This window comes from Melozone crissalis, unplaced genomic scaffold, assembly GCF_028551555.1.
Source record: "Melozone crissalis strain CALT ecotype California unplaced genomic scaffold, PUWL_Pcris_2 ptg000114l_1, whole genome shotgun sequence".
In the NCBI taxonomy this organism is placed as follows: Eukaryota; Metazoa; Chordata; class Aves; order Passeriformes; family Passerellidae; genus Melozone; species Melozone crissalis.
In genome coordinates, this window is record NW_026535891.1 from 3,311,193 (window position 1) to 3,453,142 (window position 141,950).

The 141,950-nt window shown below is 56.6% G+C and overlaps 1 protein-coding gene and 1 pseudogene across 1 annotated transcript; one reads left to right on the plus strand and one right to left on the minus strand.

Annotated features, from left to right (window-relative positions):
- Positions 1–57,586: 57,586 nt before the first annotated feature.
- Positions 57,587–105,111, minus strand: LOC128948117 (Fc receptor-like protein 2). The gene is made up of 12 exons (XM_054292704.1): positions 105,081–105,111; positions 104,460–104,480; positions 104,141–104,371; positions 103,705–103,910; positions 103,190–103,200; positions 97,919–97,934; positions 97,434–97,467; positions 58,904–59,173; positions 58,541–58,815; positions 58,342–58,376; positions 57,782–57,861; positions 57,587–57,696 (listed from the first exon to the last, which is right to left on the minus strand). Exons 1-12 carry the CDS (start codon positions 105,109–105,111, stop codon positions 57,587–57,589), a joined length of 1,320 nt encoding a protein of 439 aa, XP_054148679.1.
- A 3,109-nt stretch (positions 105,112–108,220) lies between these two features.
- Positions 108,221–112,007, plus strand: LOC128948118 (Fc receptor-like protein 2; annotated as a pseudogene).
- Positions 112,008–141,950: the final 29,943 nt, after the last annotated feature.

The window sequence follows — 141,950 nt, forward strand, 5'->3', positions numbered from 1 at the left end:
GAAATCCTTTCTTTCAGATTTCTGCATTTTCTGGGAGGCCAGAGGCCCCAGAAGATGAATGTAAACAATTGTTATCAGCTGCTGTGGAATGTAACAGGGACACCTTGATTGGCTCATGTTTGTATGTTTATAATTGAGGGCCAATCACAAGAGCAAGCCAGGGGACCGAGTCCCTGGGCACAACTTTGTTTTAGATTCTTTCTTTTCTATTCTTAGCTTAGCAGCATCTGCAAACTTCTCTCTTTATTCTATTTAGTATAGTCATAATGTATTTTATATCATATATCAATAAATCCAGCCTTCTGATCAAGAAACAAGATTCATCGTCTCTCTCACCAGCAGCGACCCACTCAGGCGCTGTAACATCTGGTGACCCCTCGCGTCAGAGCAAAAATTAATTTGATAAGACCAGAGGAGCAAAATTGCTGCACTGGGTAAAAATCCTGTATGTGTAGCATTTGATGGTTGCTTTGAAGCGACCACAGAAGTGGATTCAAGCCAGGAGCTGAAGAACTGAAGATCCTGATTTGGACAGAGTTCACAGCCAAGGCTAACCACAACAGAACCTTCTTCTGGAAAACCGTCAGGAAAGATGATGGAAAAGAGCAGCAGACCTGTGGAGCTGGCCAGAGCAAGCTGGACTCTTTCAAAAGGTACTGTGGGCTTTTCTATCCCTGATGAACCAGCCCTTCGTAGCTTGTGGCTGTTTGTATGGCAGACACATGCCTTGCCAGAAGAGATTCAATTCTCCCCTTCAGAGGAGAAACTTATAGCCCTCTGGAACCATTGGTCTAGAGAAGATGGTTGCTTTTTGTCAGAAACAGATCTCTATAAATTCTTTAGATGGGCAAAGCTTTTTGGGTTCTTTACTGATGTCCTGTACGCTTTAGATGCTTTTGTCTGGGAGTGCATGGACTCCATTTTCCAGTTCGTCTGGAGCCAGGGACGTGTCCTGCCTTCTATCTACCCAGCATTTATACAGCTTTTCCCACTTCTGAAACGCAGAGCAGCTTGTTTTCAATGGATTTCTAACTGTTATGGCCAGGCACCGTTTCCCCCCCCCTTGGCAGAAGACCCGGTGGGTGATGACTTTGGGCTTTTCCCTCCGCCCTGCTTCGCGGCGGGGGGGGCTGAAACTTCGCTGGGCGAAGAAGTTTTTTTTACTCTTGCTCCGGAGCATGCTCAGATGGAGTTTTCTCCTTCCCCCCCTTCTCTCTCTCCGGGGGGATGGGAGTGGCCGCTCAAGCCAGCGCCGGCCTCTCAGACTCCGCCTTCAGACATGGGGGCGGCACCGGTCTCTGAGGTTTCTCCGGTCCTGCCAGAGCCGTCACTCCAGGAGATCCCGTCTCCGCCTCTCCAGGCTGTCCCGCCCGCGGTTTCACCGGCCTCCCCGCCCCCTGAGCTGTTGCTAGGCAACGACGAGGATGCGTCTCCAGCTTCCGGCTCAGCGTCGGAGAAGGCAGAAGAGACAGCACTTCCTGTGATTGAGCTGTTGCTAAGCAACAGCGATGCTCCGCCGCTTCTCCCGGCTCCGCTGCTGCCTGTGCCGTGCCTGCCGCCGCTTTCAGAGCCAAGGGACGCAGCAACAGCGTGTTCCCGCGCATCCCCGCCGCCTCAAGGCGAGACAGTTCCTGTTCAGGATGGGGCTGAAAACGGCGCTGAACCTGCGGGACCCTCCGAGCAGCCCGCGGCTGATCCCACTCTCAGCGCGGTTCCCTCCCCAGTTCCGGCCCCCCCCTCGCCGCTCGGACTGGCCGCTCCAGCGGCTCTGGCGTTGTCGGAGGCTCTGTCCTCCGTGTCGGCGTCAGAGACTGCCATGGCACCGGCGGCTGGTTCGAGCCCGGACCGTCCCGGACCGGCTGCCCCAGCAGCTGCCCCGGCCGGGGGTCTCTCCTTCGGTGGAGCGGGGGCTGCCCGCCAGCTGACTCTTGCGGCAGCCCGGCTGCCGGCTTTCAAGCTCGGTGGTTTGGGGGGTGGTGTTTCGGTTGCTGTCCCATGGAGGCTGCCGCCTCTCCTGCGTCCTAGTGGCATGGGGGGGCAGGTGCATCCCGAGAGCCCTGCCTCTGATCCCCAGCCCGAAGGGGATGGGGATGGTGATGCCACGGGGCGGATGAGAGACAAACCCGATGCAGTGCAGGGGAAGATGGCACAGCTGGAGGAGACCATAGCTGGTTTGCTGTGGGAAACAAACATCTCCAGACCCCAGATGGGATTGCTGGGGAATTTCCTCACTGCTGGCATGCCTCAGTGGTTTTGGGGAAAGGAAGCATCTCACTACCCGTGCTGCCCTTGTACTGGCAGCGGGGTTCAGGCCTGCAGGAATGCAGAGCCTGCCTTATGGGTTTGGCCTGGGTCCTTGGGCTCAGGAGGTTGCTGGGCCAGGGCCATCACTTGGCCTCCTGATGTTTCTGGGGGTTGTGGTCTGTCCTACAGGCCCTGGTCCCCCTTTGTGGGCCAGTTTTGGGGTTCCTGGTCCATCATGGGCCAGGGCCCCCAGGACCTTTCCTTCTCTGGCACTGCTCTGCTCGGCTGCTGCTCTTTTGCTTCTCGATCAAAAAAAAAAAAAAAAAAAAAAAAAAATTTAAAATTAAATTAAAAAGATTGAAAATAGCGGGCAGCAGCTCTGAAGCACTGAAGCATTGAAGGGCCAGAAAAGGACATTCCAAAGTTGTTCAAATTGTTTGAAATTGTTTGAAATTGTTGTAAGACTGTCAGTGGGTTTTTGATAACTATTGATGGGATTCTTTTTGCAGCAAGTTTGTTTTCAGGACCAAAAAGGACTCTCAGATGTCCAAAAGAAACAACTTCAGCTGATGGACTGTTCCTGAAACTCAGCTGCATGGACTTGAATTCTCTTTGCATTGTTTTTTGCATTTTCTTAGATTGTAGGATTGTTTTTAGTGATTTGTTAGTATTGTATATTTTACAGGTGAAGAAATTTCCTGTTCATTCCACATCAGCATTTTTCTTTTATTTTATACAATTTAGAAAGGTGAGATGTCGCAGACATTTTTTCACAGAAATCCTTTCTTTCAGATTTCTGCATTTTCTGGGAGGCCAGAGGCCCCAGAAGATGAATGTAAACAATTGTTATCAACTGCTTTGTTTTAGATCCTTTCTTTTCTATTCTTAGCTTAGCAGCATCTGCAAACTTCTCTCTTTATTCTATTTAGGATAGTCATAATGTATTTTATATCATATATCAATAAATCCAGCCTTCTGATCAAGAAACAAGATTCATCGTCTCTCTCACCAGCAGCGACCCCACACAGGGTGCTGTAACACCCACCAGACACTGATTTCTACTGGACTGCTAGGCCCCTGCACCCCAAAGCACCCCTGAGGAGCCCCAGAACACCTGAGGCACCCAGGTACTCCAACCCCCTCCCCAGGAACCCTGAACCCTTGAGCACCCCTCAAGCCTCAAGGAACCCCAAGAATGGAATGCAGGGAAGACCCCAAACTGCTTCAGGATCCCTGAAGGGCTCTCAACATCCCTGCACAACTTTCCAACACCTCCCTAAAACCCCCAGGAGATCCTAGTGACACCCCAGTATTCCTCAAGGCCCTTCCTGGGACAGCCCAGGACCCTCCAAAAGGCCCCCAAAGCTGTGAGCACCCTAAGCAAAGGTCACTGGGGGCTCAGCTTCCTCCAGCTCAGGGGCTTTGGGTGATGCCCCAACTGCCCCTACAGTGTGTGGGGCTTCCCCCCAGTTCCTGTAGGACCTCGTCTTACTCCATTGTCACCCACCCTGGTGGTACCACCAGTGACAGCCCCCGATGACAGCCAGGAGGAGGAGCAGGAACAGGAGGGTCCTGCCAACATTCACAGCCACTGCTGGGGACAGAGGGGACACATTGGGGTCACCCTGAACTACAGGGGTCCAGAACCCCCCAGCAACCCTGTGACCCAGGGCCAGCTCAGGGCTGAGTGTCTGGAACACGTGGTGCCCGTCCTGTCCAAGCTGGTTGGTGGCCACGCACTGGTAGGTGCCTGAATGTCCCACATCAATGTCCCTGAGCTCCAGGAGGGGACCCCGGGCCACCTCCTGCCCCTTGTGCAGCCCGGTTAAGGTGACAGGGGCTGAGCCCACCTGCACTGAGCAGCACAGGGTCACGTTGTCACCTGAACACACCTGGTGTAACAGGGGACCAGTGGTGATGGTGGCATTGGCCATGGGCAATGTGGGGACACAGATTGGGCGTTGGCACCTGGCGAAGTGGAATAGGGGTGCCGTGAGTAGGGTCACCCCCAGCCCGAGGGTCCCGCTCACCCAGGATGGTGACATTCAGGGGGTCACTCTTGACCACGCTGTCCCCGTCACTGACCCGGCACCAGTACTGGCCGCTGTCATTGTCCCCAACATGTCCCAGCTCCAGGTGGGAGCCAGTGCCCAGTAGTGCCCCTGAGCCCTCCCGGTGCCAGGAGAAGGACACAGGACCTGTGCTCACGGCCACCTCACAGCTCAGCAGCAGGCTGTCCCCGAGTGCCACCTGTCCCCCAGGGGGCTGCACAGACAGGGACACCCCTGAGAGTGGGACCCCTGTGGATGGACCCAGAAGGGATTGGGGACCCGGGAAGGGTGAGAGACAAAGGAGGGAAAGGAAGGGATTGGAGGGGCACAGACAGGATCCCAGTGAGCAGAAGGGGACCCTGGGAGGCATGTTGGGACCTAGGGACAATGTTGAGACCCCATGGAAAGGTGCAGAGACCCAGGCAGGGATGGGGAACCACAAGAGAGACTGAGGAGACTCAGGGAATGATTTGGGGTTGGAGGACCCATGGAAAGAAGGGAGACCAGAGGGTGGAGCAGGGACCTTGGAAAGGGTGGGGAATCCAGGGAGGGATGGGGAGGACAAAGAGAGGGATGAGGGATCAGGAGGGGGAACTGGGCAGTCATGGGGAAACCAAGAGGGACTTGGGAAATTTTGTATGTCCCAGGTAGGAGTAAAGAGAGGGATAAAGGATTCAGGCAGTGATAGGAAATCCTTGGAGGATGTTGGGCTTCCCTGTCCCCATCGTTGCACTCACTGTGTACTGTCACTGTAACCCTCTTCGACACCCTCCAATTTGACACCCCTTTGCTCACCCGACCCAGCAAATGTGGTAGTTGCCGCTATGGTGCTGCTGCAGAGGGGACAGGGACAGCTCAGTGCCATAGCGGAGCCCCTCCAGTTTCTTCCCCTCATGGTAAAATGACACCGAGGTTACCGTGTTGTTCTGTCAGCTCCGGCAGCGCAGTGTCTCCGTGTCCCCCTCCAGCAGCGTCTGTGCTGGCACCTGCAGCACCAGCCCGTCTAGGGGACAGAGGGGTCCTGTCGTACCTGATGGCACTGATACCCCCCCAGTTGGGTGCACCAGGAGTCCCCAATTCCAACAAAGGGTTCCCCCACACTGGGATGCTCTGGGATGTCCCCAGAGCAGGGGACAGGCTCTGGCCACACAGGAGGTGACCCATAGAGCGGAACCAACCCAGAGCCCTCGGGGTCCCTGCAGGTGCCAGCCTGGGGACACCTGAATCCCCCTCACCATCTAAGACTCTCACAGCAGGGCTACACCCGGTGCCGGGTCTGTCACAGGTGTAGGTGCCACTCTCGGTGACAGTGAGGCAGTCAGGTCCTTCCTGCCCCCAGCGCCATCCGTCCTTGTACCAGATGGTGGCACTGGCGGTCCAAAAGCCCTGGCAGGTGAGTGTCACCTGGTCCCATCACACTGCCGGCCTCCAGGGGGGCTTCATCAGGATCTGGGTGGTCTGGGCGCCTGAGGGTTTCAGGGGACACCAGCCTGCCAGGGCCAGTGTGGGGCTGGGGACAGCAGGGTGGGGCCATGGCATCCCGTGAGGACTCACCAGCAAGGCCGAGGGTCTGGGCTGGAAGGGAGAAGGGACAGGGCTGGGTGAGGGTGGCACTGCAGGGAAAACAGCACAGGGGCAAGGGGTGTGGGGGCTGTCCCCAAACTGTCCCTCTGGGGACAGCAGTTCTGGTAGGAAATTGTTTCTGGGTGGTCCCCAAAAGATTTGGAGAGGCAGGGGGACATGTCTGTGTCACAGCCACCCGTGCACCACATCCCTGTGCCACAGACACCTTGGGACCATGGACACTGAGGCCACCGTGGGCTGAGGCAGAACATGGGGACAGTTTGGACACCCTGGGCATGAGGACACCACGGACACAGCCCATGCTGGCCCAGGTCACCCCCGCCAGTTCATGATCCCATCCCCATGATCCCATTCCCATGGCCACATCCTCACTGTTCTTGTCCCCTTCTCTCCCTGAATCCCAGTTGCCTTGTCCCTATGCCCAGAGCGACCTGAGCCCAAAGGTGCCAGTCCTCACATTCCTGTCCCCTCATCCCCATCCCCAAATTCCTTCCTCCCTTTTCCTGTCCCCAAAGGCACCCTACATCCCCAGTCACACCAAGGTCCACTGTGGGTAACATGTACTGGCACTGCTGGCATTGAGGACCTCAGGGGACGCCGCAGACCCCTGTGCCTCCTCCCCTCCCTATCCCAGGGGTGTCAGGCCCGTGCCCGGGGCACTCACCCCAGAGGAGCAGCGCCACCTTCCCGGCCATCCCGGTGTCCCCAGCCATGTGCACTGGCTGTCACTCGCTGCTCTGGCCACCGCTCACCTGGCTGGTGGCTCTTTGGATGAAGGGGAAGGAAGCAAAGTCACGTCCGTCCCCAAGTGTAGGTGGCCCTTGGTGGGGGCAGGGTGCCTACAAGCTGGGCACAGGCTGGGGACAAGGCTGCATAGTCTGGGGACATGGTGGGGGCTGGTGTTGCCAGGAGTAGGGGGCTCAGGGGATGTGGGGAAGCAAGCATGGGTGTCCAGGAGAATGGGGGTCCAGGGGAATTGGGGTCTCCATGCCTGGCGACATTCAGGGATGGGGGTGCTGTGGGAACATGGTCCTCAGAGATTTTGGGTCATGGCATGTGGGTGCCAGGGTTGGGGGTGCCGGGGAAAAAAGGGGACCCTTTGGAATAGGGATTGTGGGGGAAGAAGCAGACCATGGGATGGGATCAAGGCAATGGTGGTGCTGGGCACTGGCAGTCCTGGGATGGGGGTCCCCAGGGAGGAGAGAAACCAAGGCAATGGGGGGTCCCATGGTTGGGTTGGCAGGGGAATGGGGGTTTCAGGGATGGGCAGTGGCTGGATGGGCACGGGGGTCACAGCTCCTGCCCAGGGTGCCTCAGATTTTGGGGTGACCCACAGCCTAGCAAAGCCAACCTGGGGTGCTCATTTCCTGTGCAGGCATCACATGGGGAGTCCTGGATAGCTCTGCCACTGTGCCCTCCCCCGCCCTTGAATTTTTCCTCTCTTTATTTCTCTTATTTCCTTATTTTCCTCACTTTTGTGGCAGGAGCCCTCACCCCCAGTTCCTGGCTCAGCAATCCCAAGGAGCACCTGAGCAGGGAGTGGGTTGGGGGGCGACAGGGGAGGGGAAAAATTGAGTTTAGGGTGTGCCGGGAAGGGTAGGGAGGCTGTGAGTGATGGAGGTGTTGGGCTGTGCCCTCTTAACAGTTTCACTTTCTTTTCCCTGGAAAAGAAGGAAGCGGCCGTTAGTGTTGAGAGTCAGATGGGAAAGGGAGGGGGTTCTGTTCTGGGGGTGCACATCAAGGAGGGTCTTGTCCTAGGAGGATCCTGTCCCAGGGGGTGGCACATCCTGGCATGGGAGGTGTCCTGCCCCAGGGGTGGCAGTTCCAGAAATGTCCTTGCACATTCCTGGCCGGGTGCCTGTCCCAGGGGTGGCACATCCTGGGGAACCCTGTCAATGCAAGGGTGGGGCCCAGCCATGGCCCAGCCCCACTGCACAGGGATGGCCATTGCCCAGCCCTGCTCTGGCCAGCCCCAGGTGGCAGCCAGCACCTGAGGGTCCCCCCTGCCCCCTTGGCTTTGATTCTGGCAGCTTTAGAGCTGCTGCAGAGGTGAGAATTCTGTGGGGGAAAAAGGCCTGCCTGTGGTTTGCTCAACTCTGTAAGAAGCACAAAACCCAAAGGGAGCTCAAGCAGTGGCTCTGTGAGGGCCTTTGATGGTTTTCAGAGCAGGGATGGCTTGTAACTCCCCCTGTAGGGGCAGCTATGGGGGAACCAGTCTGGAAATGCAGCAATTGATCATTTTGTCCCTTTGCCCAAGGGACTGAGAGAGCCCCAGCACTACTGCAAATCCCACAACAATCTGCTCAACAACCTGACCTGGACCCTCCTCCTCCTCCCTGCCTTGCCTTGGATGGACAGTGGCCGCATGCCCCGCACCCACCACAGCCACTCTCTCACTGCCCTCCACACCTGGATGGGGAGAGAAAATTGAGCAAAGGGTTCCTGGCTTGAGACAAGGACCAGGAGAGATCACTCATCAAATCCTGTCACGGGTAAAACTGCCTCGGAATTAGTGATCGGAATTGAATTTATTGCTGACAAAATCAGATCAAGATAATGATAAGTCAAATAAACTCTTCAATACACCTTCCCCCTGTTAAGAATAACTATGTAGTCATTGGCTTTCTCTATTTTATTGGTTTTTTTTCAAAATATTTTGATACAATACAGTTTGTAATCACTTTTAAACTGCTTTAGATACTCCACAATTTGTCAGCTCTTTTACCTTAATCCCTGTGTAGAGCATATATTTTAGTGTGATAAATTATGTAGTTTAGGCTCTCACAAAAGATCAAAATAGAGACAATGTGCTGTGTATTACAGCATTAACTGTTGCAGAAGTAGCTAATGCCTTTATTTGTGTAACTAAGTTATAATGGTGAGAATAACTGAGATAATTTTGTGAAATAGCTAATGTTGATTTAATGTACTGGTGAGGTATCTCATCTGTATGAGAAGAACACCTTGAAAAGTAGCAAGTAAATAAACATCAAAAGAAAAAATTTACTGCTGACTCTTCCGTTACCAAGAACTGTGAAACCACAGAACAGGGAGACCTTGTGAGGACATAAAATATATAAATTTAATCTGCAGGATGGCATGTACTTTATGAAAATGAATCAAGGGTCATACCAAGCAAAAGGATTCCTGGAACATGTGAACTGGAAGGAATGTTTGAATATGTATAATCCTCCTGAGTATGTATTTCACCAATACAATGGAAAGGTATGTAGGAAGAATTGTTGTAGTTAACAGTGTGCCTCTGGCAGTTGCCAAGCACCCAGCAGGCTGTTTACTGTCCCTTTTATCCCTTATTAAACATTTACAAATTTTAAAGAGTGAGCCTTGTTTCTCACACAGTTTGACCAAAAAATGGAATTTTGGGTACAATAAGAGCTAAAAACATTGTGTGCTCCCCCAGCACTGGGAGGGTAAATGAAGAGCTCTGTGGGGTGTTGTGAAGAGGGAGAAGAGACCCCTGAGGGGAATCGATGCCACAAGTGCCCCCCAGTGCCCCCAGTGTCACAGCACGCCATCATAGTCACGGGGGTCCCGCTGTCCCTCGTGGGGTCCTGACATCTCCGTGTTGGTCACTTGTGGATCTCGAGGTGGGGCAGGGCTGGGGGACACCCGTGGGGGCCCTGAGAGAGACACCGGTTGTGGGGACCTGGGTGGGGGTGACACTCGTGGGTGACATGTCCCTGTCCCCCCCTGTACTCACCCTCTGCCCACTCGGTTCACAGCCCCCTCCCACGGGGGGGGGGGGGGTCTAAGGGGGATGGGGAGGGGGAAAGGGGGAGTCCCAGCCCGAGCCCCCCACTCATCTGTCCTGGAGCTTTCTGGTGGCTGCAAGGGAAAGGGGAGGAGGTCACCAGGGGGAGCCCAGGATCCCTGAACCTTCCTGGGATCTCAGCAGCTCCAACCACCCACGGGACCCCCAAATCCCCAGTGCAGCCCCCATTCCCAATGGACCCCTGATTCCCCCTGAACACTCTGATCCCCTCTGAATCTCCCAGAACTTCTGCATCCCCACAGTGCCCCCAACCCCCCTGTTGCCCACAACCCTCTGTGTCCCGAGAACCCCAAGCCTGGCAGGGAGGGGGACCCCCCAAAACACCACCAGGACCCAAAAAGATCCTCCAAAAACCCTGCACAGCCCTCCAGGACCACCACAAACCCTCCAGGAGCTCCCAATGCACCACAATGTTCCTCAAAGTCCATCTGGGGATGGCCCTGGAGCCCAACAAAGACCCTCCAAATTCCCCCCAAATCCCCCAGGACCCCCAGCTGAGGTCACTGCGGTCTCAGTGTCCCCCAGATCAGGGGCTCTGGCTGCTGCTGATCTCTGTCCCCACTCTGGGGTCTTCCCCTCACTCCAGGACCCCCGTCCCACATTGTCACCCACTCCGGTGGTGCCACCAGTGACAGCACCCGATGACAGCCAGGAGCAGGAGCAGGAACAGGAGGGTCCTGCTGACATTCACAGCCACTGCTGGGGACAGAGGGGGACACACTGGGGTCACCCTGAACCCTGGGGGTCCTGAACACCCTGGTGATCCTGTGTGACCCCATCTGTGACCCAGGGTGAGCCAGGTGTCACCTCCAGGGCCAGCTGAGGGCTGAGTGCCCGGAACACGCGGTGCCCGTCCTGTCCCAGCTGGTTGGTGACCACGCACTGGTAGGTGCCCGAATGTCCCACATCAATGTCCCTGCGCTCCAGGAGGGGACCCTGGGCCACCTGCTGCCCATTGTGCAGCCAGGTGAAGGTGACAGGGGCTGAGCCCATCTGCTCTGAGCAGCACAGAGTCACGTTGTCACCAGCACACACCTGGTGTGACAGGGGACCGGTGGTGATGGTGGCATTGGTCACGGGCACTGTGGGGACACAGACAGGGCTGGCACTGGGCAAGGTAGGATAAAGATGGGGGTACTGTGGGAGCCGTCATCCTCAGCCCAAGGGTCCTGGTCTCCCAGGACGGTGACATTCAGGCAGTCACTCTCAGCCAAACTGTCCCTGTCACTCTCCCTACACTGGTACTGGCTTCTGTCACTGTCCCCAGCCACCTGGCACTGCTCCAGGTGGGGGGCGGTGCCCAGTGGCGCCCTCGAGCCCTCCCGGTGACAGGAGAAGGACAGGGGACCTCTCCCTGTGGCCACCGCGCAGCTCAGCACCAGGTGGTGGCCCTGTGCCACCTGTCCCCCGGGGGGCTGCACCCACAGTGAGAGCGGAACCCCTGCGGGAGGGTTTGACTGCAGGGAACAATGGGGGACCTGTGGGGGGCAGCTGGGAGAGGGGAAGGGGGACCCCACTGAGGGAGAGGCAGCGCAGAGATGGAAAGGGGCTTGGAAACACACCCCAAGGAAGGATGAAGGGTTCAGGGACCTGTCACCTGGAGAGGAAGATGGGGAGACACCAGGAAGGGTATGTAAACCCAGGGAGGGAATGGTAAGACCTGAGGACCATGGGGGGAGAGCAGAGAGGGCTGTGGTTGAACCAGGGAGAGATGAAGGGATCCCAGTGAGGAATGGGGGGACACAGAGGGAGATCCCAGCAGTAATGAGAGGATGTGGAAAAAGATTGCAAGGGAAAAGGGGGTACCCACATAGAGGTTAGGGGATCCGGTGAGATACCCAGGAAAGGATGGGGGACCCTGGCATTTATGGGGGAACCCAGGCAGTGGTGGGGGACCCAGGGAGGCTGTGGGGGCTCCCCGTGCCCATCCCCGCACTCACAGCACACCGTGATGCGAAGCCGGGCGCTGCTCTTCTGCACGGCCTGGCCCTCATAGCGCACCTGGCAGCTGTAATTCCCCGAGTAGGAGACCCCCACTGCAGGCACCAGCAGCTGCGGGGACCCCTGCGGGTCCCCCACCACCTGCCCGTCCTGGTAGAACACGTGCAGGAGGGGGGCTCGGGGCCGCAGGGGGCTGGGGGTGCTGAGGCAGCTGAGAGTCAGGGGGGACCCCTGGGTGTGCTTGGGGAGACCCTCCAGCACCAGCACCGAGAAGAGCTCAGGGAAGGAGAGGGGAGGGAGATTTGTGAGCCCAAGTCCCTGGGGAGGGGCTGTGGGGATGTCAAGGTGGCAGCTGTGGGGTGCTCACCGTGCACTGTCACTGTCACTGGATCCGAGAGTGCCCACGGTGCCACCTCAGAGTCCACCCAGCCCCTGCAGCTGTAGCGGCCACTGTGGTTCAGTTGCAGAGGGGACAGGGACAGCTCGGTCCCACTGAGGGACCTCTCCACCTCCTTGTCCCCATGGTAGAATTGCACCCCAGTGACCGACATGTTCTCCCAGCGCCAGCAGCGCAGTGTCACTGTGTCCCCCTCCAGTAGCTCCTGCGCCGGCACCTGCAACACCAACCGAGCTGCGGGACATGGGAGTCTTAGGATACCTGGGGCATTCCATTTTCTCAAAGAACCCACAAACTGGAACATATGCATTGCACCAGGGGTCCCTGAATCCAGAACTGGGGTCCCTCTGCTCTGAGATGCTCTGGGATGTCCCCGTGTGCTGGGGAAAGGCTCTGGTCACACCAGGAGGTGACCCATGGAGCAGAGCCCACCCAGAGCCCTCAGGGTCTCCGCAGCTGCCAGGCGGGAGACACCCAAATACCCCTCACCATCTGAGACTGTCACGGGGGGGCTGAGCCCAGTGCCGGGAAACTGTCATAGTGTGGCAAGGACCCCTTGGGGACAGAGACGCACTGGCTAGCCCTTGTTCAGTTAGGATATCGGGACACATTGGGCACCTGGAAATGGATACTCAGCAGTGGTTACAGTGGTCACCCCCACCAGCCCCATGATAGTTCCCCAAATCCCTGTCCCCCCATTATTGTTCCCCTTCTCCTGTCCCCACAGCCCTGGTCACCTCATGCTCTGCCTCTGCGGCCTTTCAGGACCTCAGGGGAGCCCTGCAGCCCCCCTGTGCCCTCTCCCCACCAGTCTCTGCCTCACCAGGGCCCATCCCCAGGGTGTCAGGCCCGTGCCCGGGGCACTCATTTCACAGGAGGAGTGCCACCTTCCCAGCTATCCCGGTGTCCCCAGCCATGTACACTGGCTGTCACTCGCTGCTGTGGCCACCGCTGCCCTGGCTGGTGGCTCTTCGGATAAGGGGGAAGGAAGTGAGGTCACATCTCGTCCCCATGTGTAGGTGGCCCTTGGTGGGGGCAGGGTGGGGACAGGATGGGGGCAGGGTGGGGACCCTGTGGGACATGGGGGTGATGGTGGGACATGGTGGGGACATGGTGGGGACAGAATTTGGAGTCTGAGGTCATGTAGGGAGCCAGGGATGGGTGTCCAGAGGAATGGGGTGCCCAGAGATGGGGTCCCATGGGAATGGAGGTCCCAGTGGATGGATGGACTCAGACTTGGGGATGAAGGTGCCAGAACAATATGGCCTCCAGGGATTTGTGATCATGGGATGGGGGCCAAGGGATGGGAGTGGCAGGGGAAAGGGGAACCCTGTGGAATGGGGGGTCCTGGGGGAATCAATGTCCCTAAAGGAATGGGGCTCCCAGGGACTGGAATTACCAGGATGGGGTTCTTTGTGGTCGGAGATTGTGAGGAATTGCAGTCCAGGGAAGGGGTCTTAGGGAAGGAGGGACAAAAGGAAATCAGATTCCCATGGTTGGGGTCCCAGAGGAATCGGGGTGCCAGGGATGGGCAGTGGCTGGGGGGGCATGGGGGTCACAGCTCCTTCCCTGGGTGTCTCAGATTTTAGGGTGACCCGTGGCCAGGTGATGCCCCCTTGGGATGTTCATTTCCTGTGCAGGTATCACATGGGGGTCCTGGGTAGCTCTGCTTCTGTGCCCTCCCCTGCCCTTGATTTTTTCTTTCTTTATTTCTATTTTTTTCCTTATTTTCCTTACTTTTATGCCATGTCTCCTCAACCCCAGTCCCTGGCTCAGCAATCCCAGGAATCACCTGAGCAGGGAATGCATTGGAGGGAGCCAGGGGAGGGGGATAATGGGGAGCAAGGAGTGCAGTGAAGGATGAGGAGGCTGTGGGGGATGGGGGTGTTGGGCTGTGCCTCCTCAAAACTTTCACTTTCTTTTTCCTGGACAAAAAGGAAGAGGCCATTTGTGCTGAGAGTCAGAGGGCAAAGGGAGGCAGTGTCTATCCTGGGAGGGCACATCCAGGAGGATCCTGCCCTGTGAGATCCCTGTTGTGGGGATGACCTGGGGGAAACCAATACAGGGGGTGACACAAGCTGACATGGGGTGTCCTGGGGGTGGCAGTTCCAGAAATGTCTCTGCACATTCCTGGCTGGGTGCCTGTCCAAGGGGTGGCACATCCTGGGAACCCCTGTCAATGCAAGTGTGGGACCCAGCCATGGCCCAGTCCCACTGCACAGGGATGGCCATTGCCCAGCCCTGCTCTGGCCAGCCCCAGGTGGCAGCCAGCACCTGAGGGTCCCCCCTGCCCCCTTGGCTTTGATTCTGGCAGCTTTAGAGCTGCTGCAGAGGTGAGAATTCTGTGGGGGAAAAGGCCTGCCTGTGGTTTGCTCAGCTCTGCAAGAAGCACAAACTCCAAAGGGAGCTCAAGCAGTGGCTCTGGGAGGTCCTTTGATGGTTTTCAGAGCAGGGCTGACTGAAAACTCCCCATGCAAGGGCAGCTGTGGAGGAACCAGTTCGAAAATGTGACAATTGGTCATTTTGTCCCTCTCAGCAAGGGACTGTGAGAGCCCCAGCACTACTGCATATTCCACACCAACCTGCTCAACATCCTGACCTGGACCCTCCCTCTTGAACAAAACCTGCAGCCCTTTGGTGCCTCCAAGAAAGAATGTTTCCATTCTGGATGTGCACAGCAGAAGAGAGGGGAAAGTGTGGAAATATTGAGCAGGGGCTGCACACGAGGGACTGGGGAACAGGGGTGTCACAGGAGGAGCAGGGAGTGCCCAGGCAGGGGAATCCAGGGCAGGCTGGAGTTGATTTACCAGGGAATCACACCCTGAGGCACACCCTGGGTAACCCTGAGCCCGATGGTCCCGCTCACCCAGGACAGTGACATTCAGGGGGTCACTCTCAGCCACGCTGTCCCCGTCGCTGACTTGGCACTGGTACTGGCCGCTGTAATTGTCCCCAACATGTTGCAGCTCCAGGGAGGGGCTGGTGCCCAGTGGTGCCCCTGAGCCCTCCCAGTGCCAGGAGAAGAACAGGGGATCTGTCCCAGCAGCCACCTTACAGCTCAGCACCTGGAGGTGCCCGAGTGCCACCTGTCCCCCGGGGGGCTGCACCCACAGTGACACCCCGGAGAGACGAACTCCTACAGGAGGCGGGGGACAGCAGGGGACAGTGAGGGACCTGGGGGGGTCGGAGAGGGGCAGGAGGATCACAGAGAGGGAGAGGAGGCACAGAGATTGGGGGGGCTTGGAAACAGGGAGATAGAGGGTTCTGTGAGGGGACACCTGGAGAGGGAGGGGGGGCGACACCAGGAAGGGTACGGGGACCCATGGAGGGTATGGTGTGACCTGAGGAATGTGTGGGGACCTCAGAGAGGGGTGGCGGGATGCAAGGAGGAGTGAAGGGACCCGGTGAGCGATGGGGAGACACAGGCCAGGAATGCAAGACCTGGGGAGGGGCCCGGGGCAGGAATGGCAGGACAGAGAAGAGGTGTTGGGAAGGATGGGGGTACAGATGTAGGGCTGGGGGACCTGGGTAAAGACCCGAGAAAGAGTGGGAGAGGCAGAGATGAATCCAGGAAAGGTTGGGGGCCACAGGGCAGGTGTCAAGGAGGGCTGAAGATCCATAGGCAGTGATGGAGTAGTCAAGGAGGCTGTGGGGGCTCCCCATGCCCACCCCACACTCAGCAGTGTGCACCATGATGCAGAGCCACCCCCTCAGAGTGCACCTGGCAGCTGTAATTCCCCGAGTGGGAGACCCCTACGGTGGGCACCAGCAGCTGCATGGACCCCTGTGGACCCCCCACCACCTGCCCATCGAGGTAGAACACGTGCAGGAGGGGGGCTAGGGGCCGCAGGGGGCTGGGGGTGCTGAGGCAGCTGAGAGTCAGGGGGGACCCCTGAGTGGGCTCGGGAGGACCCTCCAGCACCAGCACTGGGAAGAGGTCTGGGAAGGAGAGGTGAGGTGAGGACTCTGACTTTGAGTCTTCTGGGAAGTGGCTTTGGGTTTGTCAGGAGACTGCAGTTCCAGCCGTGGGGGTGCTGACCATACACTGCCACTGGCACTGGCACCAATTGTGCCCACATTGACATTTCACCCTCCAGCCAGCCCCTGCAGCTGTAGTGGCCACTGTGGTGCAGCTGCAGAGGGGACCGGGACAGCTCGGCCCCATAGCGGGACCTCCCCACCTCCTTGTCCTCATGGTAGAATCGCACTCCAGTCCCGCCAGCACCAGCATCGCAGTGTCACCATGTTCCCCTCCAGCAGCTCCCGCACCGGTACCTGGAGCACCAGCCAGTCTGGGTGACATGGGTGTCCTGTAACACTAGGGGTCCCATTTTCATGGGGATCCCCCCACTGGATCACACCCAGCCCACCAGGGGTCCCGAATTCCAACACTGGGATCCCTCCACTCTGGGAGGTCCCCAGAGCAGGGAATGGGCTCTGATCACACAGGAGGTGACCCATGGAGCAGAGATCACCCAGAGTCCTTGGAGTTCCCGCGAGTGCAAGCCTGGGGAGACCCAAAGTCCCCTCACCATCTAGGAATGTCAATGGTGGGCTGCACCCAGTGCCGGGTCTGTCACACACGTAGGTGCTTTTCACGTGGGCAGTGAAGTGGTCACGTCCCTCCTGCCCCGAGCACTGCCCATTTTTGCACCAGATGGTGTCACCGATGGTCCCCGAGGCCTGGCAGGTCAGTGTCACCCGGTCCCACAGCACTGCTGGCATCCAGGAAGGCTCCACCAGGAGCTGGGTGGTCTGGGCACCTGTGGGTGACAGGGGACACCAGCCTGCCAGGGCCAGCGTGGGGCTGGGGAAAGCAGATCCTGTGGGAAAGTGTGTCTGGGTGGCCCCCAAAAGATACTTGGCAAAGCAGAGGGACATGTCTGTGTCACAGCCACCCGTGCACTACATCTGTGTGGCACAGACACCTTGGCACCATGGACACTGAGGCCACGCTGGGCTGAGGCATATCTTACCTCATGAGGCATACTCACCCCATGATGCATATCATGGGGACATGGGTAGACATCCTGGGCATGAGGACACCACAAACACAGCTCATGCCGGCCCAGGTCACCCCCATCAGCTCATGATCCCATCCCCATGATCCCATCCCCATGGCTGCATCCTCACAGTTCTTGTCGCCTTCTGTCCCTGAATCCCAGTTCCCTTGTCCCTATCCCCAGAGCTCCCTGAGCCCAAAGGTGCCAGTCCCTACATTCCTGTCCCCACATCCCCATCCCCAAAGCCCCTGTTCCTGTCCCCAAAGCCACCCTACATCCCCAGTCCCACCCAGGTCCACTGTGGCTAACATGGACTGGCTCTGCTGGCATTGGGGACCTCAGGGGACCCCACAGACCCCCTGTGGCCCTCCCCTCTCCATCCCCAGGGTGTCAGGCCCGTGCCCGGGGCACTCACTGCACAGGAGCAGCGCCACCTTCCCGGCCATCCCGGTGTCTCCAGCCATGTGCACTGGCTGTCACTCACTGCCAGGGGTGGCTGTCCCCTGGCTGGCAGCTCTTCGGATGAAGGGGAAGGAAGCGAGGTCAGGTCTCATCCCCATGTGTAGGTGGCACCTGGTAGGGGCAGGGTGGCCACAAGCTGGGCACAGGCTGTGGGCAGGTTGGGGAATGGATGGGGACATGCCTGGGTGTGACACAGTGGGACATGGGGTTCTCAGGAGTGAGGGGCTCAGGGGGTTTGGGGATGTGGGGATGGCTGTCCAGGGGTATCGGCGGTCCCAGGGATGGGTCCCTGGGAATGGGGGTGCTGAGGAGGGGGAGACACTGGGAATGGGGGTCCCCAAAACTGAGGGGTCTCGGATGGGAGAGCCAGAGCAACGTGAGTTCCAGGGATTTGGGGTCATGGGATCAGGATGCTGGGGGAATGGGGGATCCTGTGGGAATGGGGGTCCTGTGAAAATTAAGGTCCTGTGGGAAGGGAATTTTAGGGATGGAATAAAGAGCAGAGGATTCCTTGAGTGTGAGGGCTCCTGGGCCATGGAGATCCTGGGGAATGTGAGTACTGGGATATGGGTTCCACAGAGGGTGGGGACATAAGATATGGTGTACCCATGATTTGATTTCCAGGGGAATGGAGATGCCAGGGACGGGCAGTGGCTGGGTGGGCCCATAGATCCCAGCTCCTTCCCTGAGTGTGTCAGATTTTTGGGCAACCCAGAGCCCCGCACAGCCCCCACAAGGTGCCTGCAGCCTGGGCATCATCCCAGACAGATTCTGAGGGGCTCTGGGTGTGTGGAGCTGCTGCAGAGGTGAGAATTCTGTGGAGGAAAAAGGCCTGCCTGTGGTTTGCCCAGCCCTGCAAGAAGCACAAACCCCAAAGGCAGTCCAAGCAGTGGGCTCTGCTCTGGGAGGGCCTTTGATGGTTTTCAGAGCAGGCCTGGCTGGAAACAACCCAGGCATTGGCAGCTGTGAGGGAACCAGCCCGGAAATGTGGCAATTGATCATTTGTTCCTCTTTGTAAGGGACAGAGAGAACCACAAAACTACTGCACAATCCACAACATTCTGCTCAACATCCTGACCTGGACCCTCCTTCTTGAACAAAATCTGCAGCCTTCTGGAACCTCATGGAAAGAATGTTTGGGTTTGGGATGTGTCTGCCAGATAAGAGGGAAAAGTGTGGAAATACCAAGCAGGGGCTGTGCCCACAGCTGTGCTGGGGCTGTGGTGAGTGACCCTGTGTGGATTCCCAGTGTCCCCAAAGCTGCTCAATCCCTGTCCTCCTCACCTGAGTGAAAGGCTGAGGGTTTGTAGGAATTGTGGTGTAAATCCAGCAGAGGTGCTGCTGTGGACCCAAGACCTGCCTGGGGTCAGGTGCTGCCTTCCTTCCATTCGGGATCATGGAGAGCAGTCGCGGGTGTTGTGCAGGGTGTGTGCCTGGCCCTGGGACACTGCTACGCTGCCAGTGGGCACTGGGATCCAACCTGCTGCCTTGGCAGCTTCTGCCGTCTGTCGGTGGTGGTGCCAGGAGCGATTGGTGCCCGTGAGTTTTTAAAAGGAGCGATTTCCCCTCCTCCCTCCCGTCCGAGGTCGCGATGGCCGCTGAGGGGATGGAGCTGGACTGGGGCGCCCCCTGCTGGCCGGGAGTTCTCGCTGCAGCGCCCCCTGCTTGCCGGGAATGCTCCCTGCGGCACCCTCTGCTGGCCGCGGTTATAACTGCCAAAAAAACCAACAGCGCTGAGTAGGAGGGAAAGTTCTGGGTTTGTGTTGTTTTTTCTGTTGTGATTTATTAATTTCCCAGTAAAAAGCTGTATTCATTCTCCAGCACTTTGGTATCCCCATATACTTGGAAAATAAAAGAAATTTAGAGATGGGTCGTCTTTCCATTCCAGGAACGTTCTCAGTTTCCCTGGCAAATATTTCTCATTTAAATGAGTTGCCAACTCCTGGGTTCCAGCGTGGATGCGACAGACACCCCAAGAAAAGACAGGATCAGGGATTTGGGCACCTCATGCTCTGCCTTTTAAGTCAGTTGGGGCACCAAGGGCCCTCTCCTCAGATGACACTTCTGGTCACCCGACCACTCCGGAGCTGTCTTTCGCAGAGCATCACACTATCCCCAGTGTGCCACAGCTGACAAACTGATGGAAAGATGGAGCCCTGTCTCACCAAAAGCAAGGCCTGACCCACCCCTGCAACACATAGGTGTTCCAAAATGTCTTCAGACATGAAACTTTTCCTGTCTCTGACACCCCACCATGTACCATGGCCTGAACCCAACTGCCCTGGCAAAGGGGCAGGCTCTGGAACCCCTAAAGGGCCTTTGTGAGAGCATCGTGTGGGGAACACATCACAGGAGGACTTTGGGACAGGGGACAAGAGAATCCAGAGCCTCCTGAAGGCTGATTTGGCCATAAGAGCAAGGAAGGTCCAGAGCCCTGCCAGGTTCCTCTGGTGGAGGAAACGTGCTTGGGGGAGTGTTTGGGGCTTGTCCCTTTTTGGGTGCTTTCCCTGGAAATCTTTCCTTGTGTGACCATTTGGAGTCTGAACCTTGTTGCTGTTGCTTTTGGTTTTATTCTCTTTCGTTGCTGTTTCAGGAAATTGTTCTTTCAGCCCTTTGGGATCCTTGTGCCCCCACAGGGAGGCAGAAGGGCAGTTTTTAGTGGCAGCAAAGACACGAGTGGATGCCCATGGGTGGGGACCACCTGTGTCCTCCCAGTGTCACAGCACATTCCCGTAGATGTCACCGGGTTCCTGTTATCGCCCCTGGGGTCCCCGCAGCTCTGCGTAGGTCACCTGGGGATCCTGGAGGGTGGTGGCATGGGGGGACGCTGTGAGAGACACGGGCTGTGGGATCTGGGTGTGGTGACACTGGTGGGTGACGTGTCCCTCTGCGTGTGCCTCCCCTGTACTCACCCCCTGCCCTCTTGGTGACCACGACGTGGGTGTACAGCACCTCCCCCTCCTCTGGGGGGGCCGGGGAATCCGGGGGGGCCCTGAGGGAATAAAGGGGATGTGGGGGAGGGGATGGGAGGTCTTGGGGGTTGGGGTAAAACTGGAGAGTGAGGTTTGAGCCCCCCACTCACCTGTCCTGGTTCTTCCTGGCGGCTGCAATGGAAGCAGGGGAGGAGTGACTGTGGGGTCCCAGGGTGCTGACCCCTCTCAGGATTCCTGGACCCCTTCAAGACCTCCAAGTATCCCTGAAGCCCCCCAGAAGCCATGAGCCTCCCCAGTGTCCCCAAACAACTCACACTCAAGAACCCAAATCCCAGGAGGGACAGAGACTTCCCCAAAAACCCCCAGGGCCCTAGAAAGAATCCCCAACATCCCTGCAGGACCATTCAGCACCTCCTAAAACCTTACAAGACCTCTAGACACAGTCACAATTGTGGTGCTGTGGGTATTTCCCTATGGTTTCTCCAATTCTGTGGGCCTCTACCGCTCCCTGGAACCCCCATCCCCCCATTGTCACCCACCCACACTGTGCCACCGGTGGCAGGTCACAATGACACCCACGACGAGGAGCAGGAACAAAAGAGCCCCACCGACCCCTGAGGCCACTGCAAGAAACAGAGGGGGACACATCAGGGTCACCCATTACCCCAGGGGTCCTGCACTCCCTGGTGACCCCACCTGTGTCACCCCACCTGTGACCCAGGGTGAGCCAGGTGTCACCTCCGGGGCCAGCTCTGGACTGAGTGCCCGGAACACGCGGTGCCCGTCCTGTCCCAGCTGGTTGGTGGCCACACACTGGTAGGTGCCCAAATGTTGCACATCAATGTCCCTGAGCTCCAGGAGGGGACCCTGGGCCACCTGCTGCCCATTGTGCAGCCAGGTGAAGGTGACAGGGGCCGGGCCCACCTGCACTGAGCAGCGCAGGGTCACATTGTCATCTGTACGCACCTGGTGTGCCAGGGGGCCGGGAGTGATGGTGGCATTGGCCACGGGCACTGCGAGGACACAGACAGGGCTGGCACCTGGCGAGGTGGGATGGGGTTGTTGTGGGTGGGGTCATCCCCATCCCGAGGGTCCCGCTAACCCTGGATGGTGACATTCAGGGCGTCACTCTCGGCCACGCTATTACCGTCACTGACCCGGCACCGGTACTGGCCACTGTCATTGTCCCCAATGTGGCGCAGCTCCAGGTGGGGGCCAGTGCCCAGCAGTGCCCCTGAGCCCTCCCGGTGCCAGGAGAAGGACAGGGGACCTGTCCCTATGGCCACCTCAGAACTCAGCACCAGGCTGTCCCCAAGTGCCACCTGTCCCAAAGGTGGCTGCACTGACAGGGACACCCCGGAGGGCGGGACACCAGGGGACAGGGAGGGACCCGGGGGGGGTGTCAAGGAGGGGCAGGGGAATTCCAGTGAGGGAGAGGGGGTGCAGAGAGTGGGGGAGGGAGGCTTAGAAAGGAACCCCGAGAGATGATAAGGGGGTCAGGGAGGGAACAGCTGGAGAGGGAGGTGAGCAACACCAGGAAGGGTATGGGGATCATGGCAGGGGATGGTGAGAGTTGGGCAATGTGCAGAGACCTCAGAGAGGGGTGGAGGGACCCAGGGATGAGGGAGGGGACCCAACGAAGAATGGAGGGAAGCACAAGCCAGGAATGGGGGGACCTTAGGAGCAACCCGGGGCAGCGATGTCAGGATACAGAAAATGCACCGGGGAAGGATGGGGGTACCCATGTAGGGGCTGGGGGTCCTGGGGAGAGACCCGAGAAAGGATGGGGGGGGCAGGGGGGGATCTGGAAAAGGTTGGGTGCCCCAGAGGAGGCGCCAGGGAGGGCTGGGAGATGCCAGGAAATGTGGGGGGACCCGAGGCATCTGTGGGCACTCTCCGTGCCCTTCCCCGCACTCACTGCACACCGTGACGTGGAGCCGGTTGCTGCTCTTCTGCACTGACCCCTCCTGGGAGTGCACCTCACAGCTGTAATTCCCCGAGTGGGAGACCCTTACAGCAGGCACCAGCTGCTGCGGGGACCCCTGGGGGCCCCCCGCCACCTGCCTGTCCCAGTAGAACACGTGCAGGAGGGGGGCTCGGGGCCGCAGGCGGCTGGGGCTGCAGAGGCAGTTGAGATTCACGGGGGACCCCACAGTGAACTCGCGGGGACGCTCCAGAACTGGCACTGAGAAGAGCTCTGGGAAGGACAGGAGAGGTGAGGACTGTGAGTCTGAGTGCGCTGGGAATGGGCTTTGGGGTTGCCAAGATATTGGATTTCCAGCTGTGTGGGTGCTCCCCGTGCACTGTCACTGTTACTGTTGCTGACCGTGACTGCCAGGACCCCACCAAGCCCTCACATCGGTAGCGGCCGCTGTGGTGCATCTGCAGAGGTGAAAGGAACAGCTCAGTCCCCTTGAGGGACCCCCCGAGATCCCTCTCCTCCCCGTAAAATCGCACCCTGGTGAGATGGTTTTCCTGCTGGCACCGGCAGCGCAGTGTCAAGGTGTCCCCCTCCAGCAGTTCCTGTGCTGGCACCTGCAGCACCAGTAGGTCTGTGGGACAGGAAGGTCACATCTCACTGATGAGACTGTTCTGAGGTAGGTGCCCATAGCACCGGGGACATGTGGGTGCTCTGGGGTGCACTGGGATGTCCCTGTGTGCAGGGCACAAGCTCTTGTCATACGAGGGGTGTGAGGCCACCTACGGAATGGAGCCCACCCTTACCACTCTGGGGCCCCCATGATCATTAAAGGTCTCCCCTCACTATCTAAGACTGTCAAGGGGGGCTGCGCCTAGTACGGGGTCTGTCACACCAGTAGGTGCCACTCTCGGTGACACTGAGGCCGTCCTGTCCCTCCTGCCACCAGTGCTGCCCATCCTTGTACCAGGTCGTGGCACCGGCAGTCCCTGAACCCTGGCAGGTCAGTGTCACCCAGTCCCACAGCACCGCCGGCCTCCAGGAAGGCTCCACCAGGAGCTGGGTGGTCTGGGGGCCTGTGGGTGACAGGGGACACCAGCCTGCCAGGGCCAGTGTGGGGCTGGGGACAGCGGGGTGGGGACATGCCATCCCCCGAGGACTCACCAGCGACGCCGAGGGTCTGGGCTGGAAGGGAGAAGGGACAGGGCTCAGTGGGGGTGTCACCATGGGGACAGAGGCACATGGGGTACAGGGTGTGGTGGCTGTCCCCGAACTGTCCCCATGGGGACAGATGCTCTTGTGGGAAAGTGTGTGGGTGGTCCCCAGAAGTCTGGACAGGCAGGGGGACATGTCTGTGTCACAACCACCTGTGCACCACATCCATGTGGCATGGACACTTTGGGAACAGGTACATGGAGGCCACCCTGGGCTGAGGCTGAACATGGGGACACTATGGAAACCCCGTGCATGAGGATACCACGGACACAGCCCATGCTGGCCCAGGTCACCCTCACCAGCTCATGATCCCATCCCCGTGATCCCATCCCCATGGCCACATCCTCACAGTTCTTGTCCCCTTCTGTCCCTGCATCCCAGTTCCCTTGTCCCTGTCTCCCAAGCTCCCTGATCCCAAAGGTGCCAGTCCCCAAATTCCTGGCCCCACATCCCCATCCCCAAATTCCTGCCCCCCTCTTCCTGTCCCCAAAGCCACCCTCCATCAACAGTCCCACACAGGTCCACTGTGGGTAACATGGACTGGCTCTGCTGGCATTGGGGACCTCAGGGGACCCCTCAGCCCCCCTGTGCCCTCTCCCCGCCCCATCCCAGGGGTGTCAGGCCCGTGCCTGGGGCACTCAGCCCAAAGGAGCAATGCCACCTTCCCGGCCATCCCGGTGTCCCCAGCCATGTGCACTGGCTGTCACTCGCTGCTGTGGCCACTGCTCCCCTGGCTGGCGGCTCTTCGGATGAAGGGGAAGGAAGCGAGGTCACGTCTGTCCCCACATGTAGGTGGCCCTTGGTGGGGGCAGGGTGGCCACAAGCTGGGGAACAGGCTGTGGGCAGGATGGGGACAGGGTGGGGGATGGTTCTTCCAGGAGTGGGGGGCTCAGGGGATGTGGAGAACCAAGATGGGTGTCCAGCAGAATGGGGGTCCAGGGGAATTTAGGTCTCCGTGCCTGGAGGGATTCAGGGATGGGGGTGCTGTAAGAACATGGTCTTCAGAGATCTGGGGTCATGGCATGTGGGTGTCAGGGTTGTGGGTGCAGGGCGAAAAAGGGGACCTTTGGTAATAGGGGTTGTGGGGGAAGAAGCAGCCCATGGGATGGGATCAAGGAAATGGTGGCACTGGGCACTGGCAGTCCTGGGATGGGGGTCCCCAGGGGGGAGAGACCAAGGCCATGGGGGTCCCATGGTTGGGTTGCCAGGGGAATGGGGGTACCAGGGATGGGCAGTGGCGCAATGGACAAAGAGATCTCAGCTCCTTCCCTGGGTACTTCAGATTTTGGGTGACTAAAAGCCTAGCAAAGCCAACCTGGGGTGCTCATTCCCTGGGCAGAAACACATGGGGGTCCTGGATAGCTCTACCTCTGTGCCCACCCCCACCCTTGAATTCTTCCTCTCTTTATTTCTCTTTGTTGCTTATTTTCCTCACTTTTGTACCATGTCCCCTCACCCCCATTCCTGACTCAGCAATCTCAGGGAGCACCTGAGCAGGGAAGGGGTTGGAGGGACCAGGGGAGGCATAAAATGCGGAGTGGGGGATGCAGGGATGGGGGGGGAGGCTGTGGGTGATGGAGGCATTGGGCTGTGCCTCCTCAACACTTTCACTTTCCTTTTCCTGGACAAGAAAGAAGAGGCCATTGGTGCTCAGCTTCAGATGTGAAAGTGGGAGGTTCTGTCCTAGGATAGCACATCCAGCGGCTCCTTTCCTGGTAGGATCCTGTCCCAGGGGGTGACACATCCTGGCATGGGGAGTCCTGTCCCAGGTGGTGCCAGTTCCAGAAATGTCTCTGCACATTCCTGACCGGGTGCCTGTCCCAGGGGTGGCACATCCTGGGGACCCCTGTCAATGCAAGTGTGGGGCCCAGCCATGACCCAGCCCCACTGCACAGGGATGGCCATTGCCCAGCCCTGCTCTGGCCAGCCCCAGGTGGCAGCCAGCACCTGAGGGTCCCCCCTGCCCCCTTGGCTTTGATTCTGGCAGCTTTAGAGCTGCTGCAGAGGTGAGAATTCTGTGGGTGGAAAAAGGCCTGCCTGTGGTTTGCTCAGCTCTGCAAGAAGCACAAAACCCAAAGAGAGCCCAAGCAGTGGCTCTGTGAGGGCCTTTGATGGTTTTCAGGGCAGGGATGGCTGCAAACCGCCCCTGCAGGGGCAGCTGTGGTAGAACCAGTCTGGAAATGCAGCAATTGATCATTTTGTCCCTTTGTCCAAGGGACTGAGAGAGCCCCAGCACTACTGCAAATCCCACAACAATTTGCTCCACAACCTGACCTGGACCCTCCTCCCTGCCTTGCCTTGGATGGACAGTGGCCGCATGCCCCGCACCCACCACAGCCACTCTCTCACTGCCCTCCACACCTGGATGGGGAGAGAAAATTGAGCAAAGGGTTCCTGGCTTGAGACAAGGACCAGGAGAGATCACTCATCAAATCCTGTCACGGGTAAAACTGCCTCGGAATTAGAGATCTGAATTGAATTTATTGCTGACAAAATCAGATCAAGATAAGGATAAGTCAAATAAACTTCAATACACCTTCCCCCTGTTAAGAATAACTATGTAGTCATTGGCTTTCTCTATTTTATTGGTTTTTTTTCAAAATATTTTGATACAATACAGTTTGTAATCACTTTTAAACTGCTTTAGATACTCCACAATTTGTCAGCTCTTTTACCTTAATCCCTGTGTAGAGCATATATTTTAGTGTGATAAATTATGTAGTTTAGGCTCTCACAAAAGATCAAAATAGAGACAATGTGCTGTGTATTACAGCATTAACTGTTGCAGAAGTAGCTAATGCCTTTATTTGTGTAACTAAGTTATAATGGTGAGAATAACTGAGATAATTTTGTGAAATAGCTAATGTTGATTTAATGTACTGGTGGAGTTTCTCATCTGTACGATAGGAACACATTGAAAAGTAGCAACTGAAAAAACATCAAAAGAAAGAATGCAAAGAGGAATTTACCACTGACCGTTCAGTTATCAAGAACTGTCAAACCACAGAATAGGGGGGCATTGTGAGGACATAAAATATATAAATTTAATCTGCAGTATGGCACATAATTTATGAAAATGAATCAAGGGTAAAACCATGTAAAAGGATTCCTGTAACACATAAACTGGAAAGAATGTTTAAATATGTACAACTCTTCCAATTATATATTTAACAATATATACAATGAAAAGGTATGGAAGAGGAATTGTTGTAGATAACAATGTGCCTCTGGCAGTTGCCAGGCACCCAGCATGCTGTTTAAAGTCTCCTTTATTTGTTATTAAACTTTAAAAATTTTAAAGAGTGAGCCTTGTTTCTCACAGTTTAATCAAAAGCATCATTTTGGGTACAGTAAGAGGGAAAAACGTTGTGCGCTCCATCAACACTGGGAGAGGGAAGGAGGAGCCCAAGGGGTCCTCTGAAGGGGAATAAGAGACCCCTGAGGGGAATCAATGCGCCCAGTGCCCCCCTGTGCCCCCAGTGTCACAGCACATCATCGTAGTCACGGGGGTCCCGCTGTCCCTCGTTGGGTCCCGACAGCTCCGGTGTTGGTCACTTCTCGATCCTGAGGTGGGGCAGGGCTGGGGGACACCCGTGGGGGCCCAGAGAGTGACAGCAGTTGTGGGCATCTGGGTGGGAGTGACACCCCTGTGTGACGTGTCCCTGTCCCCCCCCAAATTCTCCCACTGCCCACTCGGTGCCCACGATGTGGGTGTTGAGCACAGCCCCCTCCTCCGGGAGGGTCTGAGGGGGATGGGGGGGGCTCGGGGTGGTGTCTGGGGAGGGGGAAAGGGGAGTCCCAGCCCGAGCCCCCCACTCACCTGTCCTGGAGCTTCCTGGCAGCTGCAAGGGAAAGGGGAGGGGGTGACCATGGGGACACCGGGACCCCTGAACCTTCCTGGGACCTCGGCAGATCCAATGACCCATGGGACCTCCAAATCACCTCAGTAGCCCTGGTTCCCACCGGATCCCTGATCTCTGCTCCCATTCTGGGGGCTTCCCCTCACTCCAGGACCCCCATCCCCCCCCATTGTCACCCACTCTGTTGATGCCACCAGTGACAGCCCCCGATGACAGCCAGGAGAAGGAGCAGGAACAGGAGGGTCCTGCCGACATTCACAGCCACTGCTGGGGACAGAGTGGGACACATCGAGGTCACCATGAACCCTGGGGGTCCTGAACACCCGGGTGACCCCGTGTGAACCCACCTTTGACCCAGGGTGAGCCAGGTGTCACCTCCAGGACCAGCTCTGGGCTGAGTGTCTGGAACACGTGGTGCCCGTCCTGTCCCAGCTGGTTGGTGACCACGCACTGGTAGGTGCCCGAATGTCCCACATCGATGTCCCTGAGCTCCAGGAGGGAACTCTGGGCCACCCGCTGCCCATTGTGCAGCCAGGTGAAGGTGACAGGGGCTGAGCCGATCTGCTCTGAGCAGCACAGAGTCACGTTGTCACCAGCACACACCTGGTGTGACAGGGGACCGGTGGTGATGGTGGCATTGGCCACGGGCACTGCAGTGACAGAGACAGGGCTGAGGCCACAGGGAGGGGCTGGCAGCCAGTGTGGGGGGATAGGGACAGGGGGATGGGTGTGATGGGGGATGTCGGGGATGGGGTCACACCACAGAGGGGTTAGGGGCCACAGAGCAGGGGTGGAGGAACCAAAGAAAGGTTTCAGGGGGACGTGGAGGTCCCCAGGCAGGGCATCTGAGGAGGCTGTGGGGGCTCCCTATGCCCATCGCCACACTCACTGTGCACTGTGATGCGGAGCCAGGTGCTGCTCATCCACACAACACCCCCTCAGAGCGCACCTGGCAGCTGTAATTCCCCGAGTGGGAGACCCCCATTGGCGGGCACCAGAAGTGCGGGGACCCCTGCGGGCCCCCCACCACCTGCCCATCCTGGTAGAACACGTGCAGGAGGGGGGCTCGGGGCCGCAGGGGGCTGAGGGTGCTGAGGCAGCTGAGATTCAGGGGGGACCCCATGGTAGGCTTGGGGAGACCCTCCAGCACCCGCACCGAGAAGAGCTCAGAGAAGGGGAGGTCAGGTGAGGACTGTGAGTCTGAGTGCACTGGGAAGGGGCTTTGGGATGTGAGGAGATTGGAGTTCCAGCCGTGAGGGTGCTCACCATGCACTGTCACTGTCACTGCTGCTGACCGAGTCATAAAGGACCTCACCAAGCCGCTGCAGCTGTAGCTGCCACTGTGGTTCAGCTGCAGACGGGACAGGGACAGCTCGGTCCCATTGATGGACCCCCCTAGATCCTTCTCATCCTGGTAAAAATGCACCCAGGTGACCGTGTTGTTCAACCAGCTCCGGCAGCGCAGTGTCACCGTGTCCCCGTCCAGCAGTGCCTGTGCTGGCACCTGCAGCACCAGATCATCTGTGGGACAGGAGGGTCCCATCTCACTGAGAGGCTCAAGACAGCTCCGAGGTGGGTGCCCCTGGCACCAGGGACATCTGGGTGCACTGGGATGAACTGGGATGCACTGGGATGTCCAGGTGTCCTGGGGACAGGGTCTTGTCCTCAGAGCCATGGGGTGTGAGGCCACCCACCGACTGGAGCCGACCCAGACTTGTCAGGGGCCACTCGAATCATTAAAGAACCCCCCTTACCATTTGAGACTGTCACGGGGGGGCTGCGGCCGGTGCCAGGTCTGTCACAGGTGTAGGTGCCACTCTGGGTGACAGTGAAGCGGTCATGTCCCTCCTGCCACCAGTGCTGCCCATCCTTGTACCAGGTGGTGGCACTGGTTGTCCCCAAGCCCTGGCAGGTCAGTGTCACCTGGTCCCACAGCACCGCCGGCCTCCAGGAGGGCTCCACCCGGAGCTGGGTGGTCTGGGCACCTGTGGGTGACAGGGGACACCAGCCTGCCAGGGCCAGTGTGGGACTGGGGACAGCAGGGTGGGGAAATGGGATCCCCTGCGGACTCACAAGCAAGGCCGAAAGTCTGGGCTGGAAGGGAGAAGGGATAGGGCTGGTTGGGGGTGGCACTCCAGGAATAGCAGCACGGGAGCACGGGTTGTAGGACTGTCCCCAAACTGTCTCCATGGGGACAGAATTTCTTTTGAGAAAGTGTGTCTGGGTGGTCCCCAAAAGATTTGGAGAGGCAGAGAGACACATCTGTGTCACAGCCACCTGTACACCACATCCATGTGGCACAGACACCTTGGGAACAGGGACCCTGAGGCCACCCTGGGCTGAGGCAGAACATGGAGACACTGTGGACACCCTGGGCATGAGGACACCATGGACACAGCCCATGCTGGCCCAGGTCACCCCCACCAGCTCATGATCCCATCCCCATGATCCCATCCCCATGATCCCATCCCCATGGCCACATCCTCACCATTCTTGTCCCCTTCTGTCACTGCATCCCAGTTCCCTTGTCCCTATCCCCAGAGCTCCCTGAGCCCAAAGATGCCAGTCCCTACATTCCTGTCCCCACATCCCCATCCCCAAATTCCTGCACCTGTTCCTGTCCTCAAAGCCACCCTACATCCCCAGTCCCACCCAGGTCCACTGTGGGTACCATGAACTGGCTCTGCTGGCATTGGGGACCTCAGGGGACCCCACAGACCCCCTGTGCCCCTCCCGTCCCTATCCCAGGGGTGTCAGGCCCATGCCCAGGGCACTCACCCCACAGGAGCAGCGCCACCTTCCCAGCCATCCCGGTGTCCCCAGCTATGTGCACTGGCTGTCACTCGCTGCTGTGGCCACCGCTCCCCTGGCTGGCGGCTCTTCGGATGAAGGGGAAGGAAGCGAGGTCATGTCTGTCCCCACGTGTAGGTGGCCTTTGGTGGGGGAAGGGTGGCCACAGGCTGGGCACAGGAAGGGGATGAGAGTAGGTGGGACAAAGTGGGACATGGGGTTCACAGGAGGGGAGGGCTAGGTGGGTTTGGGGAGCCAGGGATGGGTGTGCAGGGGAATGGGGTTCCTGAGGACGTGGAGTCATGGGTCTGGGGGTGCCAGGGGTGGGGAGACTCAGGGTTGGGAGTCTCAGGGGAGCGTCGGCTCCAGGGATTTGGGGTCATGGGGTGGGGATGCTGGGGGAATGAGGCATCCCTCTGGGAATGCGGGTTCTGGGAGAATCAAGGTCCTGTTGGAAGGGGGATTTCAGGGGACAGAATTAACAGGAGAGGGTTCCTTGAGAATGGGGTGCTAGGCCATGGAGATCCTAGGGAAAGGCAGTACTGAAATGGGGGTCTCAGGGATAAGGGGACATTAGGAATGGGGGCCCAATGGTTGGGTTCCCTGGGGAATGGGGGTCCCAGGGATGGGCAGTGGCTGGATGGGCACAGGGGTCCCAGCTCCTTCCCTGGGTGCCTCAGATTTTGGGGTGACCCAGGGCCCAGAGCTGCCCACCTTGGGGTGCTCATTTCCTTGGCAGGCATCACATGAGGGTCCTGGGCAGCTCTGCTTCTGTGCCCTCTCCTGTCCTGGATTTTCGTCTTTTTATTTCTCTTTATTCCTTATTTTCCTCACTTTTTTGCCAGGTCCCCTCACCCCCAATTTCTGACTCAGCAATCCCGGGGAGCACCTGAGCAGGGACCGGATTGGGGGGACTGAGGGAAGGGGGAAAACGGGGATCAGGAGGTGCAGGGAAGGGTGAGGAGGCTGGCATTGGGGGCGGATAGAGATGTTGGGTTGGGCCCCTTCAACAATTTCACTCAAAGGGAGTCAAACTGTTGTTGTCTTTGCAGTAGTTCTTGGGCCCTCTCAGTCTCTTGGGAACACAGAAAAAATGATCAATTGCTGCATTTCTGGACTGATTCCCTCACAGCTGCCCCTGCAGGGGCAGTTTCCAGGCAGCCCTGCTCTGAAAACCATCAAAGGCCCTCACAGAGCCACTACTTGGGCTCCCTTTGGGGTTTGTGCTTCTTGCAGGGCTGAGCAAACCACAGGCAGGCCTTTTTCCCTCACAGAATTCTCACCTCTGCAGCAGCTCTAAAGCTGCCAGAAACAAAGCCAAGGGGGCAGGGGGGACCCTCATGTGCTGGCTGCCACCTGGGGCTGGGCAGAGCAGGGCTGGGCAATGGCCATCCCTGTGCAGTGGGGCTGGGCCATGGCTGGGCCCCAGCCTTGCACTGACAGGGGTCCCCAGTATGTGCCACCCCCTGGGATGGGATACCCCTACAACAGGAGCCCCTGGATGTGCCACTCCAGTACTGAACCCTCCCCTTTGTAACCTTTGCCATTCAGCACAAACGACCTCTTCCTTCTTGTCCGGGAAAAAGAAAGTGAAACGGTTGAGTTGGCGAAGCTGAACACCTCCATCTCCCACAGCCTCCCCACCATTCCCTGCACCCCCCAATCCCCATTTTCCTCCTCCCCTGGGTGCCCCCAACCCCTTCCCTGCTCAAGTGCTCCCCAGGATTGCTGAGCCAGGAACTGGTATTGGGGCTACATGGCACAAAATTGAAGAAAATAAGGAAAAAAGAGAAATAAAGAGAGGAAAAAGTCCAGGGCAGGGGAGGGCACAGAAGCAGAGCTACCCAGGACCCTCATGTGATGCCTACCCAGGAAATGAGCAACCCAGGCGGGCAGTGCTGGGCCCTGGGTCACCCCAAAATCTGAGGCATCCAGGGAAGGAGCTGTGACCCCTGGGCCCCCCCAGCTGCTGCCCATCCCTGGCATCCCCATTCCCATGGGACTCCAACCATGGGACCCTATTTCCTTCTGTCCCCCCTTCCCCGAGACTCACAACCCTTTGCTGCAATTTCTCAGAACTTCCATTCCCAAGGAATCCCATCCCAGTAATTCCAGAGCCACGGACCCCCCACTCCCTTGGGGACCTTGATTTCCCCAGGGCCCTCATTCTCACAGGGCCCCCCTTACCCCAGGCACCCCCATCCTTGGCCACCACCCCATGATCAGAAATCCCTGGACGCCAAGTTGTTCATGGACCCTCATCCCCATATGTGAGTCTACCTAACCCTTGGGACCCCCATTCCCATGGAACCCCATCCCTGGACACCCCATTTCCCTGGACACCCATCCCTGGATCCCTACACCACCTCAGCCTCAAATTCTGGCAACACCATGTCCCACCATCCCCCCCATTAACCAAAAGGTCCCCACCCTGCCCCCATCCTGTCCCCACCCTGCCCCCACCAGGTGCCACCTACACATGGGGACAGATGGGACCTCGCTTCCTTCCCCTTCATCCGAAGAGTCGCCAGCCAGGGGAGCGGTGGCCACAGCAGCGAGTGACAGCCAGTGCACATGGCTGGGGACACCGGGATGGCTGGGAAGGTGGCACTGCTCCTGTCGGGTGAGCGCGCCAGGAACAGGACTGTCACCCCGGGGAGGGGTCCTGGTGAGGCAGAGACTGGTGGGGAGGGGGCATAGGGGGGCTGTGGCGTCCACTGAGGTCCCCAGTTCCAGGAGAGTCAATGCATGAGGTGACCAAGGTCGTGGGGTGGCCGTGGGGACCCCACGACCACCCCACGGGGAGAGGGGGTTAAGGAACATGGGGACAATAAAGGGGGGACAGGGATTTGGGGAGGCATCATGGGACTGGTGAAGTTGTGGGGACATGGACAGGGTGCCAGGGGGGGCCAGGGCATGAACTAGGGGAAAAGCACCATGCAGATTGGCCCTGGGTACAGAGACCATGGGACTGGTGGGGGTGACCTCTGCTGGCACGGGGTGGTCCTGGCATCGCCATTCCCACGCTGTCCATGGTGTCCCTGTGTCCTGCCTCATCCTGAGGTTGCCTTGGAGCCCCAGTTCCTGAGAGGTCCGTGCCACTCTGGTGTCCCCACAGGAGAAATCTGGGGATGATGCCAAAACCTAAGCCTGGTGCTGCTGTACCTACAGAGCCACCCCCACTGAGCCCTGTCCCTTCTCCCTTCCAGCCCAGACCTTCGGCTTCGCTGGTGAGTCCTCAGGGGATGCCCTGGCCCCACCCTGCTGTCCCCAGCCCCACACTGGTCCTGGCAGGCTGGTGTCCTCTGTCACCTGCAGGCACCCAGACCACCTGGGTCATCGTGGAGCCCCCCTGGATGCCAGCAGTTCTGTGGGACCGGGTGACACTGACCTGCAAGGGCTTGGGGATTGCCAGTGCCACCACCTGGTACAAGGACAGGCGGCACTGGTGGCAGCAGGGACGTGACCACCTCACTGTCACTGAGAATGGCACCTACACATGTGACAGACCCGGCACTAGGCTCAGCCTCCCCATGAGAGTCTTAGATGGTAAGGGGGGTTGAGTGTCCCCAGCCTGGCACCTGCGGGAACCCCAATGGCTCTGGGTGGGCTCCTCTCCATGGGTCACCTCCTGTGTGACAAGAGCACATCCCCTGCATATGGGGACATCCCAAAACATGCCAGTGTGGAGGGGCCCCTGTGTTGGAATTGGGGACCCCTAGTGTGCTGGCTGCGACCCACTAGGGGGTTCGCTATTGGGTGGTGCCTTCAGGACCCTCCAAGCCCTCCTGATGTGACAGGACCTACTTGTTCCCCAGACTGGCTGGTGCTCCAAGTGCCAGCATGGCCACTGCTGGAGGGGGACAGCGTGACACTGCGCTGCCGGGACCGGTGGAACAACCTGGTCACCTCGGTGTCCTTCTACTGTGAGAAGAAGCAGCTGGTGGAGCTCTGAAATGGAACAGAGCTGACGCTGTTCCCTCTGCAGCTGCACCACAGTGGGCCTTACCACTGTAGGGGCTGGCTGAAAGACAGGGAGTGGGAGGTGTCCGCGCCGGTGACAGTGACAGTGCATGGTGAGAACCCCACAGCTTCAACCCCAACACACCCACAGCCTCTCCCCAAGGACTTGGGGTCACTGTACCCACTGCCTCCAGTCGCCTGCCCTGAGCTCCTCCCTGTACAGGTGCTGGAGAGACCCCCTGAGGCATCCTTCAGGTCCCCCCTGACTCCCAGCTGCCTCAGCACCCCCAGCCCCCTGCAGCCCCGAGCCCCCCTTCTTCACCTGTTCTACTGGGACGGGCAGGTGGTGGGGGGCACACAGGGGTCCCCGCAGCTGCTGGTGCCCGCCATGGGGGTCTCCCACTCGGGGAATTACAGCTTGCAGGTGTGTTCCGAGGGTGGGGCCGTGAAGAAGACCAGCGCTCAACTCCGCGTCACGGTGTGCAGTGAGTGCAGGGATGGGCACAGGGAGCCCCCACATCCTCCTAGGGTCCCCTGCCTGGGAACCTCCATGTCCCCCTGACACCTTTCTTGGGTCCCTCCACCACTCCCCTTGTCTCCACACATCCATGGCATAACATTGTCCCCACTATCCCCGATCACACTCATCCCCTCCCGTGCCTATCCCCCCACACCGACTGTCAGCCCGTCTCTTTGGCCTCAGCCCTGTCTGTGTCCCTGCAGTGCCCGTGGCCAATGCCACCATCACCCCCGGTCCTCTGGCACATGAGGTGTGTGCTGGTGAAAACGTGATCCTGTGCTGCTCGGTGCAGGTGGGCTCAGCCTCTTTCACCTTCACCTGGCTGAAAAACGGGCAGGAGGTGGCCCGGAGTCCCCTCCTGGAGCTCAGGGACATCGATGTGGGACATTCAGGCACCTACCAGTGCGTGGCCACCAACCAGCTGGGACAGGACGGGCACTGCGTGTTCTGGGCACACAGCCCTGAGCTGGTCCTGGGGGTGACACCGTGGGGACACAGGGTCACAGGTGGGGTCACATGGGGTCACCAGGGAGTGCAGGACCCCTGGGGGTTGGGTGATCCTGATGTATCCCTCTCTGTTTCTTGCAGTGGCCACAGGGGTTGGTGGGGCCCTTCTGTTCCTGCTCCTGCTCGTGGGTGTCATTGTGGCCTGGCACTGGTGGCACCGCAGGGGTGGGTGACAATGGGGGGATGAGGGTCATGGAGAGAGGTGGGAAGGCCCCCAGAGAAGGGGGGCCCATAGGGCGGCACCCACAGCCCCTGACCTGGGAGAGGCTGAGCCCCCAGTGACCATGGCTCAGAGCCCTGGGGAGCTGTTGGAGGGTCCTGTAGGGATGTTGGGGGTTCTATCAGGGGTCCCCCTACATGCCAGGCTCGGGGATCTGGGGCCTCAGTGTGTGTGTGTGCAAGTGTGGTGGGTTAGGGATACTGGGGGGGCATCAGGGATACTGGGGGTGCCAGGGGAGAATTGTGTGTCTGGTGGTGGTTCAGCATTGCCAAGGGTGGATGGGGGCCCCTGGGTCTCCAAAGTCACCCCTCCAGTTTTCCTTTGCAGATGCCAGGAAGCACCAGGAAAGGTGAATGCAGCCTCCAGCCATGATACACCTTTTACCCAAACCCCCAGCACCTCCCATCCCCTTCCACACACCCCCTTATTCCCACAGGGCCCACCCAGACCCCCTGGCACCCCCAGTGGAGGATCCTCAGGCGACATACGTGGAGCTGCAAAGGCAACCGTGGGAACCCAGTGACATCTATGACAATCTGCACCAAAAGTTGTGATGCTCTGGGAAGTGGGAGGCACTGGGTGACACGGGGGGTGCTCCCTCCATGGCTCCTGTGGCTGCCCACCCTTCCAAGGGACGTGGTCATGGGTCAGGGGAAGGCTACACAGGGCACCCTGTGCTCCCCATTTCCTCTCCCTGTACCCCCAAGGGCACCCCCATCCCTTTCCTTGTACCTGCAGGGGCTCCCCAGCTCCATCCAAGTGCCCAAGTACCCTCAGGGAATGCCCCATTCTCTCCCCAAAGTGCTTGCAGTACACCCAGGGCTTCCCCATTCCCCCTCCCACTACCCCTGTCCCATCCCGCTGTAAATGGGGGAGTCGGGAGGATTCTTGCTGAAAGGTTTCTAAGGTGAAAAAGAAGCTCAAAGATGGCAATATTATATCAGAGAACTGTTTATTGATAAAGAAGGGTAAGTGTTCTTACTGAATGTGGAGAGAAGGGAGCAGAAAGGGAAAAGGATAGAGAGAGAAACAGAAGCCAGGGACAGCGTTACCACAAGGAGCCCGGGAGCTCTGTGGGCATCTCCTCAGCAGATGGAGAGTGTGTGCTGAAAGCCAGGGCGAGCCCACATGGCTTTTGTGAGTGGCTGGGCATGATTTCCAAGGACGGCACCTGCGTGTCTCTGGCATGGGCGAGCGATGGCTGCAGGCTGGCTGCTGCGGGCTGGCTGCGGGCAGGTGTAGCGGGCTCGGGGCTGGGGGCAGCATGGGAAACGCGGCAGAGGCGGCGGGTGGGTGCAGGCAGCATCTGCTCCATCAGGGAGGCAATGAAGGAACGTCCAGGACGAGCAGGAATGAGCTGCCTTGGGGAAGCAGTGAAGCAGGGAAGAACAGATGGTGACAGGGAAGAAGGACCACTGGGAGGTAAAGGCGAGAGGGATAGTATCGATGATAATTTTTTCTAATGTCTGGGAGGAATGATGCATCTGATTCCATCTTATCAGAAGGCTAATTAAGTACTTTATTATACTGTATTATTCTGTATTATATTCCTTTACATCTAAACTGAATCTGCCAAGCACTCAGTTGCACTTCACTGCACACAATCTCATGACTGTCAGCCCACAGTCCCCACACACACACACACCTGGATTCAATTGGTCAGTGAATCAAAACACTCACACCAGAATCCAATTAGCAATTCCCTACAGGTAAACAATCTTCCACAATGCATTCCACGTGTGAAAAACACAGGAGCAGAAAATGAGATGAGAATTGCTTGGATCATTCTTTGCTTCTCTCACTGCTTCTCTGAGGTTCAGAGAATGTGAATCCCACAGGGGAGGAGGGCCAAACTGACCCTCCGAGCGAGCCCCTGATCCCTGCAAGAAACCCAAAGCAAAACACTCCTGTTGTGTCACAGTTAGCTGCTTTTATTTGCAAAGTCTCCTCCCACAGCCTGATTTCCGGGGCATTTTTTCATAGATATTTTTCCTTGGTCATCTCTCCCACCAGCCAGTGGGGGTCCCTCACAGCCCGATCACTGAAGCTTTCTCTCCTCTGATCGTCTGCTGTGTGAAGCCTTGCGAGGGACAGGGTTCCCAGCACATGTACAACGACAGAGTCATTTTTCAACTCAGGTGTAGAATATGTTGAGACATAAATCAAAATCAGATTTGATCCTCTTAACCCCAGTGTGCTTAGTGGCTCTGCAGTCCCCATCCCAGTGCTCCCAATGAGATGGCTTTCTGGTACCAATCCCAGTTCCAAGGGGGCACAGGACCTGGTTCCCTGGTCCTGGGACAAAAATGCAGCTCTTTTATTAAATTGGCAGAAATGGTATTTATTTGTTCAGCTCTGTCAAGGAAGCTGAACAAGGGGGGAACCTGCCTTGGAATGGAAAATACAATCCCCTTCCCTCTGAACTATTATAATTTTGAAATTACAGGGCTTTTAGGTAAAGATGTGGTAACGGGAATAACAATTCTTTACTGGTATGTATTGTGAGAAACAAGTTAATGGAAGTTGACTTTTACTGGATATTATATGAATTGATATTACATTATTGATTATACTGTTGAATAAATATTGCGATGTTGTTCAGATAGTGAAGAGTATTGTGGAGTGGCTGATGTTGTTGTGGTGGCCATCCAAGGGTGGAGCCCAGCCATGGCCCAGCCCCACTGCACAGGGATGGCCATTGCCCAGCCCTGCCCTGGCCAGCCCCAGGTGGCCGGCCAGGACCTGAGGGTCCCTCCTTGCCTTCTTGGCTTTGATTCTGGCAGCTTAAGAGCTGCTGCGAAGGTGAAGATTCTGTGGGGGGAAAAAGGCCTGCCTGTGGTTTGCCCAGCCCTGCAAGAAGCACAAAACCCTAAGAGAGCCAAAGCAGTAGCTCTTTGAGGGCCTTTGGTGGTTTTCAGAGCAGGGCTGGCTGGAAATCCGCCCCCGCAGGGGCAGCTGTGGTAGAACCAGTCTGGAAATGCAGCAATTGATCATTTTGTCCCTTGCAGGAAGGGTCTCAGATAGCCCCAAAAGTCTTGCATATCCTGCAACAAGCTGCTCTACAACCTGACCGGGTCCCTGCTCCTTCCTGTCTCAAACCTGCAGCCTTTTAGAGTGGCATGGGACAAGTGTTTGGCTTTTGGACATGGCTGCCGGACAAGAGGGAAAAGTGTGGAAATATTGAGCTGTGGCTCTGACTTCAGCTGTGGTGGGGCTGTGGGGAGTGACCCTGGCTGCATTCCAGGTGTCCCCAAGGCTTCTCCATCCCTGCCCTCCTCACCTGACTGAAAGCCTGAGAGTTTGCAGGAATTGTGGTGTAAAGCCACCAGAGGTGCTGCTGTGGACCCAAGACCTGCCTGGGGTCAAGCGCTGCCTTCCTTCCATTCGGGATCATGGAGAGCAGTCGTGGGTGTTGCACAGGGCATGTGCCTGACCCCGGGACACTGCTACGCTTCCAGTGGGCACTGGGATCCAACCTGCTGCCTTGGCGGCTTCTGCCCGCTGCTGGTGGTTGTGCCGGGAGCGATTGGTGCCCGTGAGTTTGCAAAAGGAGCGATTTCCCCTCCTCCCTCCTGCCCGAGGCCGCCATGGCCCCTGAGGGGATGGAGCTGGACCGGGGCGCCCCCTGCTGGCCGGGAGTGCTCCCTGCAGCGCCCCCTGCTGACTGCGATTATAACTGCCACAAAAACCATCAGCGTTGAGCAGGAAGGAAATTTTGTGTTTTTTATTCTGTTCTGGTTTATAAACTTCCCAGTAAAGAGCTATTATTCCTTTTCTTACACTTTTGCCTTTAGGGCCCATCATTTTTGAAATTAAAATATCTTTTTGACACGTGTCTTCTTTACATTCCAGGACAGTTCCCACTTTCCTTGGCAGATATTTCTCATTTAAATGAGGTGCCAACTTCTGGGTTCCAGCCTGGTTGGGACAGACACTCCCAGAGGAGACCAGTTCAGGGACTTGGCCAACTCATGCTATGTCTTTTATGCCAGCTGGGACACCAAGGGCCCTCTCCCCAGCTGGCAGTTCTGGTCACACGGCTGCTCGGGAGCTGGCTTTGGCAGAGTGTCACACTGTCCCCAGTGTTCCATGGCTGACACAATGATGGACAGATGGGGCCCTATCTCACCAAAAGCAAGGCCTGACCCATTCCTATCACACACAGGTGTTCCACAATGTCTCCAGACTTCAGATTTTTCCTGTCTCTGACACCCCACCCTGTGCCATCACCTGATCCTGACATCCCTGGAAAAGGGAGATGCTCCAGAACCCCCAGAGGGTCTTTGTGACATCCTCGTGTGGGGAACACGGCAGAGGAGGGGTTTGGGACTGGGGAGAAGAGAATCCAGAGCCTCCTGAAGGCTACTTTGGCCATCATAGAAAGGAAGGTCCAGGACCCTGCCAGGTTCCTCTGGTGGAGGAAATGTACTGGGGGAAATGTCTGGGGTTTGTTCTTTGCTCATGCTTTTGCAGGAAGTCATTCTTTTTGTGACCCTTTGGACACTGGACCTTGTTTCTGTTACTGTTGTTTTATTCTCTCTTGTTGCTGTTTCAGGAAATTGTTCTTCTCTCACCCCTTTGGGATCTTGGTGCCTCCACGGGGACGGTGAGGGGCAGTTTTTAGTGGCAGCAAACACATGAGTGGGTGCCCATGGTTGGGCAACCCCAGTGCCCCCCAGTTCCCCCTAGTGTCACAGCACATTCCCGTAGATTTCACCGGGTTCCTGTTATCGCCCCTGGGGTCCCCGCAGCTCTGTGTAGGTCACCTGGGGATCCTGGAGAGTGGTGGCACAGGGAGGCACTGCGAGAGACACGGGCTGTGGGATCTGGGTGTTGTGACACTCGCGGGTGATGTGTCCCTCTGCATGTGTCTCCCTTTGTACTCACCCCCTGCCCTCTTGGTGACCACGACGTGGGTGTACAGCACCTCCCCCTCCTCTGGGGGGGCCAGGGAATCTGGGGGGGCCTTAAGGCAATAAAGGGGATGTGAGGGAGGGGATGGGAGGGCTTGGGGAATGGGGTAAAAGGGGAGAGTATGGTTTGAGTCCCCCACTCACCTTTCCTGTTTCTTCCTGGCAGCTGCAAAGGAAAGAGATGAGGGGTGACTGTGGGGTCCCAGGGCCCTGATCCCTCTCAGGATTCCTGAACAGCTATAAGACTGTCAATTTCTCATAGGACCCCTAAGCATTCCTGAATCACCTCAGAATTCATGAACTTCCCCAGTGGCCCCAAACAAATCACCCTCAAGAACCCAAAGCCCAGAAGGGACGGAGACCCTCCAAACACTCCCAGGGCCACTGAAAGAACCCCCAACATCCCTGCAGGACCCCACAGCTACTCCCCAAATTCTCCAGAACTCCCCGCCAAAGTCATAATTGAGTGTCTTTGGGTCGTTTCCTATGGTTCCCCCCTTCTCCGAACCTCTACAGCTCCCTGGGACCCCCCATCTCCCATTGTCACCCACCCACACCGTGCCACCAGGGCCAGGCCACAATGACATCCAGGAGCAGGAGCAAAAGGGCCCCACCGACCCCTGCAGCCACTGCAAGAAACAGAGAGGGGTACATCAGGATCACCCATCATCCCAGGGGTCCTGCACTCCCTGGTGACCCCACCTGTGTCACTCCACCTGTGACCCAGGGTGAGCCAGGTGTCACCTCCATGACCAGCTCAGGGCTGAGTGCCCGGAACAGGCGGTGCCCATCCTGTCCCAAGAGGTTTGTGGCCACTCACTGGTAGGTGCCTGAATGTCCCACATTGACAGCCCTGAGCTCCAGGAGGGGACCCCGGGCCACCTTCTGCCTATTGTGCAGCCAAGTGAAGGTGACAGGGGCTGAGCCCATCTGCACTGAGTAGTGCAGGGTCACGTTGTCACCTGCACGCATCTGGTGTGCCAGGGGACTGGGGGTGATGGTGGCATTGGCCACAGGCACTGTGGGGACACAGACAGGGCTGGCACATGGTGAGGTGAGATAGGGATGCTTTGGGTGTGGTCACCCCCATCCCGAGGGTCCTGCTCACCCAGGACTGTGACATTCAGGGGGTCACTCTTGGCCACGCTGTTCCCGTTATTGACCCGGCACCAGTACTGGCCGCTGTCATTGTCCCCAATGTGGTGCAGCTCCAGGTGGGGGCCGGTGCCTGGCAGTGCCCCCAAGCCATCCTAGTAGCAGGAGAAGGGTAGGGGACCTGTCCCCACAGCCACTGTGAAGCTCAGCATCAGTCGGTCCCTGAGTGCCACCTGTCCCTCAGGAGGCTTGCACTCAGAGGGACACCCCTGCAGGTGGGACCCCTGCAGGAGAGGGGGACACCAGGCGACAGTCAGGGACACAGGGGGCTCAGGGAGGGGCAGGAAGACCCCAGTGAGGGACAGGGGTGGCAGAAATTGGGGTGCTGGGTTATAGAAAAGAACCCCGAGGGATGATGGGGGTTTTAAGGGGGGGAACACCTGGAGAGGGAGGTGGGAAACACCAGGAAGGGTACGGGGACCATGGGAGGGGATGGTGTGACCTGGGGAATGTGTGAAGACCTCAAAGGGTGAAGGGACCCAGACAGGGGTGAAGGGACCCAATATGAGATGGAGGGAAACACAAGCCAGGAATGGGGGGACCTTGGGAGAGATCTGGGGCAGTGATGGAAAGACACAGAAAATGCACCAGGGAAGGATGTGGGTACCCATGTAGGGGATGGGGGACCGGGTTAGGGACCTGAGAAAGGATGGTGGGAGCCAGGGAGGGATCTGGGAAAGGTTGGATACCCCAGAGCAGGTGTCAGGGAGGCCTGGAAGATGCCAGGAAGTTTGGGGGACCCGAGGTATCTGTGGGGGCTCCCCATGCCTATCCCTGCACTCACTGCACACCATGATGAGGAGCCGGGCACAACTTTTCTGCACTGACCCCTCCTCGGAGTGCACCTGGCAGCTGTAATTCCCTGAGTGGGAGACCCTCACAGTGGGCACCAGCAGCTGCGGGGACCCCTGGGGGCCCCCCACCACCTGCCCGTCCCGGTAGAACACGTGCAGGAGGGGGGCTCAGGGCTGCAGGGGGCTGGGGGAGCTGCAGCAGCTGAGATTCAGGGGGGATCCCTCAGTGATCTCGCGTGGACCCTCCAGCACCGGCACTGAGAAGAGCTCTGGGAAGGACAGGGGAGGGGAGGACTGTGACTCTGAGTGCACTGGGAAGTGGCTTTGGGGTTGTCAAGATTTTGGAGTTCCAGCCGTGTGGGCGCTCACCATGCACTGTCACTGTAACTGCTGCTGACCGTGACTGCCAGGACCCCACCAAGCCCTCACATCAGTAGCGGCCACTGTGGTGCAGCTGCAGGGAGGACAGGAAAAGCTTGGTCCTCCTCAGGGATCCCCTGAGATCCTTCTCCTCCCAGTAAAATCGCACCCTGGTGAGATGGATGTCCTGCCAGCACTGGCAGCGCAGTGTCAAGGTGTCCCCTTCCAGCAGTGCCTGCACTGGCACCTGCAGCACCAGTGGGTCTGTGGGACAGGAAGGTCACATCTCACTGATGAGACTGTTCTGGGGTGGGTGCCCATAGCACTGGGGACATGTAGGTGCTCTGGGGTGCTCTGGGGTGCACTGGGATGCCCCTGTGTGCAGGGCACAGGCTCTTGCAACACGAGGGATGTGAGAACACCTACGGAACGGAGCCCACCCTGACCTCTCAGGGGCGACCCTCATAATTTAAGATCCCCCCTCACCATCTATGAATGACAGTGGGGGGCTGCACCCAGTTCTGCGTCTGTCACATGTGTAGGTGTTACTCTCGGTGACAGTGAAGTGGTCAGGTCCCTCCTGCCACCAGCAACGCCTGGCCTTGTACCAGGTGGTGGCACCGGTGGCCCCCCGAGTTCTGGCAGGTCAGTGTCACCCGGTCTCACAGCACTGCCAGGAGCTGGGTGATCTGGGCACCTGTGAGTGACATGGGACACCAGTCTGCCCAGGCCAATGTAGGGCTGGGGACAGTGCGGTGGGGCCATGGCATCCCCCGAGGATTCACCAGCGAGACCGAGGGTTGGAAAAGACAAGGGACAGGGCTCCATGGGGGTGTGGCGCTGCAGGGACAGCGGCACCAGGGTAAACGGGGAGTGGTGGATGTCCCCAAACTGTGGAGACAGCAGTTCTTGTGGGAAAGTGAGTGTGGATGGTCCCCAAAAGATTTGGAGAGGCAGGGGGACATGTCTGTGTCACAGCCACCCGTGCACCACATCCCTGTGGCACAGACAGCTTGGGAACAGGGACACTGAGGCCCCCCTGGGCTGAGGAAGAACATGGGGACACTGTGACATCCCAGGCACGAGGACACCTGTTGCCTTCTGATGCAAGGCAAGGCGACCTGGTTCTGACAAACGGCACGGCGACCCAAACTCCCCAGGGTCACTCGGGCCAAGAACACACGCAGGCACCAGTATGGTGGACGGTCCAAAGGCCTTTATTGTCCCGTCTCGTCGGGTTTTATACTCGGGAAGGTTTTTCTCTACGTCAGGGGGTCTTACCTTACTGTAATTGGTTAATAAGGAGTCGAAAGTTATTAGTGTTAGGGGGGACAACATTCTTGGGGGATCCCTTATCACTAAGCGTTAGGGGGAGAGGAATCCTGCTGCTTTCCGTGACATTGCGAGATTTTCCAAGCGCCTGACCCTATCTACTACATCTCCCCCTTCTTTTTCACAAATTAACGAAGTAGTCATATACATAGGTACTGAGATGAGGCATGAGGTTGTTGACAAAGAAAGGGGTTTTGTAAACCTGGGTAGAAAATCTTGTGACTGGCAGTGTTCCCTGGTCGAATTCACAGCAGTTGTTGCCGGCCTATGAACAGGATGTTGGCCCGTTCTAGGCGCGTCTGAATGAATGAGACTAGCTTGTTCAGCAGGCATGGTCTGAAGGTGACAGCTAAAAGTAGCATTGCCAATGGACCTATTAGGGTAGAAATTAGGGTGGTTAGCCATGGTGATCGATTGAACCAGGACTCGAAAAACCCTGTTGGGCTTCCCTGTCTTTCTGTCTCTGAGCCAGTCTGTTTCGGAGTTCTGCCATGGAGTCTCTAACGACTCCCGTGTGGTCTGTGTAGAAGCAGACTCCTCCTTCAAGGCGGCACACAGGCCCCCTTGCTGCATGAACAGGAGGTCTAGTCCTCGCCTGTTCTGCAAGACTACTTCTGAGAGTGAGGAGACTGACTTCTCTAGAAAGGAGATGGATTTCTCGATCCTCTGCAGGTCCTTGTCAATTGTTGCCTGCAGCTGTGACAGTCCTTGGCGCTGTGTCGCTAAGGCTGAGACTCCTGTGGCCGTTCCGGCTGCTCCTAGGCCCAGCAGCATTGCGATAGTTATACCTGTTACTATTTCTCTTTTGTGGAGCCGGCTGGGTTCCTCAAAAAAGTGGCACACTTCTTCATCTGCGTGGTACAGGACCCTAGGAACAATCAGAACTTGGACACAAAAGTCGTTAGAGTCATCGAATTTGGCAAGGAACACACACAGGGACTCACTCCAGATCGCTGGCAAACCCACATCCCAGATGCGGATGGGACTACCCACTTATTGTTTTTCCCATTGGGTTTGACAACTTCGGTGCAGACGTTACCTTTCCGCCTAGCTCGGGTTGCATTGCCAAAGCATCTGCCCTGGCCTGTGACTTGACTCAGGGTGATTGCTTTGCGGAGGGTATCCCATCTGCACTGGTGAGGGGCGTCGGCTGTGGAGTAACTGAAGGGAGTGTTTAGAGCAACTCCTTCATAAAAGCGAGGTTCGACATCGTAACAAAGCCAGCAGGACTCGGTTAGGTTAGGGTTGGATTCGTACAGGGATAGGAAGGTAGCTTCTAACATACGAAGGATTGGGTCTGAGTCTGACTCGGCAAAACGGCTTATCTGAAAGGCTTCCGCATGGCCGGTCAGGATATCAGCGACCCTTGTGGGCAAGGCTTTGGGGTGGGTCGTGTTTCTCCCTTTTGGCACGCTTTTAATCACTTTGTTGGGTCCGACTGCTCGGGGTGCCGGCGGTTGGAGCCTGATAATTCGCACATTCACTCTCTCTTTTGACCCTTGAAGGACTACTGTCCACGTTCTGCCTATTGCCCAACTAGGGTGATCTGGCTACAAAACTGTCATGTTGTAGTCTGTGCATTTCTGAAATTCTGGGGTTTTATGGTGGTTTCGATAAAAGTTTCCGTAGAGGAAGAGGGGTGTTTTGCAACCGGTGGGTGCCCAGGTGAACTGTAAGAATTTGTCGGGCTCTTGTGGATCCCACCCAGGCCCTGACGGTCTGGCATCTGTAACTATGGTTTCGCAGCCCCAGTGCCCACAATGTCCCCACCCTGGGTGATTGCAGTAGCTTTTCCCAGGGTTTGAAGCTGGGCACCAGTAGGATAGGTACATGTGTGTGGAGTGTGGGGAATGGGGGTCTACCTTTGGTTGTCCTGGAAACAGGTCGGTGATGTGGAGCACGAAGGATGGGGCGTTCGGTATGGTGATTTCTCTGAGCACCTTGTCACTACTAAGGTGTTGCATGACCCACCTGAATGGCCGATGGGGGTAGTGATCTGGGCTGGCTTGCCCTCTGGCAACAAGTCCCAACAGCAAAATCACACAGAAACACCGTTGATGCTTGGGTTCCACCCCTGTGGGTCTCTCGGGCGCTGCCTGGCAGCTTGGTGGTCACTTTCCTCTGGAATGGGGATGTATGCGTCACGAGGACGTCCCACGAGCATGTCCTGTAAAAAGAAACTCACAACTCTCATCAGTCTCATTCTGCTCGTTACGGAGGTCCGGCTAAATTGACTTAAGTGGACACCACCTGATTTTGCCGTCCTTTTTGACAGCAGCGTACCCTTGCCCCGTGAGCATCAACCTCCAGCCCCGTTCCCATTCACCTAGCTCGTTTCTAATTACAACCTGTGGGCCCTCCTCTAGCGTTCCAGTGGCCCAGTGTTTTTGAACAGGACTGTTTGTTTCATCTTCCCTAGGGAATTGATTCAGTGCTAGCAAAGCAGTTGCCAGCATACATGCCTGATCTCCTGGGGGAATGGCATTGGCAAAGCCCTCCGCTTTCACCAACACTTCTAACTTGGTTTTCAGGGTCTGGTTTGCTCTCTCAACTATGGCCTGCCCGGTACTGTTATACGGGATACCTCGCACTAATGTGATGCCCCATTTTGAAGCGAACTCTTGCACTGGTTTAGAAGTGAAATTGGAACCGTTGTTGGTTTTGATCTGTTTGGGGATACCAAGCCAAGCCATGGCTGTCAGCCAGTGCTGAATTGTGGCCTTGGAGTTTGTTTTGGGGTGCTGTGTGGCTATGATCGTTCCGCTATAAGTGTCCACTGTCACTGCAAGCCATGGTCGGGGCTTCAGCAGTTCACACCGAGTGAAGTCCGACTGCAAGATTTCTGAGGGCTTGAGACCTCTCGGGTTGACCCTGCAGGTCCATAGGGGTGACTTCTGGCAATGAGGGCAGGTGGCCACCACATGTTTCGCATCCCCTGTCGAGATTTCGCATCTCTTTGCCAGTGCTTTGACTCCGATGTGGAGTGACTCGTGCAGTTGACGGGCTTCCTGCATGTCCATACGCCTTTCGCTGCAGCGTCCGCTTTGTCGTTGCCGATCTGGAAGTAACCCTTGACTGGGTCATGGCTGTTGATGTGAATGACTGACGCAGTGCCCTGTTGCGAGGAGAGTGCTTCTTCCAACATTAGGGCTGCTGCTGATGTTGACACTCCTGGTCCCTTTTTTGTGTGAAGTGCTAAAGCCACCAGCTGGGTGCTTTTCCATGCCCGGGACTGCCCTCCCACTCCGTTCACTGGAGGGACTTCTTTGAATTGCCAATGTCTGGGCCAATGTGCTTGGGAAAAAATCGTGCAGTCTGATCCTGTGTCCGCCCAAAATTGGAGCCCTATGACGTGGGGATCCTGACTGCCGTAAAGGCAGCATGTCCCCCACACCATCAGGGGCTCCTTCCCTATTTTCATGGCCAGGGCCACCCAGGGATCCCGCTCTGGGGTGCCTCCTGCTGGCCCTGCGACACCGGCGCGGCTTGTGGCGGTGGGGGGTGCGAGGGCACTTAGGGTGCTGCATAACTCTGCCATTGTGCTGCTGGCGGGGGTGCGAAATTGACTGCTCCCTGTGGGGGCATGGGGTATGAGGGTCCCCTGCCCCACTGGGGAATGGCATAGATGGGCCGTCTCGCATTCGCAGCGGGAGGAGGCTGAGAATGGCCCGCGCGCCCCCTCCCTCTCCCGTTTCCCCGGGGCCGGAATCTACAGTCCCTAGCGAGGTGTCTTCCCGCAGCTCCTACAGGTCCCTCTCGGGCGTGCTTGGAGTGAGGGTGCTGCCAGGGAAAGCTGTGCCGGCTGGGGACAGCTCACTGAGTTGCTGCCCTTCCCCAGAAGCCTGGGCTAACGCGGTCGTCCTGCCACTCCTGCTTAAATACAATCCGCCCCGCCCCATGAAAAAGCATGCGGCTTATTTGCGTAATATCAAAAGTGAGCAGATCGTTATTGCTAGAAAGGTCGTGCACAAGAGTGGGTACCACAGCTGAGTTGACCCCTTTTTCTGAAATCGCTTTGGCTTCTTTTGGGTTAACTGGGGTATATGCCCTTTGTTGGTTCCCCCGTGCTCCGGCAACCCCCACTGAGAAAGCGTGCATGGAGGCTGCCGGTGCCCGGTCTGCACAAGCTATTTTTATTTTCCCCCAATTTGTGAGTTTATGTTGCAATTGTTTCCCGATATTGTTTAAAGCTTTATACGGTTTCGCTTGAAACCGTATTAATTCTGCTCTCTCGGTTTCCGAGTCCCAGCCGGGTTCGGTCGGCTCTTCCGAGCTGTCTGAGCAGCTGTTACTTGACTCTGAGGCAGAAGTTGACTGCCAGAACACTTCCAGTGCTCCGTGCCATTTTGTTCGGCTTAGACCTCTCTCCTCCCTTTGGGGGTGGTGCCGTTCCCTCCCCCTGAGGTCCCCCCACCTCCTGCCAAGGGAGGTCCTTGTCCTATAAGGACCTAATTTGAATAGAGCGCTCTGGTTGGTTTTGCGCTCCTCCGCGGGGGCCGCCCCTTCTCCCCGCTCTCCCGCGCATGCGATGTTAATCAGGCTGACTGTATTTCCGCCCGTTTCCCCCTCTTCTCTTCTGCCCTCGCCATGTGGTTCGGCGCCATTAAACGCACATGGCGGGGGCGAGATTTTACCGATCTCGGCGGGGTCCGACAATCCGGTCACGTTCCACGCCTTCTCCGCTAGTCCCTGCCAGAAGGATCGGGCGTGCTGCTCTGTCTCCTGCGCTGGATCAGCGACCGGCGGGGAAGGGACGGATAGAGAACCGCAGTTTTTTCGGATGGTTCCACGGGGGGGCCGGGACCCGGTGGGCTCCATGGGAGGGTCGGGGGGTCCCCTGGGGGCTCCGGGGGGTCTGGGCTCAGGCTCGGGAAGGGGTGGAATGTGCCCGGCCCCCACATGTTCCCGTCTTCAATCCGATCGCTCTCAGAGGTGGTTTGTGTCGCGGCCCCCACCCCCAGCTTTGGTGTAGCTAATAAACGTGTACACGCGGCTTTCCACGTCTCCTGTTCTTCTAAATCCTTGCATAGGGCCTCTTCTTCTTTCCCCCATGCTTTGAGGTTTTTACCCCTCCCTGCGGACTTAGAGTCCTCTTCTGAGGCGGCAGTGCACTTCTCCCGCACTTCCGAATATAATATATTTACCTGACGTCCGATCGTCCCGAGCTCTAGGAGCCTTGCAATAACAAGATTAGAATTCCTGAGCTCACCTTTAATTCCCCATTGCTCATGAGCCTGACTTATGACCTTTGATATAGCTTCCATGATTCGAGGGCGTCCCCTCCGCTGCACTAGACCAGCTGTGCAGCCGCCGTCCTCTCTCCAGGCGGATCCCCGTTCCCCGGGCACTGGTTCGATCCCGGGTTTTGGCACCAGTTGTTGCCTTCTGATGCAAGGCAAGGCGACCTGGTTCTGACAAACGGCACGGCGACCCAAACTCCCCAGGGTCACTCGGGCCAAGAACACACGCAGGCACCAGTATGGTGGACGGTCCAAAGGCCTTTATTGTCCCGTCTCGTCGGGTTTTATACTCGGGAAGGTTTTTCTCTACGTCAGGGGGTCTTACCTTACTGTAATTGGTTAATAAGGAGTCGAAAGTTATTAGTGTTATGGGGGACTACATTCTTGGGGGATCCCTTATCACTAAGCTTTAGGGGGAGAGGAATCCTGCTGCTTTCCGTGACATCGCGAGTGCCTGACCCTGTCTACTACAGACACCATGGACACAGCCCAAGCTGGCTCAGGTCACCCCCACCAGCTCATGATCCCATCCCCATGATCCCATCCCCAAGGCCACACCCTCACCGTTCTTGTCCACTTCTGTCCCTGCATCCCAGTTCCCTTGTCCCTATCCCCAGAGCTCCCTGAACCCAAAGGTGCCAGTCCCCACATTCCTGTCCCCATATCCCCATTCCCAAATTCCTGCCCCTGTTCCAGTGTCCAAAGCCACCCCTACATCCCCAGTCCCACCCAGGTCCACTGTGGGTAACATGGACTGGCACTGCTGGCATTGGGGACTTCAGGGGACCCTGCAGCCCCCCTGTGACCTCTCCCCTTCCCATCCCCAGGGTGTCAGGCCCGTGCCCGGGGCACTCACCCCAATGGATCAGCGCCACCTTCCCGGCCATCCCGGTGTCCCCTGCCATGTGCACTGGCTGTCACTCGCTGCTGTGGCCACCGCTGCCCTGGCTGGCGGCTCTTTGGATGAAGGGGAAGGAAGCGAGGTCACGTCCGTCCCCACGTGTAGGTGGCCCTTGGTGGGGGCAGGGTGGGGACACAGGTGCATGGGACACAGTGGAACCTCAGGTTCCCTGGAGTGGGTGGCTTGGCGGGTTTGCGGAGGCAGGAAGGGGGTCACTGGGGAAAGGGGATGGTGAGTAGGGGAAATGTCCGGTGATGGGGGTGCCATGGGAATGGTCATCAGCATAGCTGGGCGGACTGAGGGATTTGAGTTCATGGGATGGGGGAATGGTGGGTCCTAGGAGGATTTCAGGGGATGGAATGAACAGGAGGGGGTTCCTTGGGAATGGAGTCCTGAGCCATGGAGATCCTGGGGAATGTCAGGGTTGGGATGGGGGCTGCAGAGAGAGTGGGACATAAGGAATGGAGGTGCCATGTTTCCGTTCCCAGGGGAATGGGGTTTCAGGGATGGGCAGTGGCCGGGTGAACCCATGGGTCAAAGCTCCTTCCCTGGGTGCTTCATATTTTGGGGTGAACCACAGCCAGCACAGCTCCCATGAGTTGCCGGTGGCCTGGGGGTCTCCTCAGACAGATTCTGAGCTGCTCTGGGTCTGTGTCCCCCAGACTCCAATGACTTTTCCCTCTCTTTATTCCATTTCCATCATTTTACCTCTCAATTTCACAAGCCCCCAGTTCGTGCCTTGATGGTCCTGGGGGCACCTAAGCAGGGAACAGCTTGGGGGAACCTCAGAGTGGGGGAAGCAGGGGTGAGGGGTCTGCAGGGAGGGCTGAGGAGGCTGTGGGGGATGTGGGTGTCCAGCTTTTACCTCCCAACACTTTCACTTTCTTGCAGAAGATGGAAGAGACCGATTGATTCATTTCTCACATAGGGGATGTGTTCTCTCCTAGTGGGGCAGATCCAGGGGGCTCTTGTCCGGGGGGATCATGTCCCAGACGGGAGACACATCCTGGACAAGGGGCTACTCTCCTGGTGCATGGCAGCTTTGGGGGGCTCCAGAGTTCTCCATTCTTGCTCGTCCCCTGCTGGATATGAGCCAGCAAGAGCAGCTGGGGAATGGAGCCCCAGGCAGGAAGGAGCTCCCAAACTCCTGCTCCTTGAAGCCAGTGGCCATCCAAGGGTGGGGCCCAGCCATGGCCCAGCCCCACTGCACAGGGATGGCCATTGCCCAGCCCTGCTCTGGCCAGCCCCAGGGGGTGGACAGCACCTGAGGGTCCCCCTGGCCCCCTTGGCTTTGATTCTGGCAGCTTTAGAGCTGATGGAGAAGTGAGAATTCTGTGGGTGGAAAAAGGCCTGTCTGTGGTTTGCTCAGCCCTGCAAGAAGCACAAACTCCAAAGGGAGCCCAAGCAGTGGCTCTGCGAGGGCCTTTGATGGTTTTCAAAGCAGGGCTGCTGGGAAATTCCCCATGCAAGAACAGCTGTGGAGGAACCAGTCTGGAAATGCAGCAGTTGATCATTTTGTCCCTCTCAAAGAGGGACTGCGAGAGCCCCAGAACTACTGCAAATTCCACACCAAGCTGCTCAACAACCTGACTTGGACCCTCCTTCTTAAAAAAAACCTGCAGCTCTTTGGTATCTCCAAGAAAGAATGTTTGGGTTCTGGATGTGCACAGCAGAAGAAAGGGAAAAGTGTGGTAATATGGAGCAGCGGCTGTACACAAAGGGCTGGGGAACAGGGGTGTCACAGCAGGAGCAGTGATTTCCCAAGCAGGGGAATTCAGGGCAGGTTGGAGTGGATTTACCAGGGAATCAGGCCCTGAGGCTCACCCTGGGTCCCCCCCAGCCCGAAGGTCCCGCTCACCCAGGATGGTGACATTCAGGGGGTCACTCTGAGCCATGCTGTCCCCGTTGCTGACCCGGCACTGGTACTGGTCGCTGTCATTGTCCCCAACACCACCAGGCAGGGGCTGGTGCCCAGCAGTGCCCCCAAGCCCTCCTGGTGCCAGAAGTATAGGGGACCTGTCCCTGTGGCCACCACACAGCTCAGCACCTGGCGGTGCCCGAGTGCCACCTGTCTCCCAGGGGACTGCGCCCACAGTGACACCACCGAGAGAGGAACCCCTGTGGGAGGGGGGGACAGCAGGGGACAGTGAGGGACCCAGGGGGGTCGAGGGGGGGCAGGAGGATCCCAGTGAGGGAGAGGAGGCGCAGAGATGGGGGGGACTTGGAAACGGGGAGATAGAGGGTTTTGGGAGGGGACACCTGGAGAGGAAGGGGGGCGACACCAGGAATGGTATGGAGGCCCAGGGAGGGGGGGATGTGACCTGAGGAATGTGTGGGGACCTCAGAGAGGGGTGGGGGGATGCAAGGAGGAGTGAAGGGACCCGGTGAGGGATGGGGAGACACAGGCCAGGAATGCAAGACCTGGGGAGGGACCCAGGGCAGGAATGGCAGGACACAGAACAGGTGTCGGGAAGAATGGGGGTACAGATGTAGGGCTGGGGGACCTGGGTAAAGACCCAAGAAAGAGTGGGAGAGCCAGGGAGGGATCCAGGAAAGGTTTGGGGCCACAGGGCAGGTGTCAAGGAGGGCTGGGAGATCCCTAGGCAGTGCTGGGATAGCCAAGAAGGCTGTGGGGGCTCCCCATGCCCATCCCACACTCAGCAGTGCGCACCATGATGTAGAGTCCCCCCCCTCAGAGCACACCTGGCAGCTGTAATTCCCTGAGTGGGAGACCCCCACGTTGGGCACCAGCAGCTGCAGGGACCCCTGTGGACCCCCCACCACCTGCCCATCGAGGTAGAACACGTGCAGGAGTGGGGCTCGGGGCCGCAGGGGGCTGGGGGTGCTGAGGCAGGTGAGAGTCGGGGGGACCCCTGAGTGGGCTCTGGGGGACCCTCCAGCACCAGCACCGAGAAGAGCTCAGGGCAGGAGAGGGGAGGTGAGGACTGTGACTCTGAGTCTGCTGGGAAGTGGCTTTGGGATTGTCAGGAGTTTGGAGTTCCAGCCGTGGAGGTGCTCACCGTACACTGTCACTGCCACTGGCACCGACTGTGCCCACATTGACATTTCAGCATCCAGCCAGCCCCTGCAGCTGTAGTGGCCACTGTGGTGTAGCTGCAGAGGGGACAGGGACAGCTCGACCCCATAGCGGGACCTCCCCACTTCCTTGTTCTCATGGTAGAATTGCACTCCAGTCCCACCAGCACTGGCAGCGCAGTTTGACCGTGTCCCCCGCCAGCAGCTCCCGTACCAGTACCTGCAGCATCAGCCAGTCTGGGTGACATGGGTGTCCTGTCACACTGGAGGTCCCATTTTCAAGGAGATCCCCCCACTGGATCACACCCAGCGCAACAAGGGTCCCCAGTTCCAACACTGGGATCCCCCCACTCTGGGATGTCCCCAGAGCAGGGAATGGGCTCTGATCACACAGGAGGTGACCCATGGAGCGGAGCCCACCCAGAGTCCTTGGGGTTCCCGCAAGTGCCAGCCTGGGGAGACCCAAAGTCCCCTCACCATCTAGGACTGTCAATGGTGGGCTGCAACCGATGCGGGGTCTGTCACACACGTAGTTGCTTTTCACGTTGACAGTGAAGTGGTAACGTGCCTCCTGCCCCCAGTGCTGCCCATCCTTGTACCAGATGGTGTCACCGATGGTCCTTGACCCCTGGCAGGTCAGTGTCACCCGGTGCCACAGCACCACCGGCCTCCAGGGAGGCTCCACCAGGAGCTGGGTGGTCTGGGCACCTGCGGGTGACAGGGGATACCAGCCTGCCAGGGTGAGAGTGGGACTGGGGAAAGCAGATCCTTTGGGAAAGTGTGTCTAGGTGGTCCCCAAAAGATATTTGGCAAAGCAGGGGGACATGTCTGTGTCACAGCCACCCTTGCACTACATCTGTGTGGCACAGACACCATGGCACCATGGACACTGAGGCCACCCTGGGCTGAGGCATATCATGGGGACATGGGTAGACATCCCGGGCATGAGGACATCACAGACACAGCCCATGCTGGCCCAGGTCATCCCCACCAGCTCATGATCCCATCCCCATGGCTGCATCATCACCGCTCTTGTCCCCTTCTGTCCCTGCATCCCCGTTCCCTTGTATTACAGCGACCTGATGAGGTCTTCCAGGGTGAGAGAAGTGGACGAGAATCTTGTTTGATGATGAGAAGGCTAGATTTATTGATATATCATATATAATACATGATTACTATAGTAAAAATAATAAGAAGAGAAGTTGCAGATGCTGCTAACCTAACAATAGCATAGAAAAGAATGAATAACCAAATTCTGTGTCCAGCAGAAAGCAAGGACAAACTCTTCTGTGAGTGGTCAGCAAGTCCAAACACTCACAGAAGACCAATCACCACTGAACCTGTTGCATTCCACACCAGCCGATAAAAATTGTTTACATTTTTCTTCTGGGGCCTCAGCTTCCCAGAAGATGAACAAATCCCAAAGAAAGGATTTCTATGAAAAAATGTCTGCGACACCTTGTCCCTATCCCCAGAGCTACCTGAGCCCAAAGGTGCCAGTTCCCACATTCCTGTCCCCACATCCCCATCCCCAAATTCCTGCCCCTGTTCCTGTCCCCAAAACCACTCTAGATCCCCAGTCCCACCCAGGTCCACTGTGGGCAACATGGAGTGGCTCTGCTGGCATTGGGGACCTCAGGGGACCCCACAGTCCCCCTGTCCTCCCTCCCCTCCCCATCCCTGGGGTGTCAGGCCCGTGCCCGAGGCACTCACCCGACAGGAGCAGCGCCACCTTCCCGGCCATCCTGGTGTCCCCAGCCACGTGCACTGCCTTTCACTTGCTGGTGGTGGCTGTCCCCTGGGTGGTGGCTCTTTGGCCAAAGGGGAAGGAAGCGAGTTCAGGTCTCATCCTCATGCGTAGGTGGCCCTTGGTGGGGCAGGGTGGCCACAAGCTGGGCACAGGCTGTGGGCAGTGTGGGGACAGGATGGGGACAAGGCTGGGTGGGGAACAGTGGGACATGGGGTTCCCAGGAGTGAGGGGCTCAGAGGGGTTTGCGGATGTGGGGATAGGTGTCCAGGGGAATTGAGAGTCTCAGGGATGGGTTCCCTGGGAATGGGGAGCTGAGGAGGGGAGTCACTGGGAATGGGGGTCCCCACGACTGAGGGGACTCAGCGATGGGAGTGCCAGAGGAACGTGGGCTCCAGGGATTTTGGGTCATGGGATGGGGATGCTGGGGGAAGGGGGGTTCCCGTGGGAATGGGGGTCCTGTGAAAATCAAGGTCCTGTGGGAAGGGAATTTTAGGGATGGAATGAGTGGGATAGGATTCCTTGGGAATGCGGTGCTGGGCCATGGAGATCCTGTGAAATGTGAGTACTGGGATACAGGTTCCAGAGAGGGGTAGACATAAGTAATGGGGTACCCATGATTTGATTTCCAGGGGAATGGAGATGCCAGGGATGGGCAGTGGCTCGATGGGCTCACAGATCCCAGCTCATTCCCTGGGTGCCTCAGATTTTGGGTGACCCAGGGCCCAGCACAGCCCCCACAAGGTGCCGGCAGCCTGGGCATCATCCCAGACAGATTCTGAGGGGCTCTGGGTGTGTGGAGCTGCTGCAGAGGTGAGAATTCTGTGGAGGAAAAAGGCCTGGCTGTGGTTTGCTCAGCCCTACAAGAAGCACAGACTCCAAAGGGAGCCCAAGCAGTGGCTCTGTGAGGGCCTTTGATGGTTTTCAGAGCAGGGCTGGCTGGAAACGCCCCACGCAAGAGCAGCTGTGAGGGAACCAGCCCCAAAATGTAGCAAATGATCACTTGTTCCTCTTTGTAAGGGACAGAGAGAACCACAAAACTACTGCACAATCCACAACATTCTGCTCAACAATCTGATCTGGACCCTCCTTCTCGAACAAAACCTGCAACCTTTTGGAGCTTCATGGAAAGAATGTTTGGGTTTGGGATGTGTCTGCCAGATAAGAGGGAAAAGTGTGGAAATACCAAGCAGAGGCTCTGGCTGCAGCTGTGCTGGTGCTATGGGGAGTGACCCTGTGTGGATTCCAGGTGTCCCCAAAGCTGCTCCATCCCTGTCCTCCTCACCTGAGTGAAAGGCTGAGGTTTTGCAGGAATTGTGGTGTAAATCCAGCAGAGGTGCTGCTGTGGACCCGAGACCTGCCTGGGGGTCAGATGCTGCCATCCTTCCATTCGGGATCATGGAGAGCAGTCGTGGGTGTTGGGCAGGGTTTGTGCCTGGCTCCGGGACGCTGCTACGCTGCCAGTGGGCACTGGGATCCAACCTGCTGCCTTGGCGGCTTCTGCCGTCTGTCGGTGGTCGTGCAGGGACCGATTGGTGGCCGTGAGTTTGCAAAAGGAGTGATTTCCCCTCCTCCCTCCTGTCCGAGGCCGCCATGGCCCATGAAAGGATGTAGCTGGTCTGGGGCGCCCCCTGCTGGCCTGGAGTGCTCCCTACAGCGCCCCCTGCTGGCCGCGGTTATAACTGCCACAAAAACCAACAGCGCTGAGCGTGACAGAAATTTCTGGGTTTGTGTTGTTGGTTCTGTTGTGGTTTATAAATTTCCCAGTAAAAAGCTGTTATTCATTCTCCAACATTTTGGCCTGGTATCCCCATAATCTTGGAAATTAAAAGAAGTTTAGAGATGGGTCCTGTTTCCATTCCAGGAACATTCTCACTTTCCTTGGCGGATATTCCTCATTTAAATGAGTTGCCACCTCCTGGGTTCCAGCGTGGATGCGACAGACACCCCAAGAGGAGACAGGGACAGGGATTTGGCCACCTCATGCTCTGCCTTTTAAGCCAGTTTGGCCAAAAAGGGCCCTCTCCTCAGATGGCACTTCTGATCACCCGAGCACTCAGGAGCTGTCTTTGGCAGAGCATCACACTGTCCCCAGTGTGCCATAGCTGACAGACTGATGGACAGATGGAGCCCTGTCTCACCAAAAGCAAGGACTGACCCAACCCTACCACATACAGGTTTTTCCAAAATTCCTTCAGACACGAAACTTTTCCTGTCTCTGACACCCCACCAAGTACCATGGCTTGAACCCAACTGCCCTGGCAAAAGGGGAGGCTCTGGAACACCCACAGGGCCTTTGTGACATCCTCGTGTGGGGAACACGGCAGAGGAGGGCTTTGGGAAAGGGGAGAAGAGAATCCAGAGCCTGCTGAAGGCCGCTGCGGCCATCAGAGCAAGGAAGGTCCAGAGTCCTGCCAGGTTCTTCTGCTGGAGGAAACGTGCTGGGGGAAGTGTTTGGGGTTTGTTCTTTTTTGGTGTGCTTTCCCTGGTAATTGTTCCTTGTGTGACAATTTGGACTCTGAACCTTGTTGCTGTTGCTTTTGGTTTTATTCTCTCTGGTTGCTGTTTAAGGAAATTGTTCTTCTCTCACCCCTTTGGGATCTTGGTGCCCCCACAGGGAGGCAGAGGGGAAGTTTTTAGTGGCAGCACACACACGAGTGGGTGCCCATGGGTGGGGACCCCCAGCGCCCCCCAGTTCCCCCCATTGTCACAGCACATTCCCGTAGATATCACCGGGTTCCCGCGGTCGTCCCTGGAGTCCCCGCAGCTTTGCGTAGCTCACCTGGGGATCCTGGAGGGTGGTGGCATGGGGGGATGCTGCGAGAGAGACGGGCTGTGGGATCTGGGTGTTGTGACACTCGTGGGTGACGTGTCCCTCTGCGTGTGTCCCCCCTGTACTCACCTCCTGCCTTCTTGGTGATCATGACGTGGGTGTACAGCACCTCCCACTCCTCTGGCAGGGGTGGGGGATCCGGGTGAGCCCTGAGGGAATAAAGGGGATGTGGGGGAGGGGATGGGAGGTCTTGGGGGTTGGGGTAAAACTGGAGAGTGAGGTTTGAGCCCCCCACTCACCTGTCCTGGTTCTTCCTGGCAGCTGCAATGGAAGCAGGGGAGGAGTGACTGTGGGGTCCCAGGGTCCTGGCCCCTCTTAGGATTCCTAAACCCCTTCAAGACCTCCAAGTATCCCTGAAGCCCCCCAGAAGCCATGAGCCTCCCCAGTGTCCCCAAACAACTCACACTCAAGAACCCAAATCCCAGGAGGGACAGAGACTCCCCCAAAAACCCCCAGGGCCTTAGAAAGAATCCCCAAAATCTCTGCAGGACCATCCAGCACCTCCCCAAACCCTACAGGACCCCTAGCCAAAGTCACAATTGTGGTGCTGTGAGTATTTCCCTATGGTTTCTCCAATTCTGTGGGCCTCTACAGCTCTCTGGGAGCCCTGTCCCCCCATTGTTACTCACCCATACAGTGCCACTGGCGCCAGGCCACAATGACACTCACAAGCGGGAGCAGGAAAAAAAGAGCCCCACTGACCCCTGAGGTCACTGCAAGAAACAGAGGGGGACACATCAGGATCACTCATCACCCCATTGGTCCTGCACTCACTGGTGATGCCACCTGTGTCACCCCACCTGTGACCCAGGGTGAGTCAAATGTCACCTCCAGGGCCAGCTCTGGGCTGAGTGCCCAGAACACGCGGTGCCTGTCCTGTCCCAGGAGGTTTGTGGCCACGCACTGGTAGATGCCCGAATGTCCCACATCAATGTCCCCGAGGTCCAGGAGGGGACCTCGGGCCACCTCCTGCCCATTGTGCAGCCAGGTGAAGGTGACAGGGGCTGAGCCCACGTGCACTGAGCAGCGCAGGGTAACGTTGTCACCTGCTTGCACCTGGTGTGCCAGGGGGCCAGGGGTGATGGTGGCATTGGCCATGGGCACTGTGGGGAAAGAGACAGGGCTGGCGCCTGGTGAGGTGGAATGGGGTTGCTGTGAGTGGGGTCTTCCCAGCCCGAGGGTCCCACTCACCCAGGACGGTGACATTCAGGGGGTCACTCTCGGCCACGCTGTTCCCGTTACTGACCCAGCACCAGTACTGACCGCTGTCATTGTCCCCAGCGTGGTGCAGCTCCAGGTGGGGGCCGGTTCCCAGCAGTGCCCCTGAGCCCTCCCGGTGCCAGGAGAAGGACAGGGGACCTGTCCCCACTGCCACCGCACAGCTCAGCCCTAGGCGGTCCCCAGGTGAAACCTGTCCCCTGGGGGGCTCCACCAACAGGGACACCCGCAAGGGCGGGACCCCTGCGGGAGAGGGAGACACCAGGGGACAGTGAGGGACCCGGGAGGGTGTCAAGGAGGGGCAGGGGAATTCCAGTGAGGGAGAGGGGGTGCTTAGAAAGGAACCCCGAGAGATGATAAGGGTGTCAGGGAGGGAACACCTGGAGAGGGAGGTGGGCAACTCCAGGGAGGGTACGGGGACCATGGGAGGGGATGGTGAGACTTCAGCAATGTGCAGAGACCTCAGAGAGGGGTGAAGGGACCCAGGGATGCGGGAGGGGACCCAACGAAGGATGGAGGGAAACATGAGCAAGGAATGGGGGGACCTTAGGAGCGACCCGGGGCAGTGATGGCAGGACACAGAAAATGCACCGGGGAAGGATGGGGGTACCCATGTAGGGGCTGGGGGTCTTGGGGAGAGACCCGAGAAAGGATGTGGGGGGCAGGGAGGGATCTGGGAAAGGTTGGGTGCCCCAGAGCAGGTGTCAGGGAGGGCTGGGATATGCCAGGCAGTGGGGGGGACCTGAGGCATCTGTGGGCGCTCCCCGTGCCCATCCCCACACTCACTGCACACCATGACGAGAAGCCGGGCGCTGGTCTTCTGCATGGACCCCCCCCTGGGAGTGCACATCACAGCCATAATTCCCCGAGTTGGAGACCCTCACAGTGGGCACCAGCTGCTGCGGGGACCCCTGTGGGGCCCCCACCACCTGCCCATCCCGGTAGAACATGTGCAGGAGGGGGCTCGGGGCCACAGGGTGCTGGGGGCAGTGCAGCAGCTGAGATTCAGGGGAGACCCCACAGTGAGCTCGTGGGGACCCTCCAGCACTGGCACTGAGAAGAGCTCAGGGCAGGAGAGGAGAGGTGAGGACTGTGACTCTGAGTGCACTGGGAAGTGGCTTTGGGGTTGTCAAGATATTGGAGTTCCAGCCGTGTGGGCGCTCACCATGCACTGTCACTGTCACTGGTCCTGATTGTGAGTGCCAGGACCCCACCAAGCCCTCACATCTGTAGCGGCCACTGTGGTGCAGCTGCAGAGGTGAAAGGGACAGCTTGGTCCCCTTGAGGGACCCCCTGAGATCCTTCTCCTCCCGGTAAAATCACACCCTGGTGAGATGGATGTCCTGCCGGCACCGGCAGCGCAGTGTCAAGGTGTCCCTCTCCAGCAGTGCCCGCACTGGCGCCTGCAGCACCAGTGGGTCTGGGGAACAGGAAGGTCACATCTCACTGATGAGACTGTTCTGAGGTAGGTGCCCATAGCACCAGGGACATGTGGGTACACTGGGGTGCTCTGGGGTGCTTTGGGATGCACTGGGATGTCCCTGTGTGCAGGGCACTGACTCTTGTCACATGACAGGTGTGAGGCCATCCACGGAATGGAGCCCACCCTTACCGCTCTGGAGCCCCCATGATCATTAAAGGTCTCCCCTCACAATCTAAGATTGTCATGGGGGGCCTGCGCCCAGTGCCAGGTCTGTCACACCAGTAGGTGCCACTCTCGGTGACACTGAGGCGGTCTTGTCCCTCCTGCCACCAATGCTGCCTGTCCTTGTACCACGTGGTGGCACCGGCAGTCCCCGAGCCCTGGCAGGTCAGTGTCACCCGGTTCCACAGCACCGCTGGCCTCCGGGGGGCTCCACCAGGAGCTGGGTGGTCTGGGCACCTGCAGGTGACAGAGGACACCAGCCTGCCAGTGCCTCCATGGGGCTGGGCACAGCAGGGTGGGGCCATGGCATCCCCTGAGGACTCACCAGTGACGCCGAGGGTCTGGGCTGGAAGGGAGAAGGGACAGGGCTCAGTGGGGGTGTCACCATGGGGACAGAGGCACATGGGGTACAGGGTGTGGGGGCTGTCCCGAAACTGTCCCCATGGGGACAGATGCTCTTGTGGGAAAGTGTGTGGGTGGTCCCCAGAAGTCTGGACAGGCAGGGGGACATGTGTGTGTCACAGCCACCCGTGTACCACATCCATGTGGCACAGACACCTTGGGAACAGGGACATGGAGGCCACCCTGGGCTGAGGCAGAACATGGGTTCACTGAGAACACCCCAGGCACAAGGACAGCATGGACACAGCCCATGCTGGCCCAGGTCCCCCCCACCAGCTCATGATCCCATCCCCATGATCCCATCCCCATGGCCACATCCTCACGGTTTTTGTCCCTGCATCCCAGTTCCCTTGTCGCTGTCCCCGAAGCTGCCTGAGCCCAAAGGTGCCAGTTCCCACATTCCTGTCCCCACATCCCCATCCCCAAATTCCTGCCCCTGTTCCTGTCCCCAAAGCCACTCTACATCCCCAGCCCTACCCAGGTCCACTGTGGGTAACATGGAGCGGCTCTGCTGGCATTGGCGACCTCAGGGGACCCCACTGCCCCCCTGTGCCCTCTTCCCTCCCCATTCCCAGGGTATCATGCCTGTGTCTGGGGCACTCAGCCCAAAGGAGCAATGGCACCTTCCTGACCATCCCATTGTCCCCAGCCATGTGCACTGGCTGTCACTCGCTGCTGTGGCCACCACTCCACTGGCTGGTGGCTCCTTGGATGAAGAGGAAGGAAGCAAGGTGACGTCTCGACCTCATGTGTCGGTGGCCCTTGGTGGGGACAGGGTGGCTCTGGGTCAGGGGACATGGGTGAGTGGGACAAAATGGGATGTGGGGCTCCCAGGAGTGGGGAATTTGGTGGTTTTGGGGAGGCAGGAATGGGGTCACTGGTAAATGGGGTCCTGAGGAGGGGGAATATCTGGCAATGGGGGTGCCATTGAAATGAGTGTCTCCATACCTGGGGGGACTCAGGGATGGGAGTCCAAGGGGAATGTGGGCTCCAAGGATTTGAGTTCATGGGATGGGAGAATTATGGGTCCTAGGAAGATTTCAGGGGATGGAATGAACGGGAAGGAGTTCCTTGGGAATGGGGTGCTGGGCCATGGAAATCCTAGGGAATGTCAGTGTTGGGATGGGGGCTGCAGAGTGGGACATAAGGAACGGAGGTGCCATGTTTCCGTTCCCAGGGGAATGGGGGTGCCAGGGATGGGCAGTGGCTGGGTGAGCCCATGGGTTGCAGCTCCTTCCCTGGGTACTTCAGATTTTGGGGTGACCCAGAGCCAGCTCCACCCCCACATGGTGCCGGTGTCCAGGGTGTCACCTCAGAGAGATTCTGAGCTGCTCTGGGTCTGTGTCCCCCAGCCTCCAGTTATTTTTCCCTCTCTTTATTCCATTTCCATCATTTTACCCCTCAATTTCACAACCCCCCAGTTCGTGCCTTGAGGATCCTGTGTAGCTCCTGAGCAGGGAATGTGTTGGGGGAAGCCCAGGGTGCGGGCAGCCCAGGGTGGGGGAAGCAGGGGTGAGGGGTCTGCAGGGAGGGCTGGGGAGGCTGTGGGGGATGGGGGAGTGCAGCTTTTACTCCCCAACACTTTCACTTTCTCTCTCTTGCTGAAGAAGGAAGAGGTCATTTGACACCTTTCTCACATGGGGGAGGAGGGTTCTGTCCTTGGGGGGCACATCCAGGGGGCTCCTGTCCTGGGGGGATCCTGTCCCAGGGGGGACACATGCCGGGGAAGAGGGTCCTATCCTGGAGCTTGGCGGCTTTGGAGGGGTCCAGACTTCTCCATTCTTGCTCATCCCCTGCTGGATCTGAGCCAGCAAGAGCAGCTGGGGAATGGAACCCTGAGCAGGAAGGAGCTCCCAAACTCCTGCTCCTTGAAGCCAGTGGCCATCCAAGGGTGGGGCCCAGCCATGGCCCAGCCCCACTGCACAGGGATGGCCATTGCCCAGCCCTGCTCTGGCCAGCCCCAGGGGGCAGCCAGCACCTGAGGGTCTCTCCTGCCCCCTTGGCTTTCATTCTTGCAGCTTTAGAGCTACTGCAGAGGTGAAAATTCTGCGTGGGCAGAAAAGGCTTGCATGTTGTTTGCTCAGCCCTGCAAGAATCACACAACCCAAAGAGAGCTCAAGCAGTGGCTCTGCAAGGGCCTTTGATGGTTTTCAGAGCAGAGCTGGCTGGAAACCCCCCTGGCAGGGGCAGCTGTGGGGGAACCAGTCTGGAAATGCAGCAGTTGATCATTTTGTCCCTTTCCCCAAGTGACTGAGAGAGCCCCAGCACAACTGCAAATCCCTCAACAACCTGACCAGGACCCTCCTCCTCCTCTCTGCCTTGCTGTGGATGGGCAGTGCATGCCCCGCACCCACCACAGCCGCTCTCTCACTGCCCTCTGCACCTGGATGGGGAGAGAAAATTGAACACAGGGTTCCTGGGTTGAGACAAGGACCAGGAGAGATCACTCATCAAATCATGTCATGGGTAAAAGTGCTTCAGAATTAGAGATATGAATTGAATTTATTGCTGCGAAAATCAGAGCAGGATAATTCAAATAAACCCTTCAATACACCTTCCCGCTGTTATGAATAACTATGTAGTCATTGGTTTCTCTATTATATTGATTTTCCAAATTATTTTGATATAATACATTTTTTAATCAGTTTTTAACTGCTTTTGATACACTACAAATTTTCAGCCTTTTAACCCTCTAAGTGACTAAGTGACAATGGTGAGAATAACAGATAATTTTGTGAACTAGCTAATTTTGATGTAACGTACTGGTGGACTATCTCATCTGTATGAGAAGGACACTTTGAAAAGTAGCAAGTGAAGAAACATCAAAAGAAAGAATGCAAAGAGGAATTTAGCATTGACACTTTGGACTGTCAAACCACAGAACAGGGGGGCCTTGTGAGGACATAAAATATATAAATTTAATCTGCAGTATGGTGTTTACTTTATGAAAATGAATCAAGGGTCAAACCAAGCAAAAGAATTCCCAGACCACGTGAACTGGAAAGAATGTTTGAATATGTTATACATACCCTCCTGAGTACTTATTTCACCAATACAATGAAAATGTATGTATGAAGAATTGTTCTAATTATCCATGTGCCTCTGGCAGTTGCCAAGCACCCAGCAGGCTGTTTACTCTCCCTTTTATCTCTTATTAAACATTCACAAATTTTAAAGAGTGAGCCTTGTTTCTCACACAGTTTGACCAAAAAACTGCATTTTGGGTACAATAAGAGGGAAAAACGTTGTGTGCTCCCCCAGCACTGGGAGGGGGAAGGAGGAGCCCTATGGGGTGCTGTGAAGAGGACGAAGAGACCCCTGAGGGGAATCAATGCCGCTCAGTGCCCCCAGTGTCACAGCTTGTCATCGTAGTCACGGGGATCCCACTGTCCCTCGTTGGGTCCCGACAGCTCCGCATTGGTCACTTGTGGATCCCGAGGTGCGGCAGGGCTGGGGGACACCTGTGGGGGCCCTGACAGTGACACCAGTTCTGGGGAACTGGGTAAGGGGGTGACACTCGTGGGGGATGTGTCCCGGTCTCCCCATGTACTCACCCTCTGCCCACTCAGTGCCCATGATGTGGGTGTTGAGCACAGCCCCCTCCTGGTCCAGGGGGAGGTGGAGGGGGTGGTTTGGGTGGTGTCTGGGGAGGGGGAAAGGGGAGTCCCAGCCCGAGCCCCCCACTCACCTGTCCTGGAAATTCCTGGTGGCTGCAATGGAAAGGGGAGGGGGTGACCGAGGAGACCCCAGGACCCCTGAACCTTCGTGGGACCTCAGCAGTTCCAACCACCCATGGGAGCCCAAATCCCGACTGGACCCCAATTCCCACTTGATCCCTGATCTCTGCCCCCACTGTGGAGGATTCCCCTCACTCCAGGACTCCCTATCCCCCTCAATTGTCACCCACCCCGGCGGTGCCACCAGTGACAGCCCCTGATGACAGCCAGGAGCAGGAGGAGGAACAGGAGGGTCCTGCCGACATTCACAGCCACTGCTGGGGACAGAGGGGGACACACTGGGGTCACCCTGAACTCCAAGAGTCCTGAACACCCTGGTGACCCCCTGCGATCACACCTGTGACCCAGGGTGGGCCAGATGTCACCTCCAGGAACAGCTCAGGGCTGAGTGCCCGGAACACGTGGTGCCCGTCCTGTCCCAGCTGGTTGGCGGCCACGCACTGCTAGGTTCCTGAATGTCCAACATTGATGTCCCCAACGTCCAGGAGGGGACCCCAGGCCACCTCCTACCCGTTGTACAGCCAGGTGAAGGTGACAGTGGCTGAGCCCACCTACACCGAGCAGCGCAGGGTAATGTTGTCACATGCTTGCACCTGGTGTGACAGGGGACCGGGTGTGATGGTGGCATTGGCCACAGGCACTGTGGGGACAGAGATAGGGCTGAGAGCACAGGGAGGGGCTGGCAGTCGGTGTGGGGGGATAGGGATGGGAGGGGATGGGTGTGATGGGGGATGTCAGGGATGGCGTCACACCACAGAGGGGTGAGGGGATACCGGGCAGAGGCACGGGGAGCCAGGGCAGGTGTCTGGGAGACATGGAGGTCCCCAGGGAGGGCACCCGAGGAAGCTCTGGGGGCTCCCTGTGCCCATGCCCACACTCACTGCACACCGTGAAGCGGAGCTGGGCGCTGCTCTTCGGCACGGTCCCCCCGCTTGGCGCTCATCTGGCAGCTGTAATTCCCCAAGTGGGAGACCCCCACGACAGGCACCAGAAGCTGTGGGGACCTCTGTGCGCCCCCCATCACCTGCCCATCCCAGTAGAACATGTGCAGCAGCGGGGCTTGGTGCCGCAGGGGGCTGGGGGCTCTGAGGCAGCTGAGAGTCAGGGGGGACCCCACAGTTGGCTCAGGGGGACCCTCCAGGACCGGCACCGAGAAGAGCTCAGAGAAGGAGAGGGCAGGTGAGGACTGTGATTCTGAGTCCACTGGGAAGCGGCTTTGGGGTGTCAGGAGATTGGAGTTCCAGCCATGGGGGTGCTCACCGTGCACTGTCACTGTCACTGCTGCTGACCATGAAAGAATGGAACTCCCTAAGCCCTTGCTGCTGTAGCTGCCACTGTGGAACAGCTGCAGAGGGGAAAGGGACAGCTCAGTCCCATTTATGGGCCCCCCCCAGATCCTTCTCATCCTAGTAAAATCCCACCCTGGTGACGGTGTTTTTCAACCAGCCCCGGCAGTGCAGTGTCACCATGTCTCCCTCCAGCAACAACTGTGCTGGCACCTGCAGCACCAGATCATCTGTGGGACAGCAGGGTCCCATCTCACTGAGGGGTCGAGACAGGTCCAAGGTGGGTGCCCACAGCACCAGGGATATCTGGGTGCACTGGGATGAACTGGGATTTTCCTGTGTGCAGGGCACAGGCTCTCGCCACACAGGGGTTTTGAGGCCACCTGCAGAGTGGAGCCCATCCAGACCTGTCGGGGGCAACCCTGACCTGTTGCGATTTATGAATCTCAGCAGATCCCCTCTCACCATTTGAGACTGTCACGGGGGGGCTGAGCCCAGTGCCAGGTCTATCACATATGTAGGTGCCTTTCTCGGTGACAGCGAGGCGGTTCTGTCCCTCCTGCCCCCAGCGCTGCCCGTCCATGTACCAGGTAGTGTAACCAGCAGTCCCTGAGCCCTGGCAGATCAGTGTCACCAGATCCCATAGCACCACCGGCCTCCAGGGGGGCTCCACCAGGATCTGGGTGGTCTGGGTGCCTGTGGGTGACAGTGGACACCAGCCTGCCAGGGCCTGTGGGGTGCTGGGGAGAGTGGGGTGGGGCCATGGCATCCCCTGAGGACTCACCAGCGAAGCCCTGGGTGTGGGTTGGAAGGGAGAAGGGACAGGGCTCAGTGGGGCTGGCCCTGGAGGGACAGCAGCACCTGGAATACAGGGTGTGGTGTCTGTCCCCAAACTGTCGCCGTGGGGACAGCACTTCTTGTGGGAAAGTGTGTCTGTCCTCAGAAGATTTGGAGAGGCAGGGGGACATGTCTGTGTCACAGCCACCCGTGCACCACATCCATGTGGCACAGACACCTTGGGAACAGGGACACCGAGGTCACGCTGGGCTGAGGCAGAACATGGGGACACTGTGGACCCCCTGGGCATGAGGACACCATGGACACAGCCCATGCTGGCCCAGGTCACCCCCACCAGCTCATGATCCCATCCCCATGATCCCATCCCCATGGCCACATCCTCACCATTCTTATCCCCTTCTGTCCCTTCATCCCAGTACCCTTCCTCAATCCCCAGAGCTCCCTGAGCCCATAGGTGCCAGTTCCCACATTTCTGTCCCCACATTCCCATCCCCAAATTCCTGCCCCTGTTCCAGTGTCCAAAGCCACCCTACATTCACTGTCCCACCAAGGTCCACTGTGGGTATCATGGACAGGCACTGCTGGCCTTGGGGACCTCAGGGGACCCCGCAGCCCCCCTGTGCCCCCTCCCCTTCCCATCCCATGGGTGTCAGGCCCGTGCCCAGGGCACTCACCCCACAGGAGCAGCGCCACCTTCCCGGCCATCCCAGTGTCCCCAGCCATGTGTACTGGCTGTCACTCGCTGCTGTGGTCACCGCTCCCCTGGCTGGCGGCTCTTTGGATGAAGGGGAAGGAAGCGAGGTCACGTCTGTCCCAATGTGTAGGTGGCCCTTGGTGGGGGCAGGGTGGCTACAAGCCTGGGGACAAGGCTGCATAGTCTGGGCACATGGTGGGGATGGTGTTGCCAGGACTGGGGGGGCTCGGGGGATGTGGGGAACCAAGGATGGGTGTCCAGGAGAATGGGAGTCCAGGGGAATTGGGGTCTCCAAGCCTGGGGACATTCAGGGGTGGGGGTGCTGTGGGAACATTGTCCCCATGATTTGGGGTCATGGCATGTGGGTCCCAAGGTTGGGGGTGCAAGGGAAAAAAGGGGACCGTTGGGAATAGGGGTTCTGAGGGAAGAAGCAGCCCATGGGATGGGATCAAGGCAATGGTGGTGCTGGGCAATCGCAGTCCTCGGATGGGGGTCCCTAAGGAGGAGAGACCAAGGAAATGGGGGTCCCATGGTTGGGTTCCCATGGGAATGGGGGTGCCAGGGATGGGCAGTGGCTGGGTCGGCATGGGGGTCACAGCTCCTTTCCAGGGTGCCTCAGATTTTGGGGTGACTCAGAGCCCAGCAAAGCCCTATACCTGAAGCACTCCAGGGCTGTCCTGGGAGTCTCTGTGTCCCTGCCCCACACACCCCTGGGTCAGGTCCCCCCATTTCCTGGCTCAGCAATCCCAGGCAACACTTGAAGACCAGTTGGTTCAGACCAAAGCCATAGAATAAAACCAAAAATCTTTCCCACACCATTATTTTCCCAATATGTAAAAACTCAGTGAAAATACAACTGGCAAGGTATAAATGCTCTGCTTTACAGAATCCATTGATTTCCCCATAAGTCACTCACCAAAAAACCGCAAACAAATCACAATGAAATGAGAGTTTTTAGTTCCCTTTAGGAGCCCATTGGTACATACCACAGCAGCGTTTGCTTGGGGATAGCACACAGTGGGCAATCTCCCTGAGTGTCCAACAGCTCCGTGGGATTGTTCCCTGCCTGCTGGGTAGCAACCGAGCCCTGAAGGAAGCCTTTTCTTGGGCCATCTTTAGGAACTCTCCCCATTTTGCTCATTCCCACCCTGAAACTTGATTGACTTCCCTTGTAGGAAGGGGAAAAGTTCTGTCCATCCTTGGGACAGTGCACAGGAATCTGTGGAAATGCCTGTGTGTGCCTCAGGGTACAAATGATCAATTGCTGCACTTCTGGACCGGTTACCTTGCAGGTGCCCCTTCAGGGGTTTTTCCAGCCAGCCCTGCTCTGAAAACCATCAAAGGCCCTCACAGAGCTACTGCTTAGGCTCTCTTTGGGGTTTTGTGCTTCTTGCAGGGCTGAGCAAACAACAGGCAGGCCTTTTTCCACCCACAGATTTCTCACCTCTGCAGCAGCTCTCAAGCTGCCAGAATCAAAGCCAAGGGGGTAGGGGGGACCCTCAGGTGCTGGCTGCCCCCTGGGGCTGGGCAGAGCAAGGCTGGGCAATGGCCATCCCTGTGCAGTGGGGCTGGGCCATGGCTGGGCCCCACCCTTGCATTGACAGGGGTCCCCAGGACAGGCACCCGGCCAGGAATGTGCAGGGACATTTCTGGAACTGCCACACCCGGGACAGGACTCCCCATTATAGGATGTGTCATCCCCTGGGACAGGATCCCCCGGTTGAACTCCGGAGGAGAGACCTTAGAGGACAGGAGCCCCGTGTATGTGCCCCCCCAGAAACAGAGAATGCCCCCTTTTCCCATCTGACTCTCACTACAAACGCCCTCTTCCCTCTCCTCCAAGACAAAGAAAGTGAAAGTGTTGGGCAGGCACAGCCCAGTACCTCCATCCCCCAAAGCCTCCTCACCCTTCCCTGCACCCCCTGCTCCCCATTTCCCCCCTTCTCCTGGGTCCCCCAACCCGTTCCCTGCTCAGGTGCACCCCAGGATTTCTGAGCCAGGAACCAGGGGTGAAGGAATATGGCAAAAAGTAAGAAGAATAAGGAAAAAACAGAAATGAAGAGAGGAAAAAGTCAGGGGCAGGTGAGGACATAAAGGTCAAACTACCCAGGACCCCCATGCAATGCCTGGCCAGGAAACTAACACCACAGGGGTGATTATGGAGGGCCTAGCCTCACCCCAAAATCTGAGGCACCCAGGGAAGGAGCTGTGACCCGCGTGCCCCCCCATGCACTGCCCAACCCTGGCACACCCATTCCTCTGGGACCCCAACCTTGGAACCCAATTTCCTTCTGTCACCCCTTCCCTGAGACCCCCATCCCTGGACAGCAATTCCCCAGGATCTCCAACCTGAAGGAACACCATCCCAGTAATTTCAGACCGTGGGACACCACTGTCCTGGGGGACCTTGATTCCCTCAGGACCACCATTCTCACAGGGTCTCCCTTTCCCCTGGGACCCCCATTTCATGATGACAAATCCCAGAAGGCCACATTGTTCTGGGACCCTCATGCCCAAGTCTGAGTCTACCCAACCCTTGGGACACCCATTTACCTGGGACCCCATCCCTGGGCACCCCATTCTCCTGGACACTCATGCCTGGCTCCCTACACAGCCTTAGACCCCAAATTGTGGTAACATCATGTTCCCACCATGTCCCACCATCCCCCACCATGTCCCCAGACTATGCAGCCTTGTCTCCAGCCTGTCCCCAGCTTGTGGGCACCCTGCCCCCATCAAGGGCAACCTACACGTGGGGACAGACGTGACCTCACTTCCTTCCCCTTCATCTGAAGAGCCGCCAGCCAGGGGAGCGGTGGCCACAGCAGCGAGTGACAGCCAGTGCACATGGCTGGGGACACCGGGATGGCCGGGAAGGTGGTGCTGCTCCTGTGGGGTGAGTGCCCCAGGCACGGGCCTGACACCCATGGGATGGGCCGTGGTGAGGCAGAGACTGGTGGGGAGGGGGCACAGGGGGGCTGCAGGGTCCCCTGAGGTCCCCAATCGCAGCAGAGGCAGAGCAGGGCATGGAGCTCAGTGTGACCAGAGATTTAGGGTGGCTTTAGGGATAGAAATAGGGGATCTGGGATGTGGAGACAGGAAGAAGGGGATAGAGATGTGGGGACAAGGATGTGGCAGAAGGAGCCTTGGGGCTTGGGGACTGTGGGGATAGGGACAGGGGAACAGGGACACTGGGACATGGAATGGGGCCACGTAACATGCAGATGTCACCTGGCCATGGGGAAAGGTGCCATTGGAATGGGATCATGGGTACAGGGCCATGGGACTTGGCCGTGGGGACAGGTGCTGTAGGGCTGGTGGAGGTGGGCAGTGCAAACATAGGGTGTCCACAGTGTCCCCATGACCCTCACCCAGCCCTGTCCCTTCTCCCTTCCAGCCCAGATCCTCGGCCTCGCTGGTGAGTCCTCGGGGGATGCCAGGTCCTCACCCCACTGTCCCCAACCCTGCAATGGCCTTGGCAGGCTGGTGTCCCCTGTCACTCACAGGTGCCCAGACCACCCAGCTCCTGGTGGAGCCCCCCTGGAGGCCGGCGGTGCTGTGGGACCAGGTGACACTGACCTGCCAGGGCTCGGGGACTGCTGGTGACACCACCTGGTACAAGGATGGGCAGCGCTGGTGGCAGGAGGGAGGCGACCATTTCACTGTCACTGAGAGAGACGACTACACGTGCGAGAGACCTGGAAGTGGGTGCAGCCCGCCCGTGAACGTCTCAGATGGTGAGGGTGGTTTGTGTCCCCAGCTTGGCACCCAAGGAAACCCCAAGGATGCTGGATGAGCTCTATTCCATGGGTCACCCTCTGGTGTGACCAGATACTGTCCCCTATACAGGGGGACATCCAAGCGCATCCCACTATGGGGGGACCCTTGTGTTGAAATTGGGGAAACCTGGTGTGCTGGCTTTGACCCAATATGGGGGTCCTGATGATATCAGGACCCTCTAGACCCCTGTGATGTGACGGCACCCTCTGCCCCCCAGACCAGGTGGTGCTGCAGGTGCCAGCGCGGGCACTGCTGGAGGGGGAAGCGTTGCCACTGCGCTGCCGGTACAGGCAGGAGAAGTCAGTCACTTGGGTGTTCTTCTACTGCGAGGAGACAGAACTGGGGGGTCTCCACAATGGAACCGAACTGTCCCTGTCCCCTCTGCAGCTGAACCACAGCGGCCACTACCACTGCAAGGCCTGGGTGAATAACGGGGTATCACAGCAATGGGAGGAATCAGCGCTGGTGACAGTGACAGTGCATGGTGAGCACCTCACAGCCGCCACCCCGACAGCCCCATAGCGCCTCCCCAGGGATTCGGGGTCACCGTTTCGAAAGCCCCCCATTTCCTGCCCTGAGTTTGTCCGGGGACCAGTGCTGGAGGGTCCCCCCCGGCCCACCCAGGGGTCCCCCCTCACTCTCAACTGCCTCAGCACCCCCAGCCCCCTGCAGCCCCGAGCCTCCCTCTTGCATGTGTTCTACTGGGATGGGCAGGTGGTGGGGGGCCCACAGGGGTCCCCGCAGCTGCTGGTGCCCACCGTGGGGGTCTCCCACTCAGGGAATTACAGCTGCCAGGTGCGCTCCGAGGAGGGGGCCGTGCGGAAGGGCAGCACCCGGCTCTGCGTGACGGTGCGCAGTGAGTGCGGGGATGGGCACGGGGAGCCCTCACAGCCTCCTGTAGTCCCCTTTCCTGGGCATCTTCATGTTCCCCGGACACCATGCTTGTGTCCCCCGCCTCTTCCGTGTGTCCCCTCACCCCTCTGTGGTGTGACCCCATCCCCAACATCCCCCATCACACCCAACCCCCTTGTCCCTATCCCCCCAGCCCAGCTCCCTGTGCCCTCCCTGTGCTCTCAGCCCAGTCTCTGTCCCCACAGTGCCCGTGGCCAATGCCATCATCACCCTTGGCACCCTATCACACCAAGTGCATGCAGGTGACCCCGTGACCCTGTGCTGCTTGGTGCAGGTGGGCTCAGCCCCTGTCACCTTCACCTGGCTGCACAATGGGCAGGAGGTGACCCAGGGTCCCCTCCTGGAGCTCAGGGCAGTTGATGTGGGACATTCAGGCACCTACCAGTGCATGGCCACCAACCAGCTGGGACATGATGGGCACCGGGTGTTCCGGGCACACAGCCCAGAGTTGGCCCTGTTGGTGACACCGTGGGGACACAGGGACAAAGGTAAGGTCACACAGGGTCATTCGGGGTTGAAGGACCCTTGGGGTTCTGGGTGATCCTGATGTGTCTCGCTCTGTTTCTTGCAGTGGCCGCAGGTGTCGGTTGGGCCCTTTTCTTCCTGCTGCTGCTCGTGGGTGTCATTGTGGCCTGGCACCAGTGGAACTGTGTGGGTGGGTGACAATGGGGGGACAGGGGGTCCTAGGGAGCTGTAGAGGGCCCCAGAGTGTGGGCATGATAGGACAGCACACATAGCCCCAGAATTGTCACCTTACCTGGGGGTCCTGTAAGGTTTGGGGAGGTGCTGGAGGGTCCTGCAAGGATGTTAGGGGTTCTTTCAGAGGCCGTGGAGGTGTTCGGAGCATGTCTGTCCCTGCTGAGTGTTGAATTCTTGAGGTTGAGTTGACCCAGGGCACTGGGGAGGCTCATGAATTCTGAGGGGCTTTAGAGATGCTTGGGGGTCCTGAGGGGAATTGAGGGTCCTATGGGGGTTCAGGAATCCTGAGAGGGGTCGGGCCCTGGGACCCCACAGTCACCCTTACCCTCTTTCCTTTGCAGCTGCCAGAAAGCAGCAGGAAAGGTGAGTGGGGTTCTTCAACCATGAGTGCCCTTTTTCCCACATGACACAAGTCTCCATTGCCTCCCACACATTGTCTTTTTCCCCACAGCCCCTCGCCTGATCCCCTGGCCCCCCCAGAGGACAGAAAGGTTGTGTACACCCACGTTGTGAGCACCAAACATGTGCAGTGTGAGTACTGTGAACTGGGGGGACAGTGACAGTGGTGTCACCCCTTCCCCTTTGATCCCCCCAACCGTTCTGTCCTGCAGGGCCCTCAGGCATCACTGACCACCAGTAACCCTGGGTGGCCTACGTGGAGCTGCAGGGACCCCAAGGGTGCCCAAGAAATCCCAGTGACATCAATGAGGTTGTGCTGTGACACTGGGGGCAACTGGAGTGCACTGGGTGTCCCCACCCATGGGCACCCACTTGTGTATGTGCTGCCACTGAAAACTGCCCCTCCCTGTGGAGGCACAAAGATCCCAAAGGGCTGAGAGAAGAACAATTTCCTGCAACAGCAATGAGAGAGAATACAACCAAAAGCAACAGCAAAAAGGTTCAGAATTCAAATTTTCTCAAAAAGATCAATTTCCTGGGAAATCCCCTAAAAGGAACAAACCCTGGACACTCTCTCCTGCTCAATTCCTCCACCAGAGGAACCTGTCAAAGTCTTGGTACTTCCTTGATCTGATGGCCAAACTGGCCTTCAAGAGGCTCTAGATTCTCTTGAGCCATGTCCCAAATAATTCCTCTTCCCTGTTCCCCACACGAAGATGTCACAAATGCCCCATGGGGATTCCAGAGCCTCCCCATTCTTCAGAGCAGGTCGGGATCCTGCCATGGCACAGGGTGGGATGTCAGAGACAAGAAAAGTTTGATGTCTGGAGAGATTTTGGAACAGCTGTGTGTGGCAGGGATGGGTCAGGCTTTGCTTTTGGTGAGATAGGGCCCCGTCTATGCATCAGCCTGTAAGCCATGGAACACCGGGACAGTGTGACGCTCTGCCAAAGCCAGCTCCTGAGCAGCCGTTTGACCAGAAGTGCCACCTGGAGAGAGGGCCTTTGGTAGCCAAACTGCCTTAAAAGGCAGAGCATGAGGTGGTCAAGTCCCTAACCGTCTTTCTTGGTATGTCTGTCTCATCCACACTGGAACCTGGGAGTTGGCAACTCATTTAAATGAGAAATATCTCCCAAAGAAAGTGGGAGCATTCCTAGAATGGAAAGAAGACCCATGCCTAAAACTTTTATTAATTTTGAAAATGATGGGGGTTCCAGGCCAAAGTGTTGGAGAATGAATAACAGCTCTTTCCTGGGAAATTGATAAACCAGAACAGAACAAACAACACAAACCCAGAACTTTCCCTCCCGCTCAGCACTGTTGGTTTTTTTGTCAGTTATAACCGCGGCCAGCAGGGGGTGCTGCAGGGAGCACTCCCGGCCAGCAGGGGGCGCCCCAGTCCAGCTCCTTCCCCTCAGGGGCCATGGCGGCCTCGGGCAGGAGGGAGGAGGGGAAATTGCTCCTTTTGCAAACTCACGGGCACCAATCAGTCCCGGCACCACCACCGGCAGCGGGCAGAAGCCGCCAAGGCAGCAGGTTGGATCCCAGTGCCCGCTGGCAGCATAGCAGTGTCCCAGGGTGAGGCACACACCCTGAGCAACACTTGCGACTGCTCTCCATGCTCCTGAAGGGAAGAAAGGCAGCACCTGACCCCAGGCAGGTCTCAGGTCCACACCAACACCACTGGTGGCTTTTCACCACAATTCCTGCAAATCCTCAGCCTTTCAGTCAGGTGAGGAGGGCAGGAATGGAGCATCTTTGGGACCGCCTGGAATCCGGACAGGGTCACTCCCCACAGCCCCACCATGGCTGTGGGTGAGTCCCTGTTCGATATTTCTGCACTGTTCCCTCATGTCTGGCAGCCACGGACAAAACTCAAAGACTCTTCTTAGGCTGTCAAAAAAGGCTGCAGGTTTGAGACAGGAAGGATGACGGACCCAGGCAGGTTTTTGAGCAGATTGTTGTTGTCTTTGAAGGGTATTTGGGGCTCTCTCAGAACCTTGGGCAAAGGGACAAAATTATAAATTGCTGCATTTCTGGACTGGTTCTCCCGCAGCAACCCCTGCAGGGGTTTTTCCAGCCAGGCCTGCTCTGAAAACCATCAAAGGCCCTCTCAGTGCCACTGCTTGGGCTCCCTTTGTGTTTTGTGCTTCTTGCAGGCATGAGCAAACCATGGCTAGGCCTTTTTCCACCCACAGAATTCTCACCTTTGCAGCTGCTTCACAGACTCAGAGCCCCTTGGAATCTGTCTGGGGTGACGCCGAGACCACCAGCATCTTGTGGAGGCTGTCCTTGGCCCTGAATCACCCAAAAATCTGAGGCATCGAGGGAAGGACCCTGAGACCCATGGGTCCACCCAGCCACAGCCCATCCCTGGGACTTCCATTCCCCTGGAAATCAAATCATGGATACCCCATTTCTTATGTCCCACCTTGCCTGGGACCTCTATCCCAATATTTACATTCCCCAGGATCTCTATGGCCCAGTATGCCATTCCCAAGGAACCCTCTCCTATTCATTTCATCCCCTTAAATCCTCCTTTCCCCAGGACCTTGATTCTACAAGGACCCCAATTCCTACGGGACCCCCCATTCCCCCAGCATCCCAATGGCATGACCCCAAATCTCTGGAGTCCACACTCCCCTGGGACTCCCATCTCTGAGTGCCCCCAACACTGGGGACCCCCATTCCCATCGCACCCCCTGTCCCTAGTGATTCAGCCTCTTCAGGACCCCCATTCCCAGGGCCCCCGTCCTTTGGACCCTTCATTGCCCTGGACACCCAGCCCTGGCTCCCAAATCTCTCTGAGCCCCCCACTCCTGGGAACCCCATGTCCCACTGTGTTCCGTCCAGCCTTGTCCCCATCCTGTCCCTACCCTGCCCACAGCCTGTGCTCAGCTTGTGGCCACCCTGCCCCCACCAAGGGCCACCTCCGCATGAGGATGAGACCTGACCTCGCTTTCTTCCCCTTTGGCCAAAGAGCCACCACCCAGGGGACAGCCACCCCTGGCAGCAAGTGACAGGCAGTGCACATGGCTGGGGACACCAGGATGGCTGGGAAGGTGGCACTGCTCCTGTGGGGTGAGTGCCCCAGGCACAGGCCTGACACACTGGGGATGGGGAGAGGGCACAGTGGGGCTGTGGGGTCCCCTGAGGTCACCAAAGCCGGCAGTGCCACTCCTTGTAACCCACAGCAGACCTTGGTGGGACTCTGACTGATGTATGAATTTGGGGATGGGGATGTGGAGACAGGAATGTGAGGACTGGCACCTTTGGGCTCAGGTAGCTCCAGGGATATGGACAAGGGAACTGGGATTCAGGAACAGAAGGGGACAAGAACCGTGAGGATGTGACCATGGGGATTGGATCAGGGGGATGGGATCATGAGCAGGTGGGGGTGACCTGTGCCAGCATGGGCTGTGTCTGTGGTGTCCTCATGCCCGTGGTGTCCAAACTATCCCCATGTTCTGGCTCAGCCCAGGGTGGCTTCAGTGTACATGGTCCCAAGGTGTCTGTGCCACATGGATGTGGTGCATGGGTGGCTGTGACACAGACATGTCTCCCTGCTTTGCCAAATATATTTTGGGGACCACCATCACACACTTTCCCACAGGAGCTGCTGTCCCCATGGGGACAGTTTGGGGAAGCCATCATGCCCTGTTCCCCCTGTGCCTCTGTCCCTGTAGTGCCACCCCCACTGAGCCCTGTCCCTTCTCCCTTCCAGCCCAGACCCTCGGCCTCGCTGGTGAGTCCTCGGGGGATGCCATTTCCCCACCCTGCTGTCCCCAGTCCCACACTGGGCCTGGCAGGCTGGTGTCCCCTGTCACCCACAGGTGCCCAGACCACCCAGCTCCTGGTGGAGCCCCCCTGGACACCACAGGTGCTGTGGGACCGGGTGAGACAGAACTGCCAGGGCTCAGGGACAGCTGGTGACAGTACCTGGTAAAAGGATGGGCAACGCCTGCGTCAGGAGGGACGCGACCACTTCTCTGTCACCATGGAAGGTACCTACATGTGTGACAGACCAGGCACTGGGCTCAGCTCTCCCATGACAGTCTCAGATGGTGAAGGGTTTTGGGTATCCCCAGGCCGGCACTCAGGGGGACCCTGAGGCCTCTGGGTGGTCTACGCTCCATGGACCATCTCCTATGTGACCAAAGCCCATCCCCTGCTCTGTGGACATCCCAGAGCATCTCAGTGTGGAGAACCCCATGTTGGAATCGGGGACCCCTGGTGCCCTGAGTGTGACCCAATGGGGGGACCCTTATGAAAATGGGACCCTGGTTTGACAGGACCCCCGTGTCCCGCAGCCTGGTTGGTGCTGCAGGTGTCTGCGTGGGAGCTGCTGGAGGGGGACATGGGGGCACTGCGCTACCGGCGCTGGCGGGACATGCCGGTCACTGGAGTGCAATTCTACCATTGGGACAAGGAGGTGGGGAGGTCCCGCTATGGGGCCAAGCTGTCACTGTCCCCTCTGCAGCTGCACCACTGTGGCCACTACACCTGCAGGGGCTGGGTGGACACCAAAATGTCAATGTGGGCACATTAGGTGCAAGTGACAGTGACAGTGCAAGGTGAGCACCTGCATGGCTGGAATTCCAATCTCCTGACACCCCTAAAGCCACTTCCCAGCAGATTCAGAGTCACAGTCCTCACGTCCCCTCTCCTTCCCTGAGCTCTTCTCTGTGCCAGTGCTGGAGGGTCCCCCCGAGCCCACCATGGGGTCCCCCCTGAATCTCAGTGGCCTCAGCACCACCAGCCCCCTGCAACCCTGAGCCCCTCTCCTGCACATGTTCTACTGGGACAGGCAGATGGTGGGAGGCCCGCAGGGTTCCCTGCAGTTGCTGGTGCCCGCCATGGGGGTCTCCCACTCGGGGAATTACAGCTGCCAGGTGCGCTCCGAGGGGGGGGTCGTGCAGAAGAGCAGCGCCCGGCTCCGTGTCACGGTGTACAGTGAGTGTGGGGATGGGCACGGGGAGCTCCCACAGTCTTCTTGGGCCCCCAGCACTGCATAGGGACTCCCAGCTCTCTGTGACACCAGCCCTGAGGCCTCAAACTTTCCCAGATCCATCCCTGGCTCACCTCCTCCTTTCTCAGGTCTTTCCCCAGATCCCCCAGCCCTACATGGAAACCCCCATCCTTCCCTGACACCTTTTCCATGTCCTTCCATCCCTGCCCCAGGTCCCTCTCCAGGTGCCCCATTACTCCCCCATGTCTCCCTATTCCTGTCCGGGTCCCTTCAGTCCTTCTTGCTTCCCCCCACCCCTCTCTGATGTCCCTGCACATTCCTCAGGTCCCACCATCCTCTCCCTGGGTCCCCATACCCTCCCTGGTGTCACCCCTCTCCCTCTCCAGGTGTCCCCTCCCTGAACCCCCAATCCCCCTGTTTCCAATCCCCCTCCCATCTCTGTGCCTCCTCTCCCTCACTGGGATCCTCCTGCCCCTCCCTGACTGCCCTGGGTCGCTCACAGTCCTCTGCTGTTCCCTCCTCTCACAGGGGTCCCACCCTCGGGGCTGTCCCTGTCAGCACAGCCCCCCGGAGGACTGGTGGCACTCGGGGACTACCTGGTGCTGAGCTGTGCGGTGGCCATGGGGACAGGTCCCCTGTACTTCTCCTTGCAACGGGAGGGCTCAGGGGAACTATTACAGCGACCTGATGAGGGTCTCCTCAGGGTGACAGAGATGGACGAGAATCTTGGTTCATGATCAGAAGGCTGGATTTATTGATATATGATATATAATACATTATAACTATACTAATAAGAATAGAGAGAAGGAGCAGAGGCTTGCTAAGCTAAGAATAGAGTAGGAAAGAATGAATAACAAAGTTCTGTGTCCAGAGAATCTGTCCCCAAGCTTTCTCCTGTGCTTGGCCCCCAATTGTAAACATGGAACATGAGCCAATCACAGGGGGAACCTTCTACATTTCAAGCAGCCGATAACAATTGTTTACATTCTCCTTCTGGGGCCTCAGCTTCCCAGAAGGGATAATCCTAAAAGAGAGGATTTTATGAAAAAATGTCTGTGACCGGGAACTGCTGGGTACTGGCCCCCACCTGGAGCTGCACCACGCTGGGGACAATGACAGCGGTCAGTACTGGTGCTGGGTCAGTGACAGGGAGAGCATGGCCGAGAGTGACCCCCTGAATGTCACTGTCCTGGGTGTGTGAGACCCTTAAGCTGGGGGTGACCCAACCCACGGACCCTCTTCTCAGCTAGCCAGGTGCCAACCCAGTCTGTGTCCCCACAGTGCCCGTGGCCAATGCCACCATCACCCTCAGTCCCCTGTCACACCAGGTGCGCGCAGGTGACAACATGAGCCTGCGCTGCTCAGTGCAGGTGGGGTCAGCCTCTGTCACCTACACCAGGCTGCACAATGGGCAGGAGGTGGCACGGGGTCCCCTCCTCGAGCTCAGGGACATCGATGTGGGACATTCGGGCACCTTCCAGTGTGTGGCCACCAACCAGCTGGGACAGGACCGGCACCACGTGTTCTGGGCACTCAGCCCAGAGCTGGCCCTGCAGACGACACCCGGCTCACCCTGGGTCAGAGGTGGTGTCACACAGGGTCACCAGGATGTTCATGACCCCCATGGTTCAGGGTGGCCCCGATGTGTCCCACTCTGTCCCCAACAGTGGCTGTGAATGTCGGCAGGACCCTCCTGTTCCTGCTCCTGCTCCTGGCTGTCATCGGGGGCTGTCACTGGTGGCACCGCCGGGGTGGGTGACAATGGGGGAGATAGGGAGTCCTGGAGTGAGGAGAAGCCCCCAGAGTGGAGTCAGAGATCAGCAGCACCCAGGGCCCCTGAGCTGGGGGACACTGAGCCCGTAGCGGCCTCGGCTGGGAGTCCTGGGGGATCTGGAGGGAATTTGGAGGGTCTTGGTTAGACTTCAGGGCCATCCCAGCTGGGTCTTCAGGAATATTGAGGTGGCACTAGGATGTGCAAGGATTTTGGGGGATCTTTTTGGGTCCTGGGGTGTTTGGGGGGTGCCCCTCCCTGCCAGGCTTGCAGTTCTGGGGACTCAGGGGGTGGGGGGTACCACAGGGGGTTGGGGAGCCTTCAGTGGTGTAAAAGTTTTGGGGGGCTTCAGGGGTGCTCAGATAGTCTTGGGGGAGTCCAGAGTCCTCTAGGAATTGGGGCTGCAGTGGGGATTTGGGGGTCCCGTGGGTGGTTGGAGCTGCTGAGGTCTCAGGAAGGTTCTGGGGTCCCGGGGTCCCCTCGGTCACCCCCTCCCCTTTTCCTTGCAGAAACCAGGAAGCTCCAGGACAGGTGAGTGGGGGGCTCAGGCTGCGACTTTCCCTTCCCCCTCCCCAGAAACCATCCAGATCCCCCACTACCCCCACAGGGCCCCCCATGGAGGAGGGGGCTGTTCTCAACACCCACATTGGGGGCACTGAGTGGGTGGGGGGTGCGTAGAGTAGGTTACTTTGGGAAACGTCACCCACAGGTGTCACCCCCACCCAGATTTCCAGAATTGGTGTCAGTCTCATGGTCCCCCGGCTCTGCCCCACCTCAGGATCCAGAAGGGACCAACGAGGAGCTGTCGGGACTCCACAAGGGACAGGGGGACCCCTGTGACGACGACAGCGTGCTGTGGCACTGGGGGCACTGGGGGCACTGGGGGCACTGGGGGCACTGGGGGCACTGGGGGCTCTGGGGTCCCTGCCCCAGGGCATCCCCTGTGTCCCCCCTCGGGTCCTGTGCTCCCGTGCTTTGGGGTTGCCCACTAATGGGGGTGGAAACAATGTAGAGCTGCCCAGACCTCCCCATTCCAGTGCTCCCAGTGCTCCTAGTACACCAAAGAGCTCCCCCTTCCTGCCCCTGATGCCAGAGGGCAAAGGAACCTTGTCCTTCTTATTGGACCCAAAATGCAGGATCCTGGTCAGGTTGTTGAGCAGATCCTTCTTGGATTTGCAGGATTTTTGGGAGTCACCGCACAGCACTGCCACAAACAGCACCCCCTGCCAGTTCCGAGGGAAACTGCACCCTCTGTTTCCATGGCAACGCACACCCGTTCTTATAGCAACAGCATCCTATCTCAATGCCAACCGTCACCTGTTCTCATGTCAACGGCTCCCTGTTCCCATGCCCTCAGCCCCCCCAATCCCATGGCAACAACACTCTCCTGTTCCCATGGCAACACACCCCTCCCGGTTCCCATGCCCACAGCTCCCTCATTATCATGGCAAAAGCCCCTCCCATTCCCATGCCTACACCCCCCCATTCCCACGGTAATAGCCCCCCAGGCCCATGGCACCGTTAGACCCCCTTCCCATGCCCATCTCTCCCCGTTCCCATGGCAACACCCCCTTCCCATGACAACAGCCCCGTTCCCATGGCAACAACCCCCATTCCCATGCCCACAGTGCATGCCCTGCACTCTTCCCGCCGCTCCGTCTCTTTGACTACATTTCCCATCACCCCCCGCGGCCTGCGGGGCGATAATGGCTCTCAGCAGCTCTGCGGACTTCATTTCCCATTGCTCCCCGTGGTGTGGATGGGAGGAGCGGGTCCCTACGGCAGCCGTCGCAGGCCCAAGATGGCGGACGAGAAGCATTGAAGCACAGCCGGAGATGCAGAACAGGGCCGGGGAAGGACACCCGGGCGGGCCCCGCATCATCCGCATGGTCAAGTCCAAGTTGGGTTACGGCTTTAATGTCCATGGGCAAGTGAGCGAAGGCAGGCAGTTACGCAGTGTTATGAGTAAAAAGAGGCTACCCATTTTTTTCGTAAAAGGCTGCAAAGTGAACAGGTTGGACCAGTTACTGCCAAGGTGGAGTTCTACCTGTTTGTTATTGTAATCATCGGTCATTTTCGTTAACTCCTCCTTTTGTATCGGTAAGGCCCTGCCTGTGGCTAAGTCCATAGCCCTTCTCCCCAGACAGTGAGAGGAGGGGACACGGTAGGGGGCATCAGAGGGCATGCAAAATAACTTCAGAACTAGCATGCCATGGGAAGCCACTGCACCAAACTTACCAAAAAGACCCCCAAAACAACGAGCCAACACAGAATTGAGATCAGAGCGATGTCTGGACGTGACGAACAAAGTATTGAGCCAGCAGAGATGCTGAGAACTTTTGTTGCCTGCCCCTCGCCCTGAACAGACCTCAGGTGGAGCCAGGACCCTGAGACAGCAAAACCCGAATGTTGAGAAAAACACGGGATATAGCCCCACTGCTCTTGTGAGGACAGGACCCCCAGCTCTGCCCTCTAGGAGGCAAAAATGCACATTTTTCCTCCTCTGAGTCCCCTGGGAGCAAGGACGGAGAAGCCGCGGACCTGTTGAGCCTCCCAACCTTGAGCTGATCACTTTTAATAAAGGTATTCAAAGGAGAAAAATTCTCCTGCCCTGTTTATTTCACACAGCATCAACGGTGAGCTGTATGTGCCGCTGCAGCGCGTCAGCACTGTGCTGGGCGGAGGGGCCGCCGACCGCACCGGGGTGCACAAGGGGGACCTGGCATCCAGGAGGTGTGAGCACAGGAGGGCCACCCAGCCACAGCCCCCCGGCAGCTGGGCCTGGGAACACACCCCACACACAGGGGCAGTCCCAGGGGAGCGGGAATGGGAGTCCTGAGGGGGCCACGAGGGGGCTCTGAGGGGCCCGGGCTGAGGGGACATCGAGCCCTTGGTGCGGTGTTGGGGTCCTGAGGGGCTCTGCGGGGCCTTGGGTGAGGGGTTCATGAGGGGGATTGGGACCCCTGGCCATTGGGAGGTTTTGGGGGGTCATGAGGGGCCTGAGGATCATGTGATGAGGAGGGACTGGGACCCCCAGCCCTTGCTGGGGGTTTGGGGGGAATCCTGAGGGAGCTGAGTGCCCTTTGGTGAGGTTTGGAGGTGTTGGGAGCTCTGAGGGTCTCCTGGTGAGGGTGTGACTGGGGAGGAGGGGGAGACCCGACCCTTGGTAGGGATTTGGGGGTCCTGATGGGGAAGGGGGTTCCTTGGTGAGGATGTCACGAGAAGGGGTTGAGACTCCCAGCCCTTGGTGGGAATTTGGGGGGGTCCTGAGGAGGCATCAAGGGGGCAGAGGATCCCATGGTGAGGTTTAGGGGGTCCAAAAGGGGGGTCTTGAGGGGGCTGAGGGTGCCTTTCTGAGGGTATCATGAGCCCCCAGCCTTTGAGGGGAATTTGGGGGATTCTGAGGTGGAGGCTGAGTCCAGACTGAGCCCCAAAACCCTTGCTGGGGGTTTTGGGGGGGGTCTTACAGGAGCCTCTCAAGGGGGAACCCTTGGGTTTCAATGTGAGGACTCTCCTGGGGAGGTCAGGGGGGAATTTTTAGTGATAAACCCCTTGGATTTCAACGTAGAGACTCCTAGGAAGGACAGAGGGGGTTTTTAGCGATAAACCCCTCAGATTTCAGTGTGAGGACCATCCAAGGGAGGGCAAAGGAGCATTTTTAGGGATAAACCCCTTGGATTCCAACCTGGAGACGCTTCCTTCCCATTCCTGGCTCTCCAGCAGTGTTCTCCAGCTGCTGCTTTTTAACACCCAAAATTGTAACTTTGCCCCAGAAAACACCTTCCCATGGGAATATTCCTGCTGTGTGGAAACTAATCTTCCTTTCCCCCCAAAAAGTCTTTAAACTTTGTGGTTGAAATCCCTCAAACCCCAGCGTGGGAGTTGGTTTTCAGGGATCCCTCCAGATCCTCCCACTGTCGCACTTCACTCTGGGTCGTTTAAGTCCAATTACTGATTAATTCCAGGGATTTCTGAGCTGCAGGAATGTTTTGCTGCCAGCTCTGGAAGTCCAAGGTGTGTGAGGAGCTGTCAGGACCTGTCTGTGACTGGTGAATCCTGCAGATATCCCAGCTGGGATTTGGTTCTGTCCCAGCTGACCCAAATTCCCGATTCTTTGATTTTTCTGTTCAGGAGAAGTGCTGGGAGTGGGGAGAATTCTGGATGTACCTGGATGTGCCAAATGGGGGAGCAGCATTCCCAGGTTGAGGGGGGAGGGTTTTGTGGGCACAGGGATGAAATTTTCCCTTATTTTTGAGCATTTTTGGGAACATTTAAAAAGCTGGGTTTGGCATGAGAGAGAGGTTTGGAGCTCGGTGCTGGAATTTTGGGGTTCACTGGTCGGTCCCAGGTGAGGACTGGGGGATGGTGTGTGAAATAATTAAGCCCTGGGGTTAATGATGGTTAATGAACAGGGTTTGCTTGTGGTCTCCCAATCCTAGTATCCCTATGGGAGGTGGAAGGATTGGGAATTTCCTCTTGGTTTATCCGTTTATTTCCTGGGAGCAGTGGCTTTAATTTGTCCCTCTGTCCTGTAGGGCTGCCAGGTTGGCTCTTCCCCTGTTCCAGTATTTATGTATCCTAATATTCAATATTCCAATATTTATGTACCTCAACATTTCAATATTCCAGTACTCCCATATCCCAATATTTCCATAATCCTGTGTTCTTGCATTCCAATATTTCAATTTCCTAACAGCCCTGTTTTCCAATATTTCAATATTCCAATATTCCAATTTTCCAATAGCCTTGCATCCCAGTATTTCAAGATTCCTATATTTCAGTATTCCTGTGTACCAATAATTCAAGATTCCAATATTTCAATTTTTTTAGTAATCCTGTGTTCCAATATTTCAATATTCCTATATTTCAATATTACAGTTTTTGATATTCCAATATTTCACTATTTCAATATCCCAGTATTCCAACACTGCTATATTCCTATTTCCCTATATTCCAATATACCAATATTCCCATGACTCAATGTCCCCATATTCCAATATCCCTATTTTTCAATATTCCAAGATCACCCAGTTCCCACATCCAAGCATTCCCATCTTTTTCTGCAGAAACCACCTCAAAATTCCCGAGTCCCATCCCTGTTCTGGCAGCATGAAAGCCCCCTCATTTTCCTCAGCTCTGTGAAAACCCCAACTCCTGGAATTCCTGGAGGAGGAAACAATAACCCAGGAGTCCCAAAATAGCTCTGATTTCCCTTCCTTTCACAGGAGCAGCGGGATTGGGGTGGGAAATCCGCTCTCCCGGCCATCTCAGTTCCACCAGAGGGAACTCCCCAAAATCCAGGCCCTGGAGCTCCGGGAGAAGCTGCCTGGGTGGATTTGGGATGTTCAGGGTGTTGACTCCATGCAGGATTTCCTTCCCACCTCCTGGAATTCCCAGCAGACCGGCCGCGAGGAAGGGAATTTTTGAGGAGGAAGAGCCTGAGCGAGGAGGTTGTTCTGCTCCTGAGGGATTCCTTTTGGGATTTATGGGGGATATTTGGGATTTGGACATTCACCTGTGGCTCTGGCACTCCATAGCTCATCCCTATCCTGGAAAACCCTGGAGATCACCCATCCGAGTGTGTTTTCCATGAAAAGCCCACTCTTCCCCATCCTTATCCAACACCAACAGATGTTCCAGGTCCTTTTTCCATCCTTCCCTCCCACATCCAGCATCCAGCTCCTCCCTGTGCCTTCCCAGGCTCTGGAATGGTCTGGAATCTGCAGGGACAGACAATGGGAGCTAATTGAGCTCTTGAGTAACGCCCGGAATGTGGATCATCACCAATCCACCAGGAAGAGAAGCTCTGGAGCTGTTTGAGGAAGGACAGAATGGAGGAAAAAGGGATTTATCCCTAACACTAAGTGGGAAAATGGCTGGATTTAGGTAGGGTGGGCAGGGCTGGGGCATCCCGGATCCCACCAGACTCATTCCTGCTGCAGGGAAACCTCTGGAACAGATGTAGCACTGGGGAGGTGTTGGGTTTTGATGGAATAACCTCCGGAATTGGCGTCTTCCCAACATTCATGGGTGAGGCCAAAGGCTTTTCCCTCAGGAGTTTGGACTGTCCCTCTCTCTGTGGGCTCAATTTCCATTTTATGGGATGGGAGAAGCCGGATCTGCCGTAGAAAGGTCTGGAATGGTCTCTGCACTGCAGTGGGAGCTGCATTTCCAGTGTTCTGCTCACCAAAGGCGCTGCTGGGAATTCACCCCAGGAACAGGCAGTGGGAATTTCCTTGTCCAGATGCTCTGAGGGGTCTTTAACCTTGGAAAATTTAGGAAATGGACTTGAAGTGGAAGCTAAAATCCCTCTGATCACCAGCTGATTCCTCTTCCCATTCTTTTCTTTCCCCTTTTCCCCTCCCTTTTCCCCTTTTCCCTCCCCTCTCCTTCCCTTCCCTCTGGAATTTCTCGGATCCTTCATGCACCCCATCCATTCCGAGGGATCTCCATCTCCAGGATGTTCCTTGCCCAGTTCTTTACAGCAAATTCCCCTGACAGACCCCAAGTCAGGGAATTTTCCCAAATCCTGGTAGAAAATTACTCAATCTCTGTCAGAACAGGAACCCCGGAATGTTTTCCGTGTCATGGGGCCCTTGTTTATCCGTATTGGCCTGATGGGAGTTCTGCTTCATCCTCACGCATTACCAGCAGCTCTGCTCTTCCAAATGGAAGATTCCCACATTCCAGGATGTCCCAGCCTTTGCTAGAAGCTCTGCTTTTCCCAATGGAATATCCCCAGATTCCAGAATCTCCCAGCCTTTGCCAGCAGCTCTGCTCTTCCCAATGGAAGATTCCCAGATTCCAGGATCTCCCAGCCTTTGCCAGCAGCTCCATTTTTCCCGATAGAAGAATTTCAGATCCCGGCTCAGCTGGTGGATGAGATGTTTTCCACACTGCCTCCGTTATATCCAGGGAATATTGCACTGGGGTAAGGAGTTTCTTCCCAGCTTCCTAGAAAAGGGGTGGGAGAGGAATTCTATGAGAAATCCAACCTCCAGCTTCCACTCATTGAATCCAAAGCTTTTCACATGGTAACCTTCCCATGGAATGAAGGAACAAGAGGCTCTTCCATCCTGTAGTAGGAAATGCCAGAACCTCCTGCTCTGGGTGGAAGCCCTTCAAAATTCCCAAAAAAGGGACTTATCAGAGGAAGTTGCTCCTGGAATGCTGCTGGGAATGGCTCTCCTCAATTTCCCATCCAGCTCTAAAGCTGCCGGAATCAAAGCCAAGGGGGCAGGGGGGGACCCTCAGGTGCTGGCTGCCCCCTGGGGCTGGCCAGAGCAGGGCTGGGCAATGGCCATCTCTGTGCAGTGGGGCTGGGCCATGGCTGGGCCCCACCCTTGGATGGCCACTCCAACAACATCAGCCACTCCACAATACACACCACTGTCCCAACAACAAACCAATATTTAATCAACAATATAGTCAATAATGTAATAGCAATTCATATAATATCCAGCGAAAGTCAACTTCCATTAACTTGTTTCTCACAACACATACTAGTGAAGAACTGTTATTCCTGTTCCCACATCTTTAACTAAAAGCCCTGTAATTTCAAAGGTATAATAGGTCAGAGAAGAGTGGGTCATATTTTCCCTTCCAAGGGAGGTTCCCACCTTGTTCACCTTCCTCGACAGAGCTGAAGAAAGAAACACCATTTCTGCCAGTTTAACCAAAGAGCTGCATTTTTGTCCCAGGAGCTGGGAACCAGGTCCTGTGCCCCCTTGGAACTGGGATGGGCACCAGTAAGCCACCTTAGTGGGAGCACTGGGAGGGGGATTGCAGAGCCACTAAGCACACTGGGGTTAAGAGGAACAAATCTGATTTTGATTTACGTCTCAACATATGCTACACATGAGGTGGAAAATGACTCTGTGGATTGTTCATGCGCGGGGAACCCTCCCTGGCGAGGCTTCACGTAACAGAGAGTCAGGGGAGAGAAAGCTTCAGTGATCGGGCTGTGAGTGACTCCCACTGGCTGGTGGGAAAGATCCCTGGGAAAAATGTCTGGGAAAAAATGCCCAGAAATCGGGCTGTGGGAGGAACCTTTACATAGAAAAGCAGCAAAGTGTGATACAACAAGAGCATTTTGCTTTGGGTTTCTTGTAGGGATCGGGGGCTCACTCGGAGGGTCAGTTTGGCCCTCCTCCCCTGTGGGTTTGACATTCTCTGAACCTGAGAGAAGCAGTAAGAGAAGCAAAGAACGATCCAAACAATTTTTATCTCATTTACCGCTCCTGTGTTTTTCACAAGTGGAATGCATGGTGGAAGATTGTTTACCTGAAGGGAATTGCTAATTGGATTCTGGTGTGAGTGTTTTGATTCACTGACCAGTTGAATCCAGGTGTGTGTGTGTCGGGACTGTTGGCTGACAGTCATGAGATTGTGTGCAGTGGAGTGCTTGGCAGATTCAGTTTAGATGTAATGTAATATAATATAGAATAATATAGTGTAATAGAGTACTTAATAAGCCTTCTGATAAGATGGAATCACATGCATCATTCCTCCCGGACATCGGGCAAAAATATTTGTCGGAGGAAGGAGACCCAGACACCAATTGGTTCATCCAAGTCCAATTTATTGATTGAATACAGCGGGTTAAATACAGTTCTTAATAAGCTTCATACATATTGCAAAAGTTGAGCTCAGGATTGGTTAGTTACATATCAGCAACTACACCTACTTCTACATTCTTGTGCTTATTCTTTTGTTACATTCTGCAGATATTCAGGACTAATCTCACCTCCCTTTCCTCATGTTGCAGCAAGGTCATCCGGCATTCTTGCCTGTCAGCAGTCACTGAATCAGAGACTGCTGTCCTCCCTTTCGAGCTTAACCAGCGGCATTATGTCAGGATGGCCTTTCTCACTTAACCATTTATTAACAATATTCTCCACATTTCTCCCGTTTTCTTCTTGAGCAAGGAGATTAGTGTGCCAAGTTTTCTCTATCATACGGTCAACCATGTTTTGAATACAAGTAAAAATACAAGGCAAAATAAGCAAAACCAGTAAAACTACACCCAGTAGTCCTATAGCATAGATCACAAGGTTTCTCAGCCATGGCCCAAGTCCTAAGTTTTTAAGCCGCTCATCAATTCCTAAACCTTCTTCTTCCTTGAGATTGTGAAGTCCTTGTTGTAATTCTTTTATCTTAGTGTGAATAGACACCGAATGATCAGACAAATTCATGCAACAAATATCACCGATACTCCCCCCTTCACCTTTTCCTCCTGGTGGTTCTTCTTCCCTGTCCGCAATCATTCTTCCCTGCTTCTCTTCTTCCACGAGGCAGCTCATTCCTGCTCGTCCTGGATGTTCCTTCATTGCCTCCCTGACGGAGCAGATGCTGCCTGTACACACCCGCCGCCTCTGCCGCGTTTCCTGTGCTGCCCACAGCACCGAGACTGCTGCACCTGCCCACCGCAGCCCCAGCCCGCGGCAGCCAGCCCAGAGCCACCAGTGCCGCAGCACCAGCCCGCAGCCAGCCTGCAGCAGCCAGCCTGCAGCCATCGCTCGCCCATGCCACAGACATGCAGGTGCCATCCTTGGAAATCACGCTCAGCCACTCACAAAAGCCATGTGGGCTCGTCCTGGCTTGCAGCACACACACTCCATCTGCCCAGCTGATGCCCACAGAGCGCCCGGGCTCCTTGCGATAACACTGTCCCTGTCTTCTGTTTCTCTCTCTATCCTTTTCCCTTTCTACTCCCTTCTCTCCCCCACTGGGAAGAACACTTAGCCTCCTTTATCAATAAACCATTCTCAGATATAATATTGCCATGTTTGTGCTTCATTTTCACCTTAGAAGCCTTTCAGCAAGAATCCTCCCCGACTCCCCCTTTTAAAGCGGGATGGGACAGGGGTAGTGGGAGGGAGAATGGGGAAGACCTGGGTGCACTGCAAGCACTGTGGGGAGAGAATGGGGCAGTCCCTGAGGGTACTTGGCCACTTGGATGGGGCTGGGGAGCCCCCGCAGGTACGAGCAAAGGGATGGGGGAGCCCTTGTGGGTACTGGGAGAGGAAATGGGGAGCACAGGGTGCCCTGTGTAGCCTCTCCCTGAGCCATGAGCACCTCCCTTAGAAGGTTGGGCAACCACAGGAGGCATGGAGGGAGCACCCCCCGTGTCACCCAGTGCCTCCCGCTTCCCAGAGCATCACAACTTTTGGTGTAGATTGTCATAGATGTCACTGGGTTCCCACGGTTGCCTTTGCAGCTCCATGTACGTCGCCTGAGGATCCTCCACTGGGGGTGCCAGGGGGTCTGGGGGGTCCCTGTGGGAATAAGGGGGTGTGTGGAAGGGGATGGGAGATGCTGGGGGTTTGGGTGTATCATGGCTGGAGGCTGCACTCACCCTTCCTGGTGCTTCCTGGCATCTGCAAAGGAAAACTGGAGGGGTTACTTTGGAGACCCAGGGGCCCCCATTCACTCTTGGAAATGCTGAACCACCACCAGACACACGATTCTCCCCAGTCCCCCCAGAATCCCTGATACCCCCTCAGTGTCCCTGACCCACCCCACTTGCACCAACACCCTGAGCCCCCAGAACCCTGAGCCCAGCAGGGAGGGGGACCCCTGATAGAACCCCAGCATTCCTGCAGGACCCTCCAACAGCTCCCCAGGGCTCTGAGCCATGGTCACTGTGTGCTCAGCCTCTCACAAGTCAGGGGCTGTTGTTGCTGCCCTATGGCCCCCTTCTCTGGGGGTCTTCCCACCCCTCCCCACAACCCCTGTCCTCTCATTGTCACCCACCCACACAGTGCCACCAGTGCCAGGCCACAATGACACCCAAAAGCAGGAGCAGGAACAAAAGGGCCCCACTGACCCCTGCGCCCACTGCAAGAAACAGAGGGGGACACATCAGGATCACCCATCACCCCAGGGTTCCTGCACTCCCTGGTGACCACATGTGTCCCCACCTGTGTCCCTGTGTCTCTGTGTCCCGCGGTGTCACCTCCAGGACACCTGGGGTAATGGTGGCATTGTACCGGGGCACTGCGGGGACACAGACAGGGCTGAAGCCCCACAGGGAGGGTCTGGCAGACAGTGTGAGGAGATTGGCACGAGGGGATATGTGTGGTGGGGCATGTTGGGGATATTGTCACGCCATGGACGGGTGAAGGGACACAGGGCAGTGATGGAAGGACCAAGAAATTGTCTGGGGGACATAGAGGTACCCAGGCAGGGGACCCGAGGAGGCTGTGGGTGCTCACTGTGCCCATCCCTGCACTCACTATGCACTGGGACACGGAGCCAGGCATCGGTCTTGTGTACAGCCCCACACTCGGAGTGCACCTGGCAGCTGTAATTCCACGAGTGGGAGACCCCCACAGCAGAATCCAGCAGCTGCGGGAACCCCTGCGTGTCTCCACCACCTGCCCGTCTTGGTAGAACACTGTCGGAGAATGACTTAAAGAAAAGGCCATGAGACATACAATTGAGAGAAAAGTATAGGGGAAAAGTAAAGCAGTTTCTAACAGTTCTCAGCCTTCTGATTTGTATAAACAATTAGACTCTCTCAAGCATCATTCTATAAACAATAAAGTTCTCAGATTGTCTTCCCATAACAAGCAGAACACCGTCTCTGGGAAGGCCTGCCATCCTGAGAACAGATGTAGAAGTTTTGGGAACACTGGTTTCTGTTTTAGTTTCTGGTTTCTGTTTTGGTTTCTGTTTTTAATAAACAATTGTAGGTATTCTAAAACAAAGGGAGTGGTTAGAAGTTTCTCTGTTAGCCTATCATGAAATTGGATTACAGAATATTCATGGCGTTCGTTAGCACTGTTATTTAAGGTGATGGATTGATCAATAAAGTTGGAGTTCGATGCATTACCAGGATGGTCGATTCTCCCCTTCACTTCAATATATGGTGACCTCCGACCGTGATAGCGAACACCACGGGGAAGCGAACGCCACGCGAAGTGAAGCCAGGTTCGGGTTCCGTAAGATCGAAACTGCAGCCGGAACGGCAAAGAAGCGCGGAAGACAAAGCGGAGGGTAACCCGCCGGCCCGCGCCGCGCTGCGAGCGACTATACAGATAGGCTCGTCCGATACATGTGGCCGCGACCTTGATTTGAAGAGCTGCAACATGCGCACATAGGTATGGAAAGGCAAGCCGCATATGAACTTTTTATTACCCTTTTGCAAAAACGGCAAATTAAGGGAATAGATTTACAGAAAGAATTACCGGGTCTTTTAGCTTATGGCCTAGAAAGGGGGATCTTTATAAATCCTCACACAGTTCACGAATTGTCTGAGTGGCGTAAATTTGGTGATTTATTGTGGCAGGCTACGTTAGATGATGATAAAACTGCTAAGAAGTGGGGTAAATTATGGCGGGTCGTTAACACCGAGCTTTTGCAAATTCAAGCCGAAAAAAGGGCTGCTCATCATGCCACTGCTGCTCACGGTCGTAACAAACACTACGATCAAGATAGGGAATTTGATAAGAACGCGGGAACTCCTCTTGGCCCCGCGACGCGGACAGTTTTATTACCTGCTTCACTGCCTCCCTCGGAAAGCCAGGCTATGAGTCACACTATGAGCCAGGCGCAGACCGCCTCGCTGCCCGCCGCGCAGCTCCCCTTAACGGGCCAGGCTACAAGCCCGGCTACGAGCCAGCCTACAAACCAGGCTACGCAGACTGCTTTATTACCTGCTTCGCAGCCCCCCCTAACGAGCCAAGCTCCGCGGGGTGCCTTGTTGTCTGCTTTGCCGCAGGCTACACAGAGCACTTTTGACTCTCCCGTACCTGCTGCGTCTCAGCAGCTGGGGCCCAATACGTGTACTCCGTTCCCGACAAGCAATCAGCCGGTCCCTGGGTCGGAAAGCGGCTTGGCGGCGGCGATTGCAAGGGAAAGACGGGACGCGTGGGCTGCCCTGGCCAAAGATGCAATTGACAAGGGAGATCAAGAGCTGATAAGTTCGGCTCGGGAACTGGCTTGTCCGGTTGTCTTTAACCCTCAGGCTGGTGGAGGAATTCAAGCCGCAATTAGTGCTCTTGACTGGGAATTGTTATCTCAATTGCAAGCTGCTGTTAGTCAGTTTGGACTTGGAAGCGGACCAGCTAAGCAAATGCTTGATTATATTTTTAACACCAGTATCCTCATCGTTAATGATTGTCTTGGCATAGTTAAATTAATCTTTACCCGCCATCAACAATTGCTGTTTAATGATCATTGGCGGATACTTGTCAGTGAGTGTGTGGTAGTTCAAAGACAGTCGGGTGACCCCTTGCATGGCGTCACTGTTGATGAACTTATGGGTCTGGGACGTTTCCTTCGTACTGATGCACAAGCTTTAATAGGTCAAGAAAAGTGCCGGGAGGCAATGCGGTTAGTCAGACTCGCAATAGACATGGTGAAGGAACAGGGAGAGATACCAGTGTCTATAGGAATTAAGCAAGGCAGAGATGAGTCATTTGGCATTTTTGTTGATAAAGCTGCTGCTGCTGCAATTGAAAGAGCTGGCGTGCCAGAATATTTGCGCGAGGTCCTACTCAGGCAGTGTGTCCTTCAAAATAGTAATTCTGCTACTAGAAACATACTTAATGCTTTAGGTGCAGATTGGACTGTAGAGGAAGCATTAGAGAGGATGGCTCTTATTCCTACCGGGCAGCAGGCTTTTGTGGTAGATGCACTCAAACAGATAGGAACAGGTTTGCAAGAACAGGCAAGGTCCTCTCAGAGTCAGGTGTTAGCCGCTTTTGCACCTCTTCAAACGTCCGCTGCGTTTGCAGCATCGAATAAAGAGGGCCGCACGAAATGCTGCCGATGCCAAGGCACGGGCCGCTTGCGCCGGGAATGCCAAGCACCATCAGAAGTCATCGCTGCATCATCGGTACTCTTTCCTGCCTCTAACCCTCCGCAGCAGGGAGCCTCTAATCCTCCGCAACAGGGAGCCTTCAACCCGACACCACAGGGAGCCACCGCTGGCGAAGCCGAACTGTCGCGTAGGGAGTGACCCGCAGCGCAAAGCAGAGATGAATTGGCAAAAGGTCGTAACAGGACTTTGGGCTTATGACTACGGTAAAGGGATTTTCCATATGGTTTACGGATTAACGGAAATGTGTGAATTCGGTGATTTATGGTAGAATTGCAGTGCTGTGCTACTCCGAACTCGGCACGGGCGCGCTGGAGGCAGCGGTGGGAAGATCAAAAGCCGCCGCCGCAGGAGCCGCCACGCGGGAGCGGCCGCGCCGCCCCGAGAGCGGAGCCGCCGCCGCAGAAACCAAGCCGCGCCACCCCGAGAGCCACGCTGGAAGTGAACAAAGAGCGCCGCGGGGGGAGCGACCGGAGCCGCATCGCCCTCATGTGTGAACTGGGGGCCAGATGTCCACGGGCGGCCAGTTGCTGCTTGGGAACAGTAACTGGACATCAGAGAGCAGGTGATGGAGGAGCAATCATGCTGTGCATTGATAGTTTTCGTCCTGCTGTTTAGATCGACCGACATCTTTTTTGGGCTCTGATGAGCGTCCAGCGCCATCCATTTTCAGGGCTAGTTGATTCGACAAGCGAGTTGTCACACACTCCTTAGCGGATTCTGACTTCAGAGTGCTTTTTCGAGCGGGAGCGCTTCTCCCTCCGCCCCGTAACTGGCAGGAGCTACAGTTTGAGATTTAACAGCCGTAATAACTGTGACTCTTGTCAACAAAAGAAAAGATTCCTATTGCAATTAAAAGATTAGTGAAACTAAACAAGCAACACCAAGGACTGTTGCTGTCAGGATGTTTTTCACCTAAGTTAGAGAGATCTTTTGTTCTCCCCAGCACAAACTGTAAAGCAGATCAGCGTAAATGAATGCAGGAGTCAAATTTCGACCGATTTGGCTCGGCATTGGTTATGCTGTCTTGGAAACACCTGTATTACCAGAGACTTTGAACATCAGAAGCCCGGATGGCTGGGCCGGTGGAACATTAGACTTTAAAGCTGTGTTTTGAAAAGTTTAAAAATGTTGAGATGTGTTGGATTGATTGTATGAGTGAGATGTTGTGAGTGTGTTTTTGGTATAAATGCTGCAGCAAAGACGTGAGAAAGGTTGTTTTGGTTGAGTGTTTTGGAGTCAGGCCTGTGAGTGAGTGATAGTAAATGTTATATATTATTTCTATAGCAAGTTTTATCTGTTATTAAGTAGTTTAAGTTAAGTTATCAATTAAGTGCCATTAAATGTTAAGGTTAAGTTTGTTGAGCTTGTTTTCGGTTGGGTTCAAGGTCTTCTAAGTTTAAATTATATATAGGTTTGAGTTGTGTGGGATTTGAAGAAAATTAATTTTTGTTAAGTATTATTAAGTAAGTTAAGTTAGATTCTGTTAAGTTTGAATTAGATTTAAGTGATTTTTACATGATTTGCAAATAAGTCTGTTAAGTCAAATATTTTAAGTGCTTTAAATTCATACTACTTTTCACCACTCCAAATTAACAAAGGACTGAGAATCACCCAGTTGATGCCATTTGAGCCAAATGACTAAAGGATTACAAACTGAAAACTGACTTTGAACATTTCTGGGAAGCTCATGAAAAAAGATGGATGTGATAAATTCAAGGACAGAAAGAATCATTTGCAGACTTTTTCACCTTCTATCCAGGTTCACATGAATGAAAACAGCTAACAGCTTTCTTTTCTTAGTCCAATTACCACCTGTCGTGCAATGCCTGATCAGGCCATAACACGCCGTTGCCGGATGACCAGAGAACTGATTGACATTATTGAATCATTATCATCTTTCCATATAAGAGGACCGGCAAAAGAGAACTGTTTTGAATATCACAGACTGAATTGTGCTGCTTGGGTTGCACTGTGTTGTGGGGGTTGTGATCAGTTGTTACTTTTTCATTTATGGTGCCACACCTGTAATTATAGGCATATCTGGGAACATAATTGGGAGCAGGCACTACGGAATGAGACAGGGCTAAACACTGCTTCAGCTTCAGACCTTTATAAATCTCATGAGCAAAAATCTTAGCTTATTATCGGTGGGAGGTACAGTGTATTTTGAAAAGGGGTTAAAGCTCAAAGTACATCATATATAGCCTCAATAAGATGTAGAAAACTCGTGCCTTTAACACAACATTCTGTTGTAGGCCCTATAAGAAGAGATCCCAATCAAGCATTAGATAATTGCAGTTCAGCTTTGATTACTCTAAATTTCAAAGGATGAGTCAGCATAAACAGACATGGGCTACTCTGGATTCATCTCTAAACCTGGAAATAGTGTCTAAACAGCTTTATAACCAGTGTAAAGGCTACTATTATGACACCTAGGAAATTACCCACAGGGATATTTTTAATTTGAGAAGATAGAGCCTGGAATGGAATACCAGCCCAAGCGCAGGGTGGATCTTGTTATTTAAGCAAGTTATCATTATTCTACCTCTGAGCACTGGTTCTGATCCTTCTCCACAGGATCACATTTCTGACTCTGAGTGTCCTGTTTGTCCTCAGGCCTTTGGTGCAGCTGAGCCCTGGCAGAGTGGGGTCTGTACTTTTGGAGTTTGTTATGAGGCCCACACGAAGCTGCTCTGAGGTTTAAAGTGTTGCCAAGCGTAGTGGATGAGTTCCCTTCTCTTTTCTTTGCCCCTGATAGTGAACAGGAGGTAATGTCTCCTCCACAAGAGTTTCTGTGAGGAAAAACTTCACCATTATCTTACCTTGTTGCATTCAAAAAATAGTCAGTAAGAAAATAGAGAAAACCTGGCAAACTAACCACTTTTCTCTCAAAGAAGAAAAAACGGGGGAAATGTCGGAGAATGACTTAAAGAAAAGGCCATGAGACATACAATTGAGAGAAAAGTATAGGGGAAAAGTAAAGCAGTTTCTAACAGTTCTCAGCCTTCTGATTTGTATAAACAATTAGACTCTCTCAAGCATCATTCTATAAACAATAAAGTTCTCAGATTGTCTTCCCATAACAAGCAGAACACCGTCTCTGGGAAGGCCTGCCATCCTGAGAACAGATGTAGAAGTTTTGGGAACACTGGTTTCTGTTTTAGTTTCTGGTTTCTGTTTTGGTTTCTGTTTTTAATAAACAATTGTAGGTATTCTAAAACAAAGGGAGTGGTTAGAAGTTTCTCTGTTAGCCTATCATGAAATTGGATTACAGAATATTCATGGCGTTCGTTAGCACTGTTATTTAAGGTGATGGATTGATCAATAAAGTTGGAGTTCGATGCATTACCAGGATGGTCGATTCTCCCCTTCACTTCAATAGAACACGTGCAGGAGGGGGGCTTGGGGCCGCAGGGGGCTGGGGGTGCTGAGAGTCAGGGGGGTCCCCTGGGTGGGCTCAGGGGGACCCTTTACCACCCACATAGGAAAGAGCTCAGGGCAGGAGATAGGAGGGAGACTTGTGGCCCCGAGTCTCTGGGGACGGGCTGTGGAGGTTTCAGGATGGGGGCTGTGGGATTCTCACCCTGCACTGTCACTGTCACCGGCGCGGACTCCTTCTACCCCCAGCAGTCCATCCAGCCCCTGCAGCTGTAGCGGCCACTGTGGTGCAGCTGCAGAGGGGACAGGGACAGCTGGGTCCCATTGTCGTGCCCCTCCAGTTCTTTCTCCTCATGGTAGAAGGACACTGAGGTGACCGTGTTGTTCCACCAGCCCCAGCAGCGCAGTGTGACCATGTGCCCCTCCACCAGCGCCCGTGTTGCCACCTGCAGCACCAGCCAGTCTGGGAGACAGAAGGGTCCTGTCACACCTGATGGCACCAGGTCCCCCCCCATTGGGTCACACTCAGTGCACCAGGGGTCCCCAATTTCAACACGGTTTCTCCCCCACTGGGATTCTCTGGCATGTCCCTAGAGCAGGAGACAGGCTCTGGTCACACCAAGGGGTTGACCCATGTAGCGGAGCCCACCCAGGACCCTAAGGGTGTGGTGGGTGCCAGGCTGGGGACACCCAAAACCTCCTCACCCTCTCTGACAATGATGGGCAGGCTGTGCCGTGTGCCGGGTCGGCAACACTGGTAGGTGCCTTTCCTGTTGACCTTGAAATGATCGCTTCTCTGCTGCCACAAGCGCTGTCCATCCTTGTATCAGGTGGTGGTACCAGCAGTCCTCGAGCCCTGGCAGGTCAGTGTCACACGGTCCCACAGTGCCGCCGGCCTCCAGGGGGGCTCCACCAGGAGCTGGGTGGTCTGGGCACCTGTGGGTGACCGAGGACACCAGCCTGTCATGGCCAGTGTGGGGCTGGGGACAGCAGGGTGGGGCCATGGCATCCCCCGAGGACTCACCAGCAAGGCCGAGGGTCTGGACTGGAAGGGAGAAGGGACAGGGCTCAGTGGGGGTGGCCCTGCAGGTACAGCAGCCCAGATGCTTGGGGTGTCAGGCTGTTTCCAAACTGTTGTCCCCATGGGGACAGCAGTTCTTGTGAGAAAATGTGTCTGGATGGTCTCTAAAAGATTTGGAGACTCCAGGTGACATGTCTGTGTCACAGCCACCCATGCACCACATCCTTGTGGCATGGGTGCCTTGGGCATAGGAATACCGAGGCCACTGGGGGCTGAGGCAGAACATGGGGACACTGTGGACACCCCGAGCACGAGGACACCACAGACACAGCCCATGCTGGTCCAGGTCACCCCCACCAGCTCATGATCCCATCCCCATGATCCCATCCCCATGGCCACATCCTCACCATTCTTGTCCCCTTCTGTCCTTGCATCCCAGTTCCCTTTCGCTATCCCCAGAGCTACCTGAGCCCAAAGGCACCACTTCCAGTATTCCTGTCCCCACGTCCCCATCCACAAATTTCTGCCCCCTCTTCCTGCCTTCCAAAGCCACCCTATATCAGTCGCTGTCCCACCAACCTCCACTGTGTGTAACAAGGACTGGCACTGACCCCACAGCCCCCCTGTGCCCCTCTCCCCTCCCCATCCCCGGGGTGTCAGGCCTGTGCTCGGGGCACTCACCCCACAGGAGCAGCGCCACCTTCCCGGCCATCCCAGTGTCCCCAACCATGTGGAGTGGCTGTCCCCTGGGTGGTGGCTCTTTGGCCAAAGGGGAAGGAAGCAAGGTCAAGTCTCGCCCTCATGTATAGGTGGCACCTGGTGGGGGCAGGGTGGCCACAAGCTGGGCACAGGCTGTGGGCAGGGTGGGGACAGGGTGGGGACAGGCCAGGTAGGACACAGTGGGACATGGGGTTCCCAGGAGTGGGGGGGTATCAGGGGGTTTTGCGGACCCAGGGAGGTGTGTCCTGAGAAATGGGAGTCCTTGGGGAATGCTAGGTCCTAGACACCCACCCTAGGGGGTGTCACTGGGGATGGGGAACCATGGGAATGGGGGTCTTCAGGGCTGGAGGGACTGTGGGATGGGAGCGCCATAGGAACATGGGCTCCAAGGATTTGTGGCCATGGGATGGGGCTGCTCGGGGAATGTAGGGGTCCTGTTGGAATGGGTATCCTGGGAGAATCAAGGTTCTGGGGGAAGGAGACTGTCAGTGGGTGGAATGAACAGGAGAGGGTTCCTTGGGAATGCTGTCTTGGGCCGTGGAGATCCTGGGGAATATCAGTATTGGGATAGGGGTTCCAGAGGAGGGAGAGACATAGGAAATGGGGTACCCATGATTTGATTTCCAAGGGAATGGAAGTCCCAGGGATGGGCAGTGGCTTGGTGAGCCTGTGGATCTCAGCTCCTTCCCTCTGAGAGGGCCTTTGATGGTATTCAGAGCAGGGATGCCTGGAAACCACCGCTGCAGGGGCAGCTGTAAGGGAACCAGTCCAGAAATGCAGAAATTGATAGTTTTGTCACTTTGCTCAATGGACTGCGAGAATCACAGAAATTGTGCCACAACAGTCTTCTCAACAACCTGACCTGGGTCCTCTTTCTCGAACAAGAACCTCATGGAAAGAATGTTTGTGTTCAGGCTGTGACCACCTGACAAGATTGAAAAGTGTGGAAATACCGAGCAGAAGATCTGGCCACGGCCATGGCGGGGCTGTGGGGAGTGACCCTGTCTGGATTCCAGGTGTTCCCAAAGCTGCTCCATCCCTGCCCTCCTCACATGCGTGAAAGGCTGAGGGTATAAAGCCACCAGAGGTACTGCTGTGGACCCAAGACCTGCCTGGGGTCAGGTGCTGCCTTCCTTCCATTTGGGATCATGGAGAGCAGTCACGGGTGTTGTGCAGGGCGTGTGCCTGACCCCGGGACACTGCTACGCTGCCAGTGGGCACTGGGATCCAACCTGCTGCCTTGGCGGCTTCTGCCCGCTGCTGGTGGTTGTGCCGGGACCGATTGGTGCCCGTGAGTTTGCAAAAGGAGCGATTTCCCCTCCTCCCTCCTGCCCGAGGCCGCCATGGCTCCTGAGGGGATGGAGCTGGACCAGGGCGCCCCCTGCTGGCCGGGATTGCTCCCTGCAGCGCCCCCTGCTGGCCGGGAGTGCTCCCTGCCGCGCCCCCCACTGGCCGCGGTTATAACTGCCACAAAAACCAACAGCACTAAGTGGGAGGGAAAGTTCTGAGTTTGTGTTGTTCATTCTATTCTGCTTTATAAATTTCAGAGTAAGGAGCTGTTATTCCTTTCCTTGCACTATTGCCTTGAAGCCCCATGATTTTTGAAATTTAAAAAATTTTAGAGATAGGTTTTCTTTCTATTCCAGGAATGCTTCCAATTTCCTTTGCAGCTATTTTTCATTTACATTAGTTGCCAAATCCTCGCTTCTTGACTGGATGGGACAGACACCTTTGGAGCAGGCATGGTCAGGGACTTGGCCACCTTTTAAGCCAGCTGGGCCACCAAGGGCTTTTTAACCAAATGGCACTTCGGGTCATGTGATTGCTCAGGAGATGGCTTTGTCAGAGGGCACACTGGCCCCAGTGTGCCATGGCTGAAAGACTGGTGGACAGACAGCGCCCTGTTTCACAAAAAACAGGGCCTGACCCACCCCTGCCACGCACAGGTGTTGCAAAATGTCCCCAGATATTAAACTTTTCCTGTCTCTTACAACCCACCCTGTGCCATGGCCTGATCCCAACTGCCCTGGGAAAGGCAGAGGCTCAGCAACACCAACAGTGCCTTTGTGCCATCATCTTGTGGGAAACAGGGCAGAGGAGGTATTTGGGACAGGAGACAAGAGAATCCAGAGCCTCCTGAAGGCCACTTTGGCCATCAGAGCAAGGAAGGTCCAGGGCCTTGCCAGGTTCCTCTTGTGGAGGAAACATGCTGGGGACAGTGTCTGGGATTTGTTCCTTTTTAGTGGCTTCCACTGAAAATCGTTCCTTGTGTGACAATTTATACTCTCAACATCGTAGCTGTTGCTGTTGGCTTTATTCTCTCTCATTGCTGTTGGGATCTTTGTGCCTCCATGGGGAGTGGGAGGGGCAGTTTTTTCTGACAGCACACACACGAGTGGGTGCCCATGGGTGGGGACCCCCAGTGCCCCCCAGATTCCCCCAGTGTCACAGCACATTTCCATAGACGTCACCAGGTTCCTGCAGTCGCCCCTGGGGTCCCCGCAGCTCCGTGTAAGTCACCTGGGGATCCTGGAGAGTGGTGGCATGGGGGGACACTGTGAGAGACACGGGCTGTGGGATCTGGGTGGGGTGACACTCATGGGTGACGTGTCCCTCTGCTTCTGCTCCCCCCGTACTCAACCCCTGCCCTCTTGGTGACCACGATGTGGGTGTACAGCACCTCCCCCTCCTCTGGGGAGGTCTGGGGGGGGCCCTGAGGGAACACAGGGGATGTGGGGAAGGGAATGGGAGGGTTTGGGAGATTGGGATAAAAAAAAGAGTGTGGTTTGATCCCCCCACTCACCTTTCCTGCTGCTTCCTGGCAGCTGCAGAGGAAAGAGGGGAGGGGTGACTGCGGGGTCCCCAGGGCTCTGAATCCTCTCAGGATTCCCGAACTCCCATGGGACCCTCAATTTCTCACAGGGCCCCCAAGCTTCTCTGAAGCCCTCAAGAATTCATGAACCTCCCAGGCGCCCCCGACAAACTCAGCCTCGAGAACCCAAAGTCCGGATGGGACAGAGACTCCCAGACACCCCCAGGGCCCCTGAAAGAACCCCCAACATCCCTGCAGGACCCTTCAGTGTCCCCCCAAGCCTTCCAGGACCCCCAGACAAGGTCACAACTCTGGGGCTGTGGGTGCTGCCCTATCATTCCCCAACTCTGGGGGCCTCTACATCTCCCTGAGACCCCCATTTTCACCCACCCACACGGTGCCACCAGTGCCAGGCCACAATGACACCCACAAGCAGGAGCAGGAAGAAAAGGGCCCAACCAACCCCTGCGGCCACTGCAAGAAATAGAGGGGGACACATCAGAGTCACCCATTCCCCCAGGGGTCCTGCATCCCTGGTGACCTTGTGTGATCCCACCTGTGTCCCTATGTCCCTGTGTTTTCACCGTAAATTCCAGCTCAGGGCTGAGTGCCCGGAACACGCAGTGCCCGTCCTGTCCCAGCTGGTTGGTGGCCATGCACTAGTAGGTGCCCGAATGTCCCACATTGATGTCCCTGAGCTCCAGGAGGGGACCCCGGGCCACCTCCTGCCCATTGTGCAGCCAGGTGAAGGTGACAGGGGCTGAGCCCACCTGCACTGAGCAGCGCAGGGTCACGTTGCCACCTGCATGCACCTGGTGTGACAGGAGACCAGGGATGATGGTGGCATTGTCCACAGGCACTGTGGGGACACAGACAGGGTTGAGGCCATAGGGAGAGGTTGGCAGCCAGTGAGGGGGGATAGGGACAATGGGGATGGGGGTGATGGGGAATGTTGGGGATGGAGTCACATCAGAGATGGGTGAGGGGACAGACGCAAACGTGGGGGCACAAAAGAAAGGGGGACATGGACGTCCCCAGCCAGGGAACCCGAGGCATCTGTGGGGGCTCCCCATGCCCATCCCCATCCCCGCACTCACTATGCAGAGTGACACGGAGCCGAGCGCCGCTCTTCCGCATGGCCCCACCCTTGGAGTGCACCTGGCAGCTGTAATTCCCAGAGTGGGAGACCCCCACGGCGGGCACCAGCAGCTGCAGGGATCCCTGCGGGCCCCCCACCACCTTCCCGTCCTGATAGAACACGTGCAGGAGGGGGGCTCGGGGCCGCAGGGGGCTGGGGGTACTGAGGCAGCTGAGAGTCAGGGGGGACCCCTCAGTGGGCTGGGAGGCCCCCCCCAGCACTGGAACCATGAAGAGCTCAGGGAAGGAGAGGGGAGGTGAGGACTGTGACTCTGAGTCCACCTGGTAAGTGGCTTTGGGGGTGTCAGGAGATTGGAGTTCCAGCCGTGGGGGTGCTCACCGTGCACTATCACTGTCACTGGTGCCAACTGTGCCCACGGTGACACTTTGGTGTCCACCCAGCCCCTGCAACTGTGGGAGCCGCTGTGGTGCAGCTGCAGGGGGGACAGTGACAGCTTGGGGCCATTGAGGGACCTCTCCACCTCCTTGTCCCAATGGTAGAATTGCACTCCAGTGACCGGCATGTCCCACCACCACCGGCAGCGCAGTGTCACTGTTTACCCCTTCAGCAGCTCCCACGACGACACCTGCAGAACCAACCGGGCTGCAGGACACGGGGGTCCTGTCACACCGGGGGTCCCATTTTCATGGGGATCCCCCCATGGGATCACACTCAGAGCACCAAGAATCTCCAATTCCAACATGGATTCCCCCACACTGGGATGCTCTGGGATGCTCACCAAGCACTGTCACTGTCACGGACTCCTCCCACTCCAAATATCCCACCTGGCCCTTGCAGTGGTATCGGCCACTGTGGTTCAGCTGCAGAGGGGAGAGGGACAGCTTAGTCCCATCGTGGAGCCCTTCCAGTTCCTTCCCCTCACGGTAGAAGGACACCGAGGTGACTGGGTTGTTCCATCGGCCCCAGCAGCGCAGTGTCACTGTGTCCCCCTCCAGTAGTGCCTGTGCTGGCACCTGTAGCACCAGCCAGTCTGGGGGACAGAGAGGGCCTCTCAGACCTGATGGCACCGGGATCCCCCTATTGTGTCACAACCAGTGCATCAGGGGTTCCCAATTACCACATATTTTATCCAGCTCTGGGATGTCCCCAGAGCAGGGGACAGGTTCTGGTCACTCAGGCGGTGACTCATGGAACAGAGCACTCCCAGAGACCTTGAGGTCTCCGTGGGTGCCAGGCTGGGGACACCCAAACCCCACTCACCGACTAAGAAGTTCACAGGTGGGCTGAGCCCAGTGCCGGGACTGTCACAGCTGTAGGTGCCACTCTGGCTGACAGTGACGTGGTCCTGTCCCTGCTGCCCCCAGCACCGCCCATCCTTGTACCAGGTCATGGCTTTGGCGGTCCCCAAGCCCTGGCAGGTCAGTGTCACCTGGTCCCATAGCACCGCCGGCCTCCAAAGGGGCTCCACCAGGAGCTGGGTGGTCTGGGCACCTGTGGGTGACAGGGGACACCAGCCTGCCAGGGCCAGTGTAGGGCTGGGGACAGCGGGGTCGGGCCAAGGCATCCCCTGAGGACTCACCAGCGAGGCCGAGGGTCTGGGCTGGAAGGGAGAAGGGACAAGGCTCAGTGGGGATGGCACCATGGGGACCGCATTTCTTGCAGGAAAGTGTGTGTGGGTGGTTCCAAACAATTTTGAGTGGAGGGGGACATGCATGTGTCACAACAACCCGTGCCCCACATCCCTGTGGCACAGACATCTTGGGAACAGGGACACTGAGGCCCCCCTGGGCTGAGGCAGAACATGGGGACTTCGTGGACACCCTGGGCACGAGGACTCCACAGACACAGCCCATGCTAGCCCCGGTCATCCCCACCAGCTCATGATCCCATCCCCATGGCCACATCCTCACTGTTCTTGTCCCCTTCTGTCCCTGCATCCCAGTTCCCTTGTCCCTGTCTCCAGAGCTACCTGAGCCCAAATGGTGCCAGTCTCCACATTCCTGGCCCCACATACCCATCCCCAAATTCCTTCCTCCCTGTTCCTGTCCCCAAAGCCACCCTACATCGCTAGTTCCACCCAGGTCTGTGTGTAACATGGACTGGCACTGCTGGCTTTGGGGACTTCAAGGGACCCCATAGGCCCCCTGTTGCCCTCCCCTCCCTATCTCTGGCGTGTCAGGGCCGTGCCCAGGGCACTCACCCCACAGGAGCAGCGCCACCTTCCCGGCCATCCCGGTGTCCCCAGCCATGTGCACTGGCTGTCACTCGCTGCTGTGGCCACCGCTCCCCTGGCTGGCGGCTCTTTGAATGAAGGGGAAGGAAGCGAGGTCACATCTCAACCTTATGCGTAGGTGGCCCTTGGTGGGTGCAGGGTGGGGACAGGCTGGGGACAAGGCTGCATAGTCTGAGGACATGGTGGGGGATGGCGTTGCCCAGAGTAGGGGGCTCAGGGGATGTGGGGAACCAAGGATGGGTGTCCAGGAGAATAGGGTGTCAGTGGAATTGGGTGTCCATGCCTGGGGGGTTCCAGGGCTGGGGGTGCTGTGGAAACATGTTTCCCAGGGATTTGGGGTCATGGCATGTGGGTGCCAGGGTTGGGGGTTCAGAGGGAAAAGGAGACCCTGGGAATAAGGGTTCTGGGGGAAGAAGCAGCCCATGGAATGGCATGAAGGCAATGGTAGTGCTGGGCAAATACACTCCTGGGATGGTGGTCTTCAGGGACGAGAGACCAAGGTAATGGGGGTCCCATGGTTGGGTTCCCTGGAGAATGGGGGTGCCAGGGATGGGCAATGTCTGGGTGGGCACAGGGGTCAAAGCTGCTTCCAGGATTCCCTCAGATTTTGGGGTGACTCAGAACCCAGCACATTCCCCACAGTGCTCATGGCCAGGGAGCCAAGGTTGTCCTGGGAGGTTCTCGATCTCTGCCCCACACACTCCTGGGCTTTTTCCTGTCGCTCCCATTTCCCAGCTCAGTGACCTCAGCAAACATGTGATGACCATTTGGCTGAGACAAAATTACACATCCATAGAATAAAGGCAAGAATATTTTCCCACACCATTATTTTCCCAATAAAAAATAAATCAAACTCACAAGGTATAAAATTAGCTGGTTTATAGAATAGTTTGAATCATTGCTTTCCCAACAAGTCACTCACAATGAAAACACAAACAAATCACAAAGAAATGAGATTTGTTTTTCTCCCTGTAGGAGCCCCTTGCTGCATCCAACAGCAGCATTTGCTTGTGGATACCACAGAGTGCGTGGAATCTCCCTGAGTATCCAACAGCTCCATGGGATTGTTTCCTACCTGCTTGGCAGTAACCCAGCCCCTAAGGAAGCCTTTTGTTGAGCCATATTTAGGAATTCTCCCCATTCTTCTCATTACCACCCTGAAACTTGAATGACTTCCCATGGATTCAGCTCCCAAAAGGGGAGAAGCTCTGTCCGTCCTTGGGACAGTGCACAGGAATCTGTGGAAATGCCTGTGTGTGCCTCAGGGTCTGATTCCCTGGTAAATCCACTCCAGCCTGCCCTGAATTCCCCTGCCTGGGCCTGGGCACTGCCCGCTCCTGCTGTGACACCCCTGTTCCCCAGCCCCTTGTGTGCAGCCCCTGCTCAATATTTCCACACTTTCCCCTCTCTTCTAGTGTGCACATCCAGAATGCCAACATTCTTTCTAGAAGGTCCCAAAGGGCTGGAGATTTTGTTCAAGATGGAGGATACAGGTTGTTGCGCAGATTGTTGTTGTCTTTGCAGTAGTTCTGGGGCTCTCTCAGTCCCTCGCTGAGAGGGACAAAATGATCAATTGCCACATTTCTGGACTGGTTCCCACACAGCTGCCTTTGCATGGTCATTTTCCAGCCAGCCCTGCTCTGAAAACCATCAAAGGCCCTCACAGAGCCGCTGCTTGATCTCTATTTGGGTTTTGTGCTTCTTGCAGAGCTGAGCAAACCACAGGCAGGCCTTTTCCCCCACAGAATTCTCACCTCTGCAGCAGCTCTAAGGCTGCCAGAATCAAAGCCAATGGGGCAGGGGGGACCCTCAGGTGCTGGCTGCCACCTGGGGCTGGCCAGAGCAGGGCTGGGCAGTGGCCATCCCTGTGCAGTGGGGCTGGGCCATGGCTGGGCCCCACACTTGCATTGACAGCGGTCCTCAGGATGTGCCACCCCTGGGACAGGCACCGGCCAGGAATGTGCAGGGACATTTCTGGAACTGCCACACCCGGGACAGGACACCTCCCATACCAGGATGTGTCACACCCTGGACTGGTTTCCCCCAGGTCATCCCCACAACAGGGACCTCACAGGGCAAGATCGTCCTGGATGTGCCCTCCCAGGACAGAGTCTGCCCCTCTTTGCCCTCTGACTCTCAGCACAAATGGTCTCTTCCTTTTTGTCCAGGAAAAAGAAAGTGAAAGTGTTGAGAGGGCGCAGCCCAACACCTCCATCCCCCACAGCATCCCCATCCTTCCCTGCTCTCCTTGCTCCCCATTATCCCCCTCCCCTGGCTCCCTCCAATGTGTTCCATGCTCAGGTGCTTCCTGGGATTGCTGAACCAGGAACTGGGGTTGAGGGGACATGGCATACAAGTGAGGAAAAAAAGGAAGAAAACAGAAATAAAGAAAGAAAAAATCAAGGGCAGGGGAGGGCATAGAAGCAGAGCTACCCAGGACCCCCATGTGATACCTGCACAAGGAATGAGCATCCCAAGGGGGCAACACCTGGCCATGGGCCACCCCAAAATCTGAGGCACCCAGGGAAGGAGCTGTGACCCCCATGCCCCCCCAGCCACTGCCCATCCCTGAAACCCACATTCATTTGGGACCCCAGTCATGGGAATCTGATTTCCTTTTGTCCCTCCTTCCCTAAGACCCCTTCCCTGGACTGCAATTCCTCACAATCTCCGACCACAAAGAACCCCATCCTGGTAATTCAGTCCCTGGGAGTCTCATTTCCTTGGGGACATTGAATCCCCCATGGGCCCCCATTCTCACAGGGTTCCCCTTTCCCCTGGCACCTCCATCCCTTGGCCCCCATCCCATGATCACAAATCCCTGGAGGCCACATTTTTCTGGCACCCTCATTCCCAAGTTTGAGTCCATCCATCCACTGGGACCTCCATTCCCATGGGACCCCATCTCTGGGCACCCCATTCCTCTGGACACCCATCCCTGGCTCCCTACATGACCTCAGACTCCAAATTCTGGCCCCACCATGTCCCACCATCACCCCCATGTCCCACAGGGTCCCCACCCTGCCCCCATCCTGTCCCCACCCTGCCCCCACCAAGGGCCACCTACGCATGGGGATGGCTTCCTTCCCCTTCATCCAAAGAGCCACCAGCCAGGGGAGCGGTGGCCACAGCAGCGAGTGACAGCCAGTGCACATGGCTGGGGACACTGGGATGGCTGGGAAGGTGGCACTGCTCCTGTGGGGTGAGTCCCCTGGGCACGGGCCTGACACCCTGGGGATGGGCCCTGGTGAGGCAGAGACTGGTGGGGAGGGGGAACAGGGGGGCTGTGGGGTCCCCTGAGGTCACAAAAGGCCGCAGAGCCAGAGCATGAGGTGACTAGGGCTGTGGGGACACGAGAGGGGGGACAATAACGGGGGACAGGGATTTGGGGAACTATCATGGGGCTTCTGGAGGTTACCACTGCAACCACTGCTGAGTTTCCATTTCTGGGTGTCCAATGTGTCCCTATGTCCTAACTGAGCAAGGGCTAGTTGGTGTGTTTCTGTCCCCAAGGGGTCCTTGCCACACTATGACAGTTTATGGACAGCCCCCACACCCTGTCCCTCCCTGCCAATGTCCATGTGATGCCACCCTCACCCAGCCCTGTCTCTTCTCCCTTCCAGCCCAGACCCTCGGCCTCGCTGGTGAGTCCTCGGGGGATGCCATGGCCCTTCCTGCTGTTCCCAGCCCCACGCTGGCCCTGGCAGGCTGGTGTCCCCTGTCACCCACAGGTGCCCAGACCACCCAGCTCCTGGTGGAGCCCTCCTGGAGGCCGGCAGCGCTGTGGGACCGGGTGACACTGACCTGCCAGGGCTCGGGCACTGCCCCTGCCACAACCTGGTACAAGGACGGGCAGCGCTGGGGGCAGGAGGGACCAGATCACTTCACTGTCACTGAGAGTGGCACCTACACGTGTGACAGACCCGGCACCGGGCACAGCCCCTCTGTGACAGTCTCAAATGGTGAGAGGGGTTTGGGTGTCTCCAGCCTCGTACCTGTGGGGACCCCAAGGTGTCTGGGTGGGCTCTGCTCCATGGGTCACCTCCTGTGTGACCAGAGCCCATCCCCTGTACACGGGGAGATCCCAGAGCGTCTCAGAGTGGAGGGACCCCAGTTCTGGATTCAGGGAACCCTGCTGCTCTGGATGTGTTCCAATTCAAGGGTCCTTGAGAAAATGGAATGCCACAGGTGTCCTAAGACTCCCATGTTCCACAGCCCGACTGGTGCTGCAGGCGCCGGCGCAGGAGCTGCTGGAGGGGGACAAGGTGACACTGCGCTACCGGGGCTGGGCGAACATGTCAGTCACTGGGGTGCGATTCTACCATGGGGACAAGGAGGTGGAGACGTCCCTCAATGAGACCGAGCTGTCCCTGTCCCCTCTGCAGCTGAACCACAGTGGTCGCTACAGCTGCAGGGGCCAGGTGGACTCCAAGGTGGCACCGTGGGCGCACTCGGCTTCAGTGACAGTGACAGTGCACGGTGAGCACCCCACAGCCACCACCCTGACACCCTCACAGCCCCTCCCCAGGGACTTGGGCTCACAAATCTCCCTCCCCTCTCCTTTCCAGAGCTCTTCTCAGTGCCGGTGCTGGAGGGTCCCCCTTATCTTACTGTGGGATCCCCCCTGACTTTCAGCTGCCTCAGCACCCCCAGTCCCCTGCGGCCCCGAGCTCCCCTCCTGTACCTGCTCTACCGGGATGGGCAGGTGGTGGGGGGCCCACAGGGGTCCCCGCAGCTGCTGGTGCCTGCCGTGGGGGTCTCCCACTCGGGGAATTACAGCTGCCAGGTGCAATCCGATGGGGGGGCCGTGCGGAAGAGCAGCGCCCGGCTCCTTGTCACGGTGTGCAGTGAGTGCGGGGATGGGCACAGGGAGCCCCCACAGCCTCCTCGGGGCCCCCTGCCCTGTCTGGGGATCCCCATAACTACCCGGGTCCCCCATCCTTTTCTGGGTACCTCACCAGATCCCCTAGCCCTATGTGGGTTCCCCCATCTTTCCTGTAATCTTTTTCCACGTCCCCTCATTCCTGCTGGGGTCACCCTCTGTGTCCCCCCATTCCTCACTGGAATCCCGTCATCTGTCCCTGATTCAACCTCAGCCCTCTCTGATCTCCCTCCATGGTCCTCAAGTCTCATCATTCCCTCCCTGGTTTTACATACTCTTCCTGGTGTCTCCCCATCTTCCTCTCCAGGTTACTCATCCTTGAGCCCTCCATCATTCCTTGGGGTCCCATTCCAAGCTCCCCTCCTATCTCTGTGCCTCCTTTTCCTCACTGGGGTCCCACTTCCCCTCTCCCATCCCTCCCCACACGGGTCTCTCACTGTTCCCTGGTGTCCCCCCATCCAAGGTGTCCCGCCCTTGGGGGTGTCCCTGTCAGTGCAGCCCCCTGGGGGACAGGTGGCATTCAGGGACTGACTGGTCCTGAGCTACATGGTGGCTGCGGGTCCCCTGTCCTTCTCCTGGCACCGGGAGGGCTTGGGGGCGCTGCTGGGAACCGGCCCCCGCCTGGAGCTGTGCCATGCTGGGGACAATGACAGCGGCCAGTACCGGTGCTGGGTCAGCGACGGGGACAGCGTGGCTGAGAGTGACCCCCTGAATGTCACCGTACTGGGCAAGCAGGACCCTCGGACTGGGAGTGACCCCTCCCATGGCACCCCCATCCCACCTGCCCTCTGCCAGCCTTATCTCTGTCCCCACAGTGCCTGTGGCCAATGCCACCATCACCCCCGGTCCCCTGTCACACCAGGTGCATGCTGGTGAGCCCGTGACCCTGCACTGCTCAGTGCAGGTGGACTCAGCCCCTGTCACCTTCACCTGGCTGCACAACAGGCAGGAGGTGGCCCGGGGTCCCCTCCTGGAGCTTGGAGCTGTTGATGTGGGACATTCGGGTACCTACCAGTGCGTGGCCACCAACCAGCTGGGACAGGACGGGCACCGCGTGTTCCGGGCACTCAGCCCAGAGCTGGTCCTGGCTGTGACAGCGCGGGGACACAGGGACACAGGTGGGGTCACACTGGGTCACACGGGGGGTGCAGGACTCCTGGGCATCTGGGTGACACCAATGTGTCTCTCTCTGTCCCCAGCAGTGGCTCTAGGGCTCAGTGGGTCCCTGCTGTTCCTGCTCCTGGCTGTCATCGGGGGCTGTTACCAGTGGCACTGCTGTGGTGGGTGACAATACGGGGGGATGGGGTTCCCAGGGATTGGGGTGAAGCCCCCCAGTGTATGGGGGCCATAGGGTGGCACCAACAGCTCCTGACTTGGGAGAAACTGAGCCTGCAGAGACCTCAGCTTGGGGTCCTGGAGGATTTGGGGAGGTTCTGAGGAGTTGTGCAGGGAAGTTGGGGGTTCTGTAAGGGGTTTTGTGGGAGCTTTTGGGACTCTGGGGTCTCAGTGGATTGAAAGGTTGGTTTAATGTATTTTGGGACTTTCAAAGATGCTTGAGGGTCCCAGGGACAGTCAAGGGTCCCGATGGTGTTCAGAAGCCCTGAGAACCTCAGCGTCACCCTTCATTCTTTTCTTTTGCAGCCTTCAGGAAACAGCAAGAAAGGTGAGTGAAGGACTCCAGGTTTGAACCTCCATTTTACCCCCACAACAAAACCTCCCCATGCCCACAGACACCCCCTTATCCCTGCAGGGCTCCCACAGAGCCCTCGGACCCCCCAGAGGCGGGGGAGGTGCTTTACAGTGATGTCGTGAGCACCAAGAAGGCAGGTGGTGAGTACAGGGGGGACACGGGGGACATCACACACGGGTGTCACCCTCAATCCAGGTCCCCACAACCGGTGTCTCCCACAGGGCCCCCCCGCGCCACATCCTCCCAGGTGACCTACGCAGAGCTGCCAGGACCCCACTGGAGACAGCGGGACCCCAGTGACATCTGCGAGAACTTGCTGTGACACTGAGGGCACAGGGTGCACTGGGGTCCCTGCCCAAGGGCATCCCCAGCTCCCATGGGTGCCCATTGTGCCCAGGGAGTGGCCACGAGTGGGGGCTCCCATGTGGGGCTGCCGGGCTCCCTGTTCAAGTGCTCCCAGTGCTCCCAGTACCCCCAGGGGCTCCCCATTTCCTCCTCTACTACCAGGAGGCACAGGACCCCTGTCCCTTTTACTGGACCCAAATATCAGCTTTTTGATTAAACCAGAAGAAACAGTTTTTGTTTGTTTAGCTCTGCCCTGTTTGGCTCAGGAAGGAGGAGGGTCCCGCCTGGTTGTTGAACCAATACTTCTCAGTTCTCAAGATTCAGAATTCAAAGGGTCACAAAAGGAACAATTTCCAGGGAAAGCACCCAACAAGGAACAAACCCCAGAGGTTGCCTCTGGCACGATTCCTCCACCAGGAGGAACCTGGCAGGTCCCAGAACTTCACTGCTCTGATGGCCAAAGTGGCATTTAGGAGGCTCTGGATTCTCTTGTCCCCTGTCCCAAACCCCTCCTCTCCTGTGTTTGCCCAACAATGATGTCAGAAAGGCCCTGTGGGGATTCCAGAGCCTCCCCCTTTGCCAGGGGAGTCAGGATCAGGCCATGGCACAGGGTGGGGTGTCAGAGACAGGAAAAGTTTGATGTCTGGAGACATTTTTGAACACCTATGTCTGGCAGGGGTGGGCCAGACCTTGCTTTTGCTGAGACAGGGCCCTGTCTGTCCATCAGTCTGTCAGCCATGGCACACTGGGGACATTGTGACACTCTGCCAAAGCCAGCTTCTGAGTGGCCAGGAGACCAGAAGTGCCAGCTGGGGAGAGGGCGCTTGGTGGCCCAACTGGCGTAAAGGGCAGAGCATGAGGTGGCACAGTTCCTGACCCTGTCTTCAGTTGAGGTCTCTGTCCCATCCACACTGGAACCCAGGATTTGACCGCTCGTTTAAATGAGAAATATTTGCCAAGGAACGTGGGAATGTTCCTGGAATGGAAAGAAGACCCATGCCTAAAACTTCTATTAATTTCAAAAATGATGGGGCTTCCAGACCAAAGTGTTGGAGAATGAATAACAGCTCTTTACTGGGAAAGTGATAAACGAGAACAGAACAAACAACACAAACCAACAACTTTCCCTCCTGCTCAGCGCTGTTGGTTTTTGTGGCAGTTATATCCGCGGCCAGCAGGGGGCGCTGCAGGGAGCACTCCCAGCCAACAGGGGGCGCCCCGGTCCAGCTCCATCCCCTCAGGGGCCATGGCGGCCTCGGACGGGAGGCAGGAGGGGAAATTGCTCCTTTTGCAAACTCACAGGCACCAATCGGTCCCGGCACCACCACCGGCAGCGGGCAGAAGCCTCCAAGGCAGCAGGTTGGATCCCAGTGCCCACTGGCAGCGTAGCGTGTCCCGGGGTCAGGTACATGCCCTGCACAAAAACCGCAACCACTGTCTATGATCCCGGAGGGAAGGAAGGCAGCGCCTGACATGTCTCAGGTCCACAACATCACTTCTGATCGCTTTACAGCCTTTCATTCCCTTTTCCTCCTTCAGCCTGGGTACAGCAGCTCTGGGAATGTTGAATTTCCCTGGGATGCTGAGGAAAGCTCGTGCTCAGTGCTGACTCTGCCAGGGCTCCTCAGGTGGCTGCAGAGCACATTTGGATTTCCTGCTCCTCCTGGGCCACTGCTGGTTCTGACACAGCCGCTGCAGGGGAGGAGGAGGAGAGCAGAGGCACAGTCCTAAGGGCTCTACAGCTGCAGCTGGAGCACAGAGATAGCCAGGGCTGGGAGCTGTGCTTTGGGAGGGCAAAATGGGGCTAAATTGGAGCTGTTTGGGCCAATGCCCCTGTTCTGCTCCAGACGCTGCAGACCCTTCAGGAGGTGTTGTAATTATTGTTGGGATTCCTGAAGGTCTGCTGTGTTCCTAAAGCATCCCTGTGCACAAACAGAGGGCTCCACTGCCTCTCCCAGGGATTTTGGAATTCTGTGGCTGAGGCGGGAGCGGCTGGATGAGGTGGCCCACGGGAGCAGCACCCGGCCATGCAGGTGGAGCAGGAGTTCCAGGAATTCCGCAGGGTGCTCAGGTGAGGCCCACGGGGGCCGGGCCATGGTGGGACACAACTTGACATTCCTGTTCCCCCCAGATTTTGAGACAGAGCAGTTACACCCATAAGGCTCCCAAACACCTCAGGGTCTAGGCACAGCCTCAAAGGACGTCCCAGCCCAGGCCTTGGGGATGATTCGGATACTCCTGGGCTCGTTCCCGACAAAGGGCAGCGCTCCAGGAGCGGTGGGCACATCCCAAAGGAGTAGCCCGGGGCTGTTGGAGCCCGAGTGCTGCAGGCAAGGACAGCGTGAGGGAGCCGGGCTCCGCTCAGCTGGCGCTGCTCCAGGAACATCTCATCCTGCAGGAGCTCGGCAGCCTCTGACGGTGCCGGCCCCGGGGCTGTCGGGGGCTGCAGCCAGAGGGGCCGGGGGCAGTGGGTGGGAGGGGCTGGGATGGAGGGACCAGGACCCCACTGGGGAGCCCCGAGCATGGAGGGAGGGAAACGGCGGAGGGGAGACCCCGGGACAGGGGGGAGCAGAGACCCTGCGGTGGGGTCTGCAGAAAGGAGGGACCGCAATGGTGGTTCTGGAGCACCGGGAAGGGGCCCAGCTGCCATCACGCTGCAAGTGCCAGGACGGTGACGGGGTGTCCGAACCGACTGTGGCAGCGTGTCCGAAGCCACTGTCGCGATGTGTCGGGACCGAGCGTTGCCAGGGTAAGGCCCCCTACAGCTCTGGGAAGTGGAGGGGTACTAACCTGGAAGGTGTGCAGCAGGTGTGGGGCAGAGCCCTGTCTATTCCCTGTGCCCTGTGCAGGTGAGGAGAGCAGGGATGGAGCAGCTTTGGTGACACCTGTAATCGAGACAGGGTCCCTGCCCACAGCCCCACCATGGCCGCGGGGTAAACCCCCTGCTCAACATTTCCATCCTTTTCTCTCTTGTCTCACAACTGAGCCAGAACCCAAAAATACTTTCCAGGATGTTCTAAAGGGCTGCAGGTTTGAGACAGGAAGGGGGAGGAGGGTCCTGGTCAGATTGTTGAGCAGATTGTTGTTGTCTTTGCAGGATTTTCGGGTCTCTCCCAGTCCCTTGCCTAGAATGATAAAGTGATCAGTTGCTGCATTTCTGGACTGGTTCCCCTACAGGTACCCTTGTAGGGGTAGTTTCCAGCCAGCCCTGCTCTGGAAACCATCACAGGCCCTCTCAGTGACACTGCTTGGGCTCCTTTTGGGTTTTGTGCTTCATGCAGGGCTGAGCAAACCACAGGCAGGCCTTTTTCCCCACTGGATTCTCATCTTTGCAGCATGTGAAAACCACGTTCTTTCTTCTGTGAAAATTTTAGAAGTTTAATAAAGGACAATAGGAGACAAGGATCATAGAGCAAAGGTTGTTATGGGTGGGTGCATCTTGGCACTCAGCCAAGAGCACACTGTTCTCTTCCAGGATACCTCTTGGATACCTTTTCCCTTAGATCAGCCTATTGCATATTCATAGACACTTATGCATAGAAAACTTTTTCCCCAAGCTAATTTACATTCCAAGAATTGTTTAGCTGGGCTCCTCCTTGGATCTCCCTTTTTAGAGCATTATTCCTTGGTTGTGCATTTAGCTGTTTCTTATAATCATCTTCATTTCTGGGCCTGGGTCCACACTGTCTTCAGGCGGTGAGTGCTGATAGTTGGCATATCTGTAGCAGGTGTCCTCATCCTGTCTTCATCAGATGTTATCCCATCCAAGCAGGACTTTTTTCACAAGCATCCTTATATCAGCAATTTCACAAAACTTAATTAACAACAGACATAAAAACTATGTCTTTGTAACAAAGTTACTTTAACATTACATATATAAATTCAATTTTATTATTTGTAAAATTCCAGTAATATAATATGTATTTACAATACTTGGTGAGAGGGACAAAGTGATCAATTGCTGCATTTCTGGACTGGCTCCCCCTCAATGTCTCTGCAGTGGGGTTTCCAGCCAGCCCTGCTCTGAAAACCATCACAGGCCCTCACAGAGACACTGCTTGGGCTCTCTTTGGGGTTTGTGCTTCTTGCAGAGCTGAGCAAACCACAGGCAGGCCTTTTTCCCCCAAAAAATTCTCACCTCTGCAGCAGCTCTAAAGCTGTCAGAATCAAAGCCAAGGGGGCAGGGGGGACCCTCAGGTGCTGGCTGCCACCTGGGGCTGGAGAGAGCAGGGCTGGGCAGTGGCCATCCCTGTGCAGTGGGGCTGGGCCATGGCTGGGCCCCACCCTTGGATGGCCACTGGCTTCAAGGAGCAGGAATTTGGGAGCTCCTTCCTGCTCAGGGCTCCATTCCCCAGTGGCTCTTGCTGGCTCAGATCCTGCAGGGTCGAGCAAGAATGGAGCAGTTTGGAAACACCAAGAGCTGCTATCCCCCAGGACAGGAGCCCCTTGTCCAGCATGTGCCCCCCCTGGGACAGGATCACCCCAGGACAGGAGCCCCCTTTATTTGCTCCCCCCCCAGCCCCAGGGCAGAACCCTCCTCCCATGTGACACTCAGCACAAACAGCCTGTTCCATCTGCTGCAGGAGAGAGAATGTGAAAGTGTAGGCAGAGGAAAAGCTGCACTCCTCCATCCCCCACAGCCTCCCCAGCCCTCCCTGCAGACCCCTCACCCCTGCTTCCCTCACCCTAGGCTTCCCCCAACAGGTTCCCTGCTCAGGAGCTCCCCAGGATCACGAAGGCATGAACTGGCAGGTTGTGAAATTGAGGGATAAAAGGAAGGAAATGGAAATGAAGAACGGGAAATGCCCCTGGAGGTTGTGGTGGCACAGACCCAGAGCTCCTCTGAATCCTGTCTTGTTGCCCCCCCCAAATCACGGGCAACCAGGCAGGCAGCGCTAGCCTCTGAGTCTTCCCAAAATCTGAGGCACCCAGGGAAGGAGCTGTGACCCACATGCACATCCCATCACTGTCCATCCCTGGCAAACTCATTCCCCTGGGAAGCTGACCATGGGACCCCCATTCCTTCTGTCTCCCCTTTCCTGAGACCCCCATCCCAGGGCTGCCATTGCCCAGGAACTCCATGGCCCAGGACCCCATTCCCAAGGAACCCTCTCCCATTCATTCCATGCCCTGAAATCCCCATTCCCCCAGGACCTTAATTCTCCCAGGTCCCCCCATTACCCCTGCATCCATCCCTGGCACAAAAATCCCTTGATGAGGGATTTATTACAATTAAAATATTTTCTTATATACCCTTTTAATGTTTGAAATGTACTTTACCTTTCTCCTAGTCTCATCTCAAAACAAAAAAAGAAATAAATACATTCTGATAAATGCACTAATAATTAACCAATACTAAACCCACCACACTAATTATTACATTACCCAAAATATCTCAAATTAGCAAACTAAAACCATGACACCAAATCCCTGGAGCTCACCCTCCCCTGGGACTCCCATCCCTGAGTCCCCCCAGCCCTGGGGACCCCCATTCCCATTGCACCCCCATCTCCTGTGCCTCCCCCTCCTCATGACCCCAATTCCCCATGGACCCATTCCCTGGACCCCCATTCCCTGGACTCCCCATTCCCCTGGACACCAAATCCTTGGCTCCCCAAACCCGCTGTGCCCCTCTGCTCCTGGGAAGTCCTTGTCCCACCAACCTTGGGTGGGACAGCCTTGTCCCCAGCATGTCCCCACCCGGCCCACAGCCTGTCCCCAGCTTGTGGCCACCCTGCCCCCACTAGGTGCCACCTACACATGGGAACAGATGTGACCTCGCTTCCTTCCCCTTCATCCAAAGAGCCGCCAGCCAGGGGAGCAGTGGCCACAGCAGCGAGTGACAACCAGTGCACATGGCTGGATCACTGGGATGGCTGGGAAGGTGGCACTGCTCCTGTGGGGTGAGTGCCCCGGGCACGGGCCAGACTGGTAGTACCCCGGGGATGGGCACTGTTGAGGCAGAGAGGGGTGAGGAGGGAGCAGAGGGGAGCTACAGGGTTCCCTGAGGTTCCCAATGCCAGCAGAGCCAGAGCATGAAGTGACCAGGGTCATGGGGTGGGGGGAGACAGGACAGGGTGAACAGGGCTGGAGGGATAGGAATGTGGGGAGAGGAATCCTGGGGCTGGGGCAGCTGTGGGGACAGGGACACAAGGATGCAGGGATGCAGGGACAGGGAGAAGAAGACAAGCACAATGTGGATGAGCCATGGAAAAAGAGGCCATGGGGCTGTCGGGGGAGACCTGTGCTAGCACAGTGTCCCCATCGAGACATCTGTGCCACACCAATTTCCTCAGGGGGACAGTTCAAGGGCAGCCCCTATGAACCATTCCGCTGTGCACATCTGTCCCCATGATGCCACACTCACTGAGCCCTGTCCCTTCTCCCTTTCAGCCCAGACCCTTGGTCTTGCTGGTGAGTCCTCGGGGGATGCCATGGCCCCACCTTGCTGTGCCCAGCCCCACACAGGCCCTGGCAGACTGGTGTCCTCTGTCACCCACAGGTTCCCAGACCACCCAGCTCCTGGTGGAGCACCCCTGAATGCCGGCGGTGCTGTGGGACCATGTGACACTGACCTGCCAGGGCTCAGGGAATACTGGTGTCACCACCTGGTACAAGGACGGGCAGCGCTGGAGGCAGGAGAGACACAACCACCTCACTGTCACTGAGAAAGGCAACTACACGTGTGAGAGACCCGGCACTGGGCTCAGCCCTCCTGTGACAGTCTTAGATGGTGAGGGTGGTTTGGATGTCCCCATCCTGGCATCAACATTGACCCTGGGGCTCTGGGTGGGCTCTGCTCCATTGGTCACCTCCTGTGTGACCAGAGCCTGTCCCCTACTCTGGGGGCATCCCAGAGCATCCCAGTGCTGGAAGACCCTGTTTGTGGATTTGGGGATCCCTGGTGTGCTGTGTGTGAGCCAATATGGGGGTTGCGATGGCATTGGGACCCGCCAGGTCCCCGCAGAGTAAGAGGACCCCTGTGTCCCACAGCCCCATTGGTGCTGCAGGTGCCGGCACAGGCACTGCTGGAGGGGGACACGGTGACACTGCGCTGCCGGCGCTGGCGGGAAAACCCAGTCAGCTCAGTGCTCTTCTACCACGAGGAGAAGAAACTGCAGGAGCTCCGCGATGGGACTGAGCTGTCCCTGTCCCCTCTGCAGCTGCAACACAGCGGCCGCTACAGCTGCAGGGGCTGGGTGAAATCCACGGTATCACGAGGATGGGAGAAGTTGGAATCAGTGACAGTGACAGTGCACGGTGAGCACTCCACAACTGTCACTCCAACCCCCCTAAGGCCCTTCCCTAGTGACTCGGGCTCACAAATCTCCCTCCCCTCTCCTTTCCAGAGCTTTTTACGGTGCTGGAAGTTCACCCTGAGCCCACCAATGGGGCCCCCCTGACTTTCAGCTGCCTCAGCACCACCAGCCCCCTGCAGCCCCGAGCCCCCCTCCTGCACATGTTCTACCGGGACGGGCAGGTGCTGGGGGGCCCACAGGGGTCCCCGCAGCTGTTGGTGCCTGCCGTGGGGGTCTCTCACTCAGGGAATTCCAGCTGCCAGGTGCGTTCCGAGGGGGGGACCGTGCGGAAGAGCAGCGCCCGGCTCCTTATCACGGTGCGCAGTGAGTGCGGGGATGGGCACGGGGAGCCTCCACAGCGTACTCGGGTCTCCTGCCTGGGTACCTCCATTACTGCCCCATTCCCCCCATCCCTCACTGGGTCCCCTCACCCATCTCTAAGTCAACCCCACCCCTCTCTGCTCTTTTCCCGCAGTCCCCAATTCCCACCATACCCTCTCTGGGTCTCCATACCCGCACTGGGGTCCTCCCAACTCCTGCTCCATGTGTCCCCTCATTAAACCCCCCATCCTTCCTTGGGGTACCTATCCAAGACCCCCTCGCCCCAGCTCTGCACCTCCTCTCCTCTCCCTCACTGGGATCTCCCTGCCCCTCCCTGACCTCTCCCCAAGTCCCTCAGTGTCCCCTCGTGTCACCCACTCCCGCAGGGGTTCTGCTCTCGGGGGTGTCTCTGTCAGCAAAGCCTTGTGCTGAGCTGCACAGTGGCCACACGGACAGGCCACCTGTCCAATTCCTGGCACCGGGAGGGCTCGGGGGCACCGCTTGGCACTGGCCCCACCTGGAGCTGCACCACACTGGGGACAATGGCAGCGGCCACTGCCAGTGCGGGGAAAGCATGGCTGAGAGTGTCCCCCTGAATGTCACTGTCCTTTGTGAGTGAGACCCTCAGACTGGGGGTGACCCCATCCATTCACCTCACCTCACCTCGCAGAGAGGTGCCAGCCCTCTCTGCGTCCCCACAGTGCCCGTGGCCAATGCCACAATCACCCCCAGTCCCCTGTCACACCAGGTGCATGCTGGTGAGCCTGTGACCCTGCGCTGCTCTGTGCAGGTGGGCTCAGCCCCTGTCACCCTCACCTGGCTGCACAATGGGCAGGCGGTGGCCCAGGGTCCCCTCCTGGAGCTCAGGGCTGTCGATGTGGGACATTCGGGCCCCTACCAGTGCATGGTCACCAACCAACAGGACGGGCGCCAGGCACTCAGTTCAGAGCTGGCCCTGGAGGTGACAACACAGGAACAGGGCACAGGTAGGGTCACACAGGGTCACATGGGGACTTCAGGACCCCCGGGGTTCTGGGTGACCCCAAGGTGTCCCTCTCTGTCCCCAGCAGTGGCCGCAGGGGTCTGTGGGTCCCTCCTGTTCCTGATTCTGCTCCTGGCTGTCATTGGAGGCTGGCACTGGTGGCACCACCCAGGTGGGTGACAATGGAGGGGGAATGGGGGTCCCAGGGATTGGGGTGAAGCCCCCACAGAGTTCAGGGTCCAGAGGGTGGCACCAACAGCTCCTGACTTGGGTGAAGCTGAATCCCCAGAGATCTCACCTGGAGGTCCTGGGGGATTTGGGGAGGTCCTGCAGGGTAGTGCAGGGTCATTGGGGGTTCTGTCAGAGGTTTGGAGGAGTTTGGGGGCTCAGTGGATTCAGTGGGTGATTCAAGGCACATTTGGAGCTTCAGGGATGCACGAGGCTCCTGGGGGCAGTCAGAGATCTCAAGGGTGTTCAGGGGCCCTGAGGACTCCATAGTCATCCCTCCCCCCTTTCCTTTGCAGCCCTCAGGAAACAGCAGGAAAGGTGAGTGGGGGGTCCAGGCCTGAACCCCCATTTTATGTTCATTACAACCCCCAACATCCCCACAGACACCCCCTTATCCTTCCAGGGGCCCCCCAGTGCCCTCGGCCCCTCCAGAGGCAGGGGAGGTGCTGTACAGCCAGGTCATGCGAAACAAGAAGGCAGGGGGTGAGTACAGGTGGGGGGACAGGGACATGTCACCCTAGGGGTGTCACCTCCCATCCAGCTTCCCCCACCCGGTGTCTCTTGCAGTGCCTCTCTGTGCCACATCTATCCCAGTGACCAATGCAGAACTGCCAGGACCCCATGGGCAACAGCAGAACTCCAGTGACATCTACGAGAACATGCTGTGACACTGGGGGCACTGAGGGCACTGGAGATCCCTGCCTGAGGGCACCTCCCACTGTGTGTCCTCCCCCCAGCTCCTATGGATGCCCACCGTGCCATGGGGGGGGGGGGGGGGGGGTCCCATGTGGGGCTGCCCAGAGCTCCCCGTTCCAGTGCTCCCAGTGCTCCCAGTACCCCCAGGAGCTCCCCATTCCCTCCCCCAGTATCAGGGGGCACAGCATCACTGTCCCTCTTATGGGACACAAAACACATCTTTTTTGTTAAACCAGGAGAAATGGTTTTTGTTTGTTCAGCTCTGCCCTGTTTGGCTCAGGAAGGAGGGACCCGGTCATGTTGTTGCGCAGATCAGTGTGGGATTTTTGGGGCTCTGTCTTGGTTTGAAAGACAGGTGTCTGTTAAGGAAGGAAGGAGCTTCTCTGGAAGTGGAAACTATAAACCCCTTCCCTCTGAATTATTAAAATTTTGGAATTAAGGAGCTCTTAGGTAAAGATATGGGAGTAGGAATAACAGTAGGAAAATGTAACAATAAAAATAAAAATTGTTATAATGAATAATGAGATGATGGCTCTAACAATTAAGGAATGAATACTGTGTGAATATTAAAAGAAGCTTTATTGATGTATAGGTATGTTATTGTAGTTTATTGTTTAGATGCCCTCTGTTCCCCTCACAGTCCCCTTTCCCATCCTCTGTATTTTCGCCACCGGGGAGCCTGGATTATTTAGGACAAGTAAAAGGAAGGTGTATACGTGTGCCCCTCCTACAGGGCAGCTGAGAATGAAAAAGCTCTTTGCTACTGGAGGGCACAGCATGACAACACCTGACGCACCAATCAAGTTGCAGGAAAGCAATCTCCACCAATAAACGGCAAAGAAGAGTTGACTGACAGACTCTGGGAGGGGCCAGGGTTGGCTGATGCAACCCCCAGAGGTATAAAAGGTGAAGCACGCATCTCAAAGATGAGCTGTGTGGTAAGCAGCCCGGAGGGAGGCTCCCAGGCCTGTTTTTCCATATTGTTATGTTTGCCCAATTTTTCCATCATCAAAAAACCAAACAATATTAGAGGTAGCAGCAATTTTAATTGAAAAGTTTAGAAAATATATAAAATTGGATACACTTGAAATATTAACAATATAATTGGACTAAAACTAAGGATAATTTGGTTCCAATAATAGCGCGTAAGCAAAAGATAACTGCGAGGTACGGAGTGCAGGGCTCTTGGGCCCTTGCCACCTCATGTATGAGCTTGCCAAGTGACGATTCCCCCCTTATATGCCATGTGTCAATGTCATCTCCTCCCATTTTCGATTCATCACATTTCTACCTCTGCCCTCATCACCACCTTTACTGTGCATGCGCAACCACTTGTTTTGGTGGTCACACAAGTCTTTGGGGGTCGTCACTGATGAAAGCCTCTATTCTTCATCTATGTCCTTTAATTCACCTTTACACATGCACATCAAGCCAGTACAATGAAAGCCAAAACTAACATATTACTGCATTTAAGCATCAAAGTCATAAATCTCTTACAGCTGGCATTTTCCTGGGACCCAACCAGATTGTCCCTTCTTTTTGTTAATTTTTAGTAACTGTTATCTCTTGCTTTTTCCTCCTGTCCTTCAACATCTGCAGGGAGGGGAGGTGGAACCCCTCCTATCACTTTCCTTTTTGGCATTACAACTTTTAAATATTTTATGATTTGCAATTATTAATTGCTGTATCAATATTGATTGCGGTTTCAATTTTACAGCACAAATCATAACAATTTTCCACACATGGAATCCTTTGGTTTTCATTGCTTATTAGGACTATAAAAAAATATTGTTGCTGGGTGATTCAGAGTCAGCCTGTGTGTGTTAAGTGTAGTCTAGAGGGGAAAAAGAGAAGGAAAAGAGAAGTACTAATACATCCTGCTAAGTTTGGAAATTTAGATAGAATGAAGAATGAATAACACAAGAAGTAAAGATGATATAAAAAGAGTCCACTAGAATGTAATTTAGCTGATGAGAAAGATTTGGCAGGAATCCCAGAGGGTAATTGTGGAGAGGTTAGTTCAAGAATGGCTTAAAGAAAAAGGCCATGAAACATACAATTGAGAGAAAAGTAAGAGGTAAAAGTAAAAGCAGTTTCTAACAGCTCTCAGCCTTCTGATTTGTGTAAACAATTAGACTCTCTCAGGCATCATTCTATAAACAATGGAGTTCTCAGCTTGTCTTCCCATGGCAAGCAGAACACCGTCCTTGGGAAGGCCTGTTATCCTGGGAACAGATGCAGAGGTTTTGGGAACACTAGTTTCTGTTGTAGTTTCGGGTTTCTGTTTTGGTTTCTGCTTATGATAAACAATTGTAGGTATTCTAAAACAAAAGGTGTGGTTACAGTTTTCTCTGTTAGCCTATCATGGAGTTGGATTACAGAATATTCATGAAGTTCGTTAGTATTGTTATATAAGGTGATTGATTGATCAATAAAGTTGAGTTTCGATGCATAACTATGGTCGATTCTCCCTTCATCTCCAACAGGTAATTTTTCAAGGAAAGGTAATCTGATTAAATACTCTTACCCAATAGTAGGCTTGGTATCAATTAGAAAGTGGTGAAATGTGACCCCAAATGGAACTTTATGATCCATTGTTACAGTTGATGTTATTTTTAAGACAAGAAGAAAAATGAGATCCAGTGATATATGCAGACATCTTTTTTACCCTGAAGAATAAACCTGAGTGTCAGAAAGAATGTGGCTTTGATTTGGCCCCACAGGACGTTTAGTCCTAACTTTGGAAAGAGATAAGAGGCAGAAAAGAAAGTTTCTGGGCAGCAGCCAGTGCCTGCAACTGGGGACACAGAGCCTTACATGGTCAAAGAGCAGCAGCAGTGTCTCAGCCAGTTTTGGGGCAGTGGTGCTGGATACCAGGACGTCTGCCTGGAGCACATTTGTGAACACGTGGATGGACATGCTGACCACCTCTCCATCGGCATCACCCAGCAGCTCCAGAAGGCTCGGAGACAGACTGCAAATTCTGCTGGCCTGTGTGGAACACAAGGCTGTGCTGCAAAGCCATGGACGGCTGCACCGCCAACACCGCCCTGGCACTGCAAGCCCACCCTGCTGCTGCAGGGCCCACAAAGGCCTGACACCAAGCACTGGGGCAGGTGAGGCAGGAGAGCTGAGAGCAGCTGCCTCAGCTCCTGAAGCCCTGCACGCCCAAGGGGCTGATTTCCTCAGCGCAGCTTTAGCCACAGCCCCCTTCTCACCATCGCAGGATCCTTGCTGAGCACCACGAGGCCTCTGAGCGCCAGGCAACGCCGCTCCCTGCACTCCATCTGCAGGCAACTTGACATGATCTTCACAAGAGTGCGAGCACATTTCCTCAAGTCCAGGCACTCGAGGACCTGAAAGGCACAGGGCAGTGACAGGGGAGCCATCCAGCAGGAGCCCAGAAGCGCACAGGGCCGGGCCCAGGCAGCAGCACAGGGCGTGGGCACCGTCCCAGGCAGCTGTGGCTGTGAGAGGGCACAGAGCTGGGAGGCAGCTCAGCAAGGCAGCGCTGGCCACCAGGCTCACCTCCACAAGGAATGCCAGCAAGGGCAGATCCCATCTTGGCTTTTCACTGCTGAGCAGCAGGAGAAGGCAATATGCGACATGGGAACACAGGGGGGTCAAGTCATAACGCATCTCCCTGGCAGGGGGAAAAAAGGAGACCCTGAGGTGGGGGGCAAACCTCTCCCAGGACTGACTCAGAGAGGTCTGGTCTTTCCCCAGCATCCCTGGAGGGGATGTGGGTGCTCTGGGAAGTGGCCCCTTCTGGGCACTCTCCTCTCCCAGCCTTTTTCAGGCTCCTTGGCCGTCCCTCAGTGACGAGGCTCCGTGGCCCATGACCACAGGGACTGTGTGGAGTACAGGGCACAAATGCCAGGGGCAGTGGGGAGAAGGGGGTCTCACCTGGCCAGCAGACCCATGGCATAGTGCTGGGTGTCAGCACACAGCAGCGTGTCCCAGCCACACATGCGCTCCATAGACATCACCACGTGGTCACACTGCAGCATGTAGAGCAGAACCTTCATGGCCTGCACTGCAAACCTGTGTGCAGAGCAAAGGCCAGGTCACACTGGGAGCGCTGGCACTGGCCACAAGAGCATGGAAAGGACAGGAAGACTGGGACCTGTTAAGCTTGATGGGAAGGCGGTGTTCCTCCTGGCATGCTCTCCAGAAGGTATCAACTTCCTCTGGTGGCATCTGCTGTGTAGTGATGACAATATGGAAGAGCAGTGCCACAAACAGTTGCTCAGAATAAGGGATCATGGCCTTTTTGCACTCAGGCACCTGGACAGTCACCCAGAGCACCAGAGCTGCCTGCAAAAGAAGCAGCCCAAGACAGTGCTCAGTGCCAAGGCATCCATGGGGCAGGGCCCAAGGGCAGATACAGGAGGAGCAGCAGGCTTGGTGCCCCCTGAGCCTGCCCCTAGCCCAGGTTTCAGCCCAGTGACTCTGGCACTGAAAGGACTGAGAGCTACTGGAGAGGCGACCTGGAGGTGAGCATGGGCCCAGAAACTCACAACCAGGGCAAAAACGTTGCTGTTGTCCCCATCAGAGGTGCATGCGCTGTGCAGTGGCCAATCCTCCATTACACGGACCAGTGTTGGCAGCACTCTCTCCATTGTATCTCGTGACATGCCAATGGTTCTCCATATGATTGCAGCAGCTCTGTGGGATCAGATCTCTGTATCAGGGGCATCTCAGTCACAGTACCTTGCCCTGTGCAGCTGTGGGAGTGCAGATGAAAGAGCCCCGGTGCCCTGAGGGGCAGGGGGGGAGCATTGGCAGCAGGCTTGGGAAACAGACGGGCCCGAGGGTCCTGGACCTCTGTGCCTGTCTGGCAGAGCCCATAGCACAGGCGGTGCAGGGCCATGGGCCCTAAAGGCTGGTGAGCCCTCAGCTCTCCAGGCACGTGGGCCCCGTACCTGTCACATGTTGGGGCACAGCGCAGGAGGGTCAGCACCACGTCAGCAGGCTGTTCTTCAGCCAGCCTCACAATGTCCCTTTGCAGCCTGGCATCCACAGTGCCCTGGGACAGTAGAGTCTGGTAGATGTTTCATACGATGGCTGGCACCTGGAGGAGGCATGGGGTAGATTTTGAGTGCTGTCCTTGGGAGCAACTTCCCCAGCTTCCCCCAAGAAGTGCTTCCCTTCCCGCCACACTGTGCTGGCCTCAAAGGCTGAGGGGGCCCAGTGACCATGCCTTGAGGGGACACACAATCCTGGCAATCCTCCAGGCCTGGCCCCAGGCTGCTTACCTGCTGCTGGGAAGGAACAGTACTCTCCTCGAAAAAATCCTTAGTGGGAGCATGAATCCCAGTGAGAGTGGGCCTGGTGCCAGTATTTGAGATGTCCTCAGTCTCTGCAGTGTTGGTGTTTATGACAGCCACATCATCAGTCACTTCCTTGTCTGCCTTTGCCCTGTCCTCATTCATTGCAGCCTCAGAGTTTTGTGGGCGCTCAGCCGAATCTGGGCTGACATCAGGCTCTGCCTGGAGCTCAGTCAGCCTCGAGTCAGGCTGGGATGTGCCCTCAGCTGCTGTGGTGCCGCTCTTTCTACGTCGTCGGATGCGCAGGAATTTCCGGAACATCTACAGGAGAATAAAGGGCAGGGAAGCCAGGGATGCTCCGTGGCATGCTCCAAGCGTGGTGCTGGGCTGAGCAGGGACAGCAGGCCAAGCCCAGATGGGGGTGGCTGCAGGTACCTTCAGGGTTTGGCACAAGCAGCCACGGCTGGACTTCTGCTGTTGTGTCTTGTCCAGGGCTGCATCTGGCAAAGAGTGAGCGCAGCCAGAGCTAAGGGGCTGCGGGAGAGCCTGGAGAAGACAGCCCAGCCCTTTGCTCCCAGGCAGGGAGAGCCCCAGCATGACCCAGGGGATGGAGCACGGCCATTGTGGGATGTCTGTCCTGCCCCTGTTTCATCCTGTCCATGGGCATTTCCCCAGGGGATGGGATGGGATGGGATGGGATGGGGCCAAGCTGGATGTACCCATCAGCCCTGTGGCCCAGCTCTGCTACTCACCATCCTGCAGTGTCTGGATCTGCTCTGGATCTTCAGGCTGTTGTGCTGGGGCAGCTCCAGGGCTTCTCTTTTTTTTCCCCCTGAATACTTTCAACATGCCGGGGAATCTGGCTGCCATGCCAGAGTCTGTTCTTGAGGGCACCTTAAAAAGAGATGCCTCAGGATATCGTCAAGTGAATGATTGCAATTGTGCCCTCAAGGCACCTGCAACAGGGAAGCCTCAGGAAGGCTGCAGGACAAGAAGCCCTGCACTCTGGTCTTGAGGGCTCCTGCCACAATGACAGGAGGCTCCTCCTAACTGATTCAGATGACCAAATCCCACGGTCAATGGCACTGGCTGCAGCAATGGCAGATGCCTCGGAAAAGCTCCGAGTCATAGAGTCCTGCAGTCTGGCCTCTAGCTCAGCTGCAGGAATAACGCTGCAGAAAAGCACCGGGAGAGACAGAAACGAGTGTGCTGTGTGGGGGCTCCTCACAGCACTGCTCTGTCCTGTTCTGTCCTGTTGCCTGTTCTGAGCACCCGGGCAAGCTTCTATTTCCCACGTGTCACAAAGGTCCCTTGGACACCAGGTTCCGTTCCATGCAACGGTGACTGTGCTGCAGCTTGCCACCCAGGGCCGTTGCACACACTGTCACCTGCCCTGGGGCCGCCCCCAGCCCAGCCAAAGTGGCCCAGGCTTGAAGGAATCCCTGGGCCCAGGTGTCTAAGGCAGCCCCACAGGATCTTTTGGAACTGCTCAAAACATCAGGAAATGCTGCCCTGCTCTGTGGGCTCAGGGCATTTAAGAATCCTCACTTCAGGAAAGCTTTACTTCCCATTGCTCAACTCAAGTAGTTCCAAAATTTGCAAACTTCTCCAATTAATAGCCATGGCCAGAGAATGGGAATGGTTTGGAAGTTTGTTCCCATCTCAAAGCAGCAACTCATTTGCCTTAACATCATCCACTGGAAGTCACTTTACAAAACATAACACTACACAGAGCCAAAAAGAAGGCCATTCTTTGATTTGCAAATGGATTTTGAAGAAGGGATTATAATCTCCTAATTCTTTTAAGGACTAAAAGCTGTCAAGGAATGAAAGACCACTCAGTGTTACAAGAGTAACCAGAACAAATGAGTAGATGGCAAAAGGGCTAATCCTCCCCCAGTACAGATATCTAAGTGGCCAATAAAGTACAACTCTCCCTTCTTGTTCCCTGCAGGAGAAACAGCACCAGTAAAAAAAATGGTCACAGATATTCTTTCTGCCCTCCATAACCAAAGCTGTGCTAAAGCACAGATGCTGCCTTCAAACTGACTCAAGTTCCAGGCCAGACCTCTCACCTTCCAGACAACTCCTTCCCCAACACTGCCCCCAACAACCACCCCTAAACACCCCTACAGAAGCCCTCAACACCCCACCAGGAGCCCCAGCTGTGCCCGTCCCTCCGCAGAGCTTTCCCAGCCTCCAGCAGAGCCCCTGGTTCCCTGCATGTGCTGTGGGATGGCACTCAGGAGGATCTGCTCCAAGGCCTTCTCTGGCTTGGAGCAAAGCCAGGCTGCCAGGCCTGTGGTTCCTGGATCATCCTTGCCAGCGAGCCTTCCTGTGCATGGCTGTTCCATGGGCACATCTGCACTCAGCTTGGACTTCTCCACTCCAAACCAGGGCTGCCGGGAAAGGATCCAGAGCAGCCTGGCAAGCTCTTTCTCCAGCTCTCTCTTCACTCTTGGGGGAGGTCGAACATCCCACAGGAAAGCAACTGGTGCCACAAAGAGTAGGTGGCATCAGGCGGCTCAGGACTGATGAGATGCCCCTCAGGACTGCTGTATCCTGAGGGAACACTGCTGGCCATCCGCTGTGTGTATCTGTAAAAGCTTCAAATCAGCTGCCTCAGCTTCCGGGGCCTCTCTTGGCCAGCGCCCTGACGTGGATGCAGGGCTGCTGCCAGGCACTGCTGGGACCCAGCAGGACAGGACTGGCTGTCTCGTGTCCACGGAGCAGCCCTGACAAAGCCAGGGCCATCCCGAAAGCTGACAAACGCTCACGGGTCAGCAGAGAGGAACAAGGAGCACTGGGCTGCTCTCAGGGTGTCTCAGCTGGGTTCACTCCCCCAAACGTCCCCATTTTAAGGCTGGCTGATGCCCAGCATCTAGAAATGCCTGCCTTGTTCTCTCCAAGATGCACAGGGAGACCCTATGAGCCGGACACTTTGGGAGGCCTTTTTTGAGGGCAGGGACACACCAAGATCAGCCAAGACTCTCCATGCTGCCTATCCCACACATCCCAGCTCTGTGATGGCCCTGGGCCACAGCAGCTCCCACCAAGCAGGAGGCAAATGCTTATTGCCAAGAGTTGAAACACAGCAGACAGGAAAGATGTGAAAGCTGTGTGTGTAAAGGCCTTCTAATTCACAGCTCTCACAGAGAGCTTTGGGGCTCATGGCTGGACAGAGATGCTCCTGCTCACACCTCTGTCCAAAGGGGGTAACAGTACCTGCTGCAGGTGCTTGGGTTGATTTCCACAGGTCCAGGCAGATGCCAAACCTGCTCTTCATTGCCTTCTCCCTGCCCCTCTGCCAAGTGCAATGGGCCTCAAGGACTCAAAGGAGCACAGAGAGCCAAAGGGGGACACTCGCACCTGCCTCACTGCGAAGATCCCTGGGAGGCACTTTCCTTGAGAAGCAAACCTCTTTTCTCCAAAGATGTTTCCCCAAATGCGCAGCTTTCCTGGGGAACACCAACACACCCTTAAGAAACGCTGGCAAGGCTGAATGACTTCAGGTCCTTTCAGGACAGGCACTTCAGCTCTAGCTCCTATCCCTTAAGTGAGTTTCCAGGGGCAGGTTCAGATGTGCAGCCCCAGGCCCTCCACAAACACAAGCTGCCTGCTTCCTCTTCACCTGCCTCAGCTCCTGCCTGTGCTCACAGCACCAAAACCAGGCTTTTCCTGGCGAGGGACCAGAGCCCTGTTTCTGCAGGACGCTCTTGCCAGCACCTTCCAGGACTCTGTGCTGTGCACACAGCGCTTTTCATGCCCGCTCCCAACAGGCTTTGGAACACAGAGCACAACTTGGCTGGCTCTGCCACCAGCACAGCCCAAACACAGGCAGAGGAAGAAGCAGCAGGGGCTGTTTTGCGGCCATGCCCCAGAGAGACTGGAAGGGTGCCTTCCCTCTGCTCTCCCTTGGTTGGCTTTCTGACTGGGTCTGAGCCTGGGGCTGCCATTCCTGACTTGTGGGTAGCAGAAGCACAGCCGGGATCCCGGCACTGCCTGACAGCGCTCTGGGCACTGGCTGTCGCAGTGAGGGTGGCTGTGACAAACCTTTGGGTCCCCTGACTTCAGGGTGAACGTGGTGCAAAACAGGAGAGAAGGAGGGGGAGCCACGGAGTGCCCCACAAGGAAATGACTTTTAATGGGAAATAAAAATGGGAACTATGCTCAGGAACAGAACACAACATAGGGAGAAGCTCCAAGGGCCAGAAACAAGGAAGAGGTAACAGTATATAGTCTTGGAGATGAACATTCTAGAAACCATACTATATATGGAACACATGTAACCATTAGGGGAGTGGAACTTGGACTAATTAACATAACTACTGCAAAGGCTCTTAGGAGGCGATCTGAGGTTTGCCCTGAGTTAGATGAATGGTTCCCAGACCTTGAAGATCAGGCTTGGTGTGTTTGGTGTGAAGTCAGCTGACCCTATGTCTTAGTTGGGTTGACTCCCACATCTTACTCTTTTCTTGTAAAGCTAGAAATAAAAGTAAAGGAATCTTGTAGAATAGACACTGCATTTCTTGCAGTTAGGAGAAAAAATGGAACTTTATGGTCTCATTTTTAAATGGAACACTTCTGAAAAAGATCCTTTGTTAATCACACAGTGGGTTTTTCTTCCTTATAGGTCTCCAAAAATCAATTTTTACAACCATGGAGATGACAGCTGAAATCATAGTTGGAGCCAGAACGAGATTGCTAACTATGGCAGGCCAAGATTTTGTAATTATTTATTTACCTATGAAAAGGGTTGATTGGGCTTTGCAAAATTTAGACTTGCAAATTGCATTGCTAAATTATTCAGGTGTTTGTTCTATTCATTACCCAGGCCACAAATTGTTACAAGCTAAATTAAGTTTTAGAGAAAAACCCATGCTAAGTGAAGAGCCTTTAAGTGCTATAACTCTCCTCACTGATGGAGCAGGGAAAACACAGTAATCAGTAATAGTATGGCAAAATCAAACAACCAAAACATGAGAGTCAGATGTTCCAACAATAGAGGGCTGTCCTCAGATTGTTGAACTGGCTGCAGCAGTTTAGAGTGTTTCAGCTCTTTTCAGAACTTTTGAATTTAATTACAGATTTATCTCGTGTTGCTAGCATTGTTAAAAGAATAGAAGGATCAGTTTTAAAGGATGCTACAAATGATATTGTTGGCTTTCATGTCTTTCTACAATTTTGACACTGAGAACTAACCAATATTTTGTCTCTCATATCAGGGCTCATTCCTCGCTTCCAGGATCATGGCAGAAGGAAATGTGAGAGCCGAAAAACTGACAGTGGTTTTTTCAAACATTTGCCAAACATTTTGAACAAGCAAAACTGAGTCATGCTTTTTTCCATCAAAATGCAGAAGCACTGGTGCCCATGTTTGGCACAAGCATGATCAGGACAGATCAAAACTGCACCTTCTGGCAGCTGCAAAGGCACATGAGAGGCACAGACGTCAGGAATTTTCAATCTTGCCATTTACCTTCAATATTCTCATGGAATAACGGCATTCCAGGCATTGGGAATTTTGAATGCTCCAGCTGCTCTCCCCAATTCCCATGGAATAATGGCTTTCCGGCCATGAGGGATTTTGAATGCTCCAGCTCTCCCTCCAGATTCCCATGGAATATTGGCATTCCAGGCATCAAACCCTGCAGTTCTCCTCAAAAATTCCCCCGAAAACTATGGAACAATGGCATTCCAGGCATTGGAATTTTTGAATGCTCCAGCAGCCCTCCGAAATGCCCACGGAATAATGGCATTCAAACTGTTGGGAATTTCAAATTCTCCAGTTCCCATCCAAAATTCACCCCAAACTATGGAATAATTGCCTTCTGGACATTGGGAATTTTGAATCCTGCAGGTTCCATCCCAAATTCCCATGAAATAATGGCATTTGGGGCATAGGGAATTTGGAATCCTTCAGTTCCCCTCCCAAATTCCCAACAAATGAGAGCATTCTGGGTGTTGGGAATTTAGAATGCTCCAGTTCTCCTCCAAGATTCCCACCAAAACTATGGAATAGCTGCATTCTGGGCATCAGGAATTTCGAATGCTTCAGCTCCCTTCCCAAATTCCCCATGGAACTCCCATGGAATACTGGCATTCCGGATGTTGGGAATTTGGAATCCTGCAGTTCCCCTCCAATATTCCCAAGGAATGAAAGCATTCCAGGCATTTAGAATCCATCAGTTCCCCTCCCAAATTACTGTGAAATGCTCATGGAATGGGAAATTCCCATCAAATTCCCGTGGATTTCTCACCCTAGTGTACTGCTACTTCTATGAATCCAGAACAGGTATCAGGAGAAAGATGGACATATTTAAAAGTCCCAAAGCTCGAAAAGTGTGTTACATCTATTTGCCAGATGTCATTAGGTTTCAACCCTTGTGAGTTTGTACCTAACATTGGTGGCAAAGAAAGAGTCTGCTGACACTGTGAGCAAGGATTCACTACATCCCGTGCTTGAGGCAAAGTCAGATGGAATTGTTTCCCAGTGCTCAGGCATTTTGATGGTAGACATCATGAGAAAGTTTGGCCTGCCCTGACTTTAGTGGTATAGTGACTGTCATGGCGAGGGCATCCGCCTTCACATCACCTTCCAGTGCAGGTCCAGGCAGAGGGTGTGTGATCTAAAGTGCAGAAGGTTGTATTGCTGAGACCTGTGAAGTGAAAAGCTGTACAGAGAGATTAATAACAGAAAAAGAACTTTGCTAGAGCCTTCCTTCAGGAATGAGTGCTGAATTCTCTCAATGATTCCTGTAACATAAGGAGAATCACAAACAATGTTAATACAGCCCGGGGACATTGCAGGGACAGCCCAGGGCATTTCCAGCATCTTCCTGGGGGTCATTCCCAGGGATATCCCCGGAACAGCCCACTGACATATTGAGGACATCCCTGGGACATCCCGAGGCATTCCCGGGGACATTCCCAGAGCCATTCCTGGTGACATTCCCGGGGACATCCCGGAGCATTCCCTGGATCAGTAAAATCAGGATCAGGAACAACAGGATTCAGAAAATCAGGATCAGGAAAAGTGGGATCAGAAAATTTGGGATTGGGAAGATCGAGATTGGGAAATTTGGGATTGGGAAAATCAGGCTCAGGAAAAGTGGGATTGGGAAATTTGGGATCGGGAAATTTGGGATCAGGAAATTCGGATTTGGGAAATTGGGGCTCAGGGAATCAGGAGATGCTCACAAAAGCCATGTCCTGGTGGGATTTGAGGATCCGCAGCTGATCCGTGAGCTGCCCTGGAGGCTGAGCCTCCTCCTGGATCTGCTGGAATTCCTCTGTGCCGATGATGAGCAAGGCTGGGGGTCAGTCCCTGGGAATTCTTGGGGACACGGACCAGGATCAGGGGAAAAATATCCCAGATTTTGGGGGAAAAATTTTCAAATTTTGGGGAAAAATACCCTGAATTATGGGGGAAATATCCCAGATTTTGGAGGGAAAAACCACCAGATTTTAAGCAAAAAAAAATCCTGGTTTTTTTTGTTTTTTTTTTTTTTTAATATCCTAAATTTTGGAGGAAAAAACCCATGACTTTTCAATGAAAAAATCCTGAATTTTGGGGAAAAAATCCTGAATTTTGGGGAAAAAATCCTGAATTTTGGGGGAAAATATCCTGAATCTTCAGTCAAAGAATCAGGAATTTTGGGGCAAAAAATAATGGATTTTTTTTTTTGGGGGGGGGGGGGAAATAGCAGATTTTGGGGGAGAAAAATTGCAGATGTTGGGGGAAAAAATGTTAAATTTTGGGAGCCTCGCATGAGCTCCTGGGTCAGGTCCCTGATGATGACTTGGATGGTTTTGGGTTTTGTCCCGGAGCGAGGGCAGCGCTCCAGGGGTGACAGTGACATTGGTGACAACATGGAGCAGCACGATGGTGCTGGAGCAGCCCTCGGGCTGCAGGGATGGATGAGGTGAGACTCCCAAATGCCCCCCAAATTCTCCCAAAATCCCACGAAAAACTCCCATAAAAATGGCCCCCAAAATACCATAAAAATACCCAGAAAATCCACCAAAATCAACCCAAAATCAACCCCAAATGTCCCCAAACTCCTCAAAATCCTTACGCCCAAATTGCCCCACAATTCCCCCAAATATTCCTAAAGCCCCCAAAATCTTCTAAATCACCCCAATATCCTCCAAATTCTGCACAAAATATCCAAATATCCTCTAAATCCCACAAATCACCCAAAAGTCTCAAAAATCTGCCCAAAATCACCCCAAATTTCACCAGACTTCTCTAAAATCACCTCTGAATCACGCCCAAAAGCCCTTAAAATCACCCCAAAACCCCTCCTAATTTCTCCACCCTCCAAAAATCCCCCAAATGGCCCCCAAAATAATCCCTAATCACCTCAAAATGCCCTCCAAATCCCCCAAATCACCCTAAAATCTCCCCAAATCCTCCCAAAATTCCTCCGGTGCCCGGATCCCCCCTCCCCAGCCCTGCCTGGTTCCCCTCCCGTGCCCCCTCGGTGCCCGACCCCGCACCCGGGGCTCCCTGGGCGCGCTCCGAGCCCCGGAGCTCCTGCGGAGCCTCCGCTGAGGCCGGGGGGGGCGGGAGGGACCGGGGGGGTCAGGGGGGACCGAGGTGTCCCCAGGAGCGTTTTGGGGGACACGGGACCCACTGGGGTTGGGAATCTGGGACCCTGGGGTGTGCCCAGGATGGAGGGAGGCGGATCCCGGGCAGGGGTGGCTGTCGCGTGTCGCCATTGGCCGATACGGATGTCGCGATTGTGGCCAGGCCCGGCCGTGGGCAGCAGGAGCGGCTGTCGCGAGATGTCCCCAACGGTCCCCGGCGCGAGCGGCGCTGTTCCCAACGTCGCCAACAGCCCCGCAGCTTCGGGGGGATGGGGGATCGGAGGGTCCTGGAAAGGACGGGGTGAGACCCCAAAATCCCCCCTCGGGACACACCGACAGCGTCGGTCCCCGCAGCCCGGGACAGTCCCGGCTCTCGCAGTGCGATGGCAGCCGCGACCGGCGACAGTGACCCGAGGCCGGGACTCCGCTCCCGCAGCACCGGGGGCTCCTCCCCGGGGTCCCCGGTCCCCTCCGCCCTCCCGGTACCCCCGGCCGGGGCTCCTCAGCAGCTCCGGGGCTCAGACGCCGCTCGGGGAGCGCCGGGTGCGGGGTTTGGGCACCGGGCGGGGATGGGCTGAGCTGGGGTAGGCCCGAGGGGCTCGGCAGCTGCCGGATCGGTGCCCGAGGTAACGGGGCGGCACCGCCACTGGTGCCCGAGCCCTTGGCCGGTGTCACCGAGAGGGAAGAAACAGGGAGCGGCAGCTCCTTCCCCATTGCGGGGCAGCTGCGAGGAAAGCAGTTTGATCATTTTGTTCCTTTCCCCAAGGGACTGAGGGAGCCCCAAAAATCATGCAAATCCCACAAGGATCAGCTCAATAACCTGACCAGGACCCTGCTCAATCCCGAGCTGGCCAGACAGAGCTGAACAAACAAAAACCATTTCTCCCAGTTTAATCACAAAGCTGCATTTTGGGTCCAATAAGAGGGACAGGGGTGCTGTTCCCCCTGGCACTGGGGGAGGGAATGGGGAGCCCCTGGGTACTGGGAGCACTGGGAGCACTGGGAGTACTGGAACTGGCACTGGGAGCTCTGGGCAGCCCCACATGGGACCCCACTCGTTGCCAGCCCCTAGGCACAGGAGCACAGGATCCCGAGGGGAGCACACGACGAGTGCCCTGGGGCAGGGACTCCCAGTGCTCCCAGTGTCCCCAGTGCCCCCAGGGCTCCCAATTCCGCCAATGCCCCCAGTGTCACAGCACATCATCGTAGTCACAGGGGTCCCCCTGTCCCTCGTAGGGTCCTGATAGCTCCATGTTGGTGACTTGTAGATCCCGAGGTGGGGCAGGGCTGAGGGACACCCTTGGGGACTCTGAGAGTGACACCGGTTGTGGGGACCTGGGTGGGGGTGACACCCGTGGGTGATGTGTCCTTGTTCCCCCCGAATTCTCCCACTGCCCAATCGGTGCCCATGGCATGGGTGTTGAGCACAGTCCCCTCCTCCAGGGGGGATCCTGTGGGGATAAGGGGTGATCTCAGTAGTCTGGGAGGGGGAAAGCCCGAGCCCCCCACTCACCTGTCCTGGAGATTCCTGGTTTCTGCAAGGGAAAGGGGAGAGGGTGACCGAGGGGACACCGGGACCCCTGAACCTTCCTGGGACCTCAGAGTTCCAACCACCCAAATCCCCACTGCAGCTCCGATTCCCACCATATCCCTGATTCTCCCCAGACACTCAGCACTCCTGAGACCTCCAGAACTTCTGCATCCCCACAGTGCCCCCAACCCCCCTGGTGCCCCCAACCCTCTGAATCCCCAGAACCCCAAGCCTGGCACGGAGGGCCACCCCCAAACTCCCCCAGGATCCAAAAAGATCCTCCAACATCCTTGTACAGCCCTCCAGGACCGCCCCAAACCTTTCAGGAACTCCCAATGCACCACAATGTTGCTCAAAGCCCACCCAGGGAAGCCCGTGGAGCCCAACCAAGACACTCCAAATTCCCCCCATATCCCCCAGGCCCCCCAGCCAAGGTCACTGCAGGCTCAGTGTCCCCCAGCTCAAGGGCCCTGAGTGCTGCTGATCTCTGCCCCTACTCTGGGGGCTTCCCATCCTTGCAGAGTCCTCATGCCACCCCAATGTCACCCACCCCTGCGGTGCCACTGATGACAGCCAGGAGCAGGAGCAGGAACATGAGGGTCCTGCCGACATTAACAGCCACTGCTGGGGACAGAGGGGGACACACTGGGGTCACCCTGAACCATGGGGGACCTGAACCCCCAGCAACCCTGTGTGAGCCCGCCTGTGACCCAGGGTGAGCCAGGTGTCACCTCCAGGGCCAGCTCAGGGCTGAGGGTTTGGAACACGCGGTGCCTGTCCTGTCCCAGCTGGTTGGTGGCCACACATTGGTAGGTGCCCAAATGTCGCATATTAATGTCCCTGAGCTCCAGAGGGGACCCTGGACCACTTCCTGCCCGTTGTGCAGCCAGGTGAAGGTGACAGGGGCTGAGCCCACCTGCACCAAGCAGTGCTGGGTCACGTTGTCACCTGCACGCACCTGGTGTGCCAGGGGACCGGAGATGATGGTGGCATTGGCCACGGGCACTGTGGGGACACACACAAAGACAGGGCTGAGGCCACAGGGAGGAGCTGGCAGCTGGTGTGGGGCAATAGGGATGGGGGGATGGGTGTGGTGGGGGATGTTGGGGATGGGGTCAACACAGGGAGGGGCAAGGGGACAAGGGGAGTGATGGAAGGACACAAGAAAGGTTTTTGGAGGACATAGATGTGCCCAGCCAAGGCACCCAAGCAGGCTGTCGGGGCTCCCTGTGCCCATCCCCGCACTCACTGCGCACTGTGACGCAAAACCGGGCGCTTCTCTCCGCATGGCCCCCCACTTGGAGCGCACCTGGCAGCTGTAATTCCACGAGTGGGAGACCCCCATGGCGGGGACCAGCAGCTGCAGGGATCCCTTTGAGCCCCCCACCACCTGCCCGTCCCAGTAGAACACGTGCAGGAGGGGTGCTTGGGGCCGCAGGGGGCTGTGGGTGCTGAGGCAGCTGAGAGTCAGGGGGGACCCCACAGTGGGCTCAGGGGGACCCTCCAGCACCTGCACCAAGAAGAGCTCAGGGAAGGAGAGGGGAGGTGAGGACTGTGACTCTGAGTGCAGTGGGAAGTGGTTTTGGGAGTGTCAGGAGATTGGAGTTCCAGACGTGGGGGTGCTCACCGTGCACTGTCACTGTCACTGCTGCTGACCGTGACATTAAGGACCTCACCGAGCCCCTGTAACTGTAGCTGCTGGTGTGGTTCAGCTGCGGGGGGGACAGGGATAGTTCAGTCACATTGACGGGCCCCCTCAGATCCTTCTCGTTCTGGTAAAATCTCACCTTGGTGACTGTGTTGTTCCACTGGCCCCGGCAGTGCAGCGTCACTGTGTCCCTGTCCAGCAGTGCCTGTGCTGGCACCTGCAGCACCAGACGATCTGTGGGACAGGAGGATCCCATCCCACTGAGGGGTTGATACAGGTCCAATGTAGGTCCCCATGGCACCAGGGACATCTGGGCGCACTGGGGTGGACTGGGATATCCAGGTGTCCTGGGGACAGGCTCTCCCCACACAGGGGGTGTGAGGACACCCACGGAGTGAAGCCCACAAAGACCTGTCAGGGGCCACCCTGATCGCTTAAAATCCCCCCATACCATTTGAGACTGTCACGGGGGAGCTGCACCCACTGCCAGGTCTGTCACACAGGTAGGTGACAGTGAAATGGTCCTGTCTCTCCTGTCCCCAGTGCTGCCCATTCCTATACCAGATGGTGGCACCGGCAGTCCCTGAGCCCCGGCAGGTCCGTGTCACCCGGTCCCACAGCACCGGTGGTGTCCAGAGGGGGCTCCACCAGGAGCTGGGTGGTCTGGGCACCTGCAGGTGACAGGGGACACCAGCCTGCCAGGGCCAGCGTGGGGCTGGGGACAGCAGGGTGGGGCCATGGCATCCCCTGAGGACTCACCAGCGAGGCCGAGGGTCTGGGCTGGAAGGGAGAAGGGACAGGGCTGGTTGGGGGTGGCATGGCAGGGACAGCAGCACGGGAGCAAGGGGTGTGATCGCTGTCAACAAACTGTCTCCATAGGGGCAGCAGTTCTTGTGGGAAAGTGTGTCTGAGTCGTCCCCAAAAGATTTGTCGTGGCAGGGGGACATGTCTGTGTCACAGCCATCTGTGCACCACATCTGTGTGACATTGATGCCTTGGGAAGAGGGACACTGAGGCCACGCTGGGCTGAGGCAGAACATGGGGTCACTGTGGACACCCGAGCATGAGGACACCACGGACACAGCCCATGCTGGCCCAGGTCACCCCCACTAGCTCACAATCCCATCCCCATGATCCCATCCCCATGGCCACAACTTCACCGTTCTTGTCTCCTTCTGTCCCTGCATCCCAGTTCCCTTGTCCCTATCCCCAGAGCTCCCTGAGCCCAAAGGTGCCAGTCCCCACATTCCTGTCCCCACATGCCCATCCCCAAATTCCTGCCCCCTCTTCCTGTCCCCAAAGCCACCCTACATCCCTAGTTCCACCCAGGTTCACTGTGGGTAACATGGACTGGCTCTGCTGGCATCGGGGACCTCAGGGGACCTCACAGCCTCCCTGTGCCCCCTCCCCTCCCCATCCCCAGGGTGTCAGGCCCATGCCCGGGGCACTCACCCCACAGGAGCAGCGCCACCCTCCCAGCCATCCCGGTGTCCCCAGCCATGTGCACTGGCTGTCGCTGCTGTGGCCACTGCTCCTCTGGCTGGTGGCTCTTTGGATGAAGGGGAAGGAAGCGAAGTCACGTTTGTCCCCACATGTAGGTGTCACCTGTTGGAGGCAGGGTGGCCACAAGCTGGGCACAGAATGGGGACAAGGCTGCCTAGTCTGGGGACATGGTGGGGATGCTGTTGCCAGGACTGGGGGGGCTCAGGGGATGTGAGGAACCAAGGATGGGTGTCCAGGAGAATGGTGGTCCAGAGGAATTGGGGTCTCCATGCCTGAGGGCATTCACGGATGGGGGTTCTGTGGGACCATGGTCCCCAGGGATTTGGAGTCATGGCATGTGCGTGTCAGGGTTGGAGGTGCAGGGGGAAGAAGGGGACCCTCGGGTATAGGGGTTCTGCGGGGAGAAGCAGCCCATGGGATCGGATCAAGGCGATGGTTGTGCTGGGCACTGGCAGTCCTGGGATAGGGGTCCCCGGGGAGGAGAGACCAAGGCAATGGTGGTCCCATGTTTGGGATTCCCATGGGAATGGGGATGTCAGGGATGGGGAATGGCTGGGTGGGCACGGAGGTCACAGATCCTTCCCTGGCTTCCTCAGATTGTGGGGTGACTCAGAGCCCAGCACAGCCCCCACCCTGGGGCACCCCTGGGCTGTCTTGGGATGCTCTGGGGCTCTGACCCACTCACCCCTGGGTCAGGTCCCCCAGTTTCCTGACTCAGTCATCCCAGACCACACCTGATGCCCTATTGGTTCAGAAAAAATTACACCTCTGTAGAATAAAAGCAAAAATCTTTCCCACACAATTTTTTCCCTAATATAGAACATACTCAGCAAAAATCAAACTGACAAGGTATAAAATGCTCAGGTTTATAGCATTCTTTTAAAAGTTTCTCACCCAACAAGTCACTCACAGTAAAAACACAAAAAATCACGATGAAATGAGTCTTTTTGATTCCCTTTAGGAGCCCATTGGTGCATTTCCCAGCAGCGTTTGCTTGTGAATAAAAGAGAGTGTGGAATCTCCCTGGGTGTCCAACAGCTCCGTGGGATTGTTCCCTCCCTGCTGGGCAGCAACCCAGCCCTGAAAGAATCCTTTTCTTGGGTCATATTTAGGAACTTTCCCCATTTTGCTCATTCCCACCCTGAAACTTGATTGACTTCCCATGGAGGAAGGGGAGAAGCTCTGTCCATTCTTGGGACAGTGCACAGGAATCTGTGGAAATGCCTGTGTGTGCCTCAGGTTCTGATTCCCTGGTAAATCCACTCCAGCCTGCCCTGAATTCCCCTGCCTGGGCACTGCCCGCTCCTGCTGCGACACCCCTGTTCCCCAGCCCCTTGTGTGCAGCCCCTGCTCAATATTTCCACAGTTTTCCCTCTCCTCTGGTGTGCACATCCAGAACCCAAACATTCTTTCTGGGAAGTTTCAAAAAACTGCAGGTGTTGTTCAAGAAGGAGGGTGCAGGTCAGGTTTTTGAGCAGATTGTTGTCGTTTTTGCAGTAGTGCTGGGGCTCTTTCAGTTCCTTGGGGAGAGGGACAAAGCAATCAATTGCTGCATTTCTGGACTGGTTCCCTCGCAGCTGCCCCTGCAGGGGTTTTTCCAGCCAGCCCTGCTCTGAAAACCATCAAAGGCCCTCACAGAGCCACTGCTTGGGCTCTCTTTGGGGTTTTGTGCTTCTTGCAGGGCTGAGCAAACCACAGCTCAGCTCATCCTCTGGGGGGGCCTTTTTCCCCCCACAGAATTCTCACCTCTGCAGCAGCTCTAAAGCTGCCAGAAACAAAGCCAAGGGGGCAGGGACGACCCTCAGGTGCTGGCTGCCACCTGGGGCTGGCCAGAGCAGGGCTGGGCAATGG

Excerpts from the sequence above, each read along its gene's own strand:
- LOC128948117 (XM_054292704.1), bottom strand. The coding sequence starts at position 105,111 with ATGGCCGGGAAGGTGGCGCTGCTCCTGTGGG. Across the intron at positions 58,816-58,903 it reads CCTGAATGTCACCGTCCTGG|TGCCCATGGCCAATGCCACC; the intron begins GTGAGTGGGACC and ends CTTTCCCCACAG. Across the intron at positions 58,377-58,540 it reads GCCCAGAGCTGGCCCTGGAG|TGTCATTGTGGCCTGGCGCC; the intron begins GTGACATTTGAC and ends CCCGCTTGTGAG.